Here is a 117,547-nt window from a genome sequence, read left to right as displayed (position 1 = left end):
AATGTGCAATGTTGTTAAAATGGTATTTTCAGATTTATGGGATGTATTCTATAGAACTAGCATAATGAAAATTATCGACCTCTTAATTGGAAGTAAGGTAAGTTTGTATGTGGACGTAAACGAGTTGAATTATTATTTGTTAATTATTTGAATTCAACCGATTAAATGTTCAATTAACTAACTTGTTTTTTTTACTAAATTAATCATTTAAGCTTGACTTTAAATTTAATCATGTAAGTAATAAATTAAGCTTAAACTTAATTAATAGATTTGGCCTTTCAAAAAAAAAATTAATAGATTTGACGTTATAAATTTGTAAATAGCTTTTGTGTGTGTCTATATCTATACAATAACCAAAAAAAGTTTATTTTAAATAAGAAAATGATATAGATGATAATAAATAGTTAAAAATATATACTTAAGAAATTATATTTTTATTTAGAGAATTATAATTATATAATTTTCATGTTTAAAGGACTTTTCTCTCTCTTTGTCTCCCTCTTTATATATATATATATATATATATATATATATATATATATATATATATATATATATATATATATATATATATATATATATATATATATATATATATATATATATATATAAGAGTTAAACAAGTTTGCTCGATAAGTTTCATGTTTTAACTGAAGCCTAAATTTTAAACCTTTTTTACATATAAAGTCAATTTTGAAGATTTTCTTTGTTTGCTAAGCTAAACTTTTGTTCAAAGTCTTAACTATGTTTGAGTCGTTTATATTTTTTTCTCGCCAATAAACGAAGGTGCATTTTATATAATTAGGAACACAAATGTAATAATGACAGTGCCCAAAGTTCCTTTATGTCGAATCTATTCCTGCTCATGTGATATGTTGGGAATGTGAATAAACCAAAGGAGTGGTGTAAAAGGTTTCTCAAATGTTATTGTTCGAGGTAAGAATTGGTTGGTGATTAGATTGAGTTAAGATTTAGTTGGTGATTAGATTCTTCTATATATATATATATATATATATATATATATATATATATGTATATATATTAATTATTAGTATTGTTAGTAAAAATTTAAATCCGTACCCTCTCCCTATTTCCTTTAAACAAAACTTCTTCAATGCAAAAGCCTATAATTAATCAATGATGAGAGAATTAACCAATGATGAGAGAGTAGATATTGACAAAGACACTTTATTATTTAAGAACTTAAGCAAAAGAACATATGCATACCAAGATGATGCTTAGTTTTTATAAAAGCTTTTCTCATCAATTTTTTTTTAACAATTAAAGTGCTTAAAGTTTATCTTAGTTGATGGAAGAAGTTGAATTCATTTTTCTTTTTATTTTTTTCTCTTATAAATATTTACCAAGAAGTTTATCTAAATAGGGCTTAAGACTATTATGATAGCATACCTAGTAAAAAAAAGTAAGACTTTAAACAATTTAAAAAGACTTCTATTCTAACAATCAAGCTAACATTTTTTTTTGATAGAGTTAAGCTAACTTATTTAAGTAAATATTTTTTTTGTCATTATTGTATTAAATTTTTATAATGTAACAAAAAAGTTAACTTTTTGTCATATACAGTGTGCATATATTGTGTTGACTTACATAAAAAATTTATCGAAGAATAAATTTATGCAAAAAATAGACTTAAGTAGTTATCATTAACTAATTTGTTATTAGCTACATTTAAGGTAACTTTAGCCGATAACCAAAGATTAATATATCACTTGAAGTATTGAAATCTCTTCTAATAGATGTTATTTTAACCACATTGATCTAGAGATTAAACCTGCAATCATATTCTTAAAGAACATATTTACCAGTCAATTATATCACATTATATTGATATACTCAACTCTTATAAAGCATATTATACCTATTTGTACCTCTATTCATGCCTTGGGTACCTAGTAGTAATTTAGTTTTTATAGTTTATAGTTTGTTTTAAGTAGAGTTTTTTTTTATTTATCCATTAGTTGATTAGCCTATTTAAGAATTATGCTAATCTAAAATTTTAATACAAAATAGACATTTAAATAAGTTAACAAATCAAATCAAACTTTACATATCTAATAAAAAAAGAACTTGTAACAAATAAAAAATCAGACTTGAAATTTTTTTAAACAAGTAAAGTACTATTTAACAAAGTCTATTTTTACGTTTGAATCATAATCTTGTGTATGCAATAAATACTTACATTATATATGTTTATGATCTTGCGTGAAGATTAATTATTACTTTTGATGTTCATACTAATACTATGATTAACAAAGTCTATTTCCACCCCTACCATATTAATCAACCCAATACAGAGACATAATTATAAAACAAAAAATCCAGTACAATTTACATTTGTGAATAAATTATAACTGATAGTTAAAATAATTGGTCCATGCTATGAAACACCTAGCTAGTTTGTTTGACTAACATGAAGGCTGATTTTGTTTCATTTTAGAAGAAAAGCTTGAATCATAAATAAATGTTTCAATGACACAGATCATAAATTTCATTATAGTATTTTTTTTTTAATAAATTCAAGTGGCCCTTTCTTTTTCTCTGTCATTTTTTTTAAAATAATATGAATAACCTAGTATTCGTATTAAATAAGCGCATGTTTGTGTAGACGTTCAAACTGTTGTGAGTTTCATTCCGAACCATCTTTAACATAGAAGTAACGAATTACACATCCTTCCACAAACATACGTTCAAGGCTCACAAAGCTCACAAACGTTAACGCAAAAATGCTTTAAAAAGTTGAGTGAATCAAGGTTCAAATTTTTTATTTTATGTGCGGCAAACGAATCATGAATATAAGTTCGTATTATTAAGTTAGCAGATAGTTATTAAGTGTACATAATTGGTTGTGCTATCAATAAAAATTATTTAATATTAATAGTCTTCAAAATTCAATTTATTACAAAAAATTATGATTCATTATATAAAAGAAAAAAAAAAGTTTTTATTCTGAGAGCCAGAGAGAGTGTGCGTCGCTACTCGCAACATCAACACATTAATTATCATTCATGGTCCATCGAAAACAAAAGGGTCACGTGGAGTTCAGTTGATAACATGTGAATTAATGACGAGGTGTAGGGCTATAGTTATAAACTTATAATAACTTATACTAATAGTAAGCTCACATTGTCAAGGTAAATTCATATACCAACCTATAGATACGTAAAATGTTTTCTCATCACAGACAAGCTTTAGTATATGATTATCAATCATTATTTTTAGAAGTGGGCCATTAGAAAATCCGCAGATCACGGCTAGTTATTGTTGTTGTTATTATAAGTTACAAAAGAAAACCGTTGGGTCCAAAGGAAGTGGATCAGAGTAGAAGTGGACGAGAAGTTGGGCACATGCTCACATGGTTTCGCACATGAAGAGCTCTCTATCCCACAGGGTCACGACAAGAATTCACTACAACGTTTATGGCGCGCGTAGACTATATGGGTGTTTGGTTCAAATATGAGATTCACGTTTAGAATAAAATCATATCGAAAGTGATGCAAAAGTAACTATTAATAGCGTTGGAAATTCATGTTTAATATTTTCTAAAGTGTTTTTAAATACACTATTCAAATGCTGACCATCTTCGTATCTATCCTTAATTTACAATTTGAATCCATAGAAATGATAGTATTTTTGTCATGTAATGGTGGGTGTTCAGATTTTAATTGTATACATGTTCTCTTTTTTATGACAACTTCATATGAGCTTTTGTATGCACTAATCATTGATTTCAATAATGAACTAAAACATCGTCAATCCTTATTATTTGATTCTATCATCAATAATCTGAAATGCAAAGAGGATGATCATGCTCTTTTAGAGCCAAATTAAAAGAATTACGCACATGCTGTTTCAATTAATGATTAGTATTTGTTCCTAAGCAATGTCAACAATATAATAAAGACGATCTCGGTTTAAGTTCTAGTCTGGCAATAGCACATACATAATCCCATATTCATTGTAAAATTATATACAATCATCTATAGTCTATACTCTATACACCTATTTTTTGGGATAATTTTTTTTCTCTTGCTTTTAAAAACTCTCATTTTATTATCCCTTGTTTGTGAATAATTTCTGCTTAGGTGTCTTTTTTTTTTTTTTTTCTATTATTCGGACATGGAAGGGAACAGATAGTTTCCATCTTGTTAATTTGATTCACATATATGGGGTAATATAGATTTGGGAAATTTACCATCAAATATTGGAATTCATCAAGTTTGGCATAACAGTGTAAAGTAGGGGATCTTCTGTGATAATGGTATGCAATATGTAGTTGTCATTTGTCAATGGTACTAGTTCATTCCAAGTTTACAACTTGGATACATTGTAAACATACAAGTAGAGCAAAACTTTCTTGGTTGGCATCTATCTCATATTTTTAATTAATACGGGAAAGGGGGCCCCAACCTTATACCACTTGAAGTAACTGATAACTGAGTGAAAACTGGCAAATATCCATTGTATTACCAAGGGCATTTTTGGTACTAGAAAACTCTATAAAAGGGGAAGGTGCATGTAGGGCTGTTTCCATGCACAATATTCTCTCTCTCTTACTTGGCTCCTAATTTTTCTATTTCAGTTTGCTTATCAACATCACTGAAGGAAATAATGGTGTCTAAAGTGGAAGAAGCAATGAAGAGGAACAAGCAAATGCAACCACAAGCCCAGAATCAGCAACAACAGCTGCAGAAACAAATTCAGTGCAACAAAGGAAAAGCTGGCAAGTTCAAGAGGAGCAGCTCCAATCTGGAAGAGGATGGTGCCTCTTCTGCCATTCTCTTTCTAGCTTGCATAGCTTATGCCCCTTCCTATGCGTAGCGCGCATAATTCATATATATATATAAATGCTTCTTATCAAATAGAAATATATATATATATTTATTCTGTTCTTCCTATATCTCTTTGTATCTTGTTTATAACCTTTGGTGTCTAGTTAATTAATTAGTAAACCATATAACTTTTATGTCTTCATTCTTTTTTAGTAAGTGTATCATTGTTCAATATATTAATTGCAATTTATTTGAGTAAGTTTCTGAAGTACGAGAAGTCAATATGTCCTACTTCAAGTTTTTTTTTTTTTTTTGACATAATATGTCCTCTTTCAAGTATTAACACTTTAATTTGTTTAGTTCCACTTATATAGTTTGAGATATTTTAAAGGGCTGAATATGTTTTTAGTATTAATTAGTAATTAAATAAGAAGTTTATGTTTTTCCCTACAAAATAAATTGTCTCTGTTTTTATAAGGGTCTGTCTTTTATAAAAAAAAGTTGTCTGCTTTTAATCTTTAATAAGTTTACAGAAATAAAATTTATATATGGCACATTTTCTAGGAGATATATGGTTTTTTTTAAGAATTAAAAGCAGATAGTATCCTATTTGTAGAGATTAATAAATTAAAATGTATTTAACCCCAATTTTAATATATGTTTAATTTCAAATAGCAAAAGGAGTGAGTGGAGCATATATGCCAGTAGTTCACCACTGCATCTCATATTGCAGATAAAAAAAAAAGAAGAAAAAAGTCATTAGGTAATTTAACAGGGGTTCACTGGATTGGATGTGTGTGTTTTGTAGGACAATTATCGCTTTTAATAAATAAAAAAGAATCATTGAGTGGAGTTGTTTTAATTTGAACATATATATATCCGAGTAAAGCGGTTCACAATATATTAAAAAGCAATGAACAAACTAAAGGACTAATATTAAAATGGAAACATCCGTATGAATTTTTCACCCAAATAATAATAAAAAAATATTTATCTAAATAATAGAACCCAAAAAATATTTATCTTAATTATATAAAATACTATTCTTAAAAATTGATTTCTTAACGTGAATAATACTATTTTTCTTTTACCTTAATTTAGAAATTGGTTGATGGTATTTTAGGAATTGATTTTCCATAAACCAATTTCTAAAATAAGGTTTTCTAAATTAGGTTTTTGTTTTTTTTAAACTCAATTCAAAATGAGAACTGGATCAACCTAGCTACTGAACCGGTCTAATGACAAGGGATTTGAGGTAATATGTATAAGATCATATATATGTTTGAATCTCAGTGCCACCATTATAAAAAGAAGAAGAAGAAGAAGAAGAAACAGCTTGATCGACATAGTAACGAGGAGTTTAGGTTTACATGAGGTTATAAGTTCTAAATTCTAATCTTAGTGCAATTATTATGCAGAAAACACCAAAGCACCGCAACTGCACTACTCAACAACAGAATTGTCATACTCACACCATTTAACCTCCTTAATAAATGGATGCTGTCTATGTCCAAGTTCTCGTGTATGTGTGTAACAAAGATATAGTTTTCTTTGGTAGGCCTAGACCAGAACAAGTTGTTTGATAGGGTTGGAACTGCTCGAACACCAAAAACTTCCATTGGTCCACTGAAAGTAATTTCCACTATATGTGATTAATTATTAATTCAGACATTAAAATCATTAAACTTGGTATAATTTTGACTAGCTAACTCAACTTAAAAAAATTGACTAACTGAAACTAAACTTTTAGTATAGATATTGTTAGTTAGTTTACATTAACAATATGATAATTATTGAACATGTAGATTAATTAATATAAAATTATTTTAACTTGTTTTGTAATTTTGAGTTTGAAATACGTATCTACATTAAATATTAAAAGTAGATATATTGTATAATTTTGAGTTTGAAATACTTATCACTACCCGTGGTTTTGTATAATTTTCTTTTAACAATGTGATATATTGTACAAAAATACTTGATATTTTGATTAATATATCAATTTCTAACACAAACAACGTTATCGATCTATAAATATGATGTATCATCTGTACGTGTAAATTTCGTTACGTTTACAGTGACAGTTTAATTTGTAACAATGATTACAATAGCAAAAACTAGCATAATCTCAAATCATTAATACACATATATGTATGTTTTTTTAGTGTGTTAAGCGCATAATTGATAGTTCATGCCCAATTAATCTCAAAGGAATATTATTTTTGGTAAGTTATTAATGGCGGAATATACTAACCCATAATCTCAAATCATTAGTACATATATGTATGTTTTGTTACAATAACCTTCTTCTTAAATTAAATTGCTGAGCGGTGCTACATGGTACCAACGGATTGAGATACAAAATAATAATATTATTATTATTATTATTATTTTGTACATGACGTGTTAATGTGTTATCATCTATTACGTGTAATTATTTTTAAAATAATAAATTAAAATATTAAAACAAAAGAAATAATAATTAAGATCACAATCTTCTGATTTTATCCCGGATTCTATCCCAACTCGTCCCCGTCAACCGCCACGCAAGAGCGGCAAAGTAAGACAGCGAGAACGCGACGACAATGAAACCGTGTTCTAAATTTGAAACAAGCAATTGTTTCAGATCTAAAAAATTGCACAATGTGGAGGTTTTTTATTTATTATTGTTGTTTCCCGTTAGGGGCACCAAAGATTGAATTTTTATCCACCGTATGTGTTTAAACAACGTTTTCATGGAAGAAATAAAAGTGTAAAAATTGCTTGCTTCATATTTGTTAGTCTCTTAGATTTTGTTTTCTAGTAGGTCCTTATTTCTGTGGATGTAGTGTGGTCGAAGGCAGTGAAAGGTTTAGCATTCGCCGGTCGTGAAGGTGGAGACGATCGAGGCGGTGAGGCAAAGGGAGAGGAGTACAAGACTGGAAGAAGAAGTGGTGAAGATTGAATGAAAAAAAGGTAAATTTGTAAAAGCTGAAGAAAAAAAGAAAAAACAAAAAAATCTCTTCCATACTATTAAGCATTTTCCTAAATTGCTATTATAGACATAACAATTCCATACTAATAATATGATACATCTTACTAATAGATAATTTCGTGGTGTAAAAACCTGATATCTTCGTTGAAATATCAATTGTTTGTAAAATACATCAAATTCATTATACTATATAACTTATTTAAATTAAGTAACAATAATTAATTTCATTAAGCCATAAATGACAACTGAGTTTAAAATATGAGTTTGGACGACCTAATTCAACTTCAAAAGTTAGTTCGATGGGTGAGTGTTGTCTCTCATTTATATACTATTATTTGATTTTATTTTTTAGTCGATGTGAGACTTGAATTTTTCACAATATCCATTGTTTCACTTTCTATGCGTCGCTCAAAATTGATTGCTAGTAAGTAGTAAGGATTTTAGTGAGTTATATAAGCACAATATAATGTAGATTGTGAAAAAAGGAGGTTAGAAAACGATAAGCTTGAACCAGTGGTAGAGTTAAGGTCATCTCCAACGGGATTGTTATTGGATTCCTTCACTTAAAGATACAATTTCGTGAAGAAACTGTTTGGTGGAGATTGTCTCCATGGCGGAACGAGTTCGTTAAGAAGAAGAAACACATCTTATATAAGAAGCATGTGCTTAATAATAAAACATTATTATCCATCATCAATCACTCATATAAAAAAGAGAAAAAATAACGGGAAGAAGAATAATCAACACATCTCATCTCAGAATGGAATAAAAAAAATTAAAAACCAACAACATAGAAGGTTAACATTAATCTAGATTTACAACAACAAAAGATAATCCCATCTCAGATCTTGAATAAAAACCAACAAAACAAAATCGTCCCAAATGATCTATAATAAAAACCAACAAAACAAAACCATCTTAGGTTACAAACCAGATTCACCATATCAAGGAGTGACGATGGTGGTTGTGCGAGGAAGGGTTCGCGACAGTGGCTCAAGGCTTAATGGTGGTTGCACGAGGAAGGTGCCGAGACAATGGTTGCATGAGGGAGGGACCACAATGGTGGCTCGAGGGGGAACAGTGGTTGTGTAAGGGAAGGGTTGGGATGGTGGTGACGCGATGATCGACGATTTGTTCATGATGAAGAAAATAAGAGAAAAAGAATGAAGGAACTAAGAAGTGGGGGAGATCAAGAAAAAAAAAAGACAAGAAAGAGGGGTTGTAGTGTGTGGTGGTTCTACTGTGGTGTCTGAGGAAAGTTAAAAAAAATATAATTAGAAATAAAAATGAATTAATTATTTTAATAGATATTTGATATTTTCTTCAATTATTCATATTTATTATTTTTATACATAAAAACTCAAAAAATGAATTAAGTATTTTATTTGAACAATAGTTAAGTTATAATTAAAAAAATATAAATATATGGATTTTTTTGAAGTTTTTTTGTGATTTTTCAGTATTAAAATAAAATTGTGGATAAGTTTTTTAAATAACATGACAATGCAGCAACCATATAAAATGTTACGTAAATAAAAAAATAATTAAAATTCCATATAAAAAACTTAGATTAAAGATGTCCTAATAGTAACCGCCGCAGCCGCATCCATAGAAAATTTTCTACTCATTTGGTTCAATTTACGCTGCAGTAATTATAATAATACTAAATGTTAAAACTACCTTTTATCATGCACATATATATGGTTCTCTTAAGAAAAGGACAAAGAAAAGGACAAAATAGAAAGCCACAAAATAAACAAATATTATTTAATTACGGAATGTATTATATTGTTGCGCCAATTAGCGTAAACCTTTCGCGAAATTCCAAAGTCCTGGGAAAAACGATGCTTCGGAGATATCTAATTGAGCAATGTTTGCCTTGCTTAATTTCAACAGGACAGTATCTATTGTATCATAGATAATCACGCACCTACGAGGAAGCTAAGCTCCGTGGCTATATATACTGACATCATTTGGACGAACGTTCTTTCAGAGCGTTGTTGAATATCTTTAGAAAGAAAAAAGGTTGCAAAAATTTAACTGTTAAATGGCCCCTCCTCCTTATAGTGCCTACAACGGAGAAATCGATGGGGAAAATCTACCTCTAGCTTTTGATATCTGGGAAAATCTATGGGCCTATGGCTATTACCCTCATCAACCTATTTCGGAGATCAATAGCACTTCTACATTGGTTGATTTCCCCTTTTGCGATGGCACCATCGTCAGGGATAACAAAAGGGTAAAGAGAACCGTGTGCTTCCCTATTTATAACAGCATTAATTGCCATAGTTTCTTCAACACCAACAACAGCAGTAGTAGGAATAGCATACCAAAGCTCCACTTCAGAGATCACATACGGACTTACACTCAAAGATATCTCGCAGCTGAACCCGTAGAAGATACAAACAGTTCAGAAAGTAGTGGAGGCGAAGAAGATGGGTGTGCAGATGGAGTGAGGCTTGTTCAGCTTCTAATAGCATGTGCGGAAGCGGTGGCTTGTCGTGACAAATCACACGCTTCCATATTACTATCCGAACTTAAAGCGAATGCTTTAGTGTTCGGATCCTCATTCCAAAGAGTTGCTTCCTGTTTCGTCCAAGGCCTGATCGAGAGGCTCAATCTGATTCAGCCCATCGGGCCTGCTGGCCCCATGATGCCCTCCATGATGAACATCATGGACGTGGCCTCAGACGAAATGGAGGAAGCATTCAGGTTGGTTTATGAACTGTGTCCGCACATCCAGTTCGGACACTATTTGGCTAATTCCACAATATTGGAAGCCTTTGAGGGTGAGAGTTTTGTCCATGTCGTGGACCTAGGCATGAGCCTGGGTCTACGACACGGACACCAATGGAGAGGTCTGATCCAGAATCTTGCCGGTCGTGTAGGCGGCGAACGTGTTCGTCGCCTGCGGATCACGGGGGTGGGGCTCTGTGAGAGGCTTCAAACCATTGGAGAAGAACTCTCCGTTTATGCAAACAATTTGGGCGTCAACTTGGAGTTCTCCGTGGTGGAGAAGAATTTGGAAAATCTGAAACCAGAGGACATTAAAGTGAGGGAAGAAGAGGTTCTTGTGGTGAACAGCATTCTGCAGCTGCATTGCGTGGTGAAGGAAAGCCGCGGGGCTTTGAATTCGGTGCTGCAGATGATTCACGGGCTTGGACCCAAAGTGTTGGTGATGGTGGAGCAGGACTCGAGTCATAATGGACCCTTTTTTCTAGGGAGGTTTATGGAATCATTGCACTATTACTCTTCAATTTTTGACTCGTTGGATGTTATGCTGCCAAAGTATGACACTAAGAGGGCGAAGATGGAGCAGTTTTACTTTGCTGAGGAAATAAAGAACATTGTGAGTTGTGAGGGGCCTTTGAGGATGGAGAGACACGAGAGAGTGGACCAGTGGAGGAGGAGAATGAGCAGGGCTGGGTTTCAGGCTGCGCCTATTAAGATGGTGGCTCAGGCGAAGCAGTGGCTTCTCAAGAACAAGGTTTGTGAGGGGTATACTGTTGTGGAAGAGAAGGGGTGTTTGGTTCTTGGATGGAAATCGAGGCCTATTGTTGCAGTTTCTTGCTGGAAATGCTGACCTGAATAACCATCAATCTCCACTGTCCCTTGCAGTTTAAAGTTGGTGTCTGGGATCAGTGTCAATAAATAACAGTTTCATATATGGGAGCTGTTGTGTGCTAAAATAATCTGTTTTCATATGCGTGTTGTGAATTAATTAGGACCCAAATTGTGTTGTTCAACACACTAAAACTTTGTGTGAGAATAATGTCTTTTTCCAGTAATTCTGTGTTGTGGCTGCTCGGGGATCGAAAAGATGAAATAAATTGATAACTTGTTTGGTGTGCATTCGGGCGAAATGTGAAATTATAAGCTATTCATAGGACATAAGTTCATAGTTACTCACAGAATATTTGATGTCATAGAGGAGAAAAATGTAGGATAATTGTAAAAATATAGTGAATGTAACGTTACTCAAATTATATTCACCACCCAAGTACACAGAATATTCAATAATGGGCGTGTTTAAATTAATGGTTGGAAAAATATTCAATAATCAGTTATATTTATAGATCAGTGTTGTTATAACTAATTATATAAAATAGTTTAACCATGTTAAATGAAAAATGTATTTATATTTCTTCATTTGAATTGTTTAAAAAATAAATTTTACAACAAACTATAAAAAAAAAGATTTAAGATTATTTGCAGCGATTGATTTTATACTCAACTGTTAAAAAAATGAAAAAAAAGTTAGTTTAAAAGTAATTTAATATTTTTTAATAATTTTCAAAATTTTACTTGTGATTAAACAAAATTTAAACATTTGGCTTAATTTTCAAAATTTAACGTCTTTAATTGTTCAATTTTGGTTATCAGGTTTTCTAAATTGTGTATTTTTTGTCCATCCATTCTCAAAACATTCAATATTTTGTACAATAGAAAAAATATATATTTAATTCTTATATATTGACAATAAAAAAAAGAATACTTTAATAATTGTATTTTCTGTTTTCGACATAAATAAATAATAAAATATCTCAAGCAAGAAAAAATATGTTTAAAGTTTGAAAAATATCAATAAAAAAATATCCACATAAATAATTTGACACTTAAATTCTTTAAATCTAAAATTTGACTGTCTATTCAAACATGAGATAATAATTAAAGGTATTACCATAAAAGATCAACCAAACAAATACAGTAATAAAGTGGGAAAAACAACTTATATATATATATAAAAAAAGTATTTAAAAGTGGCTTTCTTTCCTTGCTATCCCATCCTATTAAATCCAAGGAGAGAGCGAGCGAGGAATTTTGGTTCTTCTTAGCCGTAGTTTTCTCTCACAGCCGCAGACAGAGATGGAAGCTGTGTGTGGAAGTGTTTGGGTCACATCCTCTCTTCCACGCTCACCCAAGTCCACTCTCTCTCTATTCCGCTCTACTCATCAACACCTAACAGCATTTCCTTCACAATCCCATCTTTTCTTATATCACCCTCCTCCCTATGCTAATGCTAAAACCCTCCGCGCCAGAACCTCCTCCAAACCCGCCATTTTCCTTCCCCACTTAATTGCTTCTCTGGTTTCCTCTCTCTTTCAACTATTTCAATTTTCTTAGTCTGATTTATGAGAAGCGTGGTTGTAATTGTTAATTATTCTAATTCTAATTTGCAGGAACAAGTTGACCAGACTTACATAATGGTCAAGCCCGACGGCGTGCAACGTGGCCTCGTAAGTTTCCTAATTTGTTCTTCTGGTTTTAGGAATAGAGAACAAAATAATAATTGAAGTTATAAAAGATGTTTATCTGTTTTTATTATGCTGATCTTTAGCTCATTGTTGTTTTGAATAATGGTTACTCATGGCTGGCTACCTTTGCTTGACAACTTTAGGTGGGAGAAATTATTTCTAGGTTTGAGAAGAAAGGGTTTAAGTTAACTGGCTTGAAGCTCTTCCAGTGCTCAAAGGAATTGGCTGAGGTTTGTACTCGCTGCAATACTTGCTTGTGTGTATGTATATCATGTGTTGAGTACAGTGGTTTTTCTTATTGTTGGGATTATTATGGGGTTCGGGTACGAAAGGAGGAAGAGAGAGAGAGAGATAGAAGGCTCCCAATAATATTCTATCAAATTGATATGGAGTACAATAATGATAGTGATATCATATGATACAAATTATTAACTCAATCGATAGTCCTATTCGAACCAAGAATACAATTAACCTTAATTAAATAAGGAAATATGATGAAAAGATTGATTCTTTCCTTGGTTAGAAAACTAATTAATTCCACAATATGTTCTGAAGATCTTCTAAGATGTTCAAGATGCACAGAGGATACAATGGTAGCACTCCCTCTATAAACTTTAGCTTGTTACAAATTAACATAAAAATAACTGTAAGTGCAGTAGTGCACACAATGGGAGATGTGCTCTTGTAAAGGTGCATACCAGGAGAGGCACCTTCATTAGGGCACACAATGGGAGAGGAGCCAAACCATATTTTCTTTAGAGCTAATTTGCAAAAGGACAGGTTGGAACAGAGCCAACATGTTGTTAGACAGGTTCGAACAATGCCAATCTGTGGTAAGAGCAGGGCTGGAACAGAATTCTACAGTTCGAAATGTAGCTGGAACAGAGTGATAAAAGTGAGAAGAAAAACAATATATGGGTTTTGTGGGGTTGAATAACTATTTAATGAGCCTCATAAACTTGAGACATGAAAGTCTCTTCAAGGTGGATACCATGACCTGATTATGGGTTTTAGGTAGGGAAGGAGGAAAATAGAGAAAGGAGCCTCCTAATAATAATCTATTAAATTAATAGGATATATAATGATATCAATACAAAATATTAACTCAGTGGACTATTTATATTAATGATACGATAAAGAGGATTATTTTCCCCCAAGTAAACAAGGAAAAACAATGAGAATATACAATATGTTAAAAAGATCTTTTAAGGCATTTCAAGATACACAGAAGGTATTATGATATATTCTAACTATTATATCATCTGAAAGGTATGTTAGAATCATTTTGTGTATACGATTTCAATCGAACATTAAAAAAATAACTTGTCTAATAATTGTTAACATATGCTATTTGATTTGATTGTAGTTGCATGAAGTGCAACAATATGGAATGCTTGAATAACTGATTCCAACCATCCAATTACAAAATCTCTTGTATCCTTGTTTAAATGATTGATTACTGAACCATATAATGTGGACTTACATCTTGTGTTTGCAGTAATGTTGATTCTTTTGTGTTTTTTTAATGTGCTTATTATAATTATTAGGCTTATTGTGACTGTTTATGGTTCCAGGAGCATTACAAGGACCTAAAACAAAAGTCATTCTTCCCCAAGCTGATTGACTATATTACTTCAGGTCCTGTTGTGTGTATGGTATAACTCGCTCCAATAGAATTCCAATTTCACCTGCATTTTTGCAATGTTTAATATGATGCTATGTTTGCCAGGCTTGGGAGGGTGTTGGGGTAGTCGCATCGGCCCGTAAGCTTATAGGGGCTACAGATCCTCTTCAAGCTGAACCAGGCACAATAAGAGGAGACCTTGCTGTTCAGACAGGAAGGTAACAACTTTTTTAATCTTTTGCAGCTGACTTTCACTTTTGAGTGCCTTCACTCAGTCAATAATCAAGATAGGCTTCATAGCATATGTATCAAGATTTAGGATTGACATGATTTTATGTTGAACTTGCCAGGAATGTTGTTCATGGCAGTGACAGTCCTGAGAATGGCAAGCGTGAAATAGGTAAGGCCTCTTATGCTATCCAGTTTAACCCAAATACATGCAACAAACATAGATGTGAATTGTGAAAGAGAACAGAAAAGTTAGCCATTGATTTAAACATTAGAAGGGTGCAGAACTGCAGAAGTATTATGGATAAACAATAAAGCTTGAATTTTAAATTTTATTCACCAGCTATGGTTTCTGTCATGCATTGCTTGGGTGACAAGTTTGAATTTCCAAGAAAAATTTATGGAATAGACCCACCTTAGGACCTGAACTTTGCAAATATAAAATTATGTTTTACTGCAGTGTTTAATGCTGGTGAAAGGACTACATTATGGGTACATATGGTGAAAAAAAGTAGAGTGTTTTATGACAATGAGCAATACCTTTTAGAGTAGTGATTGTAGGAGTGTTTTTGTTGTATTATGGTAAACTTGAGATTTTTGGAAAGTCATAAAACTCAAGTAAACTCAAACCATAAGGGTCACTTGCAAACTCTTTAAAATTAATCGTTTAGAAAACATATCTTAGTATCCAAACATAAGTTTACCATATCCTTACTAATATCCAAAATTACAACTTCATAATAAAGCAGTTTAAAGTATTAAAATATGTCTCCTAAAAAAAGTATTAAAATATGAACATAATTCAATAATTGACCTGACATGATAAAAATAACAGTGGAAACTTCAAACTAGCATTATAATTCCAATATATATTGCTAAACATTGAGCTGAGTATACAAGAATATGGTCCAAAACTGTACATTTTGAGGCTGAAACCATGGATAAATCTGAGTATGTAACTTCAATGAGTGTTTGCGATTTAACTCATTTGTGTCATGTAAACTGGCAACTGTTTGAGAGTTTGCTCAAGAACCAAGATACATATCCAATCAAGATACAGGCAATTGTAATATATATTGAATACATCATATGGTCAAGATCTATGCAATAATCCAACCCATTAATCTGAACTTCTACCATCAAGTTTGCCAGTAACTCAATTGCTGCCTTAGACTATTAGCTTACCATCTACATTGTTAATGATGTAATCATATCTAAAATTATATTCTTAATCTTTTGAAAATGTCTTGCAAACCAAATAATCTGGTGTGCTAAAAATAGTAAATGGTTACTTTTCTTGCTTTATTTTGTTGATTCCTCCCACTTCATTAATTCTTGGTGTAGTTTTGGGTAGATACAATTGAATTGGGCACAATTTTTAGTAGTTAGGGGAATTTGGGCTGCAATGTAAATGTTACCCATAATAATGTGATTCTTGATTAACTGTTATTTCCATGCATGGCAGCTCTATGGTTCAAGGAAGGCGAAGTATGCGAATGGACCCCAGTCCAAGCACCATGGCTGAGAGAATAATAAACCACAGATGCCCAATTACAATGATTCTTGCTGTTTCTAGGTTCAATAACCTGATCAATTGTTTTCAGTGGCAAATGTAGCACTTCATTAAACCTTCGAGTTTAAACAGTTACTCAAATTTTGTAAAATTTTGCATTTTGACTATTCTTCAAGCCTATTCCTGGCATTCCATTTCCTTTTTCTATCATATCAGATTTGAATGGGTCATGCCGTGCTACCTGAATACTAAAGTGCCACTGCAACAGGCACCAGCAACCAAGAGTTGTAATTAAAGAAAATTAGAATATGCATAATGCACATGCACTGAAAATTTACTCATGAAAATACAGCTGAGTCGATCCGGTTAACCAGATTGATGAGCAAAACAGGAAAAGAGGTTTTTTTTTTCAGTTGGGAAAAGTTTAGACAAGTTAAGTTCCGAGAATTCATTGGAATAGGCTTATTGGTTCAATGAATGCTTACAAAAATACTTAGTGATTACTCATCAACAAAATCACTCTAACTTTGCAACTTCATCTAATTTATTCACTGGAAACACACTCTTAATTTACCAAACTTTGGTATAAAAACCAGTGTATCTAATATAACAATACATGGTCCACACTCAAGTGTAACCAGAGTGAGATACAGTACAACACAACAGAAAAATATTTAGCATGGCATTTAACTGATAGAAGCAGTAGGAGTAATAAATATTTGTATAACCTTTAATCCGACATTTCACAATATTGCAAAATTTGAACACCTTCCACTTCACTTCTGCAATCAGATTCAACACAAATTGATGAGATAGATTCAGAACTTCCATTCCGCATTGACGTTGTTGCCTCTTCGGAAGAAGACACACCGGCCTGTCCGGTATCCTTAACTTTGAAGAAATGAAGAATGGAAACGTTGCTCTGCTTTAGCTGTTCCGAGCTCCCACTAGAAACGTGATCAGTAACCCTAGGTGAAGAGTTATCGTTATCAGACTCCGTGTCCATCATCGTTGTCTCGGAACAAGAAGTGCTTGTTGCAGGATTAAAATCTGGCTTGAGATTTGCTTCTTCCGCAGAAGGTGAATTAACTGAAGAATCATTTGTAACCTCACTCGTATCGCGTCGCGCACCAAGCATTAGCTTCATGAGAGTAGCCTCTGAATCGAAATGAAGCCAACTTAATCAGAATTCTATCAACTCAATATACATACAGAAACACTTTGCTCCACAAAAAACAGGTAATTTTCATACTGGATCTGAACTTGCAGAAATTAAACATTGAAGTATTTTTTTTTTCAATTAAGATAATTAACAAATGAACAGAGAGAGAGTACCGTAGAAGGAGAAAGTGTCGTCTTTGAGAATCTTGGACGGAGAACCGTCTAAGGTGTCGAGCGACGAAGTGGATGCTCTGATTCTGCCGAACATTTTTCGGTGCTGCAACTCGCTTCGGGTCGGGTCGGGTCGGTCCGGGTCGGATAATCTGCATAGATGAGAGAAATGAATAAATAGAGAAGGAAGCAGAATTTGTTGGCGCCCTTTCGGGATTGAATTACAGAGTTAAAGCGGGAATCGTACTCCGCACACTTTTTCCATTGACTTTTGGTTTTTCCTTTTTGAGAATTTTATTTTTGTTTTAGAAAAAATAAAACTGTCACTGACACAAAACCAGTTAGCAGCTTTTTATTTGGGCTGGGTCCTAACCCATGTTACCCGATTGCTATTTGATTCTGTTAATTTCTAATTACACCATCCCTTGTTTGTTTTTTTAATGATTATTCCTAAAATTACCTCTATTTAAACATGATGCGTATGTTGTCGTTTCTTTCAAAATTATATTATTTGAGAATGTGTTAAACTCTCCCTGAAATTTAAGGGGTGCTCTCTGTTATAAAAATAGAAAATGAAAACAAAAAATGATTTCGTTCTCTCTTATATAGGCTTTTAAATTCAGGAAACAGAAAAAGTAATGTGATATTTTTGCAAGTCCCTAATTCCACAAGTATTTTATAAAGAAATATTATTTATGTAATAACTTGTGCAACACAATTTTAATAGAAAGAGATAAAAGAGAGAGAGAAATATAAGATCTAAATATCTAGTCAGTGATATGATAGAGAGAGAAAAAAGTGGTGTTATATAAATTATTGTAAAAATTGTTGTACTACTCTTTTGTAAATCGTTTATGAATTATATTTTCAAAAGAATATTGAATACATTTTGAGATTAAAGTTCTAAAAGGATTTTAAAACACTTTTCTGAAATTAAAAAATCTTTTCCAAAGTTAAACAGGTATACTTCAGCATAACATATTAGATGGTGCAAATGCAAAAAGATAATTCCCTGACAGACAATACTGCATGTCATGTTTCTGTTCCCGGCCGACCTACACAAGTGTGGTTCAATACTTCAATTTATCATGTCCTTAAAAATGCGGCGAAATGAAAATTAAATAACCCCCAGCTGAGTACTGTGATGGAAATCGGATATATTTTTGTAAAACATTTTTTTTAAATTAAACTCATTGCATACGTCAGGCTGAAATTGGATTGGTGCTGAGGGACTCATTTACTCAAAATCACTAGTGGCACATGAAAAACTAGAAGCAACTCTATGGTGCTTTTCTCTTAACGTGGAAAATCTGAATTCTTGATTTTGACAAACGTGAAGTCGAACTAAACATAGTTTTTACAGGGATTACTTGACATATAAGTAGAGACAGACTTGACTGCAGCCCTGAAAATTCAAAGCTCGTCATTACTCTATCACTCTATGAATAAGCAGAGGAGGGGTCTGCTAAATCTCCAGTTCAAAATGTTGTCATATACTACTATTACTATGCTTCGTATGAAACAGGTATCTGCACAAGCTCTGTAAAAAATTCATCAAGTGAATCACACTGAATAGTAAGTCTGTTAGGCCATTTTTAAGGCTGTTTGTGTTTGTTTGTGAAGATGGAAATAATATTGGAGAGAAATTATGTACTTTTTTTTTATGGGATTCACCCTTTTTACACTCTAATTCAATTTTTTTTTATTTTCATTCTCTTTATTTCTATCATCTAAACCAAACACACCCTAATTATTTTTCTTAAATTGTTAAGCAACATTAAAAAAACTTTTTTATTTAGAACTAGAGGAGCTGAAAGAGCAGTTAAATTTAAGCATACGGTTGCTTGTGTAGGTAACTCTTAAACTTTAAGAAAAGGGTGGGCTATCTAAAAATTGTATCGAGTTGCACGGCTATTGATCTAGTATCAAATACACATAGACTGCATCCTGTTTTTTTTAGAAGTCTGCATACTGTTGTTAAACATTCTTCACAAAATTTCAAATAATGGGCTAATGGCAATGCAATTACTCTTGTCTGTGAAATGTGTACAACCCCGAAACATTCTAAAATTCAAAAAAAAATAAAAAAATACTTGCTGAGGCACCACCAAATCTTATTGTGATCGCAATCAATGCCGAACTTATATACCGTATTTAAGAGATAATGTGAATTTACCTTTCCTAAACGTCACACAAGAAGTTACCAGTGAATCAGAATCAACAAACTAGATTGATCCAGACCTGCCTATTTAGTGTCTCCAAAAAAATATTTTACTCAACATTTTGCTGCCTCTGGGCTTAACATCCTTACCTGTGAAAACATCAAGTGACATCATAACTAGATGTAGTTGGTTTAGTAGGATGGAGAGATATCTTCATATGAAATAGACACATCAGAAGCAACCAACGAATGATAATACTAGAAATCATGTAAGGCATGCCATTCAGAAATGCCTGTCTTAAGCAAGAGTCACAGTGCCACGTTTTAATCTGCCAGCTCGGGACAAAGCTTCTTCTGCGAAGGGTCTCCACTGTTCTGCACAAGAGTAATTGATTCCAAGTCCAATGCTAAGTCCCCTCAGTAGATGCACTGTCCGAAGTACAGAAAACAGTTCTTCTGGAAAAGACTATCATAAACAGGCACAGAAAGAATTTAAAATTTAGTGAGTAAAAAGTAGCAGCATAAATTAACAAGTTATTGCCTTCTTATTCCATCACTATAAATACCATTAACTAGCACGCATCAATAGTTACTGCATTATTTAATAATTTGATTCAGAGTGCCAACATACTTTCTTCTACCGAGTCGTCATAAAAAGGTTTGCCACCACCAACCTTGGACATAAAAGAGACTAGACTTTTTTATTTCTTTCACATTTTAGTTACTGTAGCATTCAGAAGCACCAGACTATCTGTACACAGATTCACCAAAACAATCAAAATATGATATTAAACTGTTGGGACATTTCTCAAAGGTTATGATGAGGGGAGTTAAAAACTTAGATTTGTTTCAGTATAGTTGGGCTTCTTCCCTTCGTATTCAACCCGCCCTCCACCCCTCTCTTTTTTCTCACCTTAACCTCTGGTTTTTTACTTTCAATGTGCAACAGAATAACAAGACAAAATTTATACACTGATCTGTCCCCTACTCCCCTGTAACTGTGTTCTCCAAGAGCAATTAGGAAATGGAAAGTTGGATTCTATTAACATACCTGAACAGCAACTTTTTTAATTGAAGATTCCTCTGAGAAAGGTTGCAGCATTACCACTCCTGGAGGCAATTTTGTATCAAACATTGTCTGTGCTAGTTTAAACAATTCTTGTAGCTCATTTTCACATTTGCTAAAGGTTTCTATACCAAGCTCCCTATAAAACAAAAGTAAGCAGTTAGATAATTTGATTTGAACATACCCACAAACTGTGTCATTTTCAATTCAAAATTATGAAGTTGAAAGTCAACCATCCTCCAAGGAAGTTCATATTTGATATTTCACATAATCCATATTTTAGGCTTTTAGCAGTAAACCATTCTGGTGAAACACTTTAACATCTATAGTGACAGATAAAATAAGGAAAAAATCGACTTTAGGAAAGGATACCAAGGTATATGGGCATTAGATTTTGTGATTAATGTTTACTATGTTTCATATACATTCATGGTTTGAGGCTTCAATTTTAGTCCACACAAATTGAGATTCAAGTCACAGTTTCTTGGATTTGGCTCCACAAAGTGAGAAATTATGGGAGCATCCACGCTTGACTTGAAGTGGGTTAAGTTTGTGAGATATTTTAATCTAAATTAAGGGTAAATACATTCTTACTTTCTCACTTTAGAAGAGCCAAATCCAGTTTCTTTTGTCTTGGTATAATGAGGGCAATTTAGAAAGCCATCAAATCTTTTGTTAACAATGAAGAAATAAGTAATATAGATTTTTCATTTTTTTCCAATATTCCCTTAATTCTTTCTCTCTCTTTAACTCTGAAATTTATTTGTAACCAAAGTCATATTATATTCTACATCAATTAATCCTTGCTTTCATTATCTATTCCCAGAAGCACTGCTAGTTCAGCTTGTAACTGTATTGGCAAAGATATTTATTTCTTTTCTTATTTTCAACAAACAAGATAGCATTATATAGATAAGACTTAAATGCATGTTTCAGAACCTATAGCTCTCTGAAGCTCTTAATGGGTCACCGTTAGCAATTGCAAGAACTAGATTAGCATAGGCAAGCCTCAACTGATCTGGGAGATCCTTCACCTGTCCATAGTCTAGCAAGGCAACCTGAATTGAGGGAAGTTACTACATTAGGATGGTGAGTTTAAAAAATAAAAAATTAGACACTGTTGTCTAAAACTAATTCTCAATATTCTACCCACTATCACAGTCATTTCCATATAATTCCTCTTGATTAAAACATCTCTACAATTAACTGTACGATACTAACCTGGAGATGAAATAACAGTTAGAGAGATATTAGAAAACAAATATAGCTGATGACTTGCCTCTGATCCTTTACAAATCAGGATATTTCCTGGATGAGGATCTGCATGGAAGAATCCACTTTTCAAAATCATTTGACCATATGCTAGAGTCAAGCTTTGAAGAATTTTCCTGCACTTTTACAAGTTAATAGTGTAATACACCTAAAAATACATATGAAAAATCATCTATATTATAAATCTTCAGGGAAAAAGTTGGTGTTATTGTTATTAAAACTTCCATCTCCCCTTTGTTATCTGATTCTGACGTTTGTGTACATTGCCTAAAACAATTAGGATTTAGGACAGCAACCAAATATGTTCAAAGTTGAATGAGTGCCAAGATTTATCAAATCTGGTTAAGTATAACAATTTTCTTGTTTATTTTTTGCGCCAAATGTATGGCTTACATATTTTAAAAGTATTGTATATACATTTGATCGTGGAACAAAAAATCATTGTAGGAATTCAATGTTAGATGGTTCCTAATTTTATTGTATTCCCTTTTTCAATAGTAAAAGTTTAAAGATAATTATCATCCATATAAAATTGAAATGTTTTTAAGTAAAAAAATAAGTGCAAGCAGACACATTCATTAGTTTTATTCAGGGTATGTTTCTAAAAGAAAATGATTTGATTATTTGTTAAAGAGGTTTTGGCAGAAAACATGCAAATTCTACTTTGGTGCATTTAGTTGAAGCTGAATGCTCACATCTTTAAGGCCTTGTTGATCTCTTCAACTCATTATGGGATAGGATTAGGTTTATGACATAACATTCTTCTCATGGTTTATTCGAGTAGTGACCATTTTACATTATGACTAAACCTTGGTGCATTTTGTTCTTGTTTATGATGTCCTTTTCTTTTGGAGGACATCCTAGCCCCCTAGTTTTACTTTCCTTCTCAAACTTATTTTTCTATGTAAAAGACACCTGCGGGTGAATGAATAAGTTTATCTTGATGATTTAAAAAAGATGAGAGCTAAAAGAAAATGTCATAAGTCAGAATTTAGGTCATGTAAGTTATTAACTAAAACAAAAGTGTGGTGTAAAAGACTACTTTTAGGATATATAGCTCAGGAGCTTACTGTTTAGCTGCTGCTGCAACCTTGCCATGAGGATTTATGCCCCTCTTTGCTATTTCATCACCAAGGCTCATTATAGGAATCCCATCAATATATTCCATAACTAGGACCCTTCTGTACAATCCAAGAAGCACATCATTACTTAAAAAAACTTATCACAAGATTCACAACTAAAATATGTGAGTAAAAATCTAACCAAGAATATATTTGCTAACATACACCCACTTGTTGTTTAGAAGGAGCATGTTAGCAAGCCAAGTGTTGTACTTTTCTTGTCTATTTGATTAAGTCATCATGATCGAACATGTAAAATAGGAAAAATATTTTTCCATGGTGGATATTTTTTTTTATTGTTTTCACAGTTTAACCTTGTTTTTATCAATAAAGGGTCTTTTCATAACATATAATGGTTGCTATGGAAAGCTGAAAAGTTAATGATGACATGCTTGAGGCACAACATAGAATTATAGATACTGATTGCCACATAACTTAACAGTGCCCTACCATTCTAATTTTTCTATTATTTTTACTTTTAATATTGTTGAAACTCCAAAAAAACAAAATATTACCTAAATTATTCAATTAGCAAAACTAGTTTGCTAAAAAAACTCACGATAACATACAGAAATTAGTAAAGCTAGCGCCAGGCATTAACATGTAATTTTGGACTTTGGAGACAAAAACTATACTTAAGAAAATATCAATCATTTCTAAAACAGCCGTACGCACTAAGTCCAACAAATTAATAGCTAGCACTACCCTCTGAAAATAATATACTGAGTTAAGCATTATTGTCTATTACTAATGCTATCTTGTCAAGATTATGTAAGATGCTAAACTGCATCATATACCTAGTAACCATATTTCGTATTACTCGCGGCACCAAAACAGGAGTCTTTTTGTTACTTTCATACAAGAACTTTCTAATCCTTTCCATCGCATTAGCCTCCCTCGTGAAGTCAAATTCATATCCAATCTAAAATGTCACAAATCATCAAGTAGATGTTCAGAACTTGTCATGATAAATTGCAGGAAGAACCTCAATATTAGCATGACTATGAAGCTATATAACCATGGAAAAGAAACTAAATAATTTATATAAATTCCTAAGACAATCAAAATCAACAGAAGGTAGAAGGCGGTAAACCAGTGGTGTTTTCTCAAGCATCAAAACTATGTTTATAAATAAAGCACTTTTAGTCCAGTATTCTGTACATAATTCACATGCCAATAAAAGATGCTTGTTCAGATTCCTTTACGGAAGTAATAACTTGCTTTTAAACAAAATATATGTAGCAAAAACAAAGGAAAGCATGCTAAAGTGTAAATTCCTATTTTCCTCCCAAAACCTCCTTAGTAACACAATATAGAAAAGAAAAATCAGTGATATAGTCAATTATTAAATGAACATTCACTCTAGCAGTACAATAGTCGCATTCACAAAGACTAAGTCTAAGATTTAATATCAAAATACTCCAACATACCTCTGTAAGAGTGATGACATCTTTCCCTTGGACAAAAAAATCATTTAATGTTACTCATTCAAAAGCACAAAACAATTAGGTAAAAAGGTCAGATATGTTTGGAACTTCCTTACCACTTGATTGTATAATATTCTTTTTAACTCATTGCATGTTTCTAGTATGAATTGCATCCAAATTCTAAAACCAATCTGTCATACATTTCACTCATAATGAAGGCACACAGTACATTTTATTCTTTATATGAACTTCTACATTAATCTATAATTGAAAAACAAATTCAGCAATGTGTTTCTTCTTTGATTAGGATGCTACTAATAAACAAACCCATTTAAAACGGAAAGAAAACAGGTGGGAATCAAATAATTCACATAGATTAAAGAAGAAATCTAGCAAAGAAATTAAGTCCACCTGTTTTTCCATTTCCTTAGTCACTGAATATAGATCAAATTTGATATCTGTTTTTTGCATGTACAATGCAAACACTTGCAAGTTATGGATATCCGTCATCATCAGATCCTGAATTCCAGGATGTTGAACCTATTATATGCAAAAGAAATCAGAATCAGAGGTTTACTGGCATCTCAAATCCATTGGGCTTATTAGGTTCATTTACCTTGACAACAACATCACCTGTATCACCTTTCAGTCTTGCTCTATGAACCTAATATTCACACAAGACATATATTTCAGTTACAAGGTACTAAATCCTAATATAGAGTTGAAGACTGTTGCAAAATATAATTCTTTTAGTGACTAATCACCCTTCAGAGGGCTTTTATGAGATATGGACATGAATATGAACCCCAAGAAGCAAAGCAAATAGATTTAGATTTTGCAATATAAAAAATACAATGCTACATACCCAAAAAGGTTTTGATACTTCAAAATTATTCTGCCACCCAAAAGGGAATTTTTACAAACTGTTCTTTTATCTATAAGATTCCATGTTTCAATAAAACAAAAAATGAAAAATTATTCCATTTTATTTCCAAAAAAGCATTAATTTTATAAGATTGAATTGAATAAAAAAAATCCAATCATTATTTCATAGCGAAGAGCCTCTGGGCAATGGGGTACGAAGTTTTTTTATTTGATATTATTGCTGTTCCACCTTGCCACCATGCCAGCCCTATGGCTGATCCACCAGAGTATTACGAAGAGCACTAGGTAAACCCAGTATCCCCTCAACCAATCAATTATCACCCAAGACAAGAAACCCACTACATAGCAAAGGAACCCCATCTAAAATATTCTCCTATAACAGAATGGACGTGCATTATCTTCCGATACTGTAACAGAAAATCTCACTCAAATAATTGCATAGCAATGGCATGGGCCAGTACATGCTGCATACCCCTTCCCAAAGGTATCACCTGTCCCCGAAATCTTTGCCTCTTATAAATAGCAGTGAGCTTACTTATTTTTCAGGTATGTCTCTCCTTTTAGCTGAAACAGTAAACAGTATAACCTCATTTGATAAACACTAACTAAGGTGTTGGAGACACTTGGAGTAGCCTTACGAGTTACAATTAACCCTAACCACCGTAGCAGCAGTAGCTGATCCCCCCCTCCCCTCCAAGGCTCCAGGCAGCAACAGGAACTTAAATTGTTATCCATAACTAGTGTTGTAATTAATCAGTGCAAGCATGCATAAACACTTGATGTTGAAGAAAGAAGAATACTAGTGCAATTCAAATGACAACCATTACTGAGGGGCAGGGCAGTGACAAATAAGATAGCAGGTGAGAAGTTTGACATGGACCTGAGCAATTGAAGCAGAACCAAGGGGTTCGACATCGAACCTTTCAAAAACATCATCAATACCCTGTCCCAGCTCATTCTCCAGCACTAGTTTCACCACATCAAAAGGGGTTGGAGGAGCCCTATCACATAGCGTAACAAGCCTTTTCACCCAGGCAGCCGGGGCCAAATCGGGCTTCCCAATAATTTGAGCAATCTGTACCACATTTAGTATCATATCAATTCCATAGGATGAGCAAAACAAACAATCATAAGGAAATGCAAAAAAACAAAATTCCAGGGTATTGATGGTCAATGGCTCCTAATCGAGGAAAGAAAACAATTAAGGAGAGAAATAAATAAAATTGAAAAAACGAGGAATGGAAAAACAAAAATGTTGGAAGACCTTGAGGAAGAAACCTCCAAGGTCGTAGCACATGGCGAAAATCTTATCGGCGGCAAGCTCGTGCTGCTTCTCCCACATTGCTTCCTGCTTCTGCGCATCTTTGACGAAATTCACTCTCACTTGAAACACCTGAACAATAATGAATAAAGTAATTGAAGAGAAAACATGTATGAAATAAATGAATACAACAATAGTGTTGAGAGAAAGAGAGAGAGTGAGAGACCTTGTAACCGGTGTAAATGTCAATGGCTCGAACCCAGAATTGGAAGGAGCGTTGCCAAGGGCGGAACTGATAAGTGAGCTTATCTTTTATACCGTTGATATCGACAGCAAAAGGAGGCAACATCGTATGCTCACACGAATACGATGTATTGTGTGCTATTGCTGCTACGTTTTTAACTCGGTGTCAAGTTTGTGGCTCATAAATGATAAACCAGCAAATGGAATGGATACAACTCTCTTTCTATCTGTCACTTGTACTACCTTGCTTGCAATCCTGCTATTTGTGATACTGAAAAAAAGTGGAAATGTCCTTGGAAACATTACTATCCGCTGGATAATTTGGTCCCATCTCACCTCTTTTTTCGAACAAACACGTTCTTCACATTCAATTAATTAGTATTTAACACGTTTGAATTTAAATTTATTTTGTAAATAAAATAGTTAAAAACTCTTTGAAGTATTTTTAAAACTGGGTTTAAAACATTTTAACATAAAGTCAAGATTTTTTTTTAATTATTATGTGTTAATTTGTATTTATTTCTTTATTTTTACGTTTGTAAATAATTTTCATTTAAGTTTTATATGTAGACAATTTAATATTTACATGACAAATAAGTACAGTGAGTATAAAAAGGGTAGAAATGTCATTTAAATTTGTTTAATTGTGTGAATTAGTAGGTTCATCAAGTTATTTTGATTTGATGAACACTCTGAATATATACACGAAGTATTTTACTAAGAATTATCTCTAAAGTAACTTGATCTCTTCTAAATGTAAATGCCCCCATCTTTATTTCTTCTAAATTTCTTCGTTTGTTTAGAATATACAAATACCACATTACCATCTAATCAATTAAGATCAAAATAATAATATGGAATTTAAATGATAGCTTTCTATTTTATGAACCTTAATAATATTATTTTTGAGAGTAGTGATATATCTTACAAATATCCTAATACTTTATGTAAAAGTATAAAATAAAAAAGTAAACACATTATTATTATTAATGTTTTGAAATAGAAAACGGGTTTAGGTCACATAACAAGGATGGTATGCGACATTCAGTGTCATTCTGTCCTTGTGTGCGTTGTGACTGGTGAGAGATAGAGATCATAGTCTAAGCCCCATGGTCGCACGAATATAGGCACAGCCATGGTATGGTAGTCTTCATCTCTTTGAGCCTCATTCCATCAGAAGGGAAACATGTAGAAGAAAACGTTGCACACTCACCGATTATATAGGGTTATCAAGTACTCTCCATTTCTATCTAGCAGGACTCGGAGGAAATCGGGTGTAGGAATAGCAGGGAAACAAAAGTCGCCATACACAAAGTACAATGATCAAACATGTGTGTTCGTGCACGTGTGAACATATGTGCCATGTGGGCTAGTCATATCCTATTCGCAAGCAGATGATCAATACATTCATCACAAACAATTGAAAACTGATTGATATATTTGGATTTGGCAAATTTAATTAATCATATTTGCACATCAAATGGACTACAGAAATGCCGTGCCTCACCCTCGTAGTAAAATACCGTGAAATTGTCGTTATCTCTGCCTTTCCAATAAACTTTTAGTCTAAAATGCAAAAAATGACCTAAAGATCTATCACACGTGACAATTTCTGGATCCGATTCAATAGGAAGTCCCCTTGCTTAATAGTTGCTTGGTAAAGAGCATTCTTAGCATCAGGGCGATTAGTTTCAAGAACACCTTCAACTTTATCAATCTTACAATGAAGCTTCCCTGCTGCAATAAAGCGTGATAGCTCCCTGGAAGCAAAAAATGTATTGAGTTGCCTTCTATGACATCTAAAAACTAAACAAATAGGGTCTGTGAAATGTATTTACTTACACATCAATGAAATCCTCTGTCACTCCAAAGGCTTTTGCCATGGCTTCAATTGTCACACTCTTGTAAGATTCCAAAAATTGGGAATAAACAACGGTTCTGACCTCCCTCATGTAATATCGGAAGTGTGGATGCAGATAGCGGTCCAACTTAATTTGCTCTGTCAGGCCAGCTGAAACAAATGTCAAAACAAAACAAAACTATTAGCATGGAACTAAACACATAAGAATGAATTAAGTGTCATGACATTGAAGTTCCTATTGTACATTGGATGATTTCCAGACTCTCAAACTATAACACCGCAAAAAATTAGCTTTATAGCATAAAATGACTCCAGTGAAGAGTGAAAACTAAAAAAAAAACACTAAATTACTGCAATTTGGCAGATTTCAGCTCACCAAATGCTGAGAAAAAAGACTTGTATTGACAATCATATAAGGAGTTCAAAAACTCTGAAAGATATGGGATTTTGCCAATCACTGTCAAGATCTCTGGAGCATCCACTACCTGTGCAAATTAACCCAAGTTAATAATTAATAATATTCAGAGCATTTGCCAAGAAACATAACAACAGTAAAAAAGAAAAAGATAAATAGTGTAATGATCACAAGAAAGAATCAGCATACCTTTTGCTTTAGGGAAACTCTATCCAATGATATAATGCTGGTCAAAACTGTATAAAATATAAAGGTGTCATAGGGAAAAAGTTCACAGGTGGTAAAGGTTGAAATAGAATCCAAAAACAACTTGGCAGCCTTCTTGAAATTTCGAGTGGACATGCAGTACAGGCCTTCGTACACTTTCAGCCTATTCTTCCTTTCCCAATCACCACCTTCTTCAAACAAGCTGCCGCCATGATGTGAACAGTTAGAAAACCAACTCCTAACAGAAAAATATGGCAGAGGGCATAACTACAGATGTTTGTAATTCAAAGCCTTACTTTTTGGCTTTGTCAATGCTTTTGGAAACGAGATCAAAATCCATGTCGAAGAAACCAAGCTGCAATGTATAAAACACCAAGTCCATTTTCTGGCCAACTGCAACTGTCTTGGTTTCTGTTATCTTGAGATGTTCCAAGGCTTTCTCCTGGTACATAAGAAAGAGCACTATCAAAATTTGATTCCAGTAGCAGATAGGAAATAAGCAAGTTATAATTGTTATATACCTTGTCCATAATCCGGATAAAAAACAAGGATTTTGCCAAGTGAGCCTCACGAACTTCACTCTCTCCTAAGTTTTCCTCAGCATCAGCAATCCTAAAAAGAGGCATCCACATGTATTATCATGACTGCAAGTATTATTAGACTCGACACTATTGAAATCGTAGTTTGCATCCTAAGGAATCACAAAATGGAAAATGCAAGTGCAATACATCTATCCCAGTCTCAGCATTTTTTCATTCTCCTAGTATCATATTTTTTTTAGTTTTCTGCAGATATATTGATATTTCCTTCTTTTCACTCTAACAATATTGTTTCCAACCTAGAATAAAAAGAGGAATCTATCTAAAGCATGTGAATCATTCATTATTGCTGTAGAGGTGGGCCAAATTTCATGCATCGAGATTCAAGATTTCTAGCCTCTAAGAGATACAATCAATGTTGTAGATTTGGCCCTCATAGACAAGTGGAAGGGATCATAATGTGATAGCTTCAATCAGGAAGAATCATGGCAGCCTCCTCAGGTGTGGTGGACATTGATTGTGGTGCTATTGTGTTTGCTCTGCTGGAGCAAAAATGGTAGATTTTGGTATATTTTATACCTTTTTTTTTTCTCAGTCAGCCCATGATTTTGGGATTTTATGGGACACAATGGTCATTCAGCTTTTTCTTTGTCAAAATAACACGGAAAACACAGCAGAACGAACTCTCAAACTAACATGCAAAGCACTACATCTTTGGAGCCAAACAAATGTGTCTTTATTGATCCCCTCTTTCTTGAAAGCAATTCATAATTTCATATCATCCTATAAAATTGTCTCTGAAGTACTTTTCATCAACAGTTTATTCTGAATTGACCTTTGTTTTCTTCTTTTTCTACTGTTCTTGATTTGGTTGAAATATAAATCTGTTTAATGATGATTTTTCATTAAATAAGATATTATTTACTTATCCTTCAGGTCTATGTAACAATGTTTACATTTATTACAAAAAAATGTCTTGCTTAACTACAGTGTCTACTATACCATCCTCAATGCATCATATATGTTTTGGGGTTTGCTGCCATTGCTAGCCATAAGCCACTGGCAACATTGGGTATAACATGAACTTATAATATGAAATAACCCAAATATTTAATCATATACTTATGCATACAACAAGAACAACAACAACCAAGCCTTTTCCCATTAGGAGGGATCAGCTACATGGATCATATGATGCTATAGATTTCTCTCTCATAGTAGTAAGTGCAATGATAGACTCAGACCAGTTACCTCTGAGTCCCTCTCGAAGGTTTGACCTATAGTTTTCTTTAGTCTCCCTCTACCTCCGATTATTGGACTATCTTCCATCTGGTCAGCCCTCCATACAGGTGTTTCTGCAGATTGCCCCAATCATCTAAATATGAAACTTCACCATTTTTTCTACAATAGGAGCTGCTTCCATTCTCTATCTAATGATTGTATTCCTAATCCTATCTTACCTTGAGTACCTAGTACCTAATCCCCCATCATTATACTCCCATTTTTGCGACATTAAGCTTACTTTTGAGTTGACTCTTAATTGTCCAACACTCAATCCCATATAGCATTGCATGCATTATAGTACAGTGAAATCTTTCTTTAAGCTTGTGTGGTACTTTTCAATGACATACCACATCCAAGCATTCCTATATTTCCTCCATCCCGTTGGATCCTGTGATTGACCTAAAATGTGTGACTTGTGGTATTGTATGTTCTCCAATAATTACCTCAAAGTTACAGCTATTGCATCTCTTGCTAAAATTTGCATTTCACATACTTAGGTGAAAGTCATGTGTTCCCAAGGCTTGTTCTCTCCAACTAAGACTATGATAACATATTCTCTCCCCCAATTCTCAATAATGCAGCATGGAACTCAACTTTTCATATTGAATTCAACACAAGAATTGAAAACATTATCTAGAGCAACTGCAATAACTTCAGAACTTCAAACACACTTAAGAACCAGGCATTCAGCACATTATTTCTTAAATTCCATAACCTAGGTGCCAGTGACGGTAAGATTCATAAGAATAAAATAAATCGAACCAAAATACATTTGTGTAATTCAAATAAACAAATCTCGTGAAAGACGGTGGGTTAATTAGAAAAAAGAATTAACATATTAGAATCATATATCCTAAGCTGGTACAAGTCTCCATTACTTTCCCTTCAGATTCCCAATTTAACCTAGTAAATTTCAAATCCGAAACCCCGAATGGGGTTCGGCGCAAGCATCGTAGGTAAAGTGAGAGAGAAACTCACTTTTCGTCGAGCTTGGTGAGCTCGTCTTCAATTTTAGCGCGCATGAAGTCCAAAAGGGCACGATCCAAGTCCAACACGGAATCGGCGACTAGGGTCTCGTACAAAGGGACCATCTCTGAACAGAAAGGAGAGGGAGAACATGTTTCAGATGGGAAAAAATCGAAAGGGGATGAGAGAGATAGCGAAAGAGAGTTACCGTTTTCCTTGATGTGAGTGAAAACATCCTCCTTGTAGCGAACCTTGTCAATGTCTTGAACGGGTTGTCGGAGAAGGAATAGCTTCTCGGCAAGCACCAACTGTGGCTGCTGAGAACCCTCTTCTTCCATCTCCTCTGGCTTCCTTTACCTTCCTTCCTCCAAATACACTCTTCTTTTTTGTCTTTATTCGTTTATCATATATCATATATACTTCGCAAAAAAAAAAAACACTGCGAATCACATTTATGACACCCGGTCCAATATGAGGTCAGTGCTCCGATTAATGGGTAATTAATTTATTAGATTTGATTTAGTATATATTAAAAAATTTAAAATTATATATGTATGTATTATATATAAGTATATAATTAACATTATTTAATTAAAAAAAATTTATTCATATTTTAAAATTTAAAATAATAATTGAATATTAAAGTTGATAATATAAGTTCATAAATAATAATTTAATAATATGATTACTTCTCGATTTTTTAAGTGTTTTGAAGTATTTTTTTATTTTTTTACACAAAATGAGTTTTAAAAACCGATCTGAGTCCTTTAGTTTATCTCAAACTGATCATATTTGATTGGATCATCTCAAACCAGATATATAATCGATCTAATAACCAAACTAATTTGATTATACCATAGAATTTCAGTTAGACTGATTCAACCAACTAAGTTAGATCAGATTTTTAAACTATGTTGCCAAGTTCAAGTTACTACTTATCATTGCGGAGCTTTTCAAATTTAACTAAATATTATTAATTGCAAAATAATAATAATGAGACAAATTATTCTAGTTTTATTTTGTTTTGATATATAATGGCAATTACTTTTGTTATTTTAAATATTTGAGTTCAATAAATTGCATTCTTTGTTTTAGGATATTCTTAACTTACACCATCTTATTTTATTTTAAAAATTAACTATTATTTTCTTAGAGGTTAAAATATGTTAAAAATATATATAAATGTCACTTAGAGAAAATTTTATGTCAAATCACACAAATCGAATTACGTCATTTTTAATGTTCAATAGACGAATCAATTCAATTAAATTTGAGTTGATTCAAGTTTAGTCAACAAGTCATAAAACTAAAAAAAAATACAACTTCTTTTAAAATAAAAAAAAAAGTTCAAAATACGTCAAGTAAAGTACCAATATGAGAACTAGAGCAAACTAATTGAATAAGTAGTTTGTTTACATGTTTCAATTCTTTTTGTTTTATGTTTAAATCTGTTTAACTAGGCGCATGTGTTTATATTGTTGTTGGAATTGCGACAATGCAAATTAAGTCAAATACTCCTTCATCGCAAAAGTATCAAAAGCAGTGCTTTTGAAAACGTAGGTTGGAGTTGCTCGAACAACAATCCAAACATAGTCGAGTTTGTGATCAGTCTTTGTAGACCTATATTTTATTTTAATCAAATTCTTAAGACATTTCATAATTGTTGATAATTAGTTTTAAACTTGTACCATTAGTTTTGAAAACTAATAAATTCAAGACATTTGGTAATTAAATCCTTTAGGAATATTGATTAATGTTTGATTTCTAGCTTTGTTTATGAAGAAGATATTGTTGAAAAAACTTAAATTCGCTTTCATGATCATCATATGTCTCCAATATATACCAGTCTTCAACTATTAACTGAAAACATCCTTAATATACAAAAAAATATTATTAATTTTTGAGAAAACTTAATTTATAAAATTAAAGTATGATATTTTTTATCTCAAGGAAATATAAACAATATAAGTCTTAAAATTAAAGTATAATGTTCTAATTTAAAGTCACTAATGGGATTTCCAAGTCATGTTATAATTAAAGTCCCTGTTCGACAATTTTTGTTATAAGATAATGTGAGATATAAGGAGAAATAGAATAAAACTTGAAGGCAATTCTTTAAATCCTTTTAATGATATTCTCATAGTCATTGTGCTTGATATTCTCGATAACTATTGATCGAAGTTGCCCAAATGTCAGGTCTGATATCGGGTAACGAAGTTGCATGCGTTTCTCACATCCTTACTAGATTCAGACCTTCAATTGTTGTTGATCCATGTTCATTGATTGGTGATTAGTGTCAGTGTCATGGATGTTCTATCCCATTTTGTTCCAATTTGTTGCTCCTTTTCCTGCTAAATGGCATTTTCGTTTCATTTGAATTCTACAATGGCAAATTTTTCGAGCAACTGTGTCTGGATTAAATCCCCTCTTTTTAAGATGTCATTATCATTGCTAGTTAAATAGTTACTCTCTAATTTCCGATCCTTTCTTCAAGAGATCATTAACATTGCAACAGAACCTAATCCTTATATTGTGGTTGTTCATATGGTTGTAGGTGTAGTCTTAGAAGCCGAGAATTACGAACAGTGAAACTGGAACTCATATCTAGGTTGTTCAATCCTCAAAGGACTTATCCATATGATGTTCAAGTCCCCTATGATTTGGCAAGTTGTCAAGACTTCACTCGTTTATAACAAATTAAGGAGAGGAGAACAGCCATTTCATTGCGTTCTTTTTTATTGGTAGGTAACAATTAATTAGAACACAAGTAGAAGAGCCATGCTAATGGCCCTCATAGCCATATTCTAGACTGGAATAAATTAACTTGGTTTTGTTGATATGGCAACATTAGTTAATAATTTGATGAAACTAAGGTCTGATGTCATGCATGGCAACGTGACAAGATGGTTGTAGTTTGGCTATTGAATTTTGTCTCAAGAGAAATTAGTCGCAACGTCATATATTCTTATACTATAGCGAACATTAGGAATGGTCTACAAGAAAGAAGTTAATCCAATATGCTATTAGTGGCAACATTATATATTCTTATAATCTATCCTTGAAAAAATATATTTATGGATACCTAATATGCTATTATACTTAGTGTGAGAGAAAATATAAAGAAAAATACAAATATTATAGATATTATGATGTGACATAAAAAGAGATAGAGAAATTATAAGTGTTAGTTAGGTGTTTAAAAAATATAGATGTATGGGTATCATTATTTTATCTTCTATTTCATCGGCTAAAAAGAAGGCATGAGCTATCTTCTTATGTTTATAAACACTCTGACAAGCTACATGGACTGCTTGAGTTGAGTTATGCCAACCTATGACCTAAGTAAGGGCACGACTTTCTCTTCTTACACCCAGCATTTGTTCTTGAACCATCACTTTTTTCTTTTCTTTTTATGAAAAACTAAACTCTTCTTATGGACATCTATTACCAAGGGTATTATCTAGCTCTCACATAACATACACAGGTAAGACATCCATTTCCGTCTTGGTTTTTTTTTTTTCCATTGTCCATATATACCCACAGCAATTTTCATAATTGAAATTCACCCAAAAATTGTATCTTTTCTGCAAGCAGTTCTTATACAACATTTAAGAGGAACTTTTTTTATCACCAATATTTTATCTACAACATTCAGGAGGATTCTTACTTCTGACAGTCAAACCAATACACACTCTCTATATCCAGTTTATTGCTCTTTGATATCTCATAAAAAAGAAAAAAACAACTTTGTGTTTATTTATGTTCTGTTTACTTGTGTCACAGTTTTAGTTTAAACAATCCAGCTGTTGGAAATTTACACAGCAAAATCATGCTGAAAGTGGAAAGTTATAAACTTATAATTACAATGCTTTTTTTTTTTTTTTACAGAATATAATCATTTGCAATTAGTCTTTACATATAGTCTGACATGTAAGAAGGGATAAAAGATTCAATGAGCCTTTTGGAGATTCTCTTAAACACATCATCGTTAGTAATTAAGTATGCCTCAGCAGTGTTCACACCAACATCAACATAATGAATCTCGCTGATGTTGTTTAGTAAGCCTTCCTTTGTTTTAGATACAAATTAATCTCCTTGGATCTACTGAACCTTTTGTCCATAGGGATAGGGTGTCCCACACCTGGTGAATTCGCATTACATCCAATATCTGGTTAAGCACGATGCACGTACTGTTCCACCTTTGCTAAATCCAAGGATGAATGTCTTTGGCTGAGAGAAACAAAAGGAAGAAGTGCAACAAGACTTTGTATCTACTTATGTTTCTAAAATGACTATTATTTTTCCAGCATGACAAGAAATTCAAAACATGGAAAGCACTCAGTGCAAGTAGTAAGTTAAAAGTTGCAAACAGACACAATCAGGGATTGCTTTTACTCTCAGAGAATCACGTAAGCAATATCTCCTGTCGTTTAGGCGTACCATATAGGTACCTGTATCAGATCAGAAGAATTTTAAGTAAATAATGTTTGGTCTTCAGAAAGGCAACGATGTTCTGAATTAGAAGTTGCAACTGCAGCAAAGTGTTCTATTTTACATTTTCCGAGTAGTGTAAACCTTTATACATAAATCCCTGAGTTCACAGAATTCAACTACAGCTCAGGTAACTACCAAAAGAAGCGAATCTTTAAGGAATAAATGTTCACCATTGATTACTTACAATGAGTAGCAAATGGTTAACCAATTTCTTCGCATGCATGCACAGGTGAAAAGCATTACAAAGCCATGATATTGATATGATTCCATTTTCTGTAAGTCCATTACAAAAAGAAACTCAAATAACTTGCATTCATTCCATTGCACGATTTTCTACTTTTGTAAAAAAAAAATTGCTAAGCTACATACTTACAGCTAAAACACAAATAAAAGACTAAGGTAATTTTGATTCGCTCAATAATATCTCCCCGTCTCATATTCTACATAAGCATTTTCATGTAGTTTTTTCTCATTGTTAGATACTCACAACAACAATATGATGTTGAAAGTTTTTCATATTTGAAATTCAGACAAATGTATGTTTTCTCTGTAAGCTTTTTTTATACCACATTTCAGAAGAATTTTCTTACTTACAAGTTTCACCACCAATGTTTTGTCTACAACATTAAAGAGGATTTTTACTTCGATACCCAGACCAATACGCACTCTCGGTTCAAATAAACTACTGTCAGAAGTTAATTTTATTCCAAACGATAAAATGAATAATGTCTTGAATTTTGGAGTAGATCTCACTAGTTGAATTTCTTCCATTACTCTTTATTTTTCTGGTAAGGTCCCTTCATTTATCATCTCCCAAACGATAAAATGAATAATGTTTTGGATTATTTTTCAGGTACTAGATTGAAAAAAATAATAAATGTTAGGTAATAATCTAAAATCGGCTTATATTTCAGAAAGAAAAAACTTAATTAAGGCTTAAAAATAACATCTTCTAAACCCCCTTAAAAATAACATTTTCTAAACCGAATACACAGTAGGTGAGAAAATGTAAATAACAGTTTCGAAGGCACTTGGAATTCCAATTGTTGCATTCTTACAAGAGGAAAAAAATTATATTTTCTTATCTAATGTGGCCTCATAATTTAATGATATCGCTGCACATGCTATTGCTACTTCACAATCTCATGCTGCACACGCTAAGTGCTTGTTTGCTTCTACATTTGATAAAAATTGGATTCAAAGTTGCTTCTATATATATTTTCTCTAGTCATTTGTGTGGAAATTTTGCTAGAAACACACATATTGAATGTGTAAACAAACTACATTCAGTTACTTGTTAGCTCTCGTAACTGCATTATCGTTGTGTTATATAGTATTCTGTCAGTTAGCTCACTATGCTAACTTTCATGCACATTCGCATAATTGTACCTCACCTGTACAGATCATCAAATAATATGAAATTGCATTCTTTGCATATTGGTTCCTTGCCTCTCTTTCCCTCTACTTCACCTCCTTTCTTCCTCTCCAGTGAGATTGATTCCTAAGAAGCACACTTCCAAGTTTCAAATTCGTTTTCAAGATATTTAGTAACAGCTACATTAGTTATTTAGTAAACGCAAAAACTCTATCACGATGCCTAAAAACCATACATGTAAAATCAATTAGTCCTTTTTCCAAAGATTAACGTGTCCAGTGTCAAACAACATATATGACTGACACCAAGGTGAAAATTTTACATTTTCATGGATTAAGAGTCCTATATAAACACTTTGAGCTACATTAGGTACAAGTAAAATTTGAGAACTATGAACAGCTATGATCAGCTTTCAGACAACACTCATCTGAAGTCACCTTCTTATCCAACTAGCTAAGACACAAGGAAGGCCTGTACAATCATCAGATTAAAATACAATTAACAAATGTTTTCCACTTTCCTAGAAGGATGTAACTGTAGTTGACTGGAGTAAAAATTATACACCACAAGGCATTGAAGTTAGGAGAGAGAGTGTGATATTTTCTCTTCTTCTGTGTTTGTTTCTGTATCAGAACTTCAAGTATATGGAATATCTACATGTGGAAGTTCCCAATTATCAATATCATCATCATCAGCATCCTTTTTCTTCTTTTCAGAACCGTGTTTATTCTGTGCCCAAGCTCTTGATTGTGGCTTCCTGACATGACAACAATCAGAAAAATTCAATAAAACTAAATAAACATAGGAAATATAAAGTTGGCCGCGTGATTGAAAAAGAAAGGAAGGAAAAAAGATCGTAGGTCCGAACCCTCTTCCCGCAGAAAAAAAAATATCAAACTAATTTGTCAATAAAAAAACAACTAAAAAAAATATAAATTTGCTTTTATTTAGATAGGGAAAGGAAAGTAAACAACCTCTTTCGGTTCCTTCTAGAAGCTTCGCGGGCCTTCCTCTTGATCTTGTCGTGTTTGTTCTCAAAGAACCTTCTGCGTCTGCACTCCTGAAGCACACCGGCTTTGAGGACCTCCTTCTTAAAGCGGTTGACGATTCTGTCCTCAGGCTCGTCCTCGCCCACCACGATCTGCACGTTGTAGGTTGACTTGAAGTGAAGAATGTTGGAAAGGGAGAGTGCAGGGTATAATATACTCTTAACTGAAACATCGTTATCGATTCCAATTGCACGCGCAGATGCTGATGCTGATGCTGTGACGGCAACCGCTGAAGACCGTGACGAGGTTTTGGGAAGTTGAACAGGGTGTGACTGTGAGCGTTGTAACGCCCAAGACCAAGAGAGGAACATTTTGGAGACAGCCATTGTAGTCTCAGGTTTTTGGATTTTGGTCTGCTTTCGGGACTAAATATTGTGTACTGTGGGCTCAGGTTTTGGGTCCCACGGTTAGTGGCAAATACCAACAACGTGGACTGGACTCTTATCTTGTCTATATAGTCCCAGGATTGGGCTTTCATTGTTTTTTAATAAGTCTGTAATGGGTATTTGTGGAATGGTTTGAAATTAATTTATTTTTATAATTCTTTTATCCAAGAGTTTAATTTCTCTATTTTTTAATTTTATGTAATTAAAATTTGGTAATATATGCAATGAGATGGGATGAATTTAATTTTTTGGCTTAATATATTAATAATTAAATTACAAAATTCAAAATATAAATCATGATTAAGGTATATTTTATAATATGTATTTTAAGATAAACAATATCAATATAAATATAACATTTTATCGTATAAAAGGTTGTACATTAATAAAAAAATATTATTATCATTATATATTTTTTCAAAAACCACACTTTTTAAATAATATAGAACATTTTGATTGAATTGAAATGCTTTAAAATATAACTTCAACTTTTTTTTCTCATGATATACCAGCTTAAATTTTTAAACTAAAGTATTTTGAACATCCAAAAATCTATTTGACATTTAATGGAAGAGAAATAAAAGAAAAAAATATAAATATTATAAGTAATATGATGAGATAGGAAAAAAGATATATGAAGAAAATTATAAGTGTTAATGTTTAAAAAGCTCTACTGTCCAAAATAATTGTTCAACTCAACTAGCATAGTAATTAGTGAGACATCGATTTGCATTAGAAATATATACATAGGCACTTACATGTCATATAGATCGATTTTTATTATTTTTTTACTGCAATACGGGTCAATTTTTTTATCAGCTAAATAAAAATATTATGGATAAAATGTATAAGGTATACTTGAAAGACCCTAATGAAAAAAGACATGAAAGAAGATAGTGGTTCAACTGCTACATTAACTCAGTTGCTGAAAAGAAGGTTCTTCTAAAGGGAGTATAGTCCCACCGGTGGTGGGCTGGTAGTTTAGTGATAACGGGAAGGCTAGCGAGACAGAAGGTCATGAATTAGGGTTCGAATGTTCTTTTTGTTTTATTTATTTATTATTATTTGAGGTAAAAGATGATAATTCATTGAGATAAAATAGAAGAGGCAAATAAGCCTTACATCATCTTCTACAGTAACCAAAACTTGTGGAGGAACATCCTCAATCCAAACAAAATCCTTAACCAAAAAGATTAATCTCGCTAGGGAATCCGCAACTCTATTAGCTTGCCAGTTAGCAGAAACCAAAGAATTTTGAGAATTCTGGTTTAGCAACAAAGCACAATCATGAATGAGACCATCAAAGTAACTATAAATAAAAGATGATCCGTCTTTCCAAGCAAGGAATAAACGTTGACAATTTGTTTGAAAGACACAATGGACCAACGACAGATGGTGGGCAGTTTCAATTGCCCAATGAAAAACATAAGGAAGAACCTTTAAAGCCGCTACTAGCACCCCGAGCCCTAGGCTGTACCCTCTCCCTCACGGGTTGAGGCATTGGATGTTCTTTTCTTTGAAAGACATTGTTTGAATGAGCAAGTGATATTTAGATACCCAAAATTTACAAACATTTCGCAAACACTTTTTTTCTTCTTTTTCTTCTTGTCATGACATACTATTAATTTTATCGATTACTTATTTCTTATATCATCCTATCACTACTCCCTTTGAATGAATAAAAATAGTGAAAAGATTATAAAATACCATTAGTCATTTTCACCCCATTTCATAAGTGTCTCTTAAAAAGAAAACAATTTTAATAAAATTTATATCTATTAACACAAATTCCATTTTTTTTATTTCGTCTAAACAAATCATACTTCATCCCGCTCAAAATAACTGTAATTTTAACTTTTGAAAAAAATTTAAATTGATTGATATTCTTGTTTTTTTAATATGATATTAAAACATCTATTTCAATTTTATCCTATATTAACAAACGTTGTCTTGGAAGATTTAATAATATATTTATTACAATTAAGAGAAAAAGATATTTTAATAAAATTATGTGCTAATAAATATTAATTCTCTTAAAATATTTTTTGATTTTTGTAAGAAAATCTTAACAATTAGTATTTTGAAATGGAAGGAGTATTTTTGTTTCTCTATTTCCTCCCCGGCGGTGGCATAAGAGAGAGCATTAAATAAGTGAAACAACCGAAGACAATAATAATTAAGAGCTCGACACAGATCAAAGAAAAGTCGAAGACATGTAGTACTGTACTAATGCAATTGCAAGCTTAGATATAAAGTCATAATAAATACTTGCGGTGAAAATATAATTTTTACGTAATACTTCCTCGGTTTCAAAATTATATGTTTCAGAAAATATAATTATAGTAATTTATGTATTTAATATTTTTTTAAAATATATATAACCTTTCTTAAATATATATATATATATATATATATATATATATATATATATATATATATATATATATATATATTACATAAAAAACAAATGATATAAAACGAATGAAGTATTTCAAGTAAAAATTTGAGGTATAGATTGTTTCTCCTGTATAGATAGTAGTATCATTTACTTTCAAGGTAGTGTTATTTGAAAAAAAATACTACTAATTATACAAATTATTAAGACAACATAATTTTCTTTGTAAAAATTACCTCTGATTAAAGGAGTTAGAGTTTAGTTGTAAATTCATTCACTCTCGTCATCTCATTTATTTTTTACCAGTCTCGTCATCTCATATTATTTGTCTTTCAAGATAATACACGTTTCTTAAAAAAAATTATTAATTGCACAAATCACAATAATAAAAGTTATTTTTGACAAAAATATCTTCAACAAAAAGAGTTAAAATATTGTTATGAATCAATTTAAGCATTTAAGTGAAATATTAATTAATGAAAGTCTTTTTAATATTATTTTTTTTTGTTTTTAGGGGTTATAGTGACACTTAAAAACTGTCGTTATAGTAATTACACGACGAAAATATTTCAGAAAAAAAATAATTTGTCAGTTGTGACTATTAAAAATCATTATATTAAAATAATAAACGATGTTAATCCTAAACTGATGATGAAGGAATCATTTTAAGTCATTTAAAACTAATTAAATGACTAAATTGAAATAAAAGTGTATTTTAGGCAGAATTTTTACCAATCTAATAGTTTCATGGTAGGTATTAAAAAATTTATAGGCAAACAAACAAAAGACCAATTTTCAAAAGAAATGTCCATGTTCAAATGTTGAGTTGAATCCCTCTCATGCATGTGTGCATGTATTTAGTCAATGATAACAGTGTTCTGTCCGAAACGGGACTGCAGGTCAACAAAGCGCCACTAACGTCTCCAAGGCTCAAAGGACCTTTTCTCTCCCTCTTCATAATTTTGGTCAACTCCCAACAAATTTCCATGCCATTTTTCAGTGTTGTGCCACCCCCTTTATTCTCCATTTTCCTTTCACAAACACAAACACAATTCCAAGTTTGAGCAATGTTGCGTTACCAAATGCTCGATTCAGCACCCTCTTTCCTAGACTCCCTCAAGACACTTGAGACTGATATCCAACATGCCAATGTGCTGTGAGTTCTCTTTTTCTCTCTTTCGTGTTTTGTTGCTATGCTCATAGCATAGTAGGGGATACGGTTTCATTTTGTGAACTGATGTTATTGACATTCTATAAGTCAAGTTCACCCTTACCATGCCTCTTGAGTAGTTGTAGTTTAGTGAAAATTGAATACTCAATTTGTAGAAATTTCACGTTGAGTAGCGATAGAGCTTTATATAAACGAGAGACTAACTCTTGTCTTATGAATTAGATTTTAGAGTCAAATTAGATTTAAACTTAAATTTTAAAATAAATATATTAAAGTCTATCATAGTGATTATTGTTTGATATATCCAAACATCGTCACGAAGATATGTGTCAAATATTTCACATTAATTAATAAATAATAATATACTATCATCAAACCAAAACAGTATATATAATTTAAATAATTTTCACCTTATAAACTACGTTTTGAGATTGAATTAAATTCTAATACAAATTCTTGACAATTAAAAATCAATCTTGTTGCTAACAGGACAGGGCATCTATGTGACCTTGGCACTGTATCCATTTAATAATTTTAGGTTAGTTTACTTACATGTAGGAACTGAGAATACTTATAAATTTATCATAAATGTTGAGATGATTGGATTAGGATATACTATATTTTGGTTTAAATTTGATACCATTTGCAGGGCAGCTTCTATTCCAAGGGGCAAGGGCAGGGCTTGCCTTCAAATGAAGTTAGTTTACAATAAACTGGCACCAGTTTTTCTGTTCTTATTTCAATGGATGGATTACTCACGCTCGTGTCTATCTGTGCTCTCTACACATTTGAATCTTTTACCGAGTAGTTGCGTACAAGGTTAATGTCTCTCCCCTTCTTTCTTATCTATGCCTAATTCTTGGCTTCTTTCTTCAATTTTCTTATTTTTATTGACCTATCTTTTTTATTTTTGTTTTCGTTTCTAGGTGCACAGCAATGGAAAGTCAGATATCTATTCTAGTGGAAGGAAAGCAACCATAAGGGAGTTCTACAGTAAGTGCTAACCCTTTCTTCCGCTTACATTCACTATGTTACTGCATATAGAAGGTTGCAAACTCACAATTTACATACATGGATGCCATGAAACTATTAATATTAAAACTTCAGTTCCTTGAGTACTTTTGATATTAAAATTTCAATTCAATAATGTGTATAATAAAGGTTTACATTTACATAAGTTAGATGAACTTCAGTTATTATTAGAAAATAGTACTAACAACATTTAAGTAACTGCATAAAAGTTTTGTCTTGTAGTATTATTGCATTTTGCTTTATACAATTATACCCCCCTCTCCCCCTTTGATATACTCAATTTAGTGGTGTAAACCTTGCATTATTGTTTACTTTTCTTTATGAAGGAGTGAGCAGTGAGTACATTCAATAGTGTTCTCGTTTTTCTTTCAGCGTTTAACTAGATGCATTCATTGATCTACAAAATACAGATGTTATATTACCCTCACTTCAGCGCCTTCATGGTGATTTAGTAGAAGCTGACACTACTCAAGAAAATGATCACAGCATTGAGATGATTTCCAATAGGAGTGAAGAGGATAAGAGGAAGTCATCTGATTTGGACTTGGAGAGAGAACATGAGTGTGGCATTTGCTTAGAGTCTTGCACCAAAATGGTTTTTCCTAATTGCTGCCACGCCATGTGTATAAATTGTTACAGTGACGGGTAATCATAAGCTCAATTTCCCTTAAATTAACTTGTAATTGTTGTTATAAGAATGGAGTTATTCTTAGCAATTAATATTTAATACATCTTTTATTTTTTTTAATCTCTTTATGATACAGGAACACAAGGTCAGAATCTTGTCCATTATGCCGGGGAAGTATAAAGAGTTAAGTCGGGGGATTTGTGGGTTCTAACATGCACTAGAGATGTGATTGATATACAACCCATACACACAGAAGATTTGTTGCGTCTCTATCTCTTTATAAACAACCTTCCCCAATATACCCCAGATGCTCTTTTTCTTATGTATTACGAGTACTTACTGTAATTGAAGAAAAAATGTTAATCATATGTTTATAGAGTTCGTTCATTTCCCCCCTAATCTCCTTGATTTTATTTGTCGAGTTTTCAATTGTTACAAATTTTGCGTGTATTTAACCATATATCATAAAAAAATGAGGTGACACTTACTTTCAGATTTCTTATGCATTAACATCTTCCTTGTATGGTTGAGTAGAAAGGAAAGAGAAAATCCTTATTGAAGTGGAGATAAACAGAGCTATTAGTATTAATAAAGCGAGATATGTATACCGAATATGTCTAATTTATCTATAGTAAAAATGAGGTTAAACAATTATTATAAATATCAATAATTTTGAAATATATAAAAGAATGTACTAATAATTTGCCATGGAGTTGTTTATCTATATTTTTTGTGAAATAAGTTAGACAACCCCTATATTTTCTCTCTTGTATCCAACATGAGCAACAAAAATTAGATATATTTTGTTTTAAATATAAATAAATCTCAATTAATTTGACTTTATTTAATGATGAATAATTTAGAAAAAATATTTTTAAAATGAGATTGATACAATTAAATGATTTTTAACTATTTTTTTTATAAATGTAAAAGTATTCTTTTTTCTTATAATGAGATAAGATGAAATATGTATTTATTAGTTATAATTTATATGATGATGAGGAGATCCACTACCATTTCAGGACTGGTAATTGTGAGGTAATGTACAGTATATGTTTATTAGAGTGCTTAAAATTCCCTTTTTATAAACACTTCATATTTGCAGACTGGTAAAAATGTGTTTTGGTCACATATGGTGAGTTGTTGTTGTATTAACAAATTAACATTTATAGATTAAAAGAAATTGTGGAGTTTGAATTAATGCAGCAAAATGCAAATGACCAATTACCGTACTGAGAGCAACAGAAGGGGATGTATTCATGTATAATATCTATCTTTTTCAATTATTATGGCCGTCGACTTAGGTAAGCATTAAATGTTCCCCAATGTTGTTAATAGTAGTATGATTTTGTGTTTGATGTGCTCCTTTTAATTTTTCTTTCCTAAAGGAGGTAACTGTCCACAACCACCAGCATGTGCTAATTACTTTTGATCAAGTTCTGCAAACATCAAGCAGACTTGAATGCATCAGACTGCAATGAACGAAGTCAAAATTATGGCTTGAATTTAATAGTATGTGACTATGTGGTATTCTAGATTCCTCCATCCTTTAATTCCTTTCACGGGTTCCAAGAGGCCTACCCTTAATTTGGAAGAAGTAAGGCCAAAAATGTATGTTTAGGATTCATTTTTCTCTGACTTTCTCTGAAACTCTCCACCCTTTGTCTTTGAATACTACATCTGAATTCAAATATAAATAAAAAAAGTAAATGACATATTTATTCATTTATTTTTCTTTTTTTCTAATTTATTCCTTTATCTTTAAAAAAAACTAATTTAATTCTTTATCGTATTGTTTCTTCGGTTTAGTTTTTTATCTTTTTAAAAATTTTATTAGTCTTTTATTTTTTTTTCAGTTTGATCTTTTATCTTATTTTTTATTTTAGTTTGTCTCTTTAATATATTTAAGATTAATGTTATTAATTATTTAAAAATAATTTTTTTGGTTCAATTTTCTTTCCTTTCCCTCCATTTCTTTTTTATCAAAAAAAATTCATTCTTAAATGATTAACACATCAATCCTAAATGAATGAAATGATTAAACTGAAAAAAAAAAAAAGATAAATAATCAAAATAATTTTTAAAAAAATTAAGAACTAAATTGAACAAAGAAAAAGATAAATGATCAATCAAATTAAGAACTAAATTGAACAAAGAAAAAAAAATAAAGGACCAAATATGTCATTTCACCTTAAAAAAATCTAATTTTAGTAAAATACTCTAAGTAAATTTGATTCATTCAACTCTATTTAATGTTACTCTTTGATCCTAGATCTAATTATCTAATTTATTAGATTTAAGGAAAATGATTAATTTAATTTATAGTAATAAATATGTCTTAAATTTATATTTTTGTAAAATAATTATCATTGTTTTTAGTACTCTTTTCTTTCTTTTCTTATTATTTTTCATTTCAATATCTCTTTCAACCATGGGAATTTTAATTTAAAAATAATTAATATAAAATATCATGAGTCTTCTAAAAAAAAATAAGTATAACTTTTTATTTAAGTCTTATAAATAATATAAAAGGAAGTATTACTTTAAAAATATCCTTAATTTAATTTAAATGTGAACAAAATCTTCAATAAATATGATCAAGTGCAGTTTAAGAAACATGGTTCATTTTTATATGAAATGAATAAAATTAAATAAACTTAATTAATATCCTTAATCAATATGAAATTAAATATTTTTATTTATAATCAAGTCCAAAAGAAGTATTGTATTCTTTAGAGAAAATAATTGCATACACTACTTTTTTTGGTGTGTACAATACTTCATATGATAGTGAGAAACTACACCAAAAATAAAAGAGAATTATTAAAAATATTGAAAGAAATTTTAAGAATAGTCTTATTAAATAAAATAAAGTTAGTTGATAAATTTTTTAATCCGTGAGAATAAAAAATGGATACTATAATAACTTTGTAACATGTTTAATCAATTGAGCCAAACTGCCTTCATAATTAGTTGATAATTACTTTTATTTGAAACCAATCCACTTTTTTTTTTTTTGCTTATATTCAAAATCAGATGAAGTACTAGTACACCACTAATAGTTGACATTAAAAAATAGCATATTTAAGAAATTATTAATTATGAAATTCTAAAAATCAATAATTTTATAATAAAAAAGGGTAAAACATCTAAAAATATATGAAGGCGTAGGAATTCTTTGGGGCAATTAAGTTTTTCCCACATTCACGACCTCAATTCTTTACTCTTAAAAGCTTAACTTCTATGCATGGAATGTGTAAAGAGTTTTTAAATTGTAAAGTGTCAACTAATAAAAAATTATGGTTAATATAATTTTTAAATAATTTTTGTAAAAGTTAATAAATTCATCCTGATAATTTTTTATTGAATGAAATTATAAAATTACATTTTCTTTAAATTTATTTGTAAAAAGAAAAGAAAAAACACTTTATTAACCCAAAATCAACTAATCTAAACAAAGTAAGCACTAGCTAATACCGAGTTTAAGACAGCCTTGGCAGATACTAATACAAATACAACATATTCCTTAGAACTTCTCATCATATATGATGTGCAGAGGACACAAGTTGTAGCAAAACAGGTAAGACCTGATTCCCTCACTTATAGTTACATTAGCTGATGCATTAAAGTCATAGGGACAAGCAAATCCCAAATACTAACCATTCACCCCACCCTCTCCTTTTTTTCCAACAAAAAATTAAACGGAGGTTGGGTGAAATTTCCTTGCAAAAACATACTAGAAATTACTTTGTACATGGCCTCCGTGAGATGAACACCATCCCAATTGATGTACTGAGAAGGGCTTGAACACACAGTGGCATTAGGTGTGCCACATGTGGCAAACACAGTGAAGTTATAAGGTGGTTCTCCTGATCCACAGCAAACGTTGAAGGTCTCTTTGAATCCGTATTTGCTTGGATTCTTCATGACAGTGCGGTAGGCATCATAGTAATCAGCATAAAGTATGACAGCTTGAGGGTACTGTTTCCTGAATTCTTGTAATTTGTCTTGTAGCACAAGATTGTGGTAGTAGCTTTGGTTGTTAACACTTTTAACACATCTAATGTCATCCCTATCATCTGGAGGAGCCAGGTACATGGACAATGTCAAGCACCCAGTTAGAGGCATACCCTGCACAACTAGGTACTTGGCACCCTTCTCAAGCAACGTCTGCAACGCAAAGAATGAATATTATAAAATTAGGATTAGATGATCTGTGCACAAAATTTCAAGTTTTTGAGTTTTAACTACTTAGAATAAATTAAAGAACAATTAGGACAATAAACGATACCACAAAACTTAGATGAAGATCTATAGATGCTTTTAGTGTTGTTTTTCAATTGAAATTAGAGTTTCTACCTCGATAACTCAGTTAATAAAAGTTTGAATTAAAGGTCAACACAAATTATCGAGGTGAAACAGCAATTCTGATAAGAGAATAACACCAAATACAACTAAAGAAGTGAGACTTCAATTTTGATGGGAGAGCAACACAATAAGCACCTAAAAAATTATTTGTAAATTTTGTCCTAAATCATACCTGTAAAGCTCCTGAGACACTGCTGATTGCAAGCTTCCTTATGGTCTCATCTGAGACAGTAGATCCAAGAGTGTAGGCATAGTCATTGACTCCAATCTCCCCAAACCAAAACAGAGTGTCATCAAAATCATTACACTTTGATTCTTGACATTCCTGGCTCTCTAGGTACCTGTTGAACCATATCATCTGGGTTTGGATGGACTGAGCAGTGATATCAAGGGAGAGGTTGTGCTTCACAAAGAACAAATGGTTTATGGCTGTGGAGCCAGCAACAGCAAAGTTAACACCAAAAGTGTCATTGCCTTTGCTGTGACGGTAGGGGGGCAAGTAAGGCAGTGAAAGTGCTTCAGCTACAAAATCAATCACAAGCCTACCATCTGAGTACCTGTTTGTGGAGTGGTTGAAGAAAGTGGTGCCGTAGGGAGAGTTTGAAACATGACCAAAGCCACTTGGACCTTCGGCATTTTTGGTGTTGCCAGTGTCTGTGAAAGAGTCTCCAAAGGCATAGACCCTTTTGAAGGGCCTTGTTCGTCCCTCCTCTGTTGCTGCAGATGCAGCTGACAGAAGTGAGGACAGTGTGCAGATGGCAATTAGGATGAGGATGGTAGAAGACATGGATGACACACAAGAAGCCATTTTCAAATGGTATACCTTACTTGGTTTCCCACGAGTCTTTGCCAGTTTAGCTAGAGTTTTCAGCTTATATATACAACAATTTCATTACTTTAAGGTTTAAACATTAAGTCATTAACTATAACGAATTTTACTTTTAGTTTCTTATAAAAAAATTACTTTTCCTGCTGACATGTTGTTTATCTGAGTAAAACTAAACAAGGTTGAAATCTTTTAGATAAAAAAATATATAATTAAAAAGACTATTTTATTAGAGATAATAATCAGGTTTTTTTCTCTCATGAACTATATAATTGGTAAATTTAATAGACATTTTCTATCATATTATGATCACCCAAAAAAAATTACTTTTACTATCATTTATTTTAATGGTCGGCCAAACGGTAAGCACTTAAAACAAACTGTATATTGTACAAGGACATAAAAGTAAGATTAAAAAACAAAAATGTTGGTGACATATTTTTCTCCTAAATAACCTATTGTCAACTACTAGAATTAGACTCCTTCATGTTTTATAAGTGTTCTGAATTACAAAGGAAAAAACATGTATAATAAAAAAAATACTTAAAATAATTTGACTTAACTTTTATGAAATTTAAAAACTACTTAAAATTGAAGTTAAAAATATAAATACAAATTCAATGTTAAGATTATTTAATACCTTTATAGTTCTTTTAAGTTTAAAAATTATTTTCAAGTTAAAATTTCTCAAATAATATGTTTTTAGATTTAATAACTGAAATAAAAAAAGAAAAGGAGAAATAAAAATAAATAATTTTTTTAATGTTCTTTTATGAAAAAATTTCCATTAAAGAATAAAAGTAAGAAATAATTTGGACCAAATAAAAGGAATATAATTCTTAAAACAATTTCATTCAAAAATAAAAATTTATAAAATAAGAGTTATTTTTCAAAACTAAAATTTAGAAAACAACAAATTACGTATTGTTTTCAAGACTGTCCGAGCATTGTGCTTTTGTTAGTGTTACATGAGTCTCTTTTTTTGGTTTATGTCACATAACGTTCTACAGTAATAGTTATTTATCCGACCACTGCTTCTGTGGAATAAAATGTATTATTATATTATTTTATATTATTATATTAAATAAAAAAATATTACATTTTAATGCTAACTCACTGGTGTCTATTAAAAGTGTGACACTGTTAGGGTGTAACTTTTTCCTTACTCTTTTGTCATGCACCGTCTTGCAGTGCAGTCTATGCAGATCTAAGCTAGTAGTGTTCATCTTACATTAATAATCCTATTAATACTTGTGGTTTGAGAGGGGTAGCTGGGGAGCTAGACTTATTAACTAGGTTGACATCATAATATTTTTTTATAAATGCTGATCAGTTTTTCTTGGAAGATATATGATATGACAGCATAATTTTTTTTTTACATTTTCTTATAATTTATATGATAAATATTTTTTATTTTTATTGATTAACAAAACCCATAGTTTTTAAATAAAAATGGAGATATTTAAATTTTTAAAAATAAAATCTAATAGTACAAATTTGTATTTAATAATATAAATGGAAACTTACTAACAAGTGGTACTTTAAAAGTACAGGTTGAAAATTTAGTAAATATATTTTTATTAAAATCAAAACTAAATTATATTATTAATATTATATATTTATTTACTGGTTATTTAATAGTAGCATGCTCTTGCGTTTTATAAAAAATACAACTATCTCTTGCAGTAAAAAAAAAAAAAGTAGTATGCTCCATAAATATATTGGTGAGGAGATTGATTAGGGAAAAAAAATTAAATCATTGAATTTCTAATAATTGAGGCATTAAATGAGCATGTTGGCACCAGACCAACTGTTTTTTCACGGTGATTTTATGGTGAGCGGCGGGAGAAACATCCGTACCGTAGCCCTTTCTTTTGTTATGTTGGAAGTAAATTTGCGAGCCAACTTTGGTTACTTTGGTGTGTCATTCATTAATGGCCAACAACGACCACTGTTTACCATATTAGAAGAATTTTGAATTTAATTTTTTGTATAAATATTTATTTAATTGTTTGAAAGAGTCTAAAAAAATCATTTTATGATATGTTTACAAGCTGTATTTTTATATATAAATTATATATTTTAAATTACTTAATACATTTTATTAAAAAAATATTATTTAATTATTATCAGTTTAACCATAGATCGTTTAATTTTTAGTCATTACTTACATGAATTCAATGACCGGTCTATTTTTATAAATATCGGTTTAGGGAATATTATTTTTTTTTTTGTTTTTGGACTAAGAATTAAATAAAAAGAAAAATAATTTGAGGATAATATCCTCCAACGATTGAAGGATCTTTGTTGTGGACTATGCAATTTGAATAGTAAAGGAATAAATGATCGAAAGTTCAGAAAGGTAAATTCACGACCGTATCAATTTTTCATATAGAGAAACTCTTAGCTAGACACCAATCCAACACTCGTTTTTAGATACGACCAATAAGAATTTTACAACTAATAAAATAAAATAAATAAATCAGAATATAAAAATTAAATTTGATGATTTTTTTTTGTTTTATTTTATAATCTTCTTTCTATTTTTTTTCTAAATTGCATTGAAATTGAAATATAAAGGATTATAATTCAAATTTAGAAAATATAATTTAAATCTCAAAATAATATGTTTTGGTGGTGTAAAATTGTAGAGTATTTTATTTTAAATAATAATTTTATTAATGCAAATAAACACGTTAATTTTAAGCGATTGTAAGACTTTGTTGCCATTGAATTTATAATTTAAATTTTTAGAATACAATTTTAATTAGGATTGATAAGTATTACTGTAATATTAATATTCAGTGCATTTACAAAATGAAGACATATTCAGTTAATACAATATATCAAAAGTTTAAAATTAAAATCAAACTATAGTTATAATTAAATAATTTTTAAAAATAAAAATTATAAATAAAAATTTAAAATTAAGAAAAAAAAACTCTCAATTTGTAGAGTGTTTTAGTTTTTAACTTACTGTTTATAATTTTTTATTTTTAAAAATGATTATTAATTATAATTATAATTATAAATAGAATAAAGTCTCACTTCATTTTTTTTAATATGCTGCTATACATATTTTTGTTGTCCGTTTCCGCATTTCATGCACTTCATCAAATCAAAATTCTATGAAAAGTTTTCGACTTACCTTCAACATTAATAGAAAACACGAGTATTATATATTAACAAAATAATTTTAAAGAAAGTTTTATTTCAATTTGTTGTCATTATAATTAATTAATTTAAATTAGGTGTTTAATTGTTTCTATAATTTAAGTTATGCATTTTTTTTAATAGTGTTTGTGTATGTGATTAAAATTTTTCTTATCATAAAAAAGAAAATATTATTAATATATTTTATAAAATATTTTTGGCATATTTTTATATTGGTAAAAATTATTATAAAGAACAAAATTTTGTTATTTAAGAAATTTTTCTCATATTCTGTATCTTTAATTTACCGAAAAAATCCGGAAGAAGATTAGGAAAAAAACGAAAAAAATATCAAATTTTACTTGATATTGTGATTTTTATTTATTTTTTTATTTTATTAGTCGTACAATTCTTATTGGTTGTGCCTAAAAAATGATGTGTTAAGTTCTGTCTACCCAAGAGTTTCTCTTTCATATATTTACTAAAATGTTGCTTTTTCTTTAAGAAAATTATTTAAGAGTTTTGGCCATGTATCATAATTATCCTCTTCCTAACTAAAATAATGTTATATGTCAGTAATTATAATTCTAGCACTATTCTAAACTAATCAAAGTAAATATACAACTCACCTAATTAATACCGGGTGTTATAATTTAAATCAATCAATAAATATTAGTTAAAAATTCTTATTAGGCTATTATCAATCAAGTTTAACAATATTTTAAATTAAATTAATCAAAAGAACTATTTAAATTAATAATTAGTATTCATTATCATAGTTTATTCGAGTAGTGCCCATTTTACATTATGACTACCACCTTGTTGCATTACTAATTTTGTTCTTGTTTATGCTGTCCTTTTCTTTTTAGAGGACATCCTAGCCCCATAGTTTTGCTTTCCTTCTCAAACTTATTTTTTTATGTAAAAGACACCTATGAGTGAATGAATAAGTTTATCTTGATGATTTTAAAAAGACGAGAGCTAAAAGTAAATGTCATAAGTCAGAATTTAGGTCATGTATAAGTTATTAACTAAAACAAAAGTTTGGTGTAAAAGACTACTTTCAGGACTTACTGTTTAGCTGCTGCTGCAACCTTGCCACGAGGATTTATGCCCCTCTTGCTATTTCATCAACAAGGCTCATTATAGGAATCCCATCAATATATTCCATAACTAGGACCCTTCTGTCCAATACACGAAGCGCATCATTACTTAAAAAAACTTATCACAAGATTCAAAACTAAAATATGATTTATTAACGTTCACCCACTTTTTTCTTTAGAAAAACATGTTAAGAAAGTAAGTGGTGTAGTTTTCTTGTCTATTCGATCAAGTCATCATGATCGAATTGTTGGATTTTTCTATTTGAATAATTATTTGTGACTAATATTATAAGATAATTATATTAGATATATATCATTAGTGAGTTTTATTTTATGTAATCAAATTAAGTGAGTACGTTAAATAATCAAATCACATGATATGGATTTACATAAACAATGCTATTGTAGATTCATTAAGGGATAACAAGAACCCTATTAAAACATTATAAGAAGGTTATGGTTTCCAATATACCGAGCCACCACACAGTTTTTCTTCTCTCATCTAAAGAGTTACGAAAGTCTTCTTATTAAGGAATAAAGAAGTTCTGGTTGAGGAAGAACCATGAAGCCACCGATTACGCTGTCAATTATTCATTCTGTAATAGATCCTAAGAAGAGTACATAAATAAAAAAAATTACCTACGGATTTAGATTCCGTTACATTTGTTTGATCAATCATTATGGATCTAGATATTCCTAAAAACTCTTCTTGATATGTTCCTAGAGGTTATATTGGTATTTTATAAGGATATCTTAGAATTCAAACAAGTGATATCAAAGCCATCATTATTATTAGATTATTAAGATTTAAAGTTATTTGATTCTAATTATACCTATTGCTTTGGTTCTATGAATCCATTTTTTTTTGGAACAACACATATTAATTGTCAATAAATTCATATATTGTCATATTGGATATTTGATTTAAATTCGAGTGTATTTGATTTTGTGAACGACTTCTCTCATGCCATTGTTCATATAATATATATATTGTGCATGCAATTTTTGTTTTTATTTTTTTATTTTGGTTTAAAAAATAAAAAAAAAAAAAAGGAAAAAGTTATATAAGAGTGTACACAATAAAAATATCTAATTTGGCATCAAGATTAAAAGCATTTAAGCTAGAGCTTGAAGACCAGCACTTAGTTTTGATTTATATGTTGACAATTTAATATCTACATGTCAACTAAGTAGGTACAAATGGCATTTAAATTTTTTCAATTGTGTGAATTAGTGGGTTCATCAATTTAATTTGATTTGATGAACACTCTGCATATATACATGAAGTATTTTATTAAGAATTATTTCTAACGTAACTTGATCTCTCTTCTAAATATAAATACTTCCATTTTTATTTATTCTAAATTTATTTGTTTATTTAGAATATTCAAATACCACATTATCATCTAACCAATTCAGATCAAAATAATAATATGGAATTTAAATGATAGCTTTCTATTTTATGAACCTTAATAATATTATTTTTTGAGAGTAGTGATATATCTTCCTACAAATATCCTAATACTTTATGTAAAAGTATAATATAAAAAACTAAATACATTATTATTATTAATGTTTTGAAATAGAAAACGGGTTTAGGTCACATAACAAGGATGGTATGCGACATTCAGTGTCATTCTGTCCTTGTGTGCGTTGTGACTGGTGAGAGATAGAGATCATAGTCTAAGCCCCATGGTCGCACGAATTAAAGCACAGCCATGGTATGGTAATCTTTATCTCTTTGAGCCTCATTCTATCAGAAGGGAAACATGTAGAAGAATTAAGAACAGAAAGCAACTACATCTAAAGGTGGCACACTCACCGATTATATAGGGTATCAAGTACTCTCCATTTCCATCTAGCAGGACTCGGAGGAAATCGGGTGTAGGAACAGCAGGGAAACGTAAAAGTCGCCAAACACAAAGTACAATGATCAAACATGTGTGTGTTCGTGCACGTGTGAACATATGTGCCATGTGGGCTAGTCATATCCTACGCAAGCAGATGAACAATACATTCATCACATAAACAATTGAAAACTGATTGACATATTTGGATTTGACAAATTTAATTAATCATATTTGCACATCAAATGGACTACAGAAATGCCGTGCCTCACCCTCGTAGTAAAATACCGTGAAATTGTCGTTATCTCTGCCTTTCCAATAAACTTTTAGTCTAAAATGCAAAAAATGACCTAAAGATCTATCACACGTGACAATTTCTGGATCCGATTCAATAGGAAGTCCCCTTGCTTAATAGTTGCTTGGTAAAGAGCATTCTTAGCATCAGGGCGATTAGTTTCAAGAACACCTTCAACTTTATCAATCTTACAATGAAGCTTCCCTGCTGCAATAAAGCGTGATAGCTCCCTGGAAGCAAAAAATGTAATGAGTTGCCTTCTATGACATCTAAAAACTAAACAAATAGGGTCTGTGAAATGTATTTACTTACACATCAATGAAATCCTCTGTCACTCCAAAGGCTTTTGCCATGGCTTCAATTGTCACACTCTTGTAAGATTCCAAAAATTGGGAATAAACAACGGTTCTGACCTCCCTCATGTAATATCGGAAGTGTGGATGCAGATAGCGGTCCAACTTAATTTGCTCCGTCAGGCCAGCTGAAACAAATGTCAAAACAAAACAAAACTATTAGCATCGAACTAAACATATAAGAATGAATTAAGTGTCATGACATTGAAGTTCCTATTGTACATTGGATGATTTCCAGACTCTCAAACTATAACACCGCAAAAAATTAGCTTTATAGCATAAAATGACTCCAGTGAAGAGTGAAAACTAAAAAAAAAAACACTAAATTACTGCAATTTGGCAGATTTCAGCTCACCAAATGCTGAGAAAAAAGACTTGTATTGACAATCATATAAGGAGTTCAAAAACTCTGAAAGATAAGGGATTTTGCCAATCACTGTCAAGATCTCTGGAGCATCCACTACCTGTGCATATTAACCTAAGTTAATAATTTATAATATTCAGAGCACTTGCCAAGAAACATAACAACAGAAAAAAGAAAAGGATAAATAGTGTAATGATCACAAGAAAGAATCATCATACCTTTTGCTTTAGGGAAACTCTATCCAATGATATAATGCTGGTCAAAACTGTATAAAATATAAAGGTGTCATAGGGAAAAAGTTCATAGGTGGTAAAGGTTGAAATGGAATCCAAAAACAACTTGGCAGCCTTCTCGAAATTTCGAGTGGACATGCAGTACAGTCCTTCGTACACTTTCAGCCTATTCTTCCTTTCCCAATCACCACCTTCTTCAAACAAGCTGTCGCCATGATGTGAACAGTTAGAAAACCGACTCTAAACAGAAAAATATGGCAGAAGGCATAACTAAAGATGTTTGTAATTCAAAGCATTACTTTTTGGCTTTGTCAATGCTCTTGGAAATGAGATCAAAATCCATGTCAAAGAAACCAAGCTGCAATGTATAAAACACCAAGTCCATTTTCTGGCCAACAGCAACTGTCTTGGTTTCTGTTACCTTGAGATGTTCCAAGGCTTTCTCCTTGTACATAAGAAAGAGCACTATCAAAATTTGATTCCAGTATCATACAGGAAATAAGCAAGTTATAATTGTTATATACCTTGTCCATAATCCGGATGAAAAACAAGGATTTTGCCAAGTGAGCCTCACGAACTTCACTCTCTCCTAAGTTTTCCTCAGCATCAGCAATCCTAAAAAGAGGCATTCACATGTATTATCATGACTGCAAGTATTATTAGACTCGACACTATTGAAATCATAGTTTGCATCCCAAGGAATCACAAAATGGAAAATAAAAGTGCAATACATCTGTCCCAGTCTCAGCATTTTTCATTCTCCTGTTATCATATTTTTTAGTTTTCTGAGAATATATTGATATTTCCTTCTTTTCACTCTAACATGTTGGATTACAAGTGTGAGGTGAAGTCCCACATCGAGTAGAAGTGGAAAGGTTGAGCACCATATAAGTGAGGAGAAGACCCATAAACCTGAGCCTTAAGGTTTTGGGTTAGAGTGTGGTGTCAGGTCTCCTTATGTGATGACTCCTGGTCCACAGGTGTACCCCTCGAATCTCCCCAACATAACAATATTGTTTCCAACCTAGAATAAAAAGAGGAATCTATCCTAAAGCATGTGAATCAGTCAGCCCATGTTTTTGTGATTTTATGGGATACAATGGTCATTCAGCTTTTTCCGTCAAAATAACACAGAAAACACAACAGAATGAACTCTCAAACTAACATGCAAAGCACTAAATCTTTGGAGCCAAACAAATGTGTCTTTATTGATCCCCCTCTTTCTTGAAAGCAATACATAATTCCATATCATCCTAAAATTGTCTCTGAAGTACTTTTCATCAACAATTTATTCTGATTCGACCTTTGTTTTCTTCATTTTCTACTGTTCTTGATTTGGTTGAAATATAAATCTGTTTTATGATGGTTTTTCATTAAATAAGATATTGTTTACTTATCCTTTAGGTCTATGTAACAATGTTTACATTTATTATAAAAAAATGTCTTGCTTAAATACAGTGTCTACTATACCATCTGCAATGCATCATATATATTTTAGGATTTGCTGCCATTGATAGCCATAAGCCACTCACAACATTGGGTATAACATGTATAATATGAAATAACCCAAATATTTAATCATATACTTTCATGCATACAACAAGAACAACAACAACCAAGCCTTTTCCCATTAGGAAGGATCAGCTACATGGATCATATGATGCCATAGATTTATCTCTAATAGTAGTAAATGAGATGATAAACTCATAGACCAGTTACCTCTGAGTCCCTCTCAATGGTTTGACCTATCGTTTCCTTTAGTCTCCCCTCTACTACGATTATTGGACTATCTTCCATTTTCTTCATTCTTTTTTTTCCTAAAATAGGAGCTACTCCCATTGTCTATCTAATGATTGTATTCTTAATCCTATCTTACCTTGAGTACCTAGTACCTTCTCATCCATCATTATACTCCCATTTTCACGACATTAAGCTTACTTTTGAGTTGACTCCTAATTGAACAACACTCAATCCCATATAGCATTGCATGTATTATAGTACAGTGAAATTTTTCTTTAAGCTTGTGAGGTACTTTTCAATGACATACCACATCCAATTGAATTCAACACAAGAATTGCTTTTAGCACCTAATTTCTTAAATTCAATAACCTAGGCGCAAGTGACGGCAAGATGCATAAGAATAAAATAAATTGAACTAAAATACATTTGTATAATTCAAAAAAAAAAAAAAAAATCTCGTGAAAGTCTGTGGGTTAGTCCAAAATCCCGAATCAGGGTTCACAAGCATGGTAGGTAAAGGGGGAGAGAAAGTCACTTTTCGTCGAGGTTGGCGAGCTCATCGTGAATTTTAGCGCGCATAGAGTCCAAGAGGGCACGATCCAAGTCCAACACGGAATCGGCCACTAGGGTTTCATACAAGGGGACCATATCTGAAAAGAAAGGAGAGTGAGAACATGTTTCAGATGAGAAAAACTGACAGGAGACGAGAGAGATAGCGAAAGAGAGTTACCGTTTTGGTTGATGTGAGTGAAAACATCCTCCTTGTAGCGAACCTTGTCAATGTCTTGAACATCGGGTTGTCGAAGAAGGAATAGCTTGTCCCCGAGCACCAACTGTGGCTGCTGGGAACCCTCTTCTCCTTCCATTGCCGCTTTTGTCACGAACTTCCTTTACCTCCTTCCAACAAAATAGCTATTCCTAGTTTATATTTATTATTTGTTTGCAACTACTCGACCATGTATATATACACTCTCTCTTACATGCTTTTTGTCCTCCATGTTAGGCTATTCGCTTTATATTTTAGTTTTTTTTAGTTTAACTGATTAATGTTTTATTTTGTTTTCTTCATGATCTCTTACATTGTTGTTTAATTCTTTTTTATTTCAAAATTTCATGTTTTCTATGATAAGTTTTTAGTTTTTTTGTTACATTTTTATTTACTCTTAAATAATTTTAAATTTATTTTAATATTTTTCATGTGTTATTATATAATTTTTGCATTTTCTATCGCTGAAATAACATAAAAGATTCCAAGGATAAATTTTACAAAAGAATATTTTTATGATTATTTTATAGTTTTTTCATAAAGAAAATTCTCATATATATATATATCAAGAATCATATCTTACATTGTTGGTACTTTTTATTTCAAAATTTCATATTTTCTAGGCTAAGCTTTTAGCCTTTCTTGGTCCTTTTTGTTACATTTTTTATTTACCCTGAACTAATTTTGAATTTATTTTAATATTTTCATGTGTTATTATATAGTTTTTACATTTTCTATTACTGAAATAACATAAAAGACTCAGATGATGATAAAGTTTACAAAAGAATTTTTTTATAATTATTTTATAGTTTTTTCATAAAGAAAGTTCTATCTTTTTTTATTAAGTTTGTATAAAAAGTTCTAACTAGTAGGATATGAAAAATTCATTTGTTGATTATATATCTTAATCTATATTTTTTTATACCTTAATCTTTTCTTAAGTAGTTGACCATATACATATTTACTATACCATGATGTAAAAAGCATTAAAGACTACCCAAGGGGTTAAGAACAATAGAAAAGAAACTTAGTGTTTGGGTCACGGTTAAGAAGCGTCCAAAGGATCATTAAACAACAAAAGTTATAAATTCTTACCCAAGGTGCGTCCCTTATTATTATACACCCAACACTCAAGTAACATATCTGTTTGAAGTGACATTGAGTTAGTACATTTGAAATGAAAATCTTAAATGAGTCTAATAGATAACAAAAATCATGTTAAAACAAAAAAAATTGTTGTTAGTTACCAACTAATATTAATCATTAAAAATACATATTATATGGGTAACACATGAAAAAAGTCTTAATGTTATCAAAACAATAATCTTATTTATTTTTTTATATGTATCCCTTGATTGTTACACAAATAAAATTATGACTAATTTCTAACAATATGCATCTCATCTCATGTATCTATCACTAAGTATATAATAAACCTTATCTTCAAACCTTATTTTTGTATCATTTGAATTTTTTTAATCCCAAAATATATAAAATAAGTTTACTTCATTTAGATTTCATATTGCATGTCATCACTAAAATGTTTTTTTCAACATAAAATATATTGTTAATTATCTTTCATTAATTTATTCATGAAAAATAAATTAATAAATAAATAATATTTTAATGTAGTCAAATTACAATCATATTATTTTATACTTAATTGATAAGTTTAAACTAATAAATAAATTTAAAGTAAATTATTCATGTTTTTAGAATTGTCATTACTTGATTTTAAATCAAATTAACTTATAAAATATAAAAAAGCAAAACTAACACTAAATTGTAACTAGTACATGGAGTAACGTACAACAATCTCGTGCAATACATATTTAATTTATTAATAAAATTATATATGTCAAATTTATTCACTTTAATTTAACCCACGTGTTCTAAACTTTCCCCTAATATTAAGTTTTCTGGGAGTTGAACTTGAATCTCATATGAAACCTTTTGAAACAATTATATGCTGACTGTTGTGTAAATATTCTCATATAATTGATTAATGGTTAAAAAATGAAATATGAAAATAAATATTTTATTAGAGTTTATATGTAATTAATTTTACTTTTATAAAATTATAAAAATATATTTTATAATTACTAATAAAAATATATCAACTATAAAAAATGTCATACCCCTTTTATTATCTACACTTGCATCCTTTCTGTAATACAAATTCTTACTACCAAAGAAAGGAAGTGTGAATTGAGTGAGTAATTTGGTCATGAACAAATTAAAGCAGGCACGATATATCGATATTGATAATTGATATTAATTACTAGTAGTATTAATTAATTATTTTCGACAATTTCGTTGTATCAGGCTACGAGCTAAACACGGATGCCATTTATGAAAATTTTGAAAACGTTATTGCAAACAAACTAGACGTTTGTTAAGAATAGGTCAAATTAGTTTATTGTTTTTATTTAAAACGTCATTTAATTTATTTCCTTTCCTGTTTGGGTTTTTATTATTTTTTAAAATCGGATATTGTATTCTGAAGGTGGAGCTAAAATTGAAAACGAGGCTGTTTCTGGCGGTTGGGAAAACAAGAGGACGTGCTGATTGGTCCAACAAAGCAAACGACAGCGTGTTCTGTTGTTGATGCCGTTTCCCACGTATTCCTGTCTGCCCTAATGTATCGCTCTTCAAATACTTCAATTTTTCTTTCACCCTACGTGTTTCTGTTCCTCGTTAATTCATCGTTGGTCTTTTTCTCTCTCAATCCAAACCTGCGATTCTCACCCCTCCCCAATGGCTTCGGTATTATTCTCCTCTTCTCTCCCACCGTTTTCAATTCTTTGTTTTTTCTATTCATCCACAAATGACAAATAATTCAGGTTTAGAAACTTGTTTGATATATAACACGTTTGTCAAATTGATCATTCATTAGTTGAGTCGAATTTCCTCCTTGGAATGACTAAGGATCCTGATTGCTTGCATCAAAAGTTTTAAATTTATTGTAGGAAATTGCTGACAAATGCGGCTGCTTTGCGGTCATAGAAACCCAAAATTTTGATTTTTGTCGTTAAAACCTTTTTGAAACCTTTGCATCATTTGAAAATTGATAATGTAATGTATTTTTTTATAATTGTGTCCCTATCTTTCAGTTTATGGATTGTGTATTGATTTATTAAATGAGTTAGCACTTGTGGTCAATGAGAGGGATACAGGGAATGAATAGATTGAATTTGGAATCAGAATTAATAACACTTTTCTTTTCTCCTTTGGAAACGGTGCAATTGAAAGTTCTCGTGTATCAACTTGCTCAAGCTTGCTAGTTTAACCCTGTTGTTTCAATTGTTGAAACCAGTACTCAATTATTCTGTTCTGTTATGTATGTGCCCGGCTGTAATTTTTTTTCTTTTGGGCAAAAGGGTGAAGAAATGTTCTTATTTTTTTTAATCCAATTCAATGCAAGAGATCTTATTGCAATTTATACAAATGAGACGATGCATAAACAGATCAGTCGTCAGGTTTAGAGAATATACATTATGATTTAGAATCATAATATGAATTTGCAGCAATGGAAGCATGAATGCCATGGAACATAACATGCTATTAATAAGGACATTAAACTCATCATGTACTAAGTGTTCAACTTTTTCTTCATATGCAGCAGGAGAATGGTCGTCCATTACCTAAATTCGGTGAGTGGGATGTGAACAATCCTGCCTCAGCTGAAGGTTTTACTGTCATATTCAACAAGGCTAGAGATGAGAAGAAGACTAACACGGCAACCCCACGTAGATCTGATCCTGTGTTCAAGAATGAGAATTATAACACTCCTCAATATTCTGGAAAGGTGAACTTAAATAGTCAAAACTAGTGGTTCTTTTCAGTATCTGGGTTTAGACTGTGTTTAATGAGCCTTATTTAATTTCTGAAATGAAATTTAAATGCAGAGAAAGTGGTTTTGCTGCGGCTGAATCTAGAAGAGGGCATGATGGTTTATGACCCTATTTGCTGTGGACCATGATCCCGCTAATCAGGTGGAGCAAGGAATGGTTTATGATCCTATTTGCTGTCTTTCACTTCTTCTTTTTTCCCTTTTTTCTTTCTTTGTTTCGCCTTTGTGTGATTTGCAGGATCGCAACATAATACGTTGTTGTTAGTTGTAAGCAAATTGAAATTTCACACATTGTCTTTTTGCTTAGGTGATCTAAATTAATAACGTTGTTACTGGGTATGAATTGATCACTTGGGCAAAAAGGTAGTGTGGCATGTTGTGTAATAGAAAAATATGTACAAATATATTAAAAAAGAGAGAGAGAGAGAGAAAAAATGTACAAAACGTCCCCTATTATTATTGATGATCTGTCTACTTCTATTCCTTTCTTCTTTCTTTTCTACCTTGGTTCTTACCAATTCAGGGTTTATGGCAATAGTTTTCTCTGTAATACTAATCAATTAAGGATTTTCTTTAATTGATTAGAATTAAGCAAGAAAAATATTTTAAAGGTTAGGTCATAAACATAACACGAATTAGGCTAGTAGGATGTGGATACTAACAGGAATTGAATCTAGCAAAAGAAACCACTACGTTGCTTATAATATGATAAGTCAATGTTCGAATTCTCATTGTAAGGGGATTTTGAATTTAATGTCAGACATTTTCCTCAAACAAAGTTGAGTATGAATATGATAAAGGATACTTGTAGGATGTGGATGTGGGCACTTTCATGGCTTCGATTTTTCTTTTTTTAATCAAACAATACTATAGAAAGTGTTTATCCATTTTAAGGAGTTAGGATTTATTAGTGTATTATCTATTAGCACCGATTTATCAATGTAGGACTTTTTTTATAAGCCAACTATGATCGCTTAGCTTTTACACACTAGAGTTTGAGAACCTTATTTTATGTTTGAAAATGAGTATTTGGAAAAAAAAATAAAATCTTTGCTGGTATCACCAGTTTCTTCATGCACTCCAAATCAAACATGATAAAAATATAAAATTCAAGGCCATAAGTCAAACATGATAACTCACTCATGAATACGTCCCCGAGACTGTCTTCATAAGACACGTGGGAAAAAAGAATAATGGCTTTATAAATTTTGTTAGCAAATGTAAGGTAATTCTTTTTGCAAAAAAAAAAAACTTATCTCCATTTTATTGATTTATCAATTTATTTTTACCCATCAGATGTATTGACCAGTTGCCAATTCTGACATACCAAGGCTCATAACCCCGTTGGCAACTGTAAAACAAAAATATCCACATTGACAACCATTTCAAAACAGTCTAATTATTATCCAACACTGATCCAACTGACAGAAAACAAACCATAAACAAGAGATAATCTACAGATGCAGATGTTACTTGTAATAAATACATAAAAACTGTTTGATATATATTATATGTCAGCTATTCCTTGCAAAGCTTGTGCTGCATTGGACAGGGCTAGGAAAAGTAAAATAAATTTATCATGTTTAAGAAGAAAACAATTTGGGGTGATATGCATCCTCAAAGCAAGAAGATCCTCAGACAAACATGTTTACACAGATTGCTGAATTGTCGCATCAGTTACGCCTGTACTTCCACCTATCCCAGCCACCCCAGCACTAGCTGAGTTTGAGTAGGATTGTTGCTCAAGTCCAGGAATCATCACGGGCTGCAAGTTTATCGGGTGGTCAAACTTACAAGCTGGTCCAAATTTGCAAATTCCATAGCGACTGTAATGTGAGCAGACACTTTGGTCCTGGATTTCATGACAAATAAAATATTAAATAAGAGAAACTAGCTAATCAAGCTTGTAGTCCCATATGGCTAAGCAAACTAAAGGAAATATCTTTCCAAAATCAGAAACTCAATCATCTCTAGGTTTCAATGCCATGTTAAGTTAAACAAAAGAAAATAAATTTCAAGCTGTTAAGAATAATAAAGTCTTACAGGTCTCAAAGGTAGACCCTTGTCACTGAGGTTGCATGGAGGTAATCTTGTAACCCGATTCTTGGGATGGTGAAATTTACAATTAGATTTGAACTTGCAATCCCCAGTTTTTAAGAAGAAGCTGCATTCAGGTTCACCAGGCCTTTCTGGAAACTCATCAACAGGCATCTGCTTTTGATGGTGCATGTAAACATTTGTATCAATTGCTGGGTTGTTCATGACAAATGTAGAAGGTGGATGAATGCTCCTCTCAGGTAAGTAGACAGATGCCTTTAAAAACCACAGATGGGTCACAATTTGATGGGAAAATAATCATTTACAAGAGTTCAACTGGAAGAATAGTTAACTCAAGTAAAGGAACAAGAAAAAACCACTTGGTGTCTTGCATCACATACCAATGAGTCAAATACTGCCCCATAAAAATCAAGGCAGAGAAAAAAAAATAACAAATACTAGGGAGGAAGGTAAGGGAGCTTCAGAATGATCACAAATTCACAACATTATATACCACACATCATATATTTACTTTTAGGGATCCGTAAAAGGTGCAATTTTAAATTCACTCCCCGGCATAAAGCCAAATGTGCATTGCTTAATCTGCATGATTCTTTAAAATGCCTGCTAGTTCAACAAAATGGATCACACACCAGATAAACAAAATTGAGACTCATAATTCCTAAGAACTTTTTTCTTTTTACTTTTAAGTAATTGATTTGGGCATATAACACTCAAACCTCAAATATTCTAATACTCATTTTGCTACAGTTCCAATGTACCTGTAGCAAAACACATAGGACTAATGACAAGTCTGGAATAGTCAACAGGTGACATAATGAAATTATCTCACAATCTAGAAAGTCATTTAAAAAAATGGAAAGCAATGGCAGGACAATATGCAGTTGCAAAAAGAAAAAATGAGGACATGGCATTGCCAATGTATGTGCAGCAACAGAGAGCATTAACATTACAACAACAACAAAGCCTTATCCCACTAGGTGAAGAGAGCATTAACGTTGCATGATAGAAAACTGGAAGACTAAATGTTATCTTGTACTAATTATATAATAAATTGTTCCTTGCCATATATGGTTATTGGCATTGACTCTGTTTACCTGATATCCATTCCAATCAGAACTTTGGGTAGAAACTCCTTGAGTAGGTGAAAGCATCATTGGCACAAAAGGAGATGCTTCATTTAATGTTCTTGGAGAAGACCAGGAGGGTACAGATGTTTGTGATACACCTTGTAATGAAATAGACCCTCCATTACCATACCCTGAAGGAGGATTACCTCCTCCTCCTCCAACAGCTGTAGGATCAGGATGGTTGAACTTGCAGTTTGCTCCAAACTTGCAAGAGCCAGTGCGCATGTAATAGGGGCACTCTCTTTCCCCCTATCATGAAAAATGACCTTATTAAATAACTTGGAAACAACTATTTTAGAAGACTGCAGAAAGAGGAAGAAATTATATATATATATATATATACATATATATATATATATAGAGAGAGAGAGAGAGAGAAAGAGAGGTAAGTAACTAAGGTCTTACCGGACGAATAGGCAGGCCAAGAAAGTTAAGTTCCAAAAGTGGTGCTGGTGCTGTTGAAATTTTTCCTCTTGTGTGGTTATATTTACAAGATTTACCAAATTTACAACCCCCAGACCTTTGATAATACTGCCATAACATCAGGAAAAAGTGTTATGAATAGTGACATATGCTGATTACATGGTTTGGGCAAGAGAAAAAATCATACAAACTTGCTTTCCCCATAAGTTGTTTTGGAGGTCCAATAATTTTTCAACCTAACAATTTATAGTGTAGTTCAAAAGCATTTACTTATAATTTTTTTCATCCATTCATTTTATAATAATTCATATCATTGTCATCATTATCCTTGCTAGGGAAGCATGATATAGCAAAACAGAAAGAACTCAGCCAACAAATTTGCCATGATAAAACCAAACCACCATGACAGAAATTTCACTGCTTTTCCGCTGTCCATATCTAATGTACACTATGTAGATAGCATAGATCAACACATAATGCAAACAAGAGTAATCAAAAGAGACATATATTAATTCTCAGCCACAGGCAACTATTATGGATCAAGAAGTTCCAATATAGAATACATTGAATTTATATTACTTTGCCAAACCCACACTCCATGAGTCTAGAAAAGACAGAATATGACATCACCCAAAATTGAACATAAAGCATATAAATGATCTATGATCTCACTGTTACGGAAGGAAATGAAAAATATAAAATTATATGTTATGTTGAACCACCTTGAATTAACCTTACAGAGGTTTACACACAATCTTCCATGGCAAATCACATAGCTTGAGGAACTTAGTTATATTTTAATGATTATAACATGAACACTAATGCCAACGTGATAATATGCTGAAATAACATGGAACTTAAAATTTACAAAATAATTTGTTTAGAAGAATAATTCTGACAATAACCTTGCATTCTGTCATGCCTGATCTTTCTGTGGTTTCTTCTCTTTCTCCTGCCTTCTCTTTAACAGCCTTAGTTCATCGTAAAAACACAAAGACCAAGAAAAACGTTTTAAGAAGTGAACATTGTATAATATAATTCCAGTCATAAAATGGTCAAGAGAACCTCATTGATATACTCAATCACCACACACCTTATTAAGTCTGAAGAAGTAATACAAGAGACCTCACAAAAATAGGCAAATTTTGAAGTCTTAATAAGTCATTTGGCAATGCTGTAGAGCCAAAAGACCGACCAAAACAGACACAATATAAAAGCAGATAAGCACATTACCAAAGATAGCAATTCCTCCAAAAAATTACAATTCAATATCAAGTACCAGCCATGATGTAACAGTTATTACCAATTACCAGTCCCTCCAATCAAAAGTATAACTTCAGCAAAGGCAAAAATACCCTTCTTCTCAATCCAGCAATTCCACTAATAATACAATGTCACCATACACAAAGGAAATATCAGACCAAAAGACAACCTTTTACACAAGTCAATCATTCTAAAGCTTAACTCTCAACAATGCAATATCAAAACCAAAGCCCGTACGTGGATCACTAAGATAAATCAATCCAACCGACCATATATCTAAACCTATGCATCACTAACAAACATAGCATCTAAAAAAGGCAAAAGAAATACCTGACTTTTCCTCTTAATGGGGTGATTGAACTTGCAATTAAACCCAAACTTGCAATTCCCAGTTTTCATATAAAATGCACAATCCTCAGCTTCAGGCCTCAAAGGGTAGTGGTGAGTTCCACCACTGTTTCTCCCTTCCTTCTTCTCCACTTCATCATCACCATCAACATCACCATCAACATCATCATCACCATCACCATCACCATCACCATCAACATCAACATCAACACCCACTTCCTCATTCCAACTATTGGTCTCCCAACCCTTACTATCTCCATCACCCTTACCAGTTTCTTCATCACAAACTCCTCCACCATCGTTAAAGTCCGAAACTTTCTCCTCACTTTCATCCACATCCTTCAAATCCAACTTGCTCTGAAGCTCCCCGGAGAGTGTCTCTTCCTCCGCCGCATGATTGAGATCTGACGGCTCAGGAGGAGCGGCGGGGGAAGAAGGTCGCCCCAATTGGGGCTCTTCGCCATTGGAAATGGAAAGTGACACAGAATCGGATTCAGAGCCTTCCATTCTCCCTCCACATTTCAAAACCCTAATAAGGGAAAGGTGATTTTTTTGTTCAAGATAAAAGACACGCACGGAGAGAGCAGAGAGAATAGAAAGGGGGAGAAAAAAAGGTTGCGTTTTTATACGAGGGGAATCAGAAACCAGAACCAGTGTGTGTGAGTGTGAACATAAAAAGGGAAAATAAAGTGTGCTACTTTGTGTTGTTGTTGATGTGCTGTGTAGTGTTCTAGAAAGTATATTATTTTGCCTTCTATTTTAGTATTTTATTGCTGTACTTTTCATTCACTAAAAGAAGATTTAATATATCTGCCGCTCCTTGAATTTTTTGGGGAAATTTTTAATTAGATCTTAAATTAAAAATATATATATTTGAGTCTTTGATTTTCTATGATTTTTATAATTAAGTCTTTGGACTAAGTTTTTAGAGGCTTGAAAGAAAAAATAAATCGTGACGGTTTTACTAATTCCAGGAACCCAATTACAAAAGTTATAAAAGATCAAGGCTTAATTATAACTTTTTTAGTTTACGAACATAATTAAAAAAATTCAAATAGTTCAAGAATCTAATGATGCATTAAATCTAATTACAATAGTTCACAAAAAAAACTAATTACATTAAAAATCATATATATCATATATTGTAATTAGTTGACATTGTAAAAAAATTTATACTAATAATTTTTAGATAATTTATTATTAAACACGTGGATTAAGTAAGATGAAATTATAGAATAATTAAACTCTTACAATAATATAAGGATACTTGTGATATATAAAAAAAAAGCTCTTATATGGTTTTTAGAATAATTAAACTATTGTAAAGGTATAAAAATTAAATTTTTATACTCAATTACTGAAAAATTATTTTTATATGACTTTTAAGATAATTATTATAATTTTTTTTTAAAAAAAGATAATCATTATAAAACTTAATAAATTACTTTATATGATAGTTTTTCAAAAAAAAATATTGGTATTCAATCATAAAATGTTATATAATAAATTTGTTGACATTTATAATACTTATTTTAAAAATTGTATAAAAATAATTTTGATTAATTATCAATATAAAACTTCTACATTGATAACATGTCTATTAAACTCTTGTAATAATAAGTCCAAAAGAGTGTAATTTATATGCATTTATATTTTCTAGTGTAAATTTTTTGCATAGGCAATAGCTAGAATTTTATCCTACAGCATATGTAAATTAAATTCTTATACTAATTTTAATTAATTTATTTTTATTATATTTATTATTTCCTCTCTCTCCTAAGTGTTAAATGAACGTTTTTTTCTTATGACCGTGCATCTTGCATACATTCGTTGGTGTAACCATATCATAAGTGGTTGTTAATGCCCATTGTACATCTTTGGACCAAAACGAGCGTTTGTTATAGCTTAAGCCCCAATTTGGAGAAATGCGTTAAGAGGATAACGATGAGTGATATAGTAAAAGAAAAATGAAAATGTTTTTGCTCTCATCCAAAGGGTTTTTGTTCATAAATAATTGGGTGTATGCGCATTGGACTAGACTCTACCAACGTGGAATTTGTATCTTTCTGAATGAAAAATGTGGCAATGTATCATCCTGTGCTACAACATTACTATATGTTCTTTGTTGTTTTTTTTTTTTTTTGTGTGTGTTGAGTCAAATTAAAGTAAATGGTGTATGTAATTTACCATCCAAAGCTAATAAGTCAGGGAAGAATCTTTCAACTTTCATTGCAATTTGTGAATAACAGAAAGGATGTAAGAATCCGTGGGTCGATCGATTTATGCTCTAAATTCAAAAATGGCTTAAACAAGTTGGCCGCTGTTATAAATGTAAACATCCAGCTCATGGTTTTTGCATACTCAGTTTCTTTCTGTTATGCAGTCAAGCATCATTAAATTCTATGATTTTTTTTTTCTTTCAAAACAGTAATATTAATAACTGTAACGATTGTACGTGAGAGCATTCGAATGGTTAAGTGGGGTATTTGTGCATGTCAATATATTTTTTTTCCAAAAATAAAATACTTATGATTGTCAGTTCTGGAAACAGTTCATGTCTTCATGATAAAGTCATGTTCATCTAGAATTGCCTTTTTGGCCTTAGTTTTCTTAATCAGGTTCAAAAAGAAGAAAAGCATATCAAAGTATAAACACAATTAAAGATATAAGATTAACTTGATGATTGATGGAAGAATGAAGGAGAGAGAGATCACCATAAATTGAGCTTTTAATAAAACTTATTGGAACAGTTTAGTTTGATTCATATGCCACACTTAAAAGGATAATTTGTTTAGGTTCAATAATTCATGACTCAATTCAATTTGTTTATATCATAATTTTAACCTTATATTTGATTAAATTAAAAAAATTAAAATTAACATATATTTTATAATATATATTTAAAAATAATTAATGCTAACATAAGCATAATGTCCTATTAAACAAAATATTATTAAGAAAATAGCTTTATTAATGATATACAATTAATAAAAAATATAAATTTTAAAAGAGTATGAACTAAATAGAGTTGAGAAAACATAAACTATAACTTACTGACTATACTTTTTAAAATTTTGAACTTATCAAGCATGAGCTCGATGGAGCGTGATGAACCCTAAACATTAACATTTTTATTGATTACAAGTATTTCTCACAAAAAACAATTATATAATTTATATTTAAGTCGGATAAAATTATTATAAATAATAAAACTCTCCTTCTAAATGCTTAAAGAAACTGTATATTCAATATTTGAACTCAAAATTATTGATTAAACTAAAATAATTTTATATCACTCCGTGTTTTTGGTATAGAACACTAATTTGATTTAAGGAAATTAAACAGATTTCTAAGAAATTTGATGTCCCTTGACTCATAATTCTTTGATATGATTTGAAATGTTTAATCATGCACATTGGTTTGGTCTATTTTAAAGAAAAAGTTCAACTTCTAAGAATGTTTTAAGGTGTCTTCCATAGTTTTTTTGAGAGTTGAATACTTTAGAATTCATTCCATGTTTAAGGTCTAAGTAAAGAAATCTACTGTTTCAGAAAGTGTTGTGATATTGCAAAATCCAAAGAAATTCTCCTTTCACTTAGTGGGCCGACAATGATATTGTAAAACTGACAGTGATTACTATTATTTTTTAGTTGGTCATACGTCAGAGATTCCGATCCTTTTGATGTTTTCAATAGTGAGTTAATAACAACATTACTACATTGATAGAGTTGCTTACAAATACGAGTGCATCATTACAAATCTCTTTTGATAATTACATATTCAAAAATAACTTTTGATTGAAATGTGAAAATGACATTTTTAATATCTTTTATCTAAAAATCACATTATTTTAAACTCTTATTTACTCAAACAATTCCACAATCATGTCGGTCAAAATCCATTCTATAAATGCTCAATCAAACACATTTTCTACCTAGTTGCGTTAACCAGACGCGTAATTTTTCTAGTCAAACGCAAAACCACACAAGCTATAAATGTAGAAAAAGAACAAAGAAACAGCCACGATGCCATAGCCGAAGATTTGACAAAATGAAAAACGAGTCGATACTGAAAAATACAATATATGCCCTTCTGAAATACCTCTTGGTGCAATACAACATCCTAAAAAGCTGTTAATGGAATGCGACCAACTTAACTTTATACAATGGCTGAGATAACAGGAAACTCTGTCGGTGAGATGATTCAGGGAAAAAAGAGTAAGTAAAAGGAACAAAAAAATAAAAGGATCATTAGAAGCCAGATTTATCCATTATCCATATTCACCATTCGGTGGGAGCTAAAGGACAACACACATGAGAGAAACAATAAGACACAAACGTCCTCAAAAAGCTGCTGCCGGGGGTAATTAGGCATCTGTGGCAGGTGAATCAAATGAGGGTAGAAGCCAGCCATTCGACTGAGCATGCTCCACATAGAAGCCAAATTTCTCCTTTGCGTTTGGAATGTCCAGAGCCAGATCATCAAGTCCATCCTTTATTCGGGTGAAGCCTTTAGTCATCTGATTAATGGTGATCAGGCCTTCACTGAAGCACTCCTGCAGTAGATCTAGCATACGATCATTCTTTTTCTCCATGGCCATAATCAAAGCTTTCTTCACTACTTCATGGTTAAAGAAAGGCATTCCCAGGTCACGGATGCATTGGCAAGCTTCACTCACAACCCCGCCACTTTCATACTCTTCCAAGAGCTTCATGATCTTGTCCTTGGCATCCTCCACAGCCCATCCAGTGCCTCCACCCCAGCATCTCAATAGCCTCTCACCAGCATGACGAGCAGCAATGAGTGACCGAGCCATACGCACAGTTTCACTACCACTGCATTTTGGTGGTAACCTGCAGCCAATTTCTTCCAAATTCAGTGGGGCCAATACATCGTCAATAACAGCCCGAGCTAAGAACAGAGCCAGCTCATTTGAAGCATCCAATATATCCAGTGCTGTATCTTCAGCACTTTCCAGAAGCATGACAAAACCATTAACTATATCCTCTGTTGAGAAGATCTCTATATGAAGAGCAGATAGCAGTACAGATGCCATTTCCTTTTCTCTGTTCTTTCGGTCCATAGCAAGAGTGATAAGCTTCTTCAAAAATATTGGGTTATACTCAGGTGCTCCAAGATCTTCAAGACTTTGAATCAGTTCAGGAATGTCATCAGAAAGAAAATACTCATGAATTATAGTTACAGATTCCTTTTTGTACTTCCTCACCTTCTCATCTTCTTGGATTTCCCCATCTTCAGTTGCAGGTTTGGTAAGTGAAGCATCAAGCCATCCTTCAGATATTGCCTTGGGGACAAATGACTGAAACAATGCCTTAGCTGATGGAATATCAAGAGCAAGATCATCTAGGGATTCTGCCAAACGAGAAAACCCTTTCACCATTTGGCTGGAACTAACCAGTCCTTCTTCTGCTGCTTCTTTTAATAGCTTCAACATTGGAGGTTCTGCGGAACGTATCTCCATGGCAAGTATCAGAGCCCTCTTAACAACCTCATGATGGAAGAATGAAACCCCCAACTCACGTATACACCTACAGGCTTCCAATGTGTCACCACTATCCACATATTCTCTAAGTAAATCAGCTATCTTCTTCTTCACTTCTTCAACGGTTATGTGAGTGCTACCACCCCATCGCCTTTCCACAAGTTCTGCATGGTGTGGAGCTGAGAGATAACTCTTTTCAGCAGTCTGGATTACCTGAACTCCCTTGGAAGATTCTGGAAGAGCCTTCTTAGCCCTGGCAAGAAAGGCTGGAGGAAGAATGTCATCAACAACAGCTCGAGCTAAGAATAATGCAAGGATGTCAACTGCATCCAGTATATCCACAGCAAGATCATCAGCAGATTCAAGAAGTATAAAAAACCCATCCCTAATCTGTGCAGGGCTGATGACATCAGCATAAAGTGCTGAAAGCAGAACAGAAGCCATTTCTTTCTCCTTATCGTGTCTGTCCATTGCCACGGACACAAGGCGCTTAATGAAGTAAGGATAGTATTCACATGAGCCAAGTTCTTTGAGGTCAGATGAAGCCAATTCCACATCTCCATTACTGAAATATTCCTCTATGATGGATACCACTGCTTTCTTGAATTCATCCAAGGGGTCAGTGACAGTAGTTCCAACCAGCTGATAGGGTTCCTGTAAATAGCAAGAGTATGTAAACAAGTATGTGTTATGTGCTTTTATGTAGTCCAATTGCAATAGATGCAGGGAAAAAAAATTAAAAAATAAAGCAGGCAACAAATACAGTTTACAAGAAATTAAATGAAAAGAAAGTACTACAGTCTACACTGATACTACATGCATTTAATTATTTTTCAAGCAGCTAGTGTTACATAATCAATGTTGCCAAAAACTACCAACAAAAACAGGGAATAGAATTTACCTCGCCACTGTCATAATTTGGATCATGCCGGTCTATGTGAGAAACAATATCTGTATCAAGCAATTTTCCCCAAGTACCCTTACCACCAGCACCATCTGCATCCCCAAGATAAAGAACATCAAATTACCATATGAAGATCATTATAAACCCAAAAGCATATTCTATCATCAGATATTGATATTGCAAAAGAAAGCTGCAAGCAAGCAACAGCATCAGCAACTTCTATCATGATCTTCCACCCAAAATAGAAAAAACTAAAACCAACAGTCAGAAACACTGAAAATTTTACTTGGTTATTTGATCCAGCCAGTTTCCTTTTGATTAGTTTATGAAAGTCAAGATAGGTATCTTGCATGATATGCATACAAAACAGATTACTGAACATGTCTTGGGAAAATAATCTTTTTCCCCAAAAAAAACTTCCTTAAGAAAGCTGGGAAAAATAATTAATTTCTCAAAATAAGCAAGATAGTTGAGTCCACAAGCCAGTGCTGTATGAAATTAAAATTAATGAAATGGAGAACAATCAGATTAGCCCAAAATTTAGGAGAAAGAAATACTACCTCCGTCCTTATATATAAGACTCTTTCAACTAATTCACGCCCTTTAAGAAAAGTAGTTAATCACATTAAATTTGTCAATAATTTAGACTACTACTCTTCCAAGATTACCCTTCATTTCTCTCTCCACTTAATTGCTTATCATCTAATTAATTAATGTTGCTTCTTCTATTTTCCAACCCTAATAAGAGAGAGGGTAATTAATTAAGGGTATTCTAGGAAACAAATATTTAATGCACCAAACAATTAGAAGAGGGTCTTATAAAAAGGGACAAACAATAAAGTAAAAGGGGTCTTATATATAGGAACGAAGGTAGTATTTGATAAAGAGAAATGCTAGGAGCACACCCTCTAACACTCTATTTTAAACACACTATTCATTATTGGCAGCAATTTATACGAAATTACATAATTGAGCAAGTTTCACACCATATTTAATGAGCTCTCAATCATGATTTTGTAGTTTCCAATAAATTTCATCCAATAGTAGAGTGCATTAGGAGAATGTTGCTAGCACTCCTCTTAGATCAAAAAGCTTAATACCTGCCTCATGTTAACAAAAATTTAAAAAGATATATATAAATAAAAGAACAAGAGTTATAAAAGATTATCAAAGTAACATGTCATAACCAAATTTAGTATGAAATTAGTAACTTCTGAATGTAAATGCAATATATTTTTTCTGTTAAAAGTAATGAATTTCATTCTAGTGTTGCATTTATGTATGCCTCATAATCAATAAGATTGGAATCAATAACATAATAGTTAATCACGTCACTTTTAAAATTAGTGCACAAACTTCCACCTTTGAGAATGAGGGGAAACCAACTCTCATACATCAGGATTCAGGAGTCCAATTCCCAATCGAGCCCTACTATTTGCAGCCATCCCGCATATCACATACGTTTCAATTATTAACCTCCAAAGTGCTATCTTGTCTAGACAAAACTTCTATCTATCAATCGGTCCCCCTAGGGAAGGCTAAACCACTGCAGTTAGACCATAATTGATAATACTAACAATATCAATATCTTACCAGCCTACATCCATAATTCCAAAATTGTCAGAGTGGACTAGCAAGCGAACATGTAACATTTGCTGAGAAAAATAATAAAACCATGAGCAGCATGTGCCAAGTAACTGTTAAAAATTAATCATGTCCCAGTAGGAGTACGCTAAATCCAACCAAAATTCAAAGATCCAAATCAGTTGACCAATTGTCTGAGTACATATTAAACTCTCTTCTAAAACCATCTCCTATGCCCATGAGTGTGTTTGACAAGACATTTCAGCTAGGTTCTAGCTTTTTTTAGTAGCTGAAAACTGAAAAACTTATTTGATTGTTTGATAAACGAGCTTTTTTTTTATAACTTTTTAACATTTTTTGAAATGCTACTTTAAGTAGCGTTTTACAAAACACTAGCTTCCAGCTTTCTCATATTTATTCCCCTTTGTGCTTGAACATTTATTGGATTTCTTTTTTAATCTTTTCTATTTAAGGTCAAATTTTATGTCTATTTATGTAATTTTATATTTTTCAGATACTTCAATAGATAATTTTACCAAACTCTTGTGATTCAATAATATAGCCTTTCAGCTTCTAGTCAGATTTCATCTACCAACTAGTCAGCTTCTAGCTAACTTTTCAGCTAATTTTGTCAAACATGATCCATCATGTAATTTGCTCATCAGAAACACAAGTGATACACATAGCATAGTAATCCATTCAAACCAAAACATAAGAAGGACATCAACTCACCCTTCTTCACCTTCCCATACTTTCCCGAGTGTGACCGACGCACATGCCTCACAGCTATTCCAGCGGTTTGTGCCTTACCACCAGCAGGGGCTTTCACATGATGGTCAGACAGCAAGGACGACTGAGACTTCGGCGACGAAGACAGATTCTCCGCATTTTGACTTGCAATTTTTAGCAGTTCCCTCTGGCCATCGGTCAGAAACCCCTCGCTCGAAGCCATTTATACAAAGAGAAAAAAACAAGCCAAACCTATACACACGTTCACCAGTTAATCCCATTTACTTCATCAATAACAGCGCAACTCAAAACACAATGCTACATTAAGCGTGCTCAAGTTAAAAAGCTACTTGAATCTGGCAACGAATTAAAAACAATAACACTCTCAAATACAAACGAAATCAATGCATATAACCAAATACGAAATATCCATTAACTCCACGTTGATTATTACAAACTGCAGGAAATAATAACACAGAAAACATTTAAACACACACACACACACACACATCTAAAACCTCAAGCATTTCCGCCTTCGACACGCGTCACTTAACTCTATGAGCACCAAACACAACTCCCCGTTTTACTTTCAACACAAAATATAACAGCATGCTAATAAATCACATCGCCAAATCAAATGAAAAAATGAAAATAGAAAACGCAAAAGAGAAAAAGTGAAGAATACGAACCAGTGAGTACAAAATGCAAATCAGAAACGGATTCTTCTGTGCTTGGCCCGGATCTCGAGCCAAGACAGGAGAAGCAAGAAAAATTTTACGAATCGAAGAGAACGATGCAAAGTGAGGAAGATCCAACAAAGAGGAGCGAAGAAACCCTAAATGGCGACGCAGAATGGTGCGGTAATCGGAGCGAGTGGGAGTGAGTGTCCGAAACTGAATCGGTGGGAGAGTGAGACGCGAGAAGAGAAATGGATGAGAACGAAATAGAAAGGCTCCGAAAAGAGAACGTTTATATAGGGAGGCTATGGTTACCTGTACACGTCACCATTGGGCGAGGTTTTTGGGTTTGGGCCTATTCTATTCAACTAGTGTTGTTCCATTCTGTTTACACGTGGCGTTGGCGCTATAGGCTAATGCCAATCTTTAATGATGTGCCCTCACTCTTACTACATAATTAACCCTAATCAATCTAGTGCCCTCCTTTGGACCACCACATCCATCTTATGTTATGCATTCTTTGTTCTCAGAAAGAGTCGTGCTGTACAAGTATAAGCATAAATTTATTCATGCCGTTTTTGCAAGGAATCTTGTCGTGACATGCTTATAGGAGGTGTTTGTAGATCCATTTTGATTCATTGTGATGAAATTCAAAATTAAATAGAAAAGCAGTAACATTCATTTATTTAATACCATCAACATAATATTCTAAAACAGATTAATACAAGTTAAAATAAAATATATTCTTTAATGAAATTTACTATATTTATTTTATCTGAATTACAACTATTTCTTATAAATCAATTTCTTGTAATAAATTTTGTTACAACCAGACTTACTAAAATCAAATTTGCTGAAACAAATAAATAAAATGTAATTCATTAAAATTATAAATATGATAGAAAAAATAAATATGAAAAAAGGTAGAACAGATAACAATGTACCACCTAAAGGTAATATCTTAAGAAGTTATAATACTAGTAGTCCCAACACTTGCCTTCCGTTTCAACATTTGGAGTATTTGAAGTCAAATCAAACAACTCTAAAAAAAAGTAATTAGTTTGGTTCAATTTTAACCCTAATAAATGAATGATCCAACCTAAATTATAACTGAAGTCAAATCAAACAACTCTAAAAAAAATTAATCAGTTTTGATCAGTTTGATTCAATTTTAACGCAAATACATGAATGATCCAACCTAAATTATTCGAATTGGTTTAAGTCAACGGATGACCTCACATGCTTAGGTGTTTGAGTGCTCTCACGTATGAAGTAATATAATTTTTTTTGTTTGTTTCGGTAACCTTCTTTGCAGGGGAGACCAATTAATGTCTTTTAAACAATTAAGAGAAATTAGTATGATATTTTTAAATAATTATAGAAGATTATTGTAATGATTAAAAAAACAAGAAAAATTTGTATAAATATTTCATAAAACTTAAGGATGATTTGTATATTTGACTATTTTTTAAGAATGTATTATTCAAATTTTACCTATATAAAAAGGTGCAGTACCTATTAAAATATATAAATTCCTTGAATATATCTTCATCTCTCAATAGATTCGTCTATAGTTCTTGGTCAGAGAAATCCTTTATTATAAAAAGAGATATAAACATAAATGTTTTCCATCCTTACCAAAAATGAAATGTGGATAAGATCCTCTGTAGTACTTTTTTTTTTTTGTCTAGTAAAAGAAAAACTTGGAGAATAAAAGGCTTAACAATCTTTTTATATACAAAAGGCATCTTACTTTGTTTCTATTAAGAATACATTACAGCTAGCTAAGGGCTTTCATCATCTCACTGATCCGATAATTTTAATAATACAGTTGAACAAAGTAAATTCGAAATATTTCATTTGGTTCAAGTCACAAATTTGGAATTTTCAAATTAAGTTACGTAACCTGTTTGTCTAACCTAGCCTTTTATTCCCCTAATGTTGTAAAGCCGTGCATTAACCTTGAGGCATTGTTGATGTTTTAAGTCTTGAAGTTCTGGCTAGTTCATTTCATTTCATGACTTAAAGAGCATACTATGCTAGGGGGAGGAAGGGAGAAAACTGCAATGGTTGGTAATTTCATGACACCTTAAGGTTGAAGGAAGGGAGGAAAAAACAACCTTATTAATTTTCAGCAAAAAGGACTTCTAGGTTTAAACACACATTTACATGTATTTGGTTGTGTGAAAAGAAAACGAATGAAAGTAAGATTATTTGATTGAAGCAAAAAAGAGTAGAAAGAAGAAGAAATATTTGAATTAAAATGATTGTGTAAGGAAAAAAAACGTTGACTATTACTATAATTTCCATTTTATCCCTGATTAAAACAAATTTGTCCGATTTTTTTTCTGCAGAAACATCTTTTTTTAAAGGCATATAACCGGTTGTAAGAAGGAAATAATGAAATATCAACAAGGAGACAACTTTGCAAATGCAAATGGACAAAAAAAACTCAGGCCTGATGAGGCTATTTTTGTAAAACGGAATCCAAGGCAACGTTATCTCCCTGTGTAGCTTTCTACTTAGTTATGCATGGAAAGCTATAAAGTTGTGGGGCACATAATTTTTTTTGGAAATTTGCCTGATAAATTAGCTTAACCAAACACACATATTTTTCATCTTTCCACTTTTGTCCTTGCCTTTCTCTTTCAAATTCAAAACTAATTTATAAGCATCTAAATTTTTATGTTCAATCTTACAAAAATGCTTAATGGCATGAATATCAATTTTAAATCACAGTTCTTGTCACTCTCCGAACAAAATAACAAAGCTTTGCTTACAGAAATACTTAATGGCATGAATATGAATTACGTGGGAAGAATTATAACTTCTGTTCGCATTAAAGAAAAATGTTCACACCCTTAAATATCTACAGACTTAGAAAGAACCAAAACCTATAAGATTATAATGGCTAAAAAAAAGTAAGCTCTTAAACTAAATAAAATATGGACTAAGTGTGTGTAACTATTTGTTGCTCCTCACAAAATAGTGCATTGGAACGCGACGGATTGAAACAGTAAAACAAACACACCCTAAGGAGTAGGGATAAGGTAGTTAAGTCTGTCAAACCGAGATAATCAATGAAATTGCACTGACATTGTTTGTCATTAGCATACTAGGTGTTGCATAAAAAGCCTTTTGTAAGACATAAAAAAGAGGAGAAACCTTATGATCAAAGTTCAAACATTATACCACCTCCACTCCACCATCATAGGTTGGTTGGTTGTTGTTGTTGTATCAGGACCAGCACGGTAACCAAATCTCAGATGCCTAAAAGCTACTAAATTTCTAAAGGATTGGGCTTCTGTTAGGTTGGGATAGGTAGTTTTCTTAGCCCTCAACTGAGCCTAGATATGGTCTAGAACAAAAAAATTTGTCAGCATACATAAGTAATTTCAAGTAACCTTTAAGTCCACATTAATAAACAAATCTCTCGTATTCAGGACAGGAGTAGTTATTTGGAAATTCTCATCCCATATCATTTTGGAACCATGAAGATTATAAAGAATATTGAGGAAAATTTGTCTTGTTCTTCTAAATAATTGGTCCAAATCCGAGCTAGAGTACAACTAAAATGTCTACACTACGAGGATGATTGACCACAATATACAGCAGGCCACACCATCCTCCCTAGCAGCAAATTACTCCAACTCCCTGCAAAAGATGTGCTGGAAGTTCAGGAATAACTGCATTGTAGATTTCAGCTGATTTCATCCAATTATCCTAGGTATATAATATAACTGCAGTGTCAAAAAAATTTAACAAAGCAAACAGTGTCTCTGGACTCTAGCTCTATGAAGTTAACATACACTATGCGCTGAAAAAAAGATGCATGATATAAAGTCATAAACAAAGATAATTCAAGATGCAAAACCACCTACTTTTCCTCAATGGCTTTGGTGCAGTTGTTAGAGCTGTGGGAAAAGATACAGGGTTCCAGATCATATCTATAAGTCTCAGAACATTTGAACTTGGGGATAGATAAAACAAAATTCTTCTGTTGTGATGCATATGAAGAAGAGAACTTTTTATGAAGCCAGCGGGTTCGGGGAAAACAGTCAGTCTGATTATCTAAATCAAGGGTTGATGGAGCTAGATGCTCATAATTGCATCCCTCTTCCTTGAGAGAATCAACTCTAGAACAAGAAATTCTTGGAGTCTCTTGATCTTGCCTATTCAATAACATTTTCCCTGAGCTTAGCAAATTTCCTTCACTACTTCTCAAAGTTGTCATGACCTGCATTCCATTATAGGACTCAAATGGTGGCACCGGAGGTTCACAATCAGAGGAACAAGTTTGAGTTTGATCCTTCATCATGGGCTTTTGAGAAGTGTAATCAGCATAGTCTGATTCACTTCCTTGTTCATTAGATGGCAAAGATTTCCAACGAATTCTACGAGAACAACCGAAGAAATTGAAAGATGTCCTCTTCAATTTAGCATATATAGAATCTGAAGTACAGGAAGGTACATAGTTGATTCTGAGCTCAAGGTTACAACCCAATATGAACTGCAGAGAACTTGCAATCAGCTTCCATGACTTCTCAGCCCTACTTACATAGTCACGGTGGTGGAACTCTAACTCAGCAACTGCACGGCCTGAAAATTGGAGTATTTTTCATTCAATTACTTAGTACATAGTATTCACTGTACTTAGGAATATACGTTTCATAAATATAAAGCATATTTTTTTTCCTCTAGAAACACAAGGGTAGAAGTAGAATTAATGACGACATAATACTATGTAAAACCATAAAATACATACTGCAATATGTAAAATCATTTCATACATACTACTACGTCAAAAAAAATACTTGGTATATAGTGCAATATGTAATTCACATAAAATACCAGGTCAAAGAATATAAAAATGACTGATCATGACTATCAAAAGGAAGCCGACTTTAATAGCACATTATACTCATGCCATCATAAATATTATTGCTGCAAAACCATGCTTTTATGTTGTAAACAACTTCCATACCCCCAATTAGAGTACCTGCAGCTCCTTCAAAAGAAATCAATTTAAATAATAATAATAATATGAAAAATTATAAGCGAAAACCTTTTAAAAAAGGTTAGTAATACATGTTTTTGATACTCTCTTTTCAACATTATTATGGCAAGAAATTCCATCTAGGTCCGACTAGGCCCTGTTTGGAAGAGATTATGTATGTACAACTTACTTTGACTTGTGAAATAAGCACTTTTGTATGCATTTAGAAGAGCTTCTGAAAATAGCTTATTATGATATGTCCATAAGTTGTTTTCAGCTTATTTCAAATCTCTCTAGGATAGCTTGCTTATAAAAACAACTTATACCTTATATAAAAACAATTTAACTCCATTTCCCCTGTGGTTACAAAAACAACTTATACAGAAGTACTTGTATAATAAATACTTAATAAGACCTTAATTAAGTTGTTTATCCAAATAAAACCTAAACAACTTATTCCCACTCTCTAGTGGTGGGACCTACATGGGATTTAACCCAATAATAAAGAGTATTAGAAAGAAAGTGTCAAAGAATATGTTGCAAGCATTTCTGTCCACAAAAACAAGCACAAAAAGAACTGACCATAACTGTGGGACAAGATTATATTACATAATGATGCCAGTAATTTTGAAGAAAGCAAATTTAATCTCTGGACAAAAAAATAGTGTAAATAAAGTACAATATGTATACCTTGACTAATACAAACTGAAGACAACTTCCCCTGTTTCCTGAGAAAAGTTTTGAGCCTGCTAGATTGACACATCTCAGTGGCTTTATACCATATAGAATCCAATGTTCCTTTGTGATCCTCCTGTACTCCTAATCCTAATGTATATGGCTTGTCATCACATTGACCTGTTGTAGCAAGATGCTCCAAGCTGTCCCCTTTAGGAGGTGTGCTGCAGATATCACCATCTGTATCCATTAATAGACAAGCTTAGAGTGGTTCAACCTGATCAAAAGCACTCCAACTGTGCCAGCTCCATCCCACAGACACGCTCAGGAAAAAAATAAAAACATAACAAGTGGAGGAAAAAAAATTCAATCCCACCTCCATTGGACACAGCTCGTGCACACAACTTTGCATCATTTGTATCCACAGATGAATATTCTACGGAGCTCAACTGTAGAAGAGCAGCAGTGAACCATGTTGTTTGATTCTTGGAAATTCTCAACTGCTTCTCTGTTTCAGACAGTATTCTTAATGCATGACTTAGTTTCTGCATGTCTGCTTCCGCTATGATTAGAGAGAACAACCAAGTTCAGACAACAGAAATAAGATAAAAGCAGACACAAGTATGGGCTGCAAACACAAAGAAGGGCTAATGTGATCAAAGCTAAAAAAGATATAATACATTTAAAAACACTTACAGGTATATCTATTACAAAATCTTGTTCTGGTTTCAGAAGCACCAAGTTCACATTTCCCTGCAAGAATGTCCATAATAAGATTTGCCAACTGTGATATAAGTTGCAAAGGATCTATCCTTGTTCTGACAAGTTTGCGGGCTCTTATAACTGTATTTGAAGTGTCAGATGATAAAGCCAAATCCAGCAATTCGTCATCAGAAATGACCCCAGTCTGCAGAATAACAAAGGGCAAAACATAATGCTCAGAAGAAAAAAATGAAGACAATTTCAAGGACATACACGCACAGAACAAAGCACAACACTTACAAGCTCGTGGACTAAGCTAATAGTAATTTTTTTACCAAGCAGACTCAGTTGATCCAGCATAGTTTCAGCATCCCTAAGAGAACCACAGGATCTAGCAGCAATGAAGTCCAAAGCAACTTGTTCAGATTCAAGACCTTCTTCAACACAAATCTTTTTCAATCTTCTTGCTATGTCAGCATCTTTAATCTTTGCAAAGTGATACCTCTGAGCCCGGGAAACTGCACTCCGAGGAAGCTTATCCAAATCAGGAGTGATCATCACAAAAACCACACGTGGAGAAACATTCTCTAGGCAATTCAAAAGACACGCCCATGTTTCTCCATGCAACACCTGGCACTCATCAACAATGAACACCTTAAAACTTGAGGAAGCTGGAGGAATGCATGCACTCTTAACAAGGGACTTAACCTTGTCTGCACGGTTGATTCTCAAAGAATCAACTTCCTTGACATTTTTACTTCTTCCCAAAAAGAACAAAACACATTCTCTACACAGACCACACGGCTTTTGCTCCAGAGGGGAGAGGCAATTCATTGCAGCGGCAAATATCCTAGACGCAGAGGTCTTGCCTGTGCCGCGTGGTCCATGGAAGATATAAAATGATGATATCCTTCCTGTAGAGATAGCACCCAAAAGAGACTTTCCTATCACATTTTGCCCAACCAAATCACTGAAAGATTTTGGCCTGAATTTCATAGATAAACTTCTAGGAGTTTCTGAAGTTGGACTAATTTCAACACCAATGTGTCTCATGCTTCTATGTCCATTGAGATCCGTCTCATTTACATGCTGCAATATCAACGGAAGGCTTTCTATTTCAGAATATCGATTTGATTCTCTAAACCTTGGTGACTTTGACAAACAACTCCTTAATCCACATCCATGGTGACTATCTAAAACATCAACCTCTTGAGCAATATGTTCCGAGGCACTACGAGCTGAGCAAGCATCAAAAACAGAAAGGCATTGTTGACTTCCTACATGGCTTGCAATATCACCAATCACTTCCGATGGTTTCACTTGATTCTTGCATAGGGATTTTCTTGCTGACTTTGAGTGTTCTACTCTTGTTGCAATTGACAAATAGCATGACTCTCCATCCTTCAAATGATTAGATGAAGGCATGATGGAAACCAAATCCAATCCTCTACCTTCATGGTTGCTACAACAGCTTTCATTCGGTGATTTATCTCCAGAAATACCTTGTTGCTTAGGATTAGAGTAAACTAGTCCATCATCTTGTAGCCCTTCCTGACATGAGATCCCACAATAGTTCATCTTAGAGTTCCACATTTCTAATTCAAACTCAGCAGTGTCCTGCTCTTTTTGTCCCTTAAAATCTAAACTACTTGATCTTAAAAGACCATTACCATTAGAATCACATACATGAGAACCATTCAGGAACCTCAAACTCAGAGAAACCCCATTACTAGAACCATCTTCCCAATCTCCATCATCAACCAAAGGAGAGAGTCTGCTAACACCATTAGTAGATGGATCCCTCAATGATCTTACTCTCTTCAGTGCCACAAGAGTTTTGGAAATAGGAATATCAACAGAATGCCTCCTACCATCCATCACTGCCTCCCTCTTGCATAACCAGAACCCACATGAAACAGTGCAAAACAACCTAGAAGAAAAATAAAAGCCATAAAAAAATTCATCAAAAGAGCACAGTTGGCACAAAAAAAGAGGAAACAAAGAATGAAATGAAAAAAAAAACAAATAAAGTAATAAACCACATGATTCCAGAAGAAAAGCACAAAATCTCTGAAGGGTTCAAAACCAGAAGCAAATTTAGTAAATTAAATAGCACTAACGGTGATTAAATGGCGAAAAAAGCTAACTAGTTTCTCACTGAGAGCTTTGCAGCACTGTTGTAGCGGGGAAATGAACTTCATCATAAATTGAACAAAGAGAAGAATAGGAAAAGAAGCGCAGTACCTTTCATCAGACAAGAACCATAAGCAACCCCATTAAGGCATTAAGGTCGGTTCTTATATCAACAGCAAAATGTACTGTTTCCATTCCGTCAGTATTAGAAAGAAAAAAGGACACGGAAAGGAGAGAATCTTCAGTTCAAATTTTAATATTTAACATTTAACATATGAAAAAGAAATGTATATTGACGATGGACACACACAATGCAATGCGTGCGAAACGACAAAGCTGGGAACACCAAAAAAGAAAAAGAAAAGGAACCAGAGCAAATGAAAACAAGCAGAATCTTGGAAAGTGACAAAGAGAAATCCCTTGAAAATGGGTTGTTGAAACAATAATGAATGGTGGTGTGATGAGCATAGAAGAAGATAAAGAGAAAAAAAAGGGAGACAGAGAAGTAGAAGGCAAAAGTGGCAAAGTAGTAAAAAGCAATAAATGCGAGGGGGTGTTAGGAAGAGCATGGTGAGACTGAGGTGTGAACAAGTGTCAAGTGTGAGGTTCTGACGAGTGAACAGAGAGAGGGGATTAAAGAGAGAACTTTTGGGGATTCAGAAGGTTGTTTTGTACCCTTTATGACAGAGGCAGGTGCTGTGGCAGTGCAATGTGATGAAGGATCAGAGTGCGGATAGCATAGCATAGGGTGTTTTGTAATTTGAGTTGAGTTTGGAACAATTCGGTTAATTTCAGTTGAAGAAAGAGAAAAGTTGTAACTGTGGTTCTTTCCATTTCACTTTGAGGAGGAATATTCTTATTATTATTTGTACAAAAAAAGGTGCCTATATACAGAAGAATTCACCGAAAACTATGGAGGTTGGGGATTATCGACGAAATATACGGACACACGAAGAAAAGAGGAATAAAATGCAATGCCTTGTCTATGAAACGAATTTTGTGATGGTACGGGAAAATCATTATTGAATGATTTTTAAATGAATTTTTTTCATTTATAGTATGATGGAATAATATAAAATGAATTTTATCATTTAATATTTTACGACTTAAATTGAAATATATATTAATCGAATTGAATGTATCCGATCATTTTTTGTTTCTTTTTTTTTAAAGAAATTATGTGTTCAAAATATTAATCATTGAATGCATAGTAGTTTTTGTGGTGAATCAATTGGATAATATTAATTAATCATTACATGTATTTCAAAAGCAGAGTATTCTATGAATAAAAAAAAGAGTATTCTAATTATTTTAAAATAATAAACTACTTATTTCAGTTAATTTTTACACAAAATCACTTTTTTTAAAATAATAATATTTTTTTTATGATTTTTAGTGTGTTTGCCTCAATAATTTTTTAGAGAAAAAAAACTACCTAAAAATTCAAAATTTTAATTATTATAAGAAATTACCGTGAGTAATTTCTAAAATATTAAAAATTTTAATTATTTTTTAAATAAAATAATTTTTTATAATTATAACTATGCCAAAAAAATTTCAAAGGATTTTTTTTTTTTGAAAGCAAGATATTTTATAGCCCAAAGATACGAAATTATTTGTATGAGAGATTCTCTTAACTAAACAATTGAATTTTTTTTTTTTTTAGGAACGAGACATGTTAGTCACCTCTTATGTGAATGACATAATTATTATTATGTATATTTATATAAGCAAATTTATCATTAATTTTCAATTTGAATGTATTTGAAGAAAATATTACATTGTTTTTATTTAAATTTTAAGTATTTTGCTGTGTGTGAATTATGTCAATTATATTATATAAATTATTTTAAATGTTGCTATATTTTTTACATTTTAAATTCTTTTAATCTAATAGATATTTATAAACACATAAACATTATATTCAATTCAGCAAAACAAAACAAAAAAACACTTATAAACATTCAAAAAAATTGCTTATATATATATATATATATCAAATCCATTTAAAATCTGAACCATTAATATGCATGCAGGTACGTACGACACAGAACGAGATAGATTGTTTACCTGCAAGAAGTGGTGCCGAAGATTACTATCCGTGACTAAATTCAGCACGCCCCGTTGCTATCCGTCGTATATTACTGTTCACTCTGCAACTTAGAATGGATTTCTTAATAATTTGTTCAGAGTCATAATTGTTAAGCAATCAAGAGGAATTCAAACACATTCTTGAGTTTCAAAATTAAAAACATTATATAGTTACCTGTAATCAGTACTATTTGTTATTGTTATTGACAGTGAAATTCTTATTTAACAAGCATTATTTATTTAAAATTTAATTATAAAGCATTGATGAGAATTTAAATACAATTATTTAGAATGTATCTGTTTATAGATTATTATATAATTGAAAATATTGATTTTGATATTATTTAATTAAATGTTATAAAGTAATTTTTATAATCAATGTAATTAGAATTTTTTACTTCTCTCGTCATTCTGAAATATTTTAAAAGTTTCAATTTTTTAAACGATTAATCACAATCTAGATGGTCACACCTAAAGTTTTTATCTCATTCAAGGGATGTATTTCGGGGAAATTGAACTCAAGTTCTTTATGGTAGACTTTGTTGACTAAGCTACATAGACTCAATATAATTTATAATTTAATGTAAAAATCTTTATGTTAATAATATATAAAAATTAAACTCTTGTATTTATTCAACACATATGCTTAAGAATTAAGATGTTTCTGTATGTTATTTTCGTTTAATTGACATGTATTGTTAATGTAAAAAATAATTTTTAATATAATTTTTAAAGTAGTTATGATAAATGTTAAGAGCACAAAAAAAATGTTAACGAAATTATGTATGTTTTGTGATTAGAAAATAGTATAAATTTATTTTATATTACACTCTGTGATAAAATGTTATAGAATTTTGTGATTGTATATTATTTATTCATATTTTTCACGTAAATTAATTTTGTTGGACAAAAGTTATGTATGGATTAAAATTTGTAAACTTAAGTTTTGGTTAAACTTAAATTTACAAACTAAATTTATAATAGTGTTTCATATTTTACTTTCACAAAATTTTATTTTTAAACATGTATTTTTTAAGGCAACAAAATATGATCTCAAACATATTTTAAAAATTATTCCATTAAAAATTCAAGCATACCCTAAATAAGCTTGCCGTCTCATATGCTACGTTTTGCGAACAAAGGAAATCTCTAAGAGGCATCCCTATGCCCTCAGCAAGCTTAGGGCTTCCTGTGGATCCTCTAGCGTGAACAATTGCTAATATAATCTTTGGGCTAGGCCCAGTTGAATATAAAAAAAATGTTAATATAATTTTGTTTTACATATATATTTAATAAAAAAAAAATTTATTATGGGATCTTCTTATCCTTTAATTAGTACAATGTAATGGTAAGATAAACTTTTAGATGCCGTATAAAAATTATACTGAAAATATATAAATAATAAATTGAATCCATTTTTATCGATCAATAACTTATTGGTCCAAATAAAATTAGATTAAATCATTTTAAATAAAATCTCGAGTTTCAAGAGGAATAAATTTAAAAAATATACCAAAAGGGCATTGAATTTTTTTACCTTTTAAATTATTTAAATATTTAATTTCTAATAAACAATTATTTAATAAATATTATCTACTAAGTTTGTTGTTGCTGCCTGTTACCATTTTGAGTGTCTTAATTTATTTAATGGACGAACTTTGTTCTCTTACCTGAATGTAGTTCATTAATTAAAATCCATAAGTAAAAAAAAATTATTAATCGTACCAACAATATAGTTAACAAAAGAAAGAAAAAAAAAACTCAGATTCTCTATATAAATAAATTAGTAAATTAACATTGGATAATTAGTTTGATCTTGAAAAAAAAAAATGAGGGTTTGTGGATAAGATCTTGAATTACAGATTCGAGTTTCAGGCTTAAAGAGTTGTCGTAGTCGTAGTCAGAGAGGGTGCAAAGGCACAAACCTATATCAAGAAATATACACTGGCACCCATTTCCATTTACTGCATGGTTATATTATTATGATGGGAGCGGCGTTGAACATGTTACACTGTAGACACTGTAAAAGAATTGGGTGAATAAGAAAGAAATGTTCAATTGGATAGGCACTCTGCAAATTACAACTTGGAAAAGACTCTGTGCAGGTTATTTGTGACCACAGACAGAACCAGCCACAGCCCCACATAACGCAGACTGCACTTTTGCCATTATTTCCATGACATGAGTGCTCAGAACAGAAGCAATCTTCGCTGGCCCTGATATTTTCAATTTCATGCATCGATGGTCGATCTGCAATGTATATATGTACGTCTAACACCAATGACAAATGAATCATTGTGTACCAGTATGTATACACATACACAGATGACTAAGAATAAATGTTAACGTTATTTAATTCTGATTTCCATTAATAAAATATGCATTAAATTAAATATGTTAAGGAAATTTAACTCGGTTTTTGTTTTTGAATATGAATATGTAAATATAAGTTATTGTAAATCTCGTAATATAGTCTTCCATTCCCACAAATCTATATATATATATATATATATATATATATATATATATATATATATGGGAATCAGTTTAAATTAAATTTTGTGGACAGATTCATTTGATGAGGCCTCTAATGGACCTGGAATGCAAAATGCGTATAATAAATAATGTGATAAAAAAAATAAAAAGATATCAAACAAATCTAAGGAAAGAAGGGCGTTGAAAATATTTAAATTGAGGTTTTTATTATGAAACAAAAAAGAAGAGAGTAGACACCAGTCATCCTGTGAACAGTTCGGTTTCACACCTTTTGGTCATGCATGTATTATTTCATAACAAGAATAGGGTGTTTTGTCATTTACTAATCTAGTTGTAACAGCTATATAATTGGTTATTTTAGACTTTGAGGGAACAAAACAATTATCAATTTGATTAATGGATTAAAAATTATTTTATTTCTTAAATCAAATATATATATATATATATATATATATATTTACTTATTTTCAATCATTTTATTTTCTCTATTCCGTATTTCCATCCACTATTTTTCTTATCATTTTTTTCCTTTCTAGCTACCAAACACATCGTTAATCAATTTTACTACACTATACCATCACTCATCATCACATATAAAACAACGTTACATAATAAATTTGTACACCCTGGTGTTTGAGCCCTTGCAACAAACGGGAAGTTATTTATTTACTTCTCATTTATTATAATTTTAATGAATATATATATATATATATATATATATATATATATATATATATATATATATATATATATATATATATATAAGATGAACTTTTTTAATGCTCGACCAATCACAAACTTTTTATTTATTTTTATTGAATATCTATCATATACGAATCTGCCTTTACAACTATTGCTATCCTCCCTTCTTTATTTCAAAAATGTCTCTCGCGGCACTGCTTCTGCAGGGAAAAATAATAACCCAAAGAAAGAGAGAGAGAGAGAGAGAATGAAGAAGTGGAGAGAGAAGATGAAAAGAAAAAAAGTTGAGAGATAGAAGGGTTGGACAAGAACGGAAGAAAAGTAAATGGAGAGGATCAAGTCTTCTTTTGTTCAATTTTGTCATTGAACGTGGTTTTGAAGTGTTTTCAAACATACTCGAAGTCCAAAACAATATTTTCAAAGGAAAAAAAAAATCCTTTAAAACAACTCGATAATAACACGTTTCTTGGTGTCTAGAAGTCCCCAATGACGACCACAATTAATTAGAACCAATTGCAACAATTTTTACTGTATGACTGTGGTTGTTCATAGTTGATGGATACGAAATTCAACATTCCAATTTTTGGGTTAATGTCTATTGAGATATTGCCAACTTTTTTTTTTGTAATCCTTGTTATTGAATCCTTATTCGTGGAGGAACATATCTTGGGTTTATATATCTTAAAAAGATTGCTAATACGGAAGGCAAAACATCTATATGGATACTAACCATCGCTACAAAACTTTACCTTTAATTTCTTCTTCTGCCGTCCCATTACCATTAACATATATCTGATAGGGTTTACGTTGGGATATATTCTTGCATAACACTATAAATATGTTATATATATACACGATGGATTCATTTTGGACTGAAGCAGTAGTCATGAAAAATTTCATCTTTTTTTTTGCTTCTTCTAATTCTTACAAATCTTTAATGGAGCCTATTTCGGCAAGAAGAACAAATTTTAAAAATGGACTTTCAAAAAGAAGCCCAATTGGTTTTTGATCCAAAAGACACCCTATTGGTTTATCGAGATAGTTTGTGGGATCGGTTTATTGAGATAGTTTATGGGCTGACCTCACCATTGTATAACGTCCATAAAGAAAACCCAAAATATTCACACGTGTTAAAATGATTGTGAAGTGTTCATCAAAACGGTTGTTGTCACTATCAAAGTTATAATGCTGGGTATGAACTATAACTATCCTAGTTGAAGATTGTTTGTTGCAGACGGAATTTCCTTCAAGAATTTCTTGGCTTTCACTCAGATTTTAATTAGAAAATTATTGTTAGTTTTTCTAGTTTTTAATTATTACCAAGTTTTTTTTTCTTTGTACAATAATTAAAGTTTAAAACAAAATGATTGAAACAAATAGTTAATATATTGAAATTAAGATTATTTAAGTAACACTCGTTTAATCCTTGAGAAAATTATTTTTGATCAAACTTTAGTTATCTTCCCATCCAACTCCCAATTAATTAAGTCATGCCTGATGAATATATATATATATATATATATATATATTATTCCCACAGACTTTAGTGAGTTAATTTGATGGTAAATGTTATAAGAGTTATATCTCTTTAGTTAAGGAATATTTAAAATCTTCATTGTTACTAATCATTTAAAAATAAATATTAAATATTTTATAATAATTTTAATATATTGAATACTACGTTTTTTATCTTTAGTTTTTAAGATTTTTTTTCTACTTTTTTTATCATTTTAAAGTTTCAATATTATAATAATTACTATTTTATCAATTTAATAATTTGAGAAAATATATGCAAAATACAAAAACAAGAGAAGATTGACACTATTTTGACTATTTTTCTCAATTATACCTTATAAAAAAAAGAGAAATAAATAATATTATATTTGTCAGAGTTATAAATAAAAGAGATAAATGACATATATATGAAAAAATTACAAATAATTTAATAAAAATAAAATTAATTATTTTTTAATGTACTATAATATGGAATGGCAGATAAAAAAATGGAGCAAATATTTCATATTTTTCTCAATTTTATTAACGTTGACTCTTAAGTTTTGGGATTGATTCTAATTTCTAAGAATATAAAGCTATAATTTTTAATTGAGAAAGAAAGCATTTATCACACTGAAAAGTGTAATAAATATTCTTTTTTTCAATAAATAAATGAGACATGTTAAAACTTTTCAATTTTTTTTCCAATAAAGTCTTTATTTAAGAAGAAAATTTTTGATGTGGTAATTTGTCAAACAAATTGTTAAAATTGAAATAAGGTTGGTCAAAGGATAAAACAGTTAAAATTTAAGTTTTAAGTTCGAAAAAAACAATTTTGATTAGCTTTTATAAAACAAAAATATTCCTATGATGATAAAAAAATCGCGAATCTTGGAAAAAAAATATCCAATATATAATTCTCACATTTAATATATTTTTTTAAAAAAAATATTTTAAATCTTATTTAGTGTTGGATCAACTCTGAATTGAAATAAATGTTTGGCTTACTTCAATAAAAGAGAAACAAATTGTAATAACATAAGTTTTTTTTTTTTGTTGGTAATGCATAATAACAAAAGGTTCGTTACCGTGTCTATTCAGCATTGAGTTGTTTAAGGGTTGCAACTTTGTTTATAAAATATTGCATTGAAAAAGAATCAGCAACTCTATCCATAAAAGAGTGTTCGCATACCCATTTTTAAAAGTTATATCAATATACTCCCCCATTTCTATTTTTTTGGTAAATTTCTATGAGTGATCCTTTTTTTATGGTAGGCATTTTTATGAGTGATCCTTTTTTTATGCAGCTCTTGAATGAGATAATTTTCCTTTTCAGTACAACTTCACAGAGAAATATTAATGTATTAATGTTTAACACTAGGTACCTTTTAAATATTAAAATTTTTAACACTTCACTAAGAAATAGCCTTAATTACTCCACTATATTTAAGAGTATAATTGAAATAATCTACAATTATATATTATAATTTTTTAGGGAATATATTAGAATTCTCAGACAACAAAATTTTGAAATCAAAATAAAATGCTAAAACAATAAAAAAAAATAGATACTAGAACTAAATATCAAAGTAATAAATTAGAGAAATAAATGGCATACCGAAAAATCACAGACAATTTAATAAAATGGAAATTATTATTTTTCTTAATGCACAATAATATTAAATGACAAATAAAAATTTATCCAAAAACAACAAACACAAAGAAAAGGAGTAATTATTTCATAATTTTGTCAGTTTTATCAACATGACTATTAATTTTTAGGATTTTTTAAGTATATAAAAGTCATAAAAGAAAGTATTTATTACACTTTAAAAGTGCAAAAATAAACTTTTCCCAATAAAAAAATTAACACATTATGAACCCGACCAAAATCTAACACAACTTATATACATATACTAAAAAAAAACACAACAAAATACTAATTATATATTAAAACTAGAGTTTAATACTTATCCAATGACAATGTAAAATAGTTTTACACTATCATCCAGTCACAAATTATCGTTTAAATTATTTTAAGATAATTATTTTAAGAGTTAACAAACTTACCATACATGGTGTGTTATGGTTGTATGATTGTGCAAAACTCTTTACACTGTGAGTATATAATCTTTTTTCTCATAAAACTAAATAGTAAATTACTAATATAGAAATTAAAAAAACCCTAAATGCTAAAGTCACTTTGTCACTCACTATTGTCGCAATAGAGTTTCTCCCTAAAATCCTAACATTGTCTTAGTTACTTGTCGATGTCGTCATAGTTGTAAAACCATAATTGAAGGAGGCATGGAGCAAATGAATAAAGTTGATTGGCTTATCTTTTGTATAAATAATGGTATATTTTTAGTTGTAAAACAATATATTAATGATTTATCTTTTTCTATCTACCTTATTAATGTTGGGGAAGAAATCACTCACACACACATAGTAAGCAAGAAAATATAGTAATTTTGTATTGATTACTCTAGTGCACATACATTCACCCTCAATCTCACATAATACTTGGTACTTAAGCTTGATTTTATACATCGCACATATAAAACACGTTTATCTAACTAATTAACTGATTATACAACAAACAGTAATTAATTAGACGACACATAGTGGATGAGACACATTGAATAGGTCTAGGCCTTAAACTAGATGACCCAAGTCTTAGATGGGTGACACTCCTCTTACCTCCACCAAATTAACAAACAATAATGAATAATATAATGTTTTTATGAAATATTGATTTTTAAAATCATCCCTTACTTTTTTTTGAGTTTGAATACTTTAAAAAAAATAATTTGAGACTTAAAAATGTAATAATTTTTTAATGGCTCAACCCAATAATCAATCTAATATAATTAAAGTTGAATTGAGTTAAAAAAAGAAGATAAATCCAACCAATTAAATTTAATTAGATTATATGAAAAAAATAATAAAATTCAATCCAACTCGAGTCACTTACACCCTAATGGCCTGTTTATGTTGAGAAAATATTATTGTATTTTTTAACTTTTAATTACAAAAGTATCATTTTATTCTCAATTTGTTTGATGTTTTGAAATATTTATACAGAAAACAATGGAAACAACTTTGTTAATTTTCTCTGTTTGGATTATACATCTTCAAAAATTGGAAATAAAGCGAGTTTTGTAATTAAAGTGAAAGCAGAGAAAATTAAACCAAAAATAAACATGCTATTTACATTTTGCTATTTTTATTTCTTCAATCACTATCATAAGCACTTCCATATTAGTAAATTTCTAACAAACCGTGTGAGTAATTTATTTTTAAATAACCAAGTCTCCGTTTAAGAACAAGAATGTTGGTGTGATTGCTTGTCAAACAAATTATTATCAGTTATAAAAACTTATATTAAAATGATTGTTTGGCGTACGACAATAAAAGAGAAACAAATTGTAATAACAGAAGGTTTGTCAGTTGTGACTGTGTCTATACAACTTTGAATTGTTTACCGGTTGCAAGTTGGTTTCTAAAATGTTACATTAAAAAAGGATTTGAAACTCCATCCATAAAATGATAAAAATAATGATAGTGGTAAAAGAATGTTTGCTTACGTATTTTTTTAAGTTGTATGCAATTATCTTTTCTGATTTTATTTATTTTCATCTGTAACTGTAAATATTAAATATATTAAACCGAATAATGTTAAATCTCATGGGATTCGTTTATGATAATATTTTTTGCTACAATAATTCATCAAAGTTTGCAAAGGGAGGGATATGGTAATCCTTGTTGCGTATCATGACTGTGTCTGGAATAAAAAAAACAATATGAAAAGAAAAGAAAGGTAAAGAAATGGCAAATAAAAAAAATTCTAATTAAAAGTGAGAAAGGTATAATGAAAGCAGAGAAGAGAACAGAAAGAAACAGGGTACGTGTCTATCCACTATCCAAAAAAAAAAAGACTGCATGCAATTATGAAACGTTTTTGACTTCTAAACCACAAGTCATGCCAGCACATGATTGATGAAGCAGAAACACCTTGATCACAGCATATAATTAGGATTACTTAAATCAGCCAAATGGAGTTAAACGTGTTTGATATAATAACCATAGCACATGACTTCAAATGATTGTGTAACTATGTGATCCTCCTAATCAGTCTCTTCTAGATAACACACTTCTAATTAAGTACTATCAATTAGCACCTTAATTCCGTTTTCTTTTTGTCCACATCAATGAACAGTTAGCCATATCTGCACAAGGCAGGCTAAGCGAACCAATATTGATATATTGAATATGTCCTGAAAATAACAAGGACCAAGAAGGGTGAAACATCACACATGAATTTAGTGGAAATTACATGTTGCATTATATTCTATGAAATGTTGCTCACCAGTGCGTTACATTGGTTCTACTAAAAAAGGCACACGTTGTTACGCCCACAAATGAACCCTCTCTAATTTAATTATTCAACCTTGATGTTGCTAGGATATATGCATTGGAAAGCTGGGAAACACACACACGGCCTTATCTTTGACTTATCTGAGAATATATAGGTTAATTGAGAACAGCCAGGCCAAGCAAATAAATAATTGATGCATGGTAATGCTGAAGTGATATCGTGATAATACTTTACAGATAACCGTTACGTTTCAACAGAAAAATAATTGAAGTCGGGTTGATGGGGATGGATTTTAATAAACAAGACAAAAATAAACATGAAAGAAAAGGTATCATTAGAGAAAGATGAAAAGGGAACTCAATCAATCTTTGGGAAAAGAATTTAGTCTTATCTTCAAATTTATATACAACAATATTGCCTAGCTACATAGTATTTTAGCTTTTGATTAAAAAGTTTGTCTTAGCGAATTCTGTTGGAGATTCCATATTGATCCGTGATCATAATAGTGTACATAATAAGTGAAAGATAATTCTTATTCTCTGAATTATTTGGGATTAAGTCGAAACATAAATTCCAAGAAATTCTCTGATTTCATGTATTATATTAGCTAGCATGATTCATGCGGGTTCTGGCTAATACTAGCTAGTGCATGTGTGAACATGAGCCATGTGATACTAGGTATTAAGTGGAAGAAGAGGGGGGAGAATACGAGTAGTGTCCAATAATAAAGCTTTGGAGTTTCAAGCTATGATTCATTGGTCTTTTGACAACTTGGTTGGCATATATCTCTCTTATCCAATTTGGTGCAGGACAGAATGGTACCCATACGATGCATTTATACATTTCTTTGGAAGCTATTTGGTAATTGCCACTGAACCAGTTAACACAAGGGCCTCATTTGGCCCCTCCCCTTACAAAAAAATATGGTTGAGAATCGTCGGTTGAGGCACTTTTTGTTCACTATTAGCTCCACCCAAATGCCTTCCTATTCTAATTATTCGGACAATAAATGATGTTTGTTAAACCTAAATACTAATTGGGTCTTTTCTTATAAATGATGATGGTATATGTACTCCACGTTTAAATACTAATTGTGCATTTAAGGGTCTAGTGTCCTTCCATTGACATGTAATGACATAATAGATTAATAGTGTCTTTGGGGCAGAGTTAAAAACGCAATTTAATTCTCTTCTAAACAAAATAAATCGTCGGTAGAAATTGTACCCGAAATTATATGCAATATTTGACCACATTTATTGTGCACACAAGAAATTATTGACTACTTTAGAAGTGGTAAGTTAAGTTCATGTGTATTGGCGGGAGTGGGAGGGGATTGAGTCGTAATCCATTAATCAAGGAATAATTTTATGAATTTCTGACCAAAATAACAAAGAATTGGAAAACGAAGGGGGGCTTTGATGTGAAGCCGCATGTGCTCTTGCATGTGCACAAGGGAGAAATTATTGTTGATATGAGAGAGACTGCCACATGGCAAGGAGCAATAAGCACCAGGTGATTGAGTGTGTATAAGTAGAGGTTGCTATGTAATTGTCACAGGTACCCTTTCTAAACCACCACTTCTTCACTCTTCACTAGTCTTCATCCCATGCCAACTAACATGGCTGTGCTTTTAATCAAACCCTGCCTTAACAACTGCTTAACAAAGACCCTCACGTTGGTTTGAATCAAGTTTCATTAATCGGATTCTCATTCTTTTTTACATATAATCCGCACGTATCTTGAGTTTTTATTTCACACCAAATCGACTATCTTAAAGTAAAATAATATTTCTAATTATGATTTCATTTTAAGCTAATAATTGAATTTCATAGTTTGATTAAAAGACTTATGGATCGTATTTGTGGCAAGAACTTTTGAAGCTGAATTCTCATTCTTATTCCCCTATCAAGTTTCAATCCCCACATCCTATGCGCAACGGCTGGGATGGCTCAAAACGACAAGCGTATCACTCGAGAAGAACAAAATCCACAAACGTCACAACGCAAACAGCTAGAAACAGTGACGCAAGTCATCAGCATGTGTCCACTGCGTTTTCGTTTTTCAAAACGACAAAGCATCGGTCCCGTGTGTCGTCGTAAGAGGTTCCCGTGGTGCCACGTCAGCCTCGTATACGGTATTGGTGTGAAATTTCGGCGAAGTTTGCGGTTGAGAAAATTTAATATAACGGGGGAGAGAATCAAAGCATAGAAGAAGGGGATACGTTTGACCCTACAAAAAGCCTCACGAGTTTGATTTTTGAGTGCAAAGCATGTGCTTGTGTCACCAAGGGTGTAATTTTAGATCCTGTTTAATTACACGCACATATTGAAAGAAAAAACAAAAAAAACAAGACAACAATTGAGCTTAACAAATATTAGGATTCTCTGTTTTTTAGGAAGCCGAACAACTTAAATTCACGTTGCCAAATAAAGTTCTTGCATTAATATTTAATAGCTTCTTTTGATTACTTGAATGTGTTGTCTTCAATGTTACGGAAGAAGAAACTATTATCCTAAGTGTTAGAGTAATAAGTACGGCTTAATTTCCAATTAAAATGAAACTAGGGCAGATTTTTCGCTCCAATCCTCTTAAATAAATGACAAAAATATATTTCCTACACCTTCGTCAATGCTCCACATTTTAGTCATGCAAAGAATTTATATACTATAGAGAGATGAACCTTCAAGGATGGGACAAACTTTCAAGTTGTGCTTGATGAGAGGAGCGACTCATGACGTCTGGATGGTAAAATGGGTTTGCTTCATTAAATTAACTTATTTAATTCAGCAAGCATTCAATTTAATCCTTAAATTTATATTTCGTTGTCATTTTTTTAGTCACTAAAATTAAACAAAGAAAACTCAAATATATTCCATAAATTTTTTAGGATGAATTTAAGTCTTACCTTTTTCCCCCTCTCATTTTGGTCTATAAACTTATGTTATAATAATCAGTTAAGTTTCTGGACTAGGCACCAAAATGAAAGGAAAAAAAAAAGAAGTTTATTTGCAGGGAATTAAATAAAAACTTAAAAAAATTAAAAATTATTTGAGTTTTCTTTAATTTTAAGAAGTAAAATGATAGTACGGTAAAAATTCAATAACTAAACTAACCATCTACTCTATTTAATTTGCTAAACAATATGTATTATATTGATATTTTCAACTCATTTTCAAAACGGATTCAATTCATTTTAACTTTTTTTTTAATTTGTTGAGTTAACTTTAAGAAAATATATATTTGATATTGTTATTGAACTATATTCATATTTCTATTTTTTACTTTTTATGATTATTGGTGGATGTATTTGATATTTTTATTTTTTAAATGTTTTGATGGACTAATTAATGATTATTAACTTATTTATATTTTGAATTTTTTTATCGTATTTAGATTAAAGTATATTTTTGGTTCTATAAGATTAAAAAAGTTAAATTTTTGTTCCTATGAAATTTATCCTACGTTTTTAATTCTCTTAAAATTTAAATATGTCATATTTGACTCAAAGTTAAGATTGAGTTAAGTGAACTTATCTCCGAGCTAAACAATAACATTTTAATTTTATAAACTAACATACTATTTTTTGCAAGAGTTATAAACTAACATTTTAATTTTATAAGGAAAAAATTGTTATTTATTTATAATCTTTAAGCTAAAATATGTTTTTAGTCTGTGTAAAATAGAAAAAAAAGTTTGAATTTTATATGTCTATAATTTCATTCATTTTTCATCCTCTTAAAATTATAAGTGTTAAATTTTGGATGGAATTAAAATTCGATTATATCCGAAACTTACTCATATGATAACAATTTTATAAGTTATACGCATTAGGTTTTGGTGCCCGTTGATGGAATATGACAAGTTTATAAAGTTTGTTATGAATACAAACATTTCTATATATATATATATATATATATATATATGCATTTTTGTGTTGTTGCTCTCTACATACTTCAGCCGCTTTGCCACCATTTGTTACTGTCATTTCTTATATGTTATAATCTTATATTACTTCACTCCTGTCACAAACATTATTTAATCATAATACATATTATTCGTAATCATCTTATTTACTATAAATTTACCATAATTAAATATAATAATGTGTTTTATGAAGTAAAAAATAAAAAAGATTAATGAAACTTATGTTGAAAGTGAATGAATATAATGACGAGACATAACATTTGCGATTTGCCCACATAGAAAAATATTCTTTTATGATAATAATAATAATAATAATTGATTATGTATTTTTATAAATTAAAAATTGGAAAAATATTTCATGTAGAAACATTGATTGTTTATTTCATAATTAAGTATTTTATAATTAAGTAATTACTTTAATTACTATAAGCATTTTTTTATTAATTAAAAATAAAATGAAGAAATGCAATGGTATTTTAATGGAGAAAAAATGAAAATGATGTTATTACATGCTATTCAGCTATGCAACAAACTTTTTTTTATATAACATATTATTGATTATTGAGTTGGACCAAGATTTTCAACCCATTTCTATAAGAGGTTCAATCCAACCAAATTTTTTAGCCTAGTGGAAGACAAGTTGAGTTGGATTAGATTGACTCGATTTTGTTAGGGATAATTCAAAACAGTTACTAGTTTATTAGTAATTGATGGTTAGTTAGTTGAGTTAGTCTATATATATAGTCATATCATTACGTGTAACAAAATATATACAATAGAATATCAGAAATTTTTCTCCAATCCTTCTTTCTCACGAGTTCATGTGTTTAGATTGATTTCTGTGTTTCTTGTTTCTCCTATTTGCTCCAACAAATTGGTATCAAGAGCATTGGTTCATGATCTAGGGATCATTCATTCCTTTCATCTGTTTCGTTTTGATTGTCGCTGCGATCATAGGGCCAAACGGAGGAGCCAACTTTCCGGCGAACTTTCCAATGTTAAACGGCAAGAACTGGGATCGATGGCGAGTTCAAATGAAGGCATTGTTGGGATCACAAGATGTAAATGACATTGTGGAACAAGGATTCCCTGATCTTGCTGAAGGGGCAACTGAAGAACAACGCGCCATGTTCAAGGACAACAAGAAGAAAGACTGTAGAGCTTTGGTTCTCTTACACCAGTGCATAGATGATGCACATTTTGAAAAGATCTCCAATGCAAAGAATGCGAAACAAGCATGGAAAATTCTTGAAACTTGTAACAAAGGAGCGGAGCAACTGAAAAAGGTCTGGCTACAAACTCTTCGCCGCCGATATGAATTAATGAAAATGGAGTCAAATGAAAAGATAGCTCAATTCTTTAATCGAATTATCACTCATACCAATGCCATGAAGGCATGTGGTGAGATAGTTTTTGACCAATCTATTGTTGAAAAGATATTGAGAACGCTAACCCCAATTTTTGACCATATTGTTGTGGCGATTGAAGAATCCAAGAAGCTAGATGAGTTGAAGGTAGAAGACCTTCAAGGCTCACTTGAAGCTCATGAGCAGCGGCTCATGGAGAGATCCACAGAAAGGTCTGGTGATCAGGCTTTGTTTGCTCAAACTTCTAAGAAAGGGAGCAATGGTGGAAGAAATGGATCTCGAGGAAGAGGAAGGGGCAGAGGTTCCAGAGGTGGAAATTACAAGAACTCTCAATATCAGGATCAAGAAAGATCTGATCAAGACAAGTCAGAAAACTCAGAAAGAAGAGGTGGCAACAATCAATGGAAAGGTGGAAGAAAGATAGTGGATAGAAAGAAATTGAAGTGCTTCAACTGTGGAAAGCTTGGGCATTTCTCTACTGAATGCAGAGCCCCTCCCACTCAAAATGAAAATAGAGGCAAGCAACATGATGAAGCAAATTTGGCTAAAGAGGATACCGAGGTAAAGTCTGATGACCAACCTCTCTTGCTTATGATGACTATAAATTATGGTATGAGTAGCTGTGAGAATAATTGGTATATAGATTCAGGTTGCTCTAATCATATGACTGGAAATAGAAACTGGTTAATTAACTTTGATGAGAATAGAAAGAGCACAGTCAGATTTGCTGATAATAGATCAATTCAAGCTGAAGGAGTAGGTGATGTGTTGTTAAAAAGAAAAGATGGTAAGGATGCTATGATAACTGATGTGTTGTTTGTACCAAAGATGGATACTAACTTGATCAGTCTAGGGCAACTCCTAGAGAAAGGCTTCACCATAGGATTTCCAAAAGGCTTTCTGGAAATCTATGATCGGAATGAAAGGCTAGTCATGAGGGCAACTATGGCTTCAAACAGAACCTTTCAAGTTAGTCTAACAGCAATGGAAACTCAGTGTCTGAATGCTACTTCTTTAAATGAGGAATCTTGGTTGTGGCATCAAAGACTAGGGCATCTTAATTTCAGAGATTTAGGAACCCTGAAATCAAAGAATATGGTTCTGGGATTACCATCAATTTAGACTCCAAAAAAGATCTGTGACAATTGTTTGATCATCAAGCAATCAAGAAATTCTTTCAGCTCATATACTGCTTCCAAGGCCAGTGATTTGTTGCATGTTGTATATTCCGACGTGTGTGGTCCTTTTGATGTTGTTTCACTTGGAGGCAATAAATACTTTGTCTCTTTTATTGATGACCTGAGCAGGAAAGTTTGGATTTATCTCATCAAACTCAAAAGTGAAGTCTTTACTGTGTTCAAACAATTTAAAGCATTGGTAGAAAAGCAATCAGGAAGGAAACTGAAGATCCTCAGAATAGATGGAGGTGGAGAATTCAACTCAAGTGAGTTTGACATGTACTGTAACGATCAAGGTATCGTGCATAAAGTCACTGCACCTTATACACCCCAACATAATGGGGTTGCTGAGAGAAGAAACAAAACTATACTCAATATGGTGAGAAGTATGTGGAAAACAAAGAATCTACCATACAGTTTTTGGGGTGAAGCTGCTATTACTGTTGTCTATGTGCTAAATAGGTGTCATACTAAGAAGCTAGATTCGATGGTACCTGAAGAAGCCTGGTCTGGATTGAAACCTTTAGTCAAACACTTTAAGGTATTTGGCTCTTTATGCTATAAACATATTCCTGATCAGAAAAGGAAGAAGCTAGACAGCAATAGTGAAGCAATGATCTTTATTGGCTACAACCCCAGTGGTTCATACAAACTGTATAATCCACTGACTAAACAAGTGGTGTATAGTAGAAATGTTCATCATGTGGAAACAGAAGCTTGGAACTGGTCTAAGGACAGTATTACTCCTATGACTAGTTTGAACCTGGATTGGGAAAATGACATTTTTGATGATTCAGCGAGGGAAAAGGTTGCTATTGAGGTAAATCCCAATGCCTTAATTCCTAATGATGATCATTCACCTCCACGTCACTTACATGTAGAAAGACCACAAAGACAAAGGAATCTGCCATCCAAACTTAAAATTTTCAATTATATCAGGCAAGTCCTAGTACTGTGACTGCAGAAAATGACTTAGCACAACACTTGGTGTTGTTAGCTGATGCTAAACCCTTGAGTTTTGAGGAAGCAATATCAGATGGTAAATGGAGAGAAGCAATGACTGAAGAGATTAAGTCCATAGAGAGGAATGGTACTTGGGAATTGGTTAATTTACCAATGAACAAGACACCAATAGTTGTTAAATGGGTTTTTAAAGTCAAGCTGAAACCTGGTGGCACAGTGGCAAAATACAAAGCCAGGTTAGTGGCAAAAGGCTTCATGCAAAAGGAAGGACTTGATTACTCAGAGGTCTTTGCACCAGTGGCTAGGTTCGAAACAGTAAAACTATTGGTAGCTATAGCTAGTTGGAAAAATTGGAAATTATGGCAATTGGATGTAAAATCAGCTTTTCTAAATGGTCCTTTAGAAGAGGAAGTATATGTACACCAACCCCCTGGTTTCATCAGTAAAGGAAATGAGGAAAAGGTGTTGAGATTTAGAAAGGCACTCTATGGGTTGAAACAGACACCTAGGGCCTGGAACAAGAGAATTGATAAATTTCTCTCTGATTATGGTTTTGAGAAATGTTCAGTTGAGCATGGTGTGTATGTCAAGCTTACTGACCAGGATCAGGAGGCATTGTTCATTTGCCTATATGTAGACGATCTACTCATAACTGGCAGCAGCTCCAAGAGAATTGAAGAGCTGAAACAGAATTTGAAAAATGAATTTCAAATGACTGATTTAGGAACCACATCCTATTTTTTGGGCTTAGAATTTCAGCATTCTGAGAAAGGACTATTCATGCATCAGAGAAAGTACTTACTTGAAGTACTGCAGAAGTTTAATATGATGGACTGTAATGTTTCACTTACACCAGCTGAGGTGAATTTGAAGTTGGATAAGTGTGAGAATGAGGCTACGGTGGATGGAACTATATTCAGACAAATTGTGGGAAGTCTGAGGTATATTTGTCATACAAGACCTGAGTTAGCATTCAGTGTTGGGATGATTAGCAAATTCATGAGTGATCCTAGGCACTCTCACATGGTTGCAGCCAAAAGAATTTTGAGATATCTTAGAGGTACACTGAATATGGGCATTTTATTCCCACATCAAGATGAGAAGGTTAGACCACATCTTGTGGCTTATTCAAACTCTGATTGGTGTGGAGATGTTTTGGACAGAAGAAGTACCATGGGATATATATTCATGATTGTTGGTGCACCTATATCCTAGAGCTCAAAGAAGCAAAATGTTGTAGCTCTTTCAACTTGTGAAGCTGAGTATATTGCAGCATGTTTAGTTGCTTGTCAAGCTTCATGGCTGTTTTCTTTGCTTCAAGAACTTGGAGTCATTATTGGAATGGCTATTGAATTGTTAGTAGACAGTAAATCTGCTATTGATCTAGCAAGGAATCCAGTCTCTCATGACCGAAGCAAGCACATTGAGACTAAATTTCATTTTTTGAGAGATCAAGTGGCTAAAGGAAAAGTTAAGCTAGTGCATTGCAGAACTGAGGTTCAACTAGCTGACATAATGACTAAGGCTTTGAAGGCTAACAGATTCAAGGAGCTGAGAAGGAAAATAGGAATTCAGAGTTTGGAGGATTAAGAAGTTTTGTTCAATAAATGTTGTTGTAATGTTCTTGTTGTTGATTCACTGTTTTTGAATCAAAGTGGGGTGTTAGGGATAATTCAAAACAGTTACTAATTTGTTAGTAATTGATGGTGATTAGTTAGTTGAGTTAGTCTATATATATAGACATATCATTACATGTAACAAAATATATACAATAGAATAACAGAAATTTCCCTCCAATCTTTCTCTCTCACGAGTTCATGTGTTTAGATTGATTTCTGTGTTTCTTGTTTCTCCTATTTGTTCCAACAGATTTGTCAACTCCAATAGTGATTTTCTTTATGTATACATGAAGAACGGTGTTCATCGGGAGAATCTATGAAACTACTGGTGCGATGGAACCAACAGTCATGAGGAACCAGTCAATATTCTTAACCAAAAAAAAGAAAAAGAAAGAGGAATCATAGTTCGCGCGGCTGTGAAAATAAAACCTCTAGCTCCGAGATGGAGAAGACTTTATGATAAGATTGCGTATTAAAATTAATCTAAATGTCATTAGTAGTGATGTATCATAGACCACATGAGACAATGGTGCATCCAAGCCATCGTCCTAAAATTAATCCAATTCAAACAGGCACCCGGTTTTAACTTTTCTGGCCTGTACCAAAATCAAAGTTAATTTTTTTTTCCTTTTTACTAACACTCTTAAACGCAATTGTTCTCCCTTGTCACGCAAGCAAAGCAGGAGTACTTCGGGACCCCATATAATCCAAGGATATCATTGAGCAAGCAATTATAAGTTAGCTAGAGTAAAAAATTTCTCTCATGTCGTTTTAGGCGTCTCCATCTTATTATCAATTTAGATTCTTACAATTTCTCAAATCGAAAGCACCTTAAATAGTATTGTTTTTCTTTCTCTGGGAACCTATCTAATATCTATATACCTATATGCTTAACAGCAAGCATGTGTGGGCAATATGATTAGATAAAGTTCAATATCAAACAAAAAAAAAGCTATGGGTTGTTATCCACGCCTTGATTAAAGCTCTTTCGGTGTCGGTGTATGTTTTCATCGTCGTATCATTTTACCTGCGTACACTTGCTCTGCAAGTGTATATTAATTCAATAATGTTCTTGCATATGGATATTAACTAATAACCAGTTGTGTGATATATTAGTATTGGCATACAAGAAAACTAAACAAAGAAAGATAAATTTGATACCCTTTATGATAAAAATAAACAATTTAATAATTAATTGCAAATAAAAAATTACTTATCATTTTATCAACCGTCCTTTTGTATTTCTTTCTCTTCTCCTATCGTCATACAATGTATTGTTAATAAATGAGCTTCTCTAATATCCCAATTGCAATTAAGAACGCAGGATATATGGATATCGAGCTCAAGGTTTTCCAAGATGCCTCTTTGATTAAAGTAACATATGGACCCACCATAGGAGCAAGTAAGTCAATCTCTTAAACCCGGTAACGTTCCCATTTTTCACGACCTCACTCGTTTATAGGAAACAAAAGTCAAGATGTAAAGAATTTGCTGCCTAGATGTACCAAAAATGGGATGTAGAGTTTATTTTTCACAGCCAATATGAACATAGTTAACTGAAGTAGTGCTGAGTACTTCATTACATCACATGATCCCTGCTTTTTAGGTGGCTTTTTACTTTTACATGCCCATTGAATAACTCAATTAATCAAAGTGCCCATTACTCGTTACGCCATGCCTCCTTAATTTAATTATGCAAATTAATGTGGCAAGGAGAAGTAAGAAACTTTTTCTAAGAATGTCTCTATAGTTGGGACCATAATGGTACCCTTCTATTAAAGAAACGGAGGCAGTAATTAACCAGTAGTAACACTGTAATAATCCAGATATAGTTTGTACTAAACTCTCATGTCACCATGTGGTAAGTGGTAACCCAATGTTTAAAGTTAAAACCAACAGTATAATGAAAAGAAAAAGGAAAACGCTAACATTTTCTTAAAGACACTTATTAATGAATCAAAACCAAAAAGTTTTCTTTTATAAGAAAGAGTAACATTAAATCACTGAGAGTAACATTTAAGCAGTGAGAGTAAGTGAGAGTTACATTATTTAATAAACAGTGGAGATGTAGTAAAAGAAGGTAACATAATGCAAGAGTACAATATTTGATTGTCGTGCAGTGAGCACATTCCTCTTTTTTATGTTTTTCTGAGAGCCTTATTTACAATGCAAGAGTGTTAGGAGCTTCCCCCATCATTTGGGGCTTGCTTAACGGACAAAACTGCCCAACTGGTATCCCGTAAAACCAGAAATCACGAAGCATTTGGGTCCTACATGTTCAGTTTAATCACGCCATTTAGCCCGGCTTTAATTCCTTTATATACTACCCCCAACTACGTACTTTCTTCTCATCCCTAGCCTCCTCACACAACACAAACACCAAATCAAACATGGCCACCACTTTTCTTTCTCTCCTCTTCCTCATCTTCTCTCTCCTCACCCCAACCCTCATTTCCTCTTCCCCTGTCCAAGACCCTGAATTTGTGGCCCAAGAAATTAACAGGTAAACCCACATTGATCTCTTTTACTCATGCCCCCCACTACCTAATTGTACGACACACATCTTAATGCAATGTCCTTCTAGTTATTAAATGTCACACTATTTGTTTGATGTATGAGAATCACGCATATTGTTAAACCAACCGAGCTAAACTTCTTTGGTGCACTTTGGTGCACGTTAGGTGTATAAGCATGAGACACAATAATGAAATTAATGTTTTTTTTTAATGTATTTATTTGGTGCAGGAAAATCAATGCTTCCGTAGCTAGAAGGAATTTGGGGTACTTGTCCTGTGCGACAGGGAACCCCATTGACGATTGTTGGAGGTGTGACCCGAACTGGGAGAAGAACCGCCAGAGGCTAGCGGATTGTGCGATTGGTTTCGGGAAAAACGCCATCGGAGGAAAGAACGGAAAAATCTACGTGGTGACCGATTCCGGCGACGACGATCCGGTGACACCGAAGCCGGGAACCCTCCGGTACGCAGTTATTCAAGACGAGCCTCTCTGGATCATCTTCGCAAGAGACATGGTGATCAAGCTGAAGGAGGAGCTCATCATGAACTCCTTCAAGACCATCGACGGAAGAGGCGCCAGCGTGCACATTGCGGGTGGTCCATGCATAACGATACAGTATGTGACCAACGTTATAATCCATGGGATAAACATTCATGACTGTAAGCAAGGTGGGAATGCTATGGTGCGGGACTCCCCACGGCACTACGGCTGGAGGACCGTGTCGGACGGTGATGGCGTGTCGATCTTTGGAGGGAGCCACGTGTGGGTTGACCATTGCTCTTTGTCTAACTGCAATGATGGGTTGATCGATGCCATTCATGGCTCTACCGCGATTACCATCTCCAACAATTACATGACTCACCATGACAAGGTCATGCTTTTGGGCCACAGTGATTCCTACACTCAGGACAAGAACATGCAGGTTACTATTGCTTTCAACCACTTTGGTGAAGGCCTTGTTCAAAGAATGCCAAGGTAAAGTAATAAAGTACTAAAATCTTGTTTCCGTTTTCCAAAATTGCTTTACTTGTGAAATTTGAGAAAGAGTCAAAAGTGAAAAAAAGCTTACTGTGTTAATAGCTATTACTATGTGGGGCCACTAGTGATGAAAATTGAAAAAAAAAATGTTGGTGATGAGTGCAGGTGTAGGCATGGATATTTTCATGTGGTGAACAATGACTATACTCACTGGGAAATGTATGCCATTGGGGGAAGTGCTAATCCTACCATCAATAGCCAAGGCAACAGGTTTGTTGCACCTGATGACAGATTCAGCAAAGAGGTAAATAATTAAATAATTAAATAAAATTATTAAATTAAAGTATTGTTTTTTTATAATGAGATCATATGATACTATTTATGTGAAATTGTGCAGGTGACAAAGCATGAGGATGCAGCAGAGAGTGAATGGAAGGGGTGGAATTGGAGGTCAGAAGGGGACTTGTTAGTAAACGGTGCGTTTTTCACGGCATCGGGGGCTGGAGCCTCCTCTAGTTATGCAAGAGCTTCTAGCTTGAGTGCAAGGCCATCTTCACTGGTGGGGTCCATAACCACTGGTGCGGGTGCACTCACCTGTAGGAAGGGTTCCCGCTGCTGATTATGACCCCTCCAGCAAGCAACTGTATCTGCAGGCCGCTCCATTAATTCCAAAAAAATGGAATGGAATCAAGAATCAAGGGGGGAGGGAAGGGGAAAGAGAATGACCTTATTAAATTAACTATGGTCATTTCTTTAATAGTTAGGATGTATATTTTCCTATGATTTCCTTCCTGCATTCTTTTCTTTTGTTTTCTCTAGTTTTTTTTTTTACTTTTGGGTTTCTGATTTGGTCTACTTTTGTATGATTACAATTTACAACCTCCGCCTGTAAACCTCATAGAACCAAATTTGTGAATCTGGTATGTGAGAAAGCAAGTGCAGAAGAGTTGATATATATGATGATGATTACATGTTTTTTATTTTGAATATTGAACTCTTTCTCTTTCTCTATCTCTCTCTCTGTATCACCGACACATGTGCAGAGTGTTGACTAAGACCAGAAAAATAAAGTGAAGGCAAGTGAATTTAAAAGAAAATATTCTAATCCCACCAATCAAGCTAAAATGATAGGTGTATTAGCGGAGCAATCCAAAAAGTTCAACGACCGAAATAACTGTTAACTAATCGACAAAAGAAGGTACAACTACAACTACAGACTGAGTATAATACCATTTGCTGTGTAGGTAGTAGTATTGGTTAACTTCAATAATGATACTAACTACTAGTACTAAGCAGTGGTGTGTTTTTATTTTGGACCTACGTATGTTGGGGAGAATAATTTTTTTATTATTATAAGAAAACAGGGCTTGATTGTGAATAAAATTTTCAATAATTTTGAACTAATTGAAAATGAAAAAAAAAGGTTTGGAAAAAGAATTAAGAATTTCATGGGGGGAAAAATTTCTAAGATGAAAATGAGAAGTAAAAATAGATTCTGGACGTGTTTGAATTCGTTTCAAATCGCGTCACTTTCACTATCAATGTGGAAATTTATATGATAGTTTGCGGTTTTCACATTCTTAGGCACGTTCAGGGTGTTGGACGTGGAACTAACTATGAACTCTAAGGTGAAAATGGGGGAAAAGTGTTATTTATGTATCTTAAACATGTTTCTCATTACAATTTCGTTTCTCCACATTATGTAGTGTTGAAACAGAAATTTGAAAATCATATTCTGTGTATTTAACTTTCCTTTTGTTATTATCACTCCCTCAAACTATAAATATATTTTTTTTCATAAAAGATCCGTAGAAATAATTAAAAGGAGTGAGCGGGATGTAAAAAGCTACCTAACATATATATAACCATAGTGGTAGGTAGAATTGTATGAGGACACTGGACACTTTATATACTTTAATCATTTTTTGACCAAGATAAATATTTCTCTTTCAACCAGCATGCAGGTGAAGCGTGAATGTAGAATTAATAATTAATAATTTGAAGAGAGAAAAAAAAAGTGTCCCGACAGAATTCTCGACAGTTACAACTCCCTTCCATGAGTTTGGGGGAATAGCGTAGATGGATGAACCAGCCATGCACGCCGGATTCAACTTTGAGCTAAGAGCAGGTGGATATGGAGGAAAAAAGATACAAATGCACATGGGTTGAGCCTCTTAAGTGGAACTTCTTTTCATGGACGTATTTGATTTTGATGTATATGATTGCCGGTGGAAATTTAAATTAGGGGTTTGGCTTTAGAATTACTGTTTTAAGAAAACAAAACATTCATTTGAATATATTACTGCGAGATTTATTGGACACATTTCATGATTTATTTAGTTTCACTTAAAATTTGTCTTATTTAAATGTTGTATAAGTTAATAAGAGTAGCCTAATAATCCCCTGGAGTTGGCCTAGTGATGGGATTGAGGTAGAATACATAAGGTCATGAATTTAAATTTTACTATGACTATTGTACATAAAATAAAAAAAGTGACCTAATAATAATAAACATCTTTCTAATTTCGCATGGGATTGATTTAAAGTTCGACATTTACTAACCCAAAAAATGTGTTTTGAGTCTGTGTATTTATGTTTGGAGATCTTGATTTATGAGATATTATCGAGTGAGCCAGAATTATTATATATTTTTCCAACTACTAATATGTATATGACACATGATTGAGTATGATTAAAAAAAATTATCTAAAAGACATGAATACACTTAAAAATTGATTCATGGTGTATGTTAGAAGTTGAAACTTCCATGATGTGGGCAAGAATATATAGGGTGTATTTGGTCATTTGGCAACTTATACTGTGAGTTAGTACAGATGGGATAGGACGTATCACTCTTTCTTTTTCTAAGGGGTTAAAAGACATGGATGCATCGAAAGCTTGGTTCGCACGCAAGGTAGGATCATAACGACTGGGACATCGTTTTTGGGGTCACTCTCTACTACCTGTGCATAAACCGAAATGATGTTGTGTTATCTTTATATTCTGCCATAGTTGAGGGGATGGTGGTGAACATTATGCAGAATAAACGAGCTTCCCAACTAGATGGGAGCCTCCCAACGATGGAGCTTTAAAATTGAATTGTGATGGGGCGGTTTCTGAAGATGGGCAAGCTGCATGTAGAAGAGTTTTACGTGACCACAATGGGACAGTGATATTCTCTTACGCATGCAAGATTAATGTGTGTTCTATTCCTCAGAATGAATTATGGGTCAGGCTCACTAGATTAGAATTGGATGGTCAAGAGGGTTTAAAGTGTTGTCAGTTGAATCGGATTCCCATTATACCATATCTTTGCTAGAAGGAACTTGTGATAATTCTAATAATTGTTACCAGTTAGTGTCTATGATTAAAGAATTTATTCAGAAAGGGGTAGTTATTCCCTTGGAAACATATTTATTGGGAGGCAAATAATGTAGTTGATTCTTTGGCTAAGTTTTCTCTATAGATGGGGATGGTAGAATTTTTTATGTCATGCTTGATTTCATTTCTACCTTTGTACAAACTGATGTTTCTGCTGTTCATTCCCGTAGTGGTACTTAATAACTTTTCTTCTTCGGCCCTTGACCCCTTTTGGCAAAAAAAAAAAAAAAAACTTATCTCGTGAGTTCAAGTATTCAACACCACATGAATAAGGCTTAATTGTATTTTTTATTTTTTTAATATTTTATCTTCTGTCATTTATTTATTAATAAACGAAAAAGTTAACAATAAAATTTACCAAAAAAAAAAGTTATGAGTAAAATTAGTAAAAAATATTAGGTGCAAAATTTATAAAAAAAAAATCAAGAATAAAAAGTATAATTATGTCAAGAGAAAATAAAGAGAGAATAAAATTCATAAATTTCTTAAAAGTTCAAAATAAAATGCTCAAACATATAAATAAATACTCAAATTGGAGTCAAGCCATCATCATGCCAACCTCATATAAGAGGCAACGAAACTAACAACGATAATTCAATCCATTTTTTAGTTTGGCTTAATGACTAACTTGACTCACTTTTCCGAGTTTACTCGGTTTTTTTATCAACAAAGACTACATATATATTAATAAGAGTACAAGGGACACCCCAACCCTTATACAAAAATTATTCTCGCCATAGAACTATCATGTAATACATATTCATAGAAAGAAAACTAGAATCCCTTCACTTGTGCATTTTTACCACAATGAGATCAGAATTTTATAAGATCCAACACATACCCAATATTGGCACCCTCAACTTTATAACTGTTTATATGCAACCATGTATTGGAATATAATTTTCATATTTTCATATTATTACTACGTCAAATTCCCAATCTCTCTTCACGCATCTACTCGCTACCTCTGCATCCTCACTCACCATCTCCCCTGCAATGCGAACCACACGCAGCCCCAACAACTCCACCGGCAGCTCCATGAGGGCAGAGGATGGCGTGTGGGAGCTGGGAGTTGATCACTGTTGTTGGTCTTGGTGTTGTTGTGTTAGTGGTGGTAGAAGTGGAAATTGTTGTGGGTGGGGGCGCTGGTTGGACTGGGAGAATTTGATGGCTGAGCGGGGTAGTTGTGTCCATTCCGTCTTTTCTGTAGGTGCAGGAAGTAATTGCCCAATTGCATCCGAGACCAATAAACGAACGCCTAACTTGATCCACATTATTAATGTAACCCATAATAATTCGTCCTTCAATTTTTGTCTCTAGTGATTTTTGTCTCTCAAACTTGTTAATCATATTTAGTTCCTCAATCTTTTCATTTGCTAGTTATTATTACAATCAAGTATTTTATTTTTTTTTTCAATTGTTACAAATCAATCCCTTTATCAATTTTTGTTAACTCGACTTTCATATTCTCATTTCTGTTTTCCAATTTTGGATGAATTGGATCTATTAAATTATTCTAATATATTTTTTTGTTCGATATTTGTTAATTAACATATTCTATGTCAAATTAAAAAAATTGAAACTTTTCCACCTTGAAAACCTTCTTAACCTTATTCTACATTTTTTTAACGTGGTCTAAATTTGTAACTTCTAAACCTTTTAAACTTGTGTATCCCAAAGCTTTCCCAAAATCCTAATCATTTGAATAAAAAAAAATATTTATTTGAACAATTAAGCTTATGTGATTTAAACATTTTTTGAAAAAAATAAAATCATGCATAAATCACATTAGAAGTGCCTGTGAACTCTTGTTCTTTTTATCTTTAGAATAGTGTCATGAACATTAAGATAGGATAACAAAAAAATGTCTATTTTAATTTTGGAATGTATTTTTAAAAAAATTTAAATATAAAAATAAAGAAAAAGATAATGATATACACACTATTAATTTTTTATGCTCAAGTAATAAAATTGGTATGTTCGAAATATGAAACAAGCCCAAATGTCAACTGAGGAAAAAGAGACTTCCAATGGCAATTGGATCCCTCTACTTGTGCAAAAGAAAATATGGGCCTGGGCCCATGACCATCCATCAATGACATTCTGAAATACTTTCCTTTCGCCTTTTCATAACTCACAGACATGAGATATATGTCAATAAGTGTATGCCTTTAGTATGTCAAATCTGCTCCTATAATGTGACTCTCATATGCATTATAGACTAGTTTTAGTATCCGTGCAAGGAACGAGGACATATAAAATTTATTAATAAGTATTATAAATACTATCATATTAATGATTAATAATACATAGGTATTAACATGACCATTATAAAAATGTTCATATTGTTCTTAATTGTTTAAGCACATTCTCTTATTTTATTCATGATTATATCAATTAAACGATATAGAAGATTTTTTCTCCTCAATGTGTGATCCAAAATTATTCAACATTTATAACAATTAAATGTGTAAAAGTTATTATTTTATTTTATTTTACGAAGCTCAAATTTCTATGAGTAAATTGAAGATAATTTTATAATAGAAAAATGAACATAATTATATTTAAAATAAAACAAATAAGATCATAAGAAATCACAAAAATAAAAATAGACACGATTACTTGATGAAACAAATGTGTAGTTATCAACAAAACAAATTATTTGTACCAGCAATATTAGATTCGATCTTTTTAAATAAAATTTTGAATTTAAATTTTATGGATGAAAAAATTATGATTGAAATGAAGACCCATTAAAGATGATAAGATAGTTTATTCAACAAAAATTAATCATCAATAAAACTCATGTAAAAAAAAAAACTATGCCATATCAAATTAAAAGGACTAGCAGCAACAGAAGTAACGCCTCGGGTAGGTAGGTAGTGAAAATATGGTGTAACTGCTGAAATTTGAGGTACTCCGAGTAGGTTGACTTGACTTCTCTTATATGCTATCCGTAGATCCACGAATCCTCTCTCGGGGTGAAAGTAGTATCTACTGTCTATGATCACATTTCAACAATCAAGTTAAAAAAAGTCTTTTTAACCTACTTCCACATTATCAACTTCTTCCATTAAAAAAAAGGACATGATCAACTTCTTAAGATGAGAATGGTTAAGATTTTATTTTTTTTAATCATTAGAATGGGTAAGATTTGAGTAATGTTTTATAGTACTTTTTTGTTCTTCTTTTTTTTATCTATTTTTAAAAATATGTATGTAGAAATAAAAAAAATATGTATTAAAATTTCTAGAACCTAATACAATAGTTGTGAAGTTTTTTATTTTATTTTTTCATTTCTATTTCATAATAAATGTTTATGGAATTATGGGAAAATTAATGAAAGATTAGGAAGAAACTAAGAGTATAATTAATAAAAGAGCAGTTGATATTATTTAAAACTTTAAAAATGACAAATAAAAAAATATTTTTTCAAAATCTACCAATTAAAAAGAAGCAAATATAATTTTTATCTGATT

At 32.0% G+C, this 117,547-nt stretch overlaps 11 protein-coding genes and 2 pseudogenes across 15 annotated transcripts; 4 read left to right on the top strand and 9 right to left on the bottom strand.

Annotated features, from left to right (window-relative positions):
• The first annotated feature begins 9,624 nt into the window (after nt 1–9,624).
• Nucleotides 9,625–11,616, top strand: LOC114412035 (scarecrow-like protein 21). The gene has a single exon (XM_028375799.1). It carries the CDS (start codon nt 9,812–9,814, stop codon nt 11,345–11,347), a length of 1,536 nt encoding a protein of 511 aa, XP_028231600.1. The 5' UTR covers nt 9,625–9,811; the 3' UTR covers nt 11,348–11,616.
• Nucleotides 11,617–12,545: 929 nt separating this feature from the next.
• On the top strand, nt 12,546–16,599 carry LOC114412033 (nucleoside diphosphate kinase 2, chloroplastic-like). Its single transcript, XM_028375797.1, has 7 exons — nt 12,546–12,852; nt 12,945–13,001; nt 13,163–13,249; nt 14,594–14,674; nt 14,749–14,861; nt 14,994–15,043; nt 16,337–16,599. Exons 1-7 carry the CDS (start codon nt 12,631–12,633, stop codon nt 16,402–16,404), a joined length of 678 nt encoding a protein of 225 aa, XP_028231598.1. The 5' UTR covers nt 12,546–12,630; the 3' UTR covers nt 16,405–16,599.
• Nucleotides 16,600–16,817: 218 nt separating this feature from the next.
• LOC114412034 lies at nt 16,818–18,129 on the bottom strand. The gene is made up of 2 exons (XM_028375798.1): nt 17,720–18,129; nt 16,818–17,542 (listed from the first exon to the last, which is right to left on the bottom strand). The coding sequence occupies exons 1-2, from the start codon at nt 17,811–17,813 to the stop codon at nt 17,115–17,117; spliced, it is 522 nt and encodes a 173-aa protein (XP_028231599.1). The 5' UTR covers nt 17,814–18,129; the 3' UTR covers nt 16,818–17,114.
• Nucleotides 18,130–19,719: 1,590 nt separating this feature from the next.
• Nucleotides 19,720–27,414, bottom strand: LOC114412031 (protein ACTIVITY OF BC1 COMPLEX KINASE 8, chloroplastic-like). 3 transcript variants are annotated; one of them, XR_003666572.1, is made up of 12 exons: nt 27,136–27,414; nt 26,913–27,041; nt 26,529–26,723; nt 25,380–25,427; nt 25,175–25,303; nt 24,134–24,258; nt 23,286–23,396; nt 22,223–22,331; nt 21,883–22,001; nt 20,929–21,082; nt 20,509–20,628; nt 20,207–20,343 (listed from the first exon to the last, which is right to left on the bottom strand). XR_003666572.1 is itself a non-coding variant. In XM_028375795.1 (11 exons), exons 1-11 carry the CDS (start codon nt 27,256–27,258, stop codon nt 20,176–20,178), a joined length of 1,410 nt encoding a protein of 469 aa, XP_028231596.1. In that variant the 5' UTR covers nt 27,259–27,414; the 3' UTR covers nt 19,720–20,175. The 3 variants fall into 3 exon arrangements, 2 of the variants coding, with proteins under 2 accessions (XP_028231596.1, XP_028231597.1); XM_028375795.1 differs by lacking the exon at nt 20,509–20,628 and having other exon boundaries at nt 19,720–20,343; XM_028375796.1 differs by lacking the exon at nt 20,207–20,343 and having other exon boundaries at nt 20,350–20,628.
• A 1,119-nt stretch (nt 27,415–28,533) lies between these two features.
• Nucleotides 28,534–32,819, bottom strand: LOC114412030 (26S proteasome non-ATPase regulatory subunit 6 homolog). The gene is made up of 8 exons (XM_028375794.1): nt 32,633–32,819; nt 32,437–32,551; nt 30,157–30,247; nt 29,932–30,077; nt 29,618–29,837; nt 29,390–29,498; nt 28,995–29,163; nt 28,534–28,912 (listed from the first exon to the last, which is right to left on the bottom strand). The coding sequence occupies exons 1-8, from the start codon at nt 32,760–32,762 to the stop codon at nt 28,738–28,740; spliced, it is 1,155 nt and encodes a 384-aa protein (XP_028231595.1). The 5' UTR covers nt 32,763–32,819; the 3' UTR covers nt 28,534–28,737.
• A 5,710-nt stretch (nt 32,820–38,529) lies between these two features.
• Nucleotides 38,530–39,693, bottom strand: LOC114412029 (30S ribosomal protein S21, chloroplastic-like). The gene is made up of 2 exons (XM_028375793.1): nt 39,268–39,693; nt 38,530–39,050 (listed from the first exon to the last, which is right to left on the bottom strand). Exons 1-2 carry the CDS (start codon nt 39,666–39,668, stop codon nt 38,930–38,932), a joined length of 522 nt encoding a protein of 173 aa, XP_028231594.1. The 5' UTR covers nt 39,669–39,693; the 3' UTR covers nt 38,530–38,929.
• Nucleotides 39,694–43,143: 3,450 nt separating this feature from the next.
• Nucleotides 43,144–45,299, top strand: LOC114411508 (annotated as a pseudogene).
• Nucleotides 45,300–48,455: 3,156 nt separating this feature from the next.
• Nucleotides 48,456–50,190, bottom strand: LOC114412028 (GDSL esterase/lipase At3g48460-like). Its single transcript, XM_028375792.1, has 2 exons — nt 49,495–50,190; nt 48,456–49,124 (listed from the first exon to the last, which is right to left on the bottom strand). The coding sequence occupies exons 1-2, from the start codon at nt 50,128–50,130 to the stop codon at nt 48,618–48,620; spliced, it is 1,143 nt and encodes a 380-aa protein (XP_028231593.1). The 5' UTR covers nt 50,131–50,190; the 3' UTR covers nt 48,456–48,617.
• A 6,239-nt stretch (nt 50,191–56,429) lies between these two features.
• LOC114412027 (26S proteasome non-ATPase regulatory subunit 6 homolog) lies at nt 56,430–60,170 on the bottom strand. Its single transcript, XM_028375791.1, has 8 exons — nt 59,967–60,170; nt 59,772–59,886; nt 58,021–58,111; nt 57,796–57,941; nt 57,482–57,701; nt 57,255–57,363; nt 56,859–57,027; nt 56,430–56,776 (listed from the first exon to the last, which is right to left on the bottom strand). Exons 1-8 carry the CDS (start codon nt 60,100–60,102, stop codon nt 56,602–56,604), a joined length of 1,161 nt encoding a protein of 386 aa, XP_028231592.1. The 5' UTR covers nt 60,103–60,170; the 3' UTR covers nt 56,430–56,601.
• Nucleotides 60,171–65,207: 5,037 nt separating this feature from the next.
• Nucleotides 65,208–69,778, bottom strand: LOC114412026 (zinc finger CCCH domain-containing protein 43-like). 2 transcript variants are annotated; one of them, XM_028375789.1, is made up of 6 exons: nt 69,060–69,776; nt 68,372–68,437; nt 67,449–67,574; nt 67,011–67,292; nt 65,899–66,168; nt 65,208–65,707 (listed from the first exon to the last, which is right to left on the bottom strand). In XM_028375789.1, the coding sequence occupies exons 1-6, from the start codon at nt 69,582–69,584 to the stop codon at nt 65,504–65,506; spliced, it is 1,473 nt and encodes a 490-aa protein (XP_028231590.1). In that variant the 5' UTR covers nt 69,585–69,776; the 3' UTR covers nt 65,208–65,503. The 2 variants fall into 2 exon arrangements, with proteins under 2 accessions (XP_028231590.1, XP_028231591.1); XM_028375790.1 differs by lacking the exon at nt 68,372–68,437 and having other exon boundaries at nt 69,060–69,778.
• A 3,309-nt stretch (nt 69,779–73,087) lies between these two features.
• LOC114412025 (programmed cell death protein 4-like) lies at nt 73,088–78,754 on the bottom strand. Of its 2 annotated transcripts, none has more exons than XM_028375786.1 (4): nt 78,487–78,754; nt 77,801–78,049; nt 75,482–75,576; nt 73,088–75,234 (listed from the first exon to the last, which is right to left on the bottom strand). In XM_028375786.1, exons 2-4 carry the CDS (start codon nt 78,018–78,020, stop codon nt 73,444–73,446), a joined length of 2,106 nt encoding a protein of 701 aa, XP_028231587.1. In that variant the 5' UTR covers nt 78,021–78,049; nt 78,487–78,754; the 3' UTR covers nt 73,088–73,443. The 2 variants fall into 2 exon arrangements, with proteins under 2 accessions (XP_028231587.1, XP_028231588.1); XM_028375787.1 differs by lacking the exon at nt 78,487–78,754 and adding an exon at nt 76,847–77,022 and having other exon boundaries at nt 77,801–77,916.
• A 3,201-nt stretch (nt 78,755–81,955) lies between these two features.
• Nucleotides 81,956–87,753, bottom strand: LOC114412024 (annotated as a pseudogene).
• Nucleotides 87,754–109,525: 21,772 nt separating this feature from the next.
• Nucleotides 109,526–111,677, top strand: LOC114412022 (probable pectate lyase 18). Its single transcript, XM_028375785.1, has 4 exons — nt 109,526–109,695; nt 109,938–110,684; nt 110,853–110,991; nt 111,085–111,677. Exons 1-4 carry the CDS (start codon nt 109,583–109,585, stop codon nt 111,304–111,306), a joined length of 1,221 nt encoding a protein of 406 aa, XP_028231586.1. The 5' UTR covers nt 109,526–109,582; the 3' UTR covers nt 111,307–111,677.
• The last annotated feature ends 5,870 nt before the right edge of the window (nt 111,678–117,547 follow it).

Source organism: Glycine soja, chromosome 5 (assembly GCF_004193775.1).
Source record: "Glycine soja cultivar W05 chromosome 5, ASM419377v2, whole genome shotgun sequence".
Classification (NCBI taxonomy): Eukaryota; Viridiplantae; Streptophyta; class Magnoliopsida; order Fabales; family Fabaceae; genus Glycine; species Glycine soja.
The sequence above is the reverse complement of the archived record's forward strand: the minus strand, read 5'-3'. Positions and strand labels throughout refer to the sequence as shown.

What these genes read in the sequence shown, in the direction of transcription:
- LOC114412035 (XM_028375799.1), top strand. Translation starts at nt 9,812, where the DNA reads ATGGCCCCTCCTCCTTATAGTGCCTACAACGGAGAAATCGATGGGGAA.
- LOC114412033 (XM_028375797.1), top strand. Translation starts at nt 12,631, where the DNA reads ATGGAAGCTGTGTGTGGAAGTGTTTGGGTCACATCCTCTCTTCCACGC. An exon ending in CAGGTCCTGTTGTGTGTATG is followed by an intron (nt 14,675 to 14,748) that starts GTATAACTCGCT and finishes TATGTTTGCCAG; the next exon opens with GCTTGGGAGGGTGTTGGGGT. An exon ending in CTTGCTGTTCAGACAGGAAG is followed by an intron (nt 14,862 to 14,993) that starts GTAACAACTTTT and finishes TGAACTTGCCAG; the next exon opens with GAATGTTGTTCATGGCAGTG.
- LOC114412034 (XM_028375798.1), bottom strand. Translation starts at nt 17,813, where the DNA reads ATGTTCGGCAGAATCAGAGCATCCACTTCGTCGCTCGACACCTTAGAC. An exon ending in CGACACTTTCTCCTTCTACG is followed by an intron (nt 17,543 to 17,719) that starts GTACTCTCTCTC and finishes ATTTCGATTCAG; the next exon opens with AGGCTACTCTCATGAAGCTA.
- LOC114412031 (XM_028375795.1), bottom strand. Translation starts at nt 27,258, where the DNA reads ATGTTGCCTCCTTTTGCTGTCGATATCAACGGTATAAAAGATAAGCTC. An exon ending in CAGGTGATGTTGTTGTCAAG is followed by an intron (nt 25,304 to 25,379) that starts GTAAATGAACCT and finishes TGCATATAATAG; the next exon opens with GTTCAACATCCTGGAATTCA. An exon ending in AGAGCTTCAGAGAGCTATAG is followed by an intron (nt 21,083 to 21,882) that starts GTTCTGAAACAT and finishes TTTGTTTTATAG; the next exon opens with GGAGCTTGGTATAGAAACCT.
- LOC114412030 (XM_028375794.1), bottom strand. Translation starts at nt 32,762, where the DNA reads ATGGAAGAAGAGGGTTCTCAGCAGCCACAGTTGGTGCTTGCCGAGAAG. An exon ending in TTATCCGGATTATGGACAAG is followed by an intron (nt 30,078 to 30,156) that starts GTATATAACAAT and finishes CTTATGTACCAG; the next exon opens with GAGAAAGCCTTGGAACATCT. An exon ending in GAGTTTCCCTAAAGCAAAAG is followed by an intron (nt 29,499 to 29,617) that starts GTATGCTGATTC and finishes TAATTTGCACAG; the next exon opens with GTAGTGGATGCTCCAGAGAT.
- LOC114412029 (XM_028375793.1), bottom strand. Translation starts at nt 39,668, where the DNA reads ATGGCTGTCTCCAAAATGTTCCTCTCTTGGTCTTGGGCGTTACAACGC. An exon ending in TCTAGAAGGAACCGAAAGAG is followed by an intron (nt 39,051 to 39,267) that starts GTTGTTTACTTT and finishes TTGTCATGTCAG; the next exon opens with GAAGCCACAATCAAGAGCTT.
- LOC114412028 (XM_028375792.1), bottom strand. Translation starts at nt 50,130, where the DNA reads ATGGCTTCTTGTGTGTCATCCATGTCTTCTACCATCCTCATCCTAATT. An exon ending in GTGTCTCAGGAGCTTTACAG is followed by an intron (nt 49,125 to 49,494) that starts GTATGATTTAGG and finishes TTTGCGTTGCAG; the next exon opens with ACGTTGCTTGAGAAGGGTGC.
- LOC114412027 (XM_028375791.1), bottom strand. Translation starts at nt 60,102, where the DNA reads ATGGAAGGAGAAGAGGGTTCCCAGCAGCCACAGTTGGTGCTCGGGGAC. An exon ending in CACTCACATCAACCAAAACG is followed by an intron (nt 59,887 to 59,966) that starts GTAACTCTCTTT and finishes CTTTCTTTTCAG; the next exon opens with ATATGGTCCCCTTGTATGAA. An exon ending in CTCGCCAACCTCGACGAAAA is followed by an intron (nt 58,112 to 59,771) that starts GTGACTTTCTCT and finishes GCCTCTTTTTAG; the next exon opens with GATTGCTGATGCTGAGGAAA.
- LOC114412026 (XM_028375789.1), bottom strand. Translation starts at nt 69,584, where the DNA reads ATGGAAGGCTCTGAATCCGATTCTGTGTCACTTTCCATTTCCAATGGC. An exon ending in TTGGCCTGCCTATTCGTCCG is followed by an intron (nt 67,293 to 67,448) that starts GTAAGACCTTAG and finishes TTTTCATGATAG; the next exon opens with GGGGAAAGAGAGTGCCCCTA. An exon ending in CTGATTGGAATGGATATCAG is followed by an intron (nt 66,169 to 67,010) that starts GTAAACAGAGTC and finishes TGGTTTTTAAAG; the next exon opens with GCATCTGTCTACTTACCTGA.
- LOC114412025 (XM_028375786.1), bottom strand. Translation starts at nt 78,020, where the DNA reads ATGGCTTCGAGCGAGGGGTTTCTGACCGATGGCCAGAGGGAACTGCTA. An exon ending in GTATGGGAAGGTGAAGAAGG is followed by an intron (nt 75,577 to 77,800) that starts GTGAGTTGATGT and finishes TTGGGGATGCAG; the next exon opens with ATGGTGCTGGTGGTAAGGGT. An exon ending in CAAATTATGACAGTGGCGAG is followed by an intron (nt 75,235 to 75,481) that starts GTAAATTCTATT and finishes TGCTATTTACAG; the next exon opens with GAACCCTATCAGCTGGTTGG.
- LOC114412022 (XM_028375785.1), top strand. Translation starts at nt 109,583, where the DNA reads ATGGCCACCACTTTTCTTTCTCTCCTCTTCCTCATCTTCTCTCTCCTC. An exon ending in GTGGCCCAAGAAATTAACAG is followed by an intron (nt 109,696 to 109,937) that starts GTAAACCCACAT and finishes TATTTGGTGCAG; the next exon opens with GAAAATCAATGCTTCCGTAG. An exon ending in CTTGTTCAAAGAATGCCAAG is followed by an intron (nt 110,685 to 110,852) that starts GTAAAGTAATAA and finishes TGATGAGTGCAG; the next exon opens with GTGTAGGCATGGATATTTTC.